A 119,951-nucleotide genomic window follows, 5' to 3' on the forward strand; every position below is an offset into this window, starting at 1 on the left:
GACCAGCCAGTAAGGAATCGATCAATTTACCTGGATAACGATTGGGCTCTCGACGGGCTCATGTGATCCATTTTGCGGCGCCCACAACACGTGGTAGAGAGAAAGCCTTCTTCCTCCCCGCACTCGCTGCACGGCGGGCGTCGTGCAACCCCGACCCCCGGTACCGGCAGTGGAGGGAAGCTTTGACACCGCAGCGGCCGGCCGGCGGCGTGTCTCTCTTGACACGCTCGGCCTATGGAAGCTGCCGATCGTCATCCCAGTGCAGTGGGCATGCTAGGCCAGAGCCGCCGGCAACGGAGCTCTTGCCTGGTGCAGATGCTGCATCACTCACACCATATCGAAAGCTGCATGTGTCTTGTTCTGGGGCGATGATCGGGTCTGGGGTAGGTGGACCTCTTTTCGGGAACTAGGAGTTGGGAAGGGGTGTTTCCGTCTGTCAGGTTTACTAGCGATTGTGTTCCTGTTTAGCAGAATGGCATGTTCGAAAGGAGCATGATCAGGAAAGGTGACTATGAACCAAGAAATGAGGAGACCCAAAGTCGCTAAACATGATATTGAAGAAGGCGAGCCTTCTCTCGCCTCTCGCCAAACTTATCTTCTAGAATCCATGAACGTTTCCTAATCCAGGCTTTAGACGGACGAGTGGGACAACTTTTCATTTCATCCTGCAGAAGCCAACCAACCAAACTAAAATGAGAGAAAAATTTTGCCATCATCAGCATATCATCCTACTAGTTAACCCCCCTCTGTGAAAAAAAAAAAAAAAAAAAAAGGTTCCATCCGGCCTTTGGTGACAAGTTTAGGGCCGAACCGGACCTAGCCGAGCCCTCCCTCTTCTTCAAAAGTTTCCCCCCTTTTGCCATACTAAAATACTGAGGGCGATTTGCGGAAATCCCGCATATACAGCCGGTTGGAGAGGACGGGTGAGATGCGCTGCCGCTATCATTGGGTGTTTCCTTAGTGCGGGATGAGGATGGGGGCGAGAATGGGATGATTGATGGTGGGGGAGGGGGGAACGGAGTTGGTCTGGATGAGAAGGCTAGGAGGGGGGGAGAGGTTGCGCAAGTGGACGTGTTTGACAGGCCATCATCTCACCACTCTAGGAGATTCTTTAGTCTAGGTATGGTGTTTGGTGGTTGATGTTTGGTGATTGGTGATTGGTTCTGGTGGCCCTGATACCCTGGGAAGGAGGAGAGTACCTTGAGCATCCCTTTTCTGCGGCTCTTTGAGACTGAAGGTGGAAGGGGGAGGGGGAGGGAAGGCTTGTAATTTTGGGGAGGTGATTTGATTGTTGATGGAGATGCTCCTTTCTTCCGTAGGCTGTTGGTGATGGCGAGATGAGTATGTTGGATTTCAAGTCTGTGGGCTAGGGAGTCGTTCTTCGATGAATAAGTGGGTTGTGTTGTTGTGTGTATTGAGGACCGACTATGTGACTTTGTTCTGGTCTTGGTTTAGTTCTCGTTCGATGACATGGTGTCAGAGGCCGCTTCCTAGCCCTCACTCCCTGTATCTCTACTCCAATGTCGAAGTATGTCGCGGATAGTTAGAGTGACCTAATAATCGTCAGACAGAGCTCTTCTATGGCGTCTATTGAGTTCATTGTGAATCTTGGCTGGCCAAGGCAATAGACAGAGGCATTCACATTACCAGGTATTCAAGAAAGATCTCATTTATACATTTGATCCCTTGTCAATAGCGCATTTCCGTAGGAAATCCTATCTTATATAGTGGAGTCTTCTTCGTGACCTATGCTATTTGATCTTAAGGACTCTCTGGACAATCTGGAGTAGCTTAGTTGAGAACCTCACGCAGGACGTCTCAAGAGATATATCAAACCTTGCTTTTATTATGACCGGTCTTAGATGGTAGACAGTAGTGTCTTTACGTATACCCAATATATAATAGATGGCTATATTTTTGGTATTTAGCATTTTCTTACAAACTCTCTCTAGGTAAACCCCGCATAGGCCATTACATGGCGCATTTCGAGAATGCCGCTCGTTGAGTTGAGTGAAACCATTCTAAGAGATACCCAATTATGGTCTTTCTCTTAAAGACGTACGGATGGATTATAGGTTTTACGCGACAGCGCCGTCTTCATGTCTACTGCTCTTCTCAAATAACGACCCGAGCGAGCTCTTCTTGGGCCGATTCCCTCGCTCGCTTCGTGGATGCCTCGGCCTCGACCTCGACCTCATGTGTTACAGGGTATATAAAGTGACTAGCATTCCCTTATTTTTTTTTCCCCCTTAAAACAACCTGGAGGGAGCTCGCCGCAAGGCTATATTAGCCATGGCAGATCATACTTCACCCTAGTATGCTGTGAAGCAATGATAGTGCGAATCTGGACTGGAAGACAGGGGCACACCCTACTGTGTGAACTCCTTTGGACAAGTGCATAAATCAGAGACCGCAGCCTTTTTGCTCCCACGCCACCTTGCTCGCTTGTATTTGTGACGGGAGATTTCAGGGACAGCTGTTGATCAGGTTGAGAGACATCCCCTCGACCTTCTGGTACTAGTGACTATGTGGCTTGGTCTGAGACTGGGAAAAGTCACTGCTTAAGGTGGCCTGTACATAGACAACCTGCCAAGGACTGCAAGCACTCTTCTTGCCTTTACACCAACGAATCTATCTTACAATAATGTTGACTTTGCTTCGAGCCTCCGCTTCTAAATAGAAATTTGCCACATTCCACTAGCTATATAGATATGTCAATATAGCATTTAGAGCAGCCGATGAAAGGAAGAGAGAATAGGATTACTATTATTAAGAAAAGATTAAGGAAACGGTATAAACATATAGTATCATAGAATTCTTCCTACTCTCTTTGATAAGTGTACATCTTCTTCTATCACGTACGTATCTTAGAACGAACACGAGACGTTGTAAAAGTACCGAGAATCATAGGGCAATTCGTAACGAGGGGGTTCAGTTCTTTAGATAACCTTAAGTACCTAGAGGGGCGTGCCGGTGGGTCACTTTATACATGGCGCCAGCTTAGAAATCCTAACCACGATTTCAAGTCAGGAACGCGAACTGTTATGTATGGACTAGCTACCTACATAGGGGGCCTCGAAGGCGTTCTTATAGCCAGTCCTAGGACCTGATGGACTTTAGAAGTCTTGAAGAGCTAAATTGAACATAAGAGTACTTGATATTGTGTATTTATGACTCTCTTACTTCTATTAAAACGGAAATATGGTTGTGAGTATGGCGTTAAGAGGACTAATACAATAAATAGGAAGGGACTATAGACGTTATACTCTAGTCTTCTAATCTCAATACGTCACTTGAGGGGGTTGAAGCTTTCCGGGGAAAAGTCGGAAGGACTTTCAGGCTTCCCCTAATCTTTTCTGCTCTTTCCCTTCTTTCTTTTTCACCTTGGTGCTTAAAGTGCTCTGTATCATCGGGTGGGTCCTGAATGCTTAGTTCAACCTAGGTCTCAACCTGAATGTCAAACCTTTCCTATATTCCCGTACAACTAATACAGCAATCCCCTTCTGCGCTTAAACATAAGAAGAAAAGAAACATTCTCGCATCCAGAACGTAGTGGTTCTCAAAGGGAGGAAGGTTCATGTCTCATTTCTCGCCAAAGAACTCAGCCTCGAAAGAACATCACGAATAACGAAACCGGGCTGTCACACATCTGCACCGGCTCCTTCGAGCCAGTTCAGGGACCAGGTAAGAAGACTCATAATGGGCGCCGAGTTGAATGAAGCAATGTGAAGCAGATGTCTTATCGAACAAAGGCCACAAGTACGTCTCCATCCTCATGTCTTCATATGTTCATTCAGGCCGGGGAGCACAATCAAAGTGACATCAATCAAACTACAAGGGTTTGGCAAAATAGAATCAATGCATTGCTACTAGGTTCCTAAAGCAAACTATGCTGCGGGGGGGCGTATAGCGAATGAATAACACGAGGACGAGCGAGATGAAGAAATATCCCAGTCTATCTCCCATCCTCTCCTTGAACGCGCAATAGATGCATCAGACCGATCCTTCGTAACTGTGGACTCCCAATCGGTGTCTTCGTCGTAGAGGTGAGTAGTCCCTCTTCAGCGAGCTGACCGTCGTCCGTCTTCGCAGCGTCGGCTGCCGTGGGGGCTCCCAGCTTGTCTCCTAAGACGGGCTATTCCATCCCACCCAGCTCCGGGGCATCACCCGCCAGATTTTAACCTCGCCACTACGCAAGTCGTCCAGCTTGAAGCTTTCAACCTTGTTCTTCTTGCTTTCACGGCCCTGCTCCCAGGCGCGAACCTTCTTTTTCGTGCCATCCCATTCCGATACGACCGCCACGTGGTCGGGCTTGCCAACCTCCATCGAATACTTGGCATGCATGGGGCCGTGCTTGCCCTGGAACCGAGCGTTCCGAATGGAAATGATATCGCCAGGTCGGATCTGGTCGTTTTGTTGTATTGAGGCATTGGCCATGTTGGAGTAGACGAGCGCGCCATAAGCTCTGGTTCCAATTGGCGCCAAGGCATCATTGAAAGGCTTCAAGAGCTCGTGGATAAGACCTTGCGGCGTCCCATCGCCAACAATCGTTTCCTTCTTGGAGACAACCGCTTCGGAAATTAGTCGTCCAAATCGTTCGTACGATTGCTCGAGTTCATCCTGTCGCAAGGCTCTTGGAGGAGGATCATGTCGTTGATCCAGCTGAACATCGGCAGCGTTGTTCTGGTCATATTCAACGGTGATGATCGTCTGCGAGTAATCTTGGAAGAGCACGTAAATGGTGCGTGTGACAATTGAGCCTGATGTCGAGTCGTCCGTCTCATAGTACAAGTCCTTTCTACCCTGGAAAACGGGAGGTACCGTCTTGTCTTGACGCCACCATCCACTTTGCTTGGCCAAATCAACGTTGTTAGCGATGAAGCCTGATTCTGTGGACATTGAAGGCCTGTGTGCATCCATAGAACGTCGCTGAGACATGGAGGCTCGCGACACATCCAGAGACTGACGAGATCGGCCAGCTGGAGGGGCGGGAGGCGGGGCTCGCGTGTGAGACGGCGATGGCAATGGCGGAGCATCATCCTGGAAGTACCCCTCCTCTTCAATCTTCGGGGTTCGCTGAGAGTACGGCAGCTTTGGAGTGGAGTAGTTATAGGGATCGTACTCGTCATCATCCCTTGCCGGCGGAGGGGGAGGAGGAGCCGTTCGCGGTACATCCACAGAGCGGCGCTTGTCAGCCGTCGGCACCGGTGGTGGAGCAGCTCTAGGCGGCGGACCGGTTGGGATGGGCGGCGGCATGGTCGGTGGTAGGGCTGGAGATATGGGTGATCTAACTGGCGTGTTGTCGTCGAGACTCGAATCCCTGGCGTGAGATTTGAGTGCGTCCTTGTGGGGAACCGACGATGCAATATCAGTATCGTAGTCTCCCTCATACTCGGTAACCTCGTCCTCATCGTCGCCCTGTTGAGGAGGTCTGATCGGAGGTGATATGGGTGATGCGACGTGCATATCCTGCGTCGACTGACGGCTCAAACCACCGCCTGGAGGTGGTGGGGGAGGCGGTCGCGATTGTGCTGTAGGAATGGGAGGAGCCGCTCCAGGGATAGGAGGCGGAATTCTGCTCACCCGCTTGCCCGAGGAGCTGGTGGGAGATGTTGGTGAGAACTCGGAGCCGGGAATGGGAGGTGGCGAGCGTGCGGCGGTCGCAACTGGCGGCAGTGGCGGGGGTGCTCGCGTTTCTTCGGCCTTGGGAGTGTCTAGTACACCTCCTGATAGCTCATCGTCGGACACTGAGCCATCACTGGGGGATTTATGCCCGGAAGTAAGGGGCCGAGCTGGAGCACTATGAGCCATTGTCTTGAACTGAACGCAGAGAGGGTCAAAAACTTACACTCGCTGGGAACAGGCGGCGCCGCGGGCCGGGATCCTGGAACAGGGGGAGCTCCTGCGGGCTCACGGGCAGGGACTTTCAGCAATTAGCAAAGGTAACTAAGATCACGGCCATCTGTCATAACTCACGACTAGGAGGTGGGCTCGTGATTGGCTCGTCTCTGTCATCTTCGGCGTCAATCGTTCGTGGAGGTGGAGGCGGCGCTCTAGGGGACGTTGGCGGCTCAGGCTCAGTAGCTTCTTCTTGACGTTTGGGTGCGCTCAGCCCTGGCAATGCCATCATGCCCGGTACGGCGACACGGCCTGTAGGCGATGTCTCCTCTTCGTGCTCCTCCGTTGGCGAAGCCTCCACTGGCTTCTCGATTGTCTTCTTCTTCTTGGGAATAGCTGGGGCAGCCATTGGGATTCCAAACATGCCGTGCATTCCCATGCCACCGCTCATTTTCGCCATCCTAGCCCTGAGCTCCTCCTTCCTACGGACCTCGGGGTCAACATCGTCCTCCTCTTCATCCTCGTCTCCGCCCTGGTCATCAGCTGCGTCTTCCTCGTGTCTTGCTTCGACAGGAGAAGCGACTTGGGGTCGCGGGACAGGCCGTGGAGCCGCATCACTATCGTCGCGTTCGGTAAGATCCTCAGGACCTTCGGTAGTATCGCCGGCCCCAGACATGTCCGCTTCATTGCCGTCATGGTAGCTCTCGGCAGCAGGGCCTTTGGAAGACTTGCGCCGGGGCGCGGGCGGCACACGAGCTGAATCTATCGAGCTCCGGCCTGCCACCTCCTCAGCATCGCCCTCGGGTGCAGGGGCAGGAGCAGCGCCGGCATCCTCAGAAGCCTCCTGGCTGTCAGTGCGCTTCTTAGGTGGTGGTCGTGCAGCCTTCTTCTTCGCAGCGGCCTCGGCGTTACGCTGTGCTTGTTCCTGTTGTTGTCTTTGGAGAAGAGCAATGCGCTCCTTCAAAGTGGTCGGCTTCGGCGCATCCTCGCCCTCTTCACCAGAGGGGCCAGGGGCCATGCCAGCCTTCTCAGCGTTCTCCTGGGCCTCTGCCTCTCTTTCCAGAATTTCCGGGTCCTCGTCTCTTCGGTAGACCTTTGCAACCGGCGCCTGCGTAGGCGGGGGGACATATGCATTGCGGCTGGGAGGAGGAGCCACAAACGGCTTCTTGATGTGATAGGAACCTTGGGCCAGTCCGCTCGGCTTGAAGGGCGTAATAGGGGCGGCCGAGGCTTTGTTGAACGCAGCGATGCGATCCTTGAAAGCATTGCTGGATGGCTTGGGCGGTGGGCCGGGCTTGGATGAAGCAGGCGCTGCCTTGGCGATGGGAGGCGACGAAGCTGCGGGGGACTCAGTCCTAGGAGCCGGAGCAACCGGGGTCGGTTCGGGCATTGGCTCAGGTGCCTTTACAGGCTCGGGCTCGGGAGCTGCGGGTGCTTCGGGCGAGGCAGGAAGGGCAGCAGCCGGGGGCGGCGCAGGTTTCTCGACCTCGGCGTGAGCTTCTTGGGTGGGTTGAGGCTCGGATTGAGGCACCGGGGCGGGCGCCTCCGAGACGGGGGAGGTGACCTCGGCCTCTTTCTTGGTTCGGGTTCTCGTTGGGCGAGGCGGGGCCTGGGGTTCGAATTTCTCGACAAAATTGCGAGGAAAGATTCCTTCGTGCTTGGCGCCAGAGTCGTCGACATACTCGCCAGTATACCAGTCAGCATCCTCCTCGTCGGTCACGGTGATGATGACGCCGGCGGGGAACTGAAGGTCATCCTCGTGGGGCGAGGAGTATTCGAACAGGGCCTTGACCCTGAAAGGGGCGGTCGACATGGCCGGCAATGGTCGGGATAGTCCGTCGTCTTCGTCGAAATCGTCGTTGTCGTCGGTTTGGCTTGTTGTCGTTGTGTTTGTGGGATGCGAACACCTGGACGGTTGAAAGAGGAGTTGGGTGCCGCAGGTCAGAGCGAGCGACGCTGGAGCTCTAGGGTGTGGGGCAACGGAATCGGAACGTCGTCAGCAGCTTGGACCTTGCGTGGGCTGTTGGTTGCAGCAGCAGTAGCAGCAGAAGTACGCAGTAATAGTAGGTAGCTACGACCAGAAGCGAAAAGACAAGAGAGGTCAGATTCGGGGCGGTAGCAACATCAACAACGAAATGCGATGTGCGAAGCGAGAGCCCGTGAGGGTGGGAAAACAAATGACAAAGGTGGATGATGACGGTGTGTGGTTGAGCGGGTTGCGTTGCGACTGCGCTGGCGATTTCTCAAACTCAGCGAGGGGAAGGAAGGGGGTGGGCGGTCGGAGAAGGAGGCTGTGAGGAAGGGACGGACGGGGGTGGAGGGATCTACAAGTTGGCGTGTCGACGTCAGCGCATGAACTTGTAACTCTCTTAGTTCAATGTGTCGGGGCAATTGGGGGCCCTGCCTGGGAAGTCTGCACTATGCGAACACAAGAGTCATGTATGCAGCCCCAGACGCCCCGTTGACAAATGCCTTGTCTTTTCCTGTCCAGGTGTCTCTTTGTCCATCTTTACCTTGGAGTGTCGTACCTAAGGTGAGCTAAGTTTTGGGGTTTGGATGTGGTGCATATTGGGTACTCTGGAGCCGCAATGCGCTATGCGGGTGAGATGGGCTCTTCGGGTAGGATGCGTCTGCCTAGACACACTGCAACCCTGGATTTGAGTACACTTGACGGATAGCATATCTAGTATTCACGTCCTACTCTACACAGATGCCCACTGGGTTCTGATGTCCTTCGTCGCTGGTAAATTGTATTGTCTTTCCTTCAGAGATTCATATTCAATATCAAATAGTAGGCGATGCAATAGGGTGCTAAGGGCAGGGGTTCGCCATAACGATCATCCAAAGAACGGGCAGAGAAGTCTATCGCATCTCATTTGTCGCCTGCGTCTGCATTCTGCGCTTCGGCCGGCCTTCTCAGAGAATTCTCGAAAAGTTAGCAGTCCATCACCGTTAGGTGCAAGACTTCACAGTGCTACGCCCCATGCTATGCCATTCTAGAGGTCGGAACAGCAATATTGATACTCGACAGCGACAAACGGAAACAACGGCAAGACCAATATAGATCAGGCGCATGTGGCACGGCCAGCTGGTGCCTCACGGAGCTCGTGGTTGGCTAGAGAGGGTTCCGTAAAGAAGTAGATCAAGGTAGAGGAACAGCTAGGTTAGGCACCTAACCTTCATGGCAACTGCAGTGTGAGGTCAAGTTGAGGTAAGCCAGCGAGGCCAGTCCCAGGCATTGGACAGTCCCACGACGTGATGCAATGGAACAATATTAGTGCATTACGAGATGACCTGAAGGAGCTTGAGCAGGTCACTCGATCGTGGCGCAGGGCAAGCCTGGCGTTAACACGAGATCAAACAGTCAAACCAAGTCCAGTTCCAGTCCAGTGTTGGAGGTGTAAGAGCGGACGGAAGATGCGCTACGTTTCTTCAGCCGCCCTAGCCAATCGAAATCCTCCCGAGAAGTCCAGTCGAGGGGTCAAGAGGATCGCGGACATGGGGAGCAGATGGAAATGGAGGGGGAACTTAGAAGCGGAGGGACGGAGTTACGGCCGCTCAAGCCACCCGAGCACCCCGAGCCACACTCTCGCCAGCAAAGCGTCTGGTCAACCCGTCACACCAATGTGCCTGAGTGTAGAAGTCTTGGCGGCTGTTGACTGTTCCCCCTCAATCGTGGCGGCAGCCGGGTGGTGCCAGGAGGTACGTATTCCGTCGCTGCTTGGCTTCAGCTGGCGTGCTTCCATGCCTAGCACCGAACTCTCGATTGGGAGTGCTCTTGCTATGGGTACGAGGTGTGGGGTGAATATTCCCAGCAGCAACCTAACACTTGCGGGATCGAACATTCTCCAATTGCTTAACAATTTTGCACTTATTCACGTCTTCAATCTACACTCACCACCACACATCGTACCTCAATTCCAGCCTGTCTCACATGCGTAGCCACGACAACATTTCCCCTCAGCTCGCCTTATAGTTATTTCTCAAAGGCACTTTCAGCTTCCATCGCCGAGCTATAACCTCCTACCGGGGACATAAGACGACGCGCCTCACACCAGCTAAACGACCCCTCCCACAACCACCTCACGTACACCACAACACCCACCATGGCTACCGATGCCCGGCCACTGAAGGGCATCCTCAAAAAGGCAGCAGCCGGAGCCACCGCCTCCGGCAGCGGCGCCGCCAACGCCGTCCTCAACCCCCGAAAACAAGACCCTCGCGAAATCGCCCTCCAGCACGCCCGCATCATCCAGCAGCGCAAGGACCTCGAGCTCCAAATCCTCGAGAGCCTGGCCGAGCTCTCCGAGTACCCCACCGAGCGCGGCAGCAGAACCTTCTCCGCCGCCAACCCCTCCCCGCGCGACGTCGCCGACTTCAAGGCCGGCATCCGCCTCTTCCAGCCCTCCGACTACGACGACCTCATCGAGGAGCGCAACGTCAACGGCCTGTGCGGGTACACTCTCTGCGCGCAGCCGAAGCCGATGGCGTCGAAGGGCGGCGAGTGGAGGCTCGTCAACTTTGGCAAGGCAGATTTTGATATCGTCAACCGCAAGGAGTCAGAGAAGTGGTGCTCCAAGGACTGCCAGCGCAGGGCCATGTATATCAAGGTGCAGCTGAATGAATCGGCTGCGTGGGAGCGGGCGGGGTTGCCGGATATTGAGATTGAGCTGTATGGAGAGGAGAAGGCAAAGCAGGAGGACCCTGCAACACAGGCTTCGCGCGACCTCGCAAGTCTGAAGCTGGAGGAGGGCAGGAGGGCGGCCGACGAGTCTGCTACGTTGGCCTTGGAGAGAGGAGAAACGCGGGAGACGGGGCAGCCTGGTAATACTTTCACTCTCGCTATTAGGGAGAGGGAGGTCAAGCCACCAACGGATAACGGTGTGTTTGGAGATCCGGATGATGCCCATATGTTTGTTGAGGGACATAGGCCGGGAGCTGGCAAGGCGCAAGCCATCGCCGAGGCTTCCCAGTTTGAGGCACAACGTGACCAAGAGATGTCATGATGTAGTTCTACGGGTGGCAGGATACCAGAGGTAATTGGAGCGTGGAGGAGCTCATTTAGGCTTCGCAATGATCGGTTGCTCTATATAGATAGATTTGATACCCAAAGGCACACCGATTCGAATATTAAATCACTTTATGCACAGCAAGCCTAGTAGCAGACACTAGCCTCAGTTCTACAACACAGGAGGCTCAGGTGAGCTACAAGGTCAGAGGGACGGCATCACAGTACGCGAGAGAGGGATAAAAGATTGGCAGTCAAGCGTCATCTCCGGAACTACCCTAGAGAATCGGCGACACCTTGTGTGGGAAAACAGAACTTTTCTTTGTGGAAGTTCCTAGTGTGAACTCACTACCGTCCGTAAGACGCCTGTAGCAATGTGTATCATCATATGCCGTTTGCCGTAAAAGTCCGTTAAAAACCACCCAATTTTCCTTATCCACAATCGACCACGACAGAAATTTAGTCGCGGCGAGGGGGGCGGCCACCGAAGCGGCCTCCGCGCTCCTGGACCTGGGTCTGGCCGACGGGAGTGACGTTGACGGGGATAGCGTCGAACTGCAGGGAGCACATCAGTCAGAATTGCTTGTCGGATTGAAGTTGAAGGGAGGTCAAAGGTAAAGACGTACGCCGAGGTGCTTGAGAAGGTCCTTGGTCTCGACGTCGACCTCGAGCTGGCCGCTCTCGGTGTTCTGGGTGAAGTCGAGGGCGGAGACCTCGGGGACGAACTGATCCTTGCGCTCACGCTCCTCCTCCTGAAGCTTGAAGGAGATACCGCGGACGGGACCACGCTGGATACGCTTCATCAAGTGGGTGGTGTAGCCAGCAATCTGTAATTTCACTCCAACGTCAGCAATCTTGCTCTCTTTCGATTTGTTCTTCTCCCGACACCGATATTCGAACGTGGTCTTGCGACCCGCTCGTTCGTCCGACTCGTGTGTTGTTTCGTCTGGGTGATTATTTGCTGACCTTGTTGCGGAGGCGCTTGGAGGCGATGATGGCGATCTCATCGCAGATGCGCTTGTTGGTCTCGAAGTCCAGGGTGAGTCTGGGGTAGTACCGCTCAATGATGACCTTGGCGGACTTCTTGACGGTCTTGGTGCGAACGCGACCCATTTTGGCGGTACTGACTCAACGGAGGGGGGGTATTTGGCTGGGTGGAGGGAGTTGGTCGGTTAGTGAGGCTGGTCGGTCGAGATGTTCGCGATAAGTTTCGCTGAGCAGATGCAATTTTGATATCTTTACACGAAATTTAGGGCCGTGGTGTGGGGCGCGGGAGCTTTGGTGCACAGGCCATGGGGGCATACATATGTAAGCACACGTGACCATTGAGGTGGCTGAGACGGGGCAGGAACGAGTACCCCACTCGGGCCCGGATCGGGTTTGTTCTTAATTACGGAGCCGGTATAACACGGGGCTCTGATCTTCACTACCTAATGTATTGAGACCTTCTAAGGATACACGATTGCGTCGATATCTAAAGAGATCTGCTGTTTCCCGCTCCTGGAAAGCATGGCTTAGTAGTTGAAAACATTTCTGGCCTCGATTCCGCCGACAGCCAACTACCTACAAACTAGGGACTGCACCAAGCCAAGATACCTTACCTTGGCCAGGTTAGTATTACGACTATTTCTTAACGATCATAGACAGTCAAGAAAGTGTCGAAATTTGCGTTGTATTCTTCTTATTTTACAATACCATACATAGTACACTCGGCACAAATGCCAACGCCATACAAAGATGGGTCCTTAATAGCGTAACACAACTCCATGCTCTGCTGTCCGAGGCTCATTCTCGCCTAGTCCTTTGACCAGAAGCGCTTCCAACGCCATCTTCACCACCCTCAAGAGTCAAGACCGTAGCTCTTGGAGCTACCCACCGCGCTGGTTCCGGGTCTTTGGCTGTTGGTGTGCACATTTCGGATGAATCTGCGGGCAGGTGCGGGCGCTTCCACCTCGGTCTTGTCGTTGTAGATCTTGGCCTTTCCAACCAACTCCTTCAGAATGAGCTGGGCCTCTTCATTGGCCTCACCAACGGTAATTTGGACACAACCGTCTGAGTCTATGCGAGCTGAGGTAGGCGAAACGTAGGCCTTGGCGCCTCCCTTGATATCGGGATCGAAAGTGACAACACCAGCCACCTTGTTGTTGCGTCCAACGAAAGCTCTGTGGTTGAAAGCCGTATCGCCTTGGGGAACATCCGTGATGAAACCGCCGACACCCAGCTTGGCGCTGTTGGCTCCTGATCTCGGGGCAACGATACGAGCCAGGACGGGGGTATGATGGGCCTGGGGGCCGTATACTGGGTGGTTCTCGGCGAAGTTCGATGTACGGAGGTATGAGATACCACCAGAGGGGTGAGAAGCAGGCGGGCCATGCTCAGCATACAAGCTGGGGCGCTTGGTCTTCTCTGTCGACTTACTGAAGTCGGTCAAGGAGCTGGGCGGGTTCAGGGGAGCAAGGTCCAAGAATTCGCCAACAAGTGAGTACAAGGTAATGCGGTCGTTGCGCAACTTGCGAATGTACTCTGTAAGTTGCTCTTCCGTAACGTCGCCAGCACGAAGAGCTGCGGGAGCAGTTTCTCCGGCCTCCAAGGATTTCTGATGCTGCTTGCTCGTTTCATCGGATGCGATACGCTTCCGCAGAAAGCTGCGGAATGATGCGCGCTTGTTGCGGACGGCCTTGCGCAGGTATGCGTTGAATTCGCCCTCGGTAAGGCCAGCCAACCAGGGGCCCTGGAACTTCCACCTCTTCTCCTCGTTTTCGTTGTTACGCTTGACTGTGGTGAAGTCGCCATCGTCTTCGAATACAGATTTCGCTCCAATGTGAATACCACCAAGACGCGACCGGTTGGTGCCAGGTAGTGAGACGGGCAGGTTGAGCTCGTGGAACTTCTGAAGAGACAAGGTGTGGTCTGCGGCGGAGGTGTAATCGGTGACGTTTTCGAAACAGTCAATGTCCTTGATGCGGACAACGGGAGTCGATGACTTGGTCGTGGATCGAAGAGGCAGTGAGCGCTTGAAGCCCCAGTCACCAAGGGCCCTCGAGGATTCGGTAGTGGTGATGGATTGGTGCGTGGGATAAGGCGCGGTCGCTGTCGGGGATGCGTATCGAGCGATGGCAGCTGCCTGACCTCCGGGTTGAGGGAGCGGCTTGGGCACAGAGAACATCCGAGATGATCTCAGTAGCGCCCCTCCGGGCGACATTCGGGCAGACATGGCGGCTGTCGAAGCTCTCTACTGAGCTTGGTCGTCGTCAGTCGTATGTATCGCGGAATGGGTGACGAGCGTGCAGCGTTGCGTGAGAAATTTCAATTGGAGTGCGGAAGAAGCCGGCGAACTTGATTGGACGTGAGCTACCCCTGTCGTCTCTCCTGCTTCTCTCCACTGTCACCCGAAATGTCCATGTCTGGTGCACAGTCTAAACCAATTAAGGGATAAGAGACACTGGGCCTTCAGTCCCAGGGGCTTCAAGTGGTAGAGACGGCGAGAGAACATAGCAAAGTTGGAGGAAATCAGTTGTTTCGCAAATCAAAAAATTAGAAAAAAAACATTTGGACACCAAGACTCAGGTACTACCTTACTTGAGCACTCAGAAAGGTATGGTGTCTCATGGTCAGGTAAGGTACATAGGACGAGATTCGAAAGCGAAAGAGACATTCGGCAGGAGTGACACTTAACGGCCCCACCAACGCCGATGCGAAAGCGCATCGTCTAGCGGTTCGAATTTGGAGAATTACATTTTACCAACCCGCACTCAGCCCTTTTTCCCTTCCTCCCACATCGCAACCAGCAGCCTGCGGACTGCGCGATCGCTCATGTGGATAGCGAAAAGGATGGCGTCAACCAACGTCGGGTCCTCGCCCGCTCTCACCTTCGAGCTCGTCGCTCAGTGTTCAGTAAGCATCCCCCGCCTCCGTACTTGATTCACAATCTTCATGTGATTCTAGTTCGCGTGTTAACGGTTTAGGCTAGACAACAAGAGCCCGCGCATCCATCCTGACGCTTCCCCATGGCCAAGTTCAGCTCCCGATATTCATGCCTGTCGCGACACAAGCTTCGCTGAAAGGCTTGACTCCCGAGCAGCTCGAAGAGACGGGCTGCCGCCTGTGCCTGAACAACACCTATCATCTCGGCCTAAAGCCTGGCCAAGACGTACTGGACAAAATCGGCGGCGCGCACAAGCTCCAAGGATGGAAACACAATCTTTTGACGGATAGTGGAGGGTACATTTACCCTCTTGACGGAGTTGCCATTGCCTTCATCGGGTACTGACTGTGTCTATAGCTTCCAAATGGTCAGTCTCCTCAAGCTGGCGAAAATCACTGAGGAGGGCGTGCGCTTTCTCAGTCCCCACGACGGTTCGCCCATGCTTTTGACCCCCGAGCACTCCATGTCTCTGCAGAATTCCATTGGAAGCGACATCATGATGCAGCTCGACGACGTGCTCGTCACGACATCGCCCGACGCAGCCCGTATGCGCGAGGCCATGGAGCGCAGTGTCAGATGGTTGGATCGGTGCATCGCAGCGCACAAGAACCCCAAGACCCAGAACCTCTTCTGCATCATCCAGGGTGGTCTCGATCTTGAAATGCGACGGGAGTGTACACGGGAAATGTTGGCGCGCGATACCCCGGGCATCGCCATTGGTGGTCTGAGTGGTGGCGAGGCTAAGACGGACTACTGCCGTGTTGTCGAGACGTGTACCGAGCTGCTGCCGGATCTCAAGCCTCGATATGTTATGGGTATCGGATACCCCGAGGATCTGGTTGTGAGCGTCGCCCTGGGAGCAGACATGTTCGATTGTGTCTGGCCGACGCGGACGGCCCGGTTTGGCAACGCAATCACAAAGCATGGCGTACTAAACATCCGCAACTGGCGATATGAGAACGACTACGGCCCTATTGAGGAAGGATGTGGCTGTATCTGTTGCCGGAAGGGCGAGGGTGGCTTAGGTGTCACCAGGGCCTTCATCAACCATAATGCGGGCAAGGAAACTGTCGCTGCTCACTTGCTGAGCATACACAACGTCTGGTATCAGCTGAATCTCATGAGAGAGATTCGGCAAGCTGTCATCGAAGACAGGTACCCTGCCCTTATTAGGCAGTTCTTCGGTGATCTTTACAACTACGACAAGTCAAAGTATCCAGAGTGGGCTGTTGAGTCACTGAAGAGAGTAGGGGTTGATTTAATAAACGAGTAAAAGCACAAAAGTATCTAACACTGAAGATGACAACGAAACAAGCATTTGGTGACTCTTGACGTTGGCCATTAATACTGACTGGGCTTCCCAGAACCTGCCTTTCTTATGCTATTGAGCTGTGACTGTTCTCTTGGTCTTCGCCTCTTACTCTGAGAGCAAACAGGCAAAATGGCGTTTCTTAGAACAATCAGACAAGCCTCTCATCGCCAATAATGACTTTCTGACGTTGACTGAAGCTCTACGGTTCACTGAATGATGGCCTGTTCGCAAATAGTCTAACTAAGCTTGGCTTCGCTAACTGGACTGCCACATCACTCGCAGCTTCTAATGCAGGGCTGATCTTCCTCTTTGGCAGATGCTCCTTAATGTTTTCACCAAAAGTGGCATTGGCTCTGTGCAGACGGCCTGGACTCCAGCAGTGGTTTCCATCCTCCCGCTTAAGTAGAGGCCTCGCATTTTTTGCTAATGGTGCCCAGTGTTTTGTGTAAGCAGACTGGGTGGTGCAACAATCTTCTTGCCACTAGTGATCTCTTGGTCAGATTCGGAGGCTACTACTCTGTCGTTTAGGTCGTGGCTTCCGTGTTTTGGCCAACAATGGCATCTTATCTCCGCAGACGAGGTATATTCCGGGACGAATGCCCAGAAGACGCTACCGTGCCTTGACCAACGGTAGCGTCTTGTCTAAGTGGATTGGGTAGTGCGAACCTTTCCTGGCCAACAGTAGCATCTTGTCTGCGGAGAAGGGGTGGGCCCTCACCTTCGTGTCGCCGAAGACCCTCGCATCGAACCACCGTCACTACTACGGTATGAGTAGATGTCCTAGGTGGTAATTGCCCGCGAGTATACGAGCCAATGCCGTCAAAGACGCAGCCCATGAGCACCTTCATGCGGCCAGCCTCTATACAGGCCTCGACCTGCTGCTCACTAAGAGCCAGCGTATCCTAGTGCGAGAGGGAATCAGCATCAAGCACTACGAGTAAGAAAGGGGTTGAAACCAAGAACGTGGTAAATTACATACATGTATGGGCTGGTGGGTCAGCCTGTCGAGGTCCTCAAACCCAAGGATGAGGCGCTGGAATCTCTCTACAATCTCGGGAGTCTCCTCCAGGCTGAAAGTATGCGAGCTATCGTTGGGCCCAGAATCCATCTCCGGGGGGTCCGATCGAAGTACCCGGGTGATTCGATCCATCCCTTCATCAAAACCCGTCCTTGTGCCGTCTTGCTCCAGTAGGATGTTTTCATAAACATCCCCAAGGATGCAGTCTAGCACAGCCACGGTATAGGGCCTCAAAATCTGCTCTACTTCGTCCATAGTCGAGGTCAAGATCCTGAGTTCCTCTGCTGTCCTGGGACGGTCGTTTCTCTTGAACTCTTGGATCCTTGCCGCCAGCAACTTGGAGCGGTCTGCAAGCTGGAGCACATGGTCGAGTGGGAGGATATCCCCGACCGTTATGTCTTGTATTGATTGAGACATGCTGTGTATTGTGTAATGTTTTCTTGTATCTCGGGCTCTGAAGTCTTTCAAGTCCTAGGCAGTTTTCGTGTCTTGGTTGTCTTCTTTGTACATATACAGAGACCATTGTATTGAGGGAAAGAAATCTGATAGCAATATATAGTGCTGTTCGTGGACCATTCGAATGGCGGGCTCGTTCAGTCACGCGGTTTTCCTCTACTTAGAGACCTTATTCACCTTCAACGGAGACAGCCTTCTCAGGTGGTCTTAAACCATAATATACCGTAAGAGTGAATCACTCGGTGTCCAAACTTTGTGGCAGCTGTATTGGAAGGGTGGAACAGGTCTCCGTAGCCTTAATGAGCCGTCTCTTTTGTGTATTCTATTTCCATGGCCATCAACTGCTTCTGCCGCAACATTTTGCGGCTCAGTGGCTGAAGTAGGTAGCATGACACGTGGTGGTAACGCGGAAGAAGCCAAAGAGGTGGCAGAGATCTCGATTAAAGGTGCTGTGGGCAGGTAACTGAGCATCATCAGATACAGATACAGGCTCCAAGGTCGTTCGTCTGATAAAGGGGCAAGCGAGGCAGAATCTACAGAGTGGATTGAAATGAGCAAACATTAGCACAATATTTGAATTGGCATAAAATGCCACATAGTGGGACATGTCAGTAATACTGACAATGAAACCAAACGGATGTCTTAGCATCCCTTGCCCTGTTATCTCGGTTCCGATCAACTGGGTCCTCATATGTGGCTCCGATAATGTACTCCGTAGAATTGGGCAATCCGATCGTTGATGAACCCCAGTCCGACGGTGTCAGGGTCCCCGGGTATCATAAATTTCAAGACTCAACGACCAGTCAATGAAGTATATTGTTTGTCGCCGTTGTGGCGCCTGCTCACAAATGACACCTGTGTCCCAGACGCGCAAAAATACCCTCCAGGTTGGTGGATGCCTGTATTCGCTAATCAAGGTTACGGAAGGGACCTTGCCTTGGATATGGTCGTAGAACGAGGCGCACCACTTACATATTCTAGGTACCTCACTTGGCAGGAAGGAGGCGGTACTGACGTTCCTGCTCTCTCCTCCCGATAGCGAAAGACAGGCGGCCTGAGGCGTACCTCCCACACATGCCATGAGAAGCCTTCATATACCCCCTCAAACCCATTCCTGTCACCAGCCAGCAGGCGCCCTCTAGTTCGGGGGTCAGGTCAAACTGGCTGGGTGGTGGAATGGTTAATGGTCAACAACTAAATCACCAACCAGCCTACTCGACGACAGGCTAAGCGCATACGAGTACCGAGTTCGAATCCCAGCATGAGCACCAGAAATTTCCCAGCATGAGCACCAAGAGATGTAGCCCCCAGTTCAGCACCGGGGGGTGAACTCTTTTGTCGGTCTGAATAATTTTTAATGCTTATATTAAGTACCTTAGCCAGTCTTAGGGTCTTAGGTTCAATATGATGGATGTCATCTCTCGTCTGGGTGGCTTATCTTTTGGCCCCTTTTGATGAGGTGCCATGTTCTGGTCAAAACCCATACCACCTACCTATCTGTAGTGACAACATGACTGATGTTCAGGTATTCTTCTCGGCAGATCCTCGTGTATTCAATTATAACAATATACCCTCAGCAAGTTATTGGGGATATTGGCTTGTGTTGATGCATTTGGAGGCCCGTTGAAGAATATTAAGCTCTTGGAGAAAAAGGCGTTGGGTAGATGTAAGTGGACGTTTGACTGTAGACGTTGCATTGCACGAGGGAGTGACGATCGTGCCCCCACATGGTATCGTCCGAACCCCACTTGAATCGGTAGCGCCTGCGCTTCTCTCAGCCCAAGCGGGATCAGGCGAAATGCCCCGCGCATCCCCTATTTGTTGATCCCCACGTGATCGCAATTATGCACCTTATGACGCGTGTTGTGTACACAGAACAGACGCGACGCACAAGTGACAACTGTGACGATGTGCTGGCGGGCGGTCAACTAATACGTAAAGTCCCCTGCCCACTACCTACCTACCCTGCCACCAGCTGCAAGTTGTCAGAAGCAGCTACACACCGCACTTACCCAAAACTTCACTTTCGAGACATTTTCTTTCGCTACCGACCTGTCACTTTATTCTTTATCCCAGCCTTTTGGTTCATCCGAGACACCACGCAGGATTTCATGGGTTTTGCGCCTCTGCCATGGCCTCTCCATTCGACAGAGCGCCATCGCGGCGCCCATCACTGCTGAACATATCCTCTCATGATGGGGACAAGGACCTGGCGCATTCCCTCAAGCAGCTATCCCTTTCGACATCATCCGCCAGTAACTCACCCCGGGCTTCGAGCGCCCTGTCTCCTATGAGACCGGCCGTAAATCGAACATCTCCGGCACCGAGTCCTCGAGCCCCGTCTCGAAGTCCCTCCTTTGCGAGGGAGCTCTCCCGCTCCCGATCTTCGACGCCGACGCTGCAGCGATCTTCAACGCCAACACTTCAGCGCAAGACCTCCACGAGTTCCTTACACTCTGTGAGTGGCTCTTCAAGCCGAACCCCTAGCCGAGCGCCTTCGAGGCGAACTAGCATGGTGCATGCCTCTTCTCCCGTCGCCAAATCCCCTTTGCGGCCGAGCCCCCCTGAGTACATCAAGCCTGCGCCCACAGCGAATACGGTTGCCCGCGATTACTTCAAGACCGAACTAGAAGTTCACCACTCGCCAACTTCGACTAGAGCTACTGAGACCCTTGTTATCCTCCACGATGCCTGCTACGGACACCGTTTCTCCCGACCCAAGACCTCTAAAGGTGCCCTCAGCACCATCGTTGAGCGCCCTGAGAGAATCAAGGCCGGCGTTTTGGGAGTCGCCATGGCCTACGTGCGACTCGGTGAACGGCACTGCGATGGCGCATATGCGCTGCATCCAAGCCTGGATCCCTCCACTATCCCGACGATTCCGTTTCGCATCTACAAGACCGAGCGAAGATTGCCCCTGACATCGGCGGCTGTCACAAATGTCCACGGCATCAAGTGGATGGAGGAGCTCAAGATGATGTGCGAAGGAGCAGAGATAAAGTTAGCGACTGGTGGGAAGGAACTTCAGAGGCCAGAATTAAACAGGGGTTCAGACGGACCGCCTGCGAAATTCCACGAGGGTGACCTCTATCTTTGCTCCGAATCGCTCGAGGCCTTTGAGGGTGCTTTGGGTGCCGTCTGCGAAGCCGTAGACCGAGTTTTCACATCCGGCCCTCGGCGAGCCTTTGTCGCTGTACGCCCACCGGGACATCACTGCTCAGCTTCTTTCCCGTCAGGGTTTTGCTGGGTTAATAACGTCCACGTCGGAATTATGCATGGCATTTTGAACCATGGTCTTACCCACGCGGCCATCATCGATTTCGATCTTCACCACGGAGATGGCTCTCAAGCTATTACTTGGGCGCATAACTCGCGAGGAGTGAATGCGGCCAAGAACACGGCAGCTTGGAAGAAGGCGTCCATCGGCTACTTCAGTCTTCACGATATCAACTCGTACCCCTGTGAGTGGGGTGATGAGGAGAAGGTCAAGAACGCCAGTTTGTGTATTGACAATGCTCATGGCCAAAACATCTACAACGTCCACCTGGAATCGTATGGTTCAGAGAAGGAGTTCTGGGAGCTGTACGAGACCAGATACTCAATTATTCTGGAGAAGACGCGCAAATATCTGAAAAACCAAGCAGCTCGGCTTCGCGCTCTGAATATGCCTCCCAGGGCGGCGATCTTCTTCTCGGCGGGATTTGATGCTAGTGAGTGGGAGACCAAGGGTATGCAACGTCATAATGTGAACGTTCCTACCGAGTTTTACGCTCGTATTGCTCAAGATGTCGTGAAGCTTGCCGCGGAGGAAGGCTTGGGAGTTGATGGGCGGGTTATCAGCGTGCTTGAGGGTGGCTACAGTGACCGAGCTCTTTACTCTGGCATTTTCAGCCATCTGAGCGGACTTTCAGGAAACCAGACCCCGGAAGAGCCCACTCGGGGTCGCTCTTCGCTCGGCGACGAAATGGCAGGGCAGATTGCTGCAACCATTACTGGCGAACCATCTCTACATCCTTACAAACCGTCATGGTGGTCAAGCTCCGAACTTGACGAGCTAGAAGTCGCGATGGGCAACAGACCAACCAGCCCCAAGATGATCCGGCACTCAACTCCGCCGACATACTCAACTCCCACACAGGCGTCGATTGGTAAGTCCATAGATCCGGCGAGGATGAGACGGATGGCGTCCGGCTTGTCGAATGGAATGCCATATTCGAGACCAGCAACACCACCGCCCCCTGACGTGCCATGGACCATAGCAGCCCATGAGCTGAGCAGGCTACTCATCCCGTCAGATCGCCAAGTCGATAGCTGCAAGCCTGAAGACCTGAATGCAGAGGCGACAAGGGCTCGGAGAGACCGGCAGTCGATTCTAAACCCTGATCTTGTGCCGCCGGCACCTGCTCCCGCGCCCGCGCCGAAGCCAGCAAGCAGGCCCACTTCGCGGATGTCTTTAAGAGAGCGGAAGCCAGCGAAGCCTGGCTTGTATGTTGACGTAGACGAAGATGATGACAAGCAGTCCAAGAACCGGCGGAGAACGGTTGCGGGCCCTGCTGCGCTATCATCTGAGAAGGTTTGTCACTCCTCGTAGTATCTCCAATAGACTCATACTGACGGTACCACTAGGCAACGGCCCGAGGCATACCATCTGACACAAATGGAGCAGCTAAGCGACCCGGTCGACGCCTTAGTGGTGTGTCTATTGTGACTTCGAATGCTCCCAATACAGAGCCCGAGGGCTACGGAGTTTCAGCCCAGCGTCCCGACACTTCTATGAGCGTGCGACCAGACACGGCGATGAGCGTCAGAACTCAGAGTGCTACGTCTTTGAATGTTAAAAAGACAAGGGCTCCAGCAGTCAAGAAAGAAGCCCCCAAAACCACAAGAATTGTGAAGAAGCCTGCCACAACGGCGAAACCCTCCCCTCCCCAGCAGGCTGGGCCATCGCAGCCACATCAAGGAAATCCGAGCCCAGCTGCTGCATCGGAGGACGATATGGACAAGTTGACTGCCGGTATGAAGAAGGTCAAGATCAACTTGATCACGAAAACACAGAAAGAAGAGCGTGCTAAGGCAGCCCAAGCAGCTCAAGCCAAAGCTGCCACATCCCCCAAAACCGAAGAAGCAAAGACGGGTTTCCCGTTTGAAGCTCAGAAGGCTTCGTCGCCGGTGGCACCTCCGATCATCACACCTCCGCAAGACGAGGCTTTCGCTACACCGCCGACGCAGCCCCCGGCCGTCAAAGATCCGTCACCGCCTGCTGTCCCGGAAGGCCGGCCTGAAGTCTCAACTCCAGTGACCGAGCTGATGCCTCCCGCCGCCACCCCTGATCCCCGTTCAGTAGAACTCCCTGCAAGCTCACCCGCTGCTATGTCGCCGACCGTTGCGACACCCTCATCGGACGTCTTCATCAACTATCAACCGGAGGGCCCTGCCCCTGTGTCTGTGACGCCGTCAGAACCCCTAAAGTGGATGCCGCCCAACACCAATACACCCGTCAAAGCCTCGCCGTCTAAGCCATCACCGGCAAAGCTGTCATCAGCTAAAGCGTCACCAATGAAGAAGTCCCCGGTAAAGATGATGCGTGCAGATCTCCCAGTCTTCACCTCCACGTCTGCCATCCCATTTGCGCCGCCGGCGATGAGCGCTCCGTCTGAGATCAAGCAAGAACCGGCAGTCAAGGCCGATCCGGAGGAGCCGGCAAAGTCGGTCTGGGATATCCCGGAAACTCCGCAGATGCAATAGTGCGCTGTACCGCTGACCGAGGAGTTGGAGTGGAAGCACTGTTAGAGATTTGGCTTCTCACAGTCCTTTAAAAGTTTTTTTGTTCGTTTTGTCTCCTTTGCCCGACGCTTCTTAAGTATAGCCCCTTTGCCCTGTTGATCTGGCTATATGAGCCGCATAGGTACTTGGAGTTCGCCGTCTTGATACCCTCCCGTCCGAGTTATTCCCTTTCTTCTTGATTCTCTGGTTTCTCTATGAATACTATAAACCTCTTTTCTTGTACCTAATCATGGACTTTGATCCTGCCATTGAAGCAATTAGAGACATTCTCGACGTAAAGCCATGATTGGTCAAAATGTCTATAATCGTGACATGGTACCGAGATCTCATGTAACCTCGTGGGCGTCCGCGAAAAGCCTTGGCACGCGGAGACTCGATATAGCGGGATTATGCGCGTCAACGTGGACGGATCAACGTCAGCGATTTGCTGCGGCTACCCGTCGGCCCCGAAATTTTACTTTGGTGGGGAACCCATTACAGCGCACGTTTTACGCATCCCAACCTAAGTCGGCCAATTGACCGGGTTCTTATCTTGAAGTGATCGGAGATACTCGAATCCTGTTACACATATTCGGCTGGAATATCGCATCTCATCCTCAGACATTTTGTAGATTTTGCAATTCACCGCTCATCGAAATTGTGAGACGTGGCTCAGTTGGAGCTTTCACTTACTGTCTCTCAAACTACGTCACCAGCCAGCGCCTTTACGAACTTGGCCAGCATCGGGAACCTGACTCATCTCGAGTTCGTCTCATCTCATCTTATCTCAATTTCTCTCACTTAGACCGACAACCCAATATACACACATCTCCATCAGCTCACCATGGCGTTCACGATGCACTCCCACTCGGGGCAATTCTGCCCCGGCCACGCAAAGGACCAGCTCGAGGCTATCATCCAGCATGCGATTAGTATCGGCTACAAGACCATGGGTCTGACGGAACACATGCCCCGTCTCGAGATTGGGGACCTCTATCCTGAAGAAGTAAACACTACAATCCCCATCATATTCCCCAGAGATAACCATAACTCTTAAGAGACTGCATCCTGACAATCTTGACCAGCTCGAAGAAGGAGACCCCCAAACAGCCCTCTCCATCCTCGCCCCCCGCCACGAAGCCTACCTCGCTGAAGCCCAACGCCTGCGCGAAAAGTACGCCCCGCAAATCGACCTCCTCATCGGCTTCGAAGGGGAGTGGTACCGCCCAGCCTACGGTCCTTTCATCAAGTCCCTCGCGTCCCACCCGGCGGTGGACTACTTCATCGGGTCCCTGCACCACGTCAACGCCATCCCCATCGACTACAGCCGGGAAATGTACGTCGACGCCATGAAGTCGGCCGGCCCCGATGAGGAGAGCATGTACGCGCGGTACTACGACCAGCAGCACGAGATGCTGACGGCGCTGGAGCCGCGCGTGGTGGGCCACTTTGACCTCGTGAGGCTCATGAGCGAAAACCCGGGGAGGGATGTGAGGCTATGGAAGGGGGTGTGGGAGAAGATTGTGAGGAATCTGGAGGTCGTGAAGGGGTACGGGGGCTTGTTGGAGTGTAATAGCAGTGCGTTGAGGAAGGGTCTTGATGAGCCTTATCCGTGTCGGCCTATTGCAGAGGTGAGTTCTCCCCCCCTCCTCACCCTCTTCTTGTTCCTTTCTCCAGAACATCGAAAGACATCTTGGAGTGTGTTAGCAGTCACTGATTTCTTGCGACTAACTCTTATATGACAGGCATGGTTGGCAATGGGCGGGCGCTTCACATTCTCAGACGACAGCCACGGCATCGCACAGGTTGCGACGAATTACAAGCGCAACGTGATCTACCTCGAGAGCCTGGGCGTCAAGGAAGTTTTCACTTTTGAGCGCGGGCCCGTGGAGGGGGTCAACGGGGATGCCAAGGCCATGTTGCGGGAAAAGGGTGTTGCGTTGGCGGCGTTTCGGGAGAACTTCAACTAGAGGAGGCGTGAGCGCGATAGAGTTGTAAACAAAGAACACGTAAGAGAAAAGAAAACAGCTGGTGTAGAGAATAGACGTAGAGGTGTGAGATAGATGAACGTTATGGCAAAGGCCCACGCATGTTCGGTTCCATTCTATTACTCATTGTGCAATTGATCTAGCATCCATCATCTCCCTGTGATCGATATTTCAAGCGATTGCTCATCAAATTCCGGTGCTTTCAATGCAGGCAGGAACGTATAAGAATTGTCAAGTGAAGCGCCGGCGATGAACCATGATCTCAAGTCTTGAATTCCAGGGACTTGAAGCACACAATTCAATCACAGCTAACAATATGCCACTCAACATCCTTTCAGATGAAGTAAAAAAATTTGAGAGGGTACCTGTGTAACAGGACCGTCCTGACCATTGATCCCACCACGAACCCTAATATATCCCACAAAAACTCAAACCCCGAGTTCTCATGCACCATCACCAAACCACCACCACAACCAAAACAAAACTCACGATACCTTCAGAGAAGGTGAAAAAAGACTGACCCCCACCCGATTTGAACGGATAACCTTTCGATCTGGAGTCGAACGCGCTACCGTTGCGCCAGAGGGCCATTTTGTTTGTTGTGCCGAATCTCAAGCTCGAGAGGCGGAGTTGACGATGCAGTCGGGAAATGGGTCTATGAATGGAAGCGGGGTGGAGTGGCGCCTGCAGAGTCGGACAACGGAGTCTTTGGAAATGAAAGTGGGCCTCATGAATTAAGGGCAAGTGTGCCGCTTTCATGCAGGACAAGAAATGCAGACTCATTCTCTCGGGTAAGACGCTGCAGAACGATTGGCGAGTCAAGAATTTCTACATGATTCGAGGGTTTAGTCATTCCAGCAGATATTGGGGTCTCAATTCATAGTTGCATAGAACAATTTCGACGTATAGCCAAAACCAAGGCACCTGTACTAATTGACACCTAGAAGGCGGAGACAGCACTGCGCCCTTGAGACCTGACTTAGGTTGTCATCCAAAGCTACCAAGCTAGGTCAGGCAATCGCAAGTAGGCTTTTCAAGCTTTTCAAGAGCCTCTTGATCCAAGTCAGGCGAATTAGACCTGGCTTTCAGCCCATGGACTTATCGACTCGCACCGAAAGTGGTGAAACTTCATCTGGCTGTTGAAGATGCATCCAACTAGTCTCAGCCATTGCCGCTTTCGGTGCAAGTGTCTGTTACTTACTTTTCCAGCACCCTTTCTTCTTCTGTCTGAAAGCTTGCGAGAGAGGAGCGGGCGGCCTTGGTAGGTTCGTCACTGTTGAAGCATTTTTTTGTCAATTTTTGCAAGATCCTTCGACTCATCCTTTGCATCGACAAGATCAGTAAGAACTCGCAGATGCACACGAAGATATTGAATCCCGCCTTTCCACTAGCGTTCCCAGAACCCCGGATCTCATCCGAGAAGAGCTAAGACAGAGGGGTTTGCGGGAAGTGTGTTTGCATTCTTGGACCATGAATTGGCATACACCACTTGAGCCGGATGCGGCCGACCTCGATGACCTCATTGGACTGGCATGGTTGTAAGTCAGCCCTAAGAAAATAGCCTCGTGCTTTAATAGGAATAAGCTTTAGCCCGTCAATTTAGTCTGCATCTCCGACCCCCATGGATGCTTTGCCATTGAGCCACTGGTCGTGTAGTGTAGGTACTTGAAGACGCCTTGCCGTGGTCGTCCTTGTCCTGATGCATCACCCCGGCTTCATCGATGAGGGACGACCAGGCGGTCTCCGCAAATGGAACAACTTTGTTTCGTAGAAACAAATACCTGCCTGATTTCTAGCTTACTGGCTTTGAGGAGCTGGTAGATAAAACAAGCGTTGCCTACCTTGTCACGATAAAGCTCGAGCAGCTTTCGGCTCCTCATATCTAATCCGTGTCCTGATAGCCCAGGAACCAAAAACGCATCATGACTGTGATAAATAGTCAATCTCTCGGCGGCGTCTTCGTCTTGGCCGGCTTCGCCGCTGCCCAGGGACAAGGAGACGTCGACCCCTTTGCGCCCGTCTACGCAAACTGTCCCTCAGGCTTGGCGGTGCGGTCCGCTTCAGAGGTAAGTTGAGGTTTACCCCATGAACTTCAGGGATAGCTATTGACTTGTCATTTTCAGGGACTCTCACGATCGGAGTCATCATGGAAGGTAAGTCGTGGCGAAAAGGTTGTGCCTGCGCTCAGCTCGTACCTCGCATTGGCAAATATCTCTGGATTCGATGTCCAAGCCTACATCCAGCGCCTCAATACCTCCAATTATCCCGTCGTTGGTCTCTCCATCTCCGGAGGAGGCACGCAATCAGGTGTTGGAGGTCTTGGTATATGGCAGGCTTTCGATGCCCGCAACCCAGCTGCCGTTGCTGCTCGTACGGGTGGTTTGACGCAAGTTCTCTCATACATCACTGGTCTAAGTGGCGGAGGTGCCTTGACCGTGAGCACATTGTAAGTCTTGACGATTATTCTCTAACTTACTTCGTCTCTCTTTCTCCACTCAATATAGAATGCTCACATTTTTCGCAGAGCTGCCAATGATTTCATTTCCATAAGTGCTCTAAGAAAGCAAATCAACTTCACTGTGGATTACACCCTGGGTCCCGACGGCAACATCACCACATATCTAACAGACATCTTTGAAAATGTTGGCGCAAAGGCAGAGACGGGACTCCCTGTCTCCGTCGCAGATGCCTTTGGCCAATTCTGGGCAACCTATCTCCCAGAGAACCGTACTTATGGCAACTTCTCTGATCTCGCCCAATCCGGAACGGTCTTCTCTTCAGGCGAAGCCCCAATGCCCATCATAGCCCTCTCCGAGGTCATCCCCGGACAATCACCCACAATCGGTGGCATCATGTGGCCTGGGAGAAACAACACCAACGGATTCAATCTGACTTCCTACGAAGTGACGCCCTTTGAGTTTGGAAGCTGGCGAGGTGGAAGAATCCAAGCCTTCATGCCGACAATGTACCTCGGAACCTCCATGTCCAACGGCACGGCCCAGAACAGCAGCGAGTGCGTCCAGGGGTTCGACAAGTTCACCTTTATCCAGGGATCTACAGCCGACGCTTTCGACGCGTGGTTCATTGACGACTGGTACGACACTCCAATCTTTGCCAAGCGGGCGCTCAAAACGGGCCCGCCATCCACCTCGGTCATCGTGCCTCCCCCTCAGTTTGAAGACGACGGCCGCGTGATCCTCGTCAACCAGACCGCAGAGTCCTTCAACCAGACATTCAACGAGTCTCTGTGGGCCACCTACCCGAACCCCTTTGAGAACTACAACCCCGCCATGCAAGGGATTGACGAGCTCCTCCTCGTCGATGGCAGCCTCGGCGGGGAAACGAACCCCATCCGGCCCCTCATCATCCCCGAGCGCCAGGTCGACCTGGTCATCGTGTACGAGGCCTCCTCGGATGCGCAGTACAACTGGGTAAACGGCACCAACCTCGTCAACACGGCGCAGTCAGCGGCCCAGGGCAACATCCCCTTCCCGCGGATCCCCGACGTCGCGACGCTGGTGACGCAGAACCTGACCAAGCAGCCCACCTTCTTCGGCTGCGACGCCGCCACGTCGCCGCCCACGCCGCTGGTGCTCTACTTGCCCAACTCGCCGTGGTCCGGCTACAGCAACTTTTCCTTCTTCAAGTCCTCCTTCACGGACAACGAGTTCGACCTCACCGTCGACAACGCCTTTAACCTCGCGACCTACGGCAACGGTACGGTGGACGCAGTGTGGCCCGCCTGTCTCGCCTGCGCGACGATCCGCGGAAGTCTGATCAGGGCCGGTATTGACCTGCCTGAGCAGTGTCAGGAGTGCTTCCGCCGCCATTGTTGGAACGGGCAGGTTGCTACTCGTGCAATCACGGCGGACGATCTCGATCCCAAGCTGAGGCTCAACTCGACCTTGTCGTATGCTGAATGGAATAAGACGTATTGGAGCAGTCAGACGAGCACGGGTGGTGCTAGCGGCAGAGGAAGTGGCGGGAGCAGCGGCACCGGGACCGGAGGCAATGGCGGCGGTGGTGCCTCATCCACACCCTCGGCATCGGCCACGGCGAGCCCCTCTGGTGCACCGAGTTCGGCCGAACTTGCACGAGTGGCGGCTGCTGTGACTGTGGCTTCTCTGGTTGCTCTGATAGCATTGCTATAAGCTAGGATTATGGGGTATCATTTCTACACTTAATATAACCAACAAGTTCTTTCAAGAACTGAAAAAGACATTGTGTTTGTGTGGCATCAGCAGCTCAGGGGCAAACGGCCCGTAGTCAGGATGTGCCTGCTCCATGCCAAGGACATCCGCAAAAATTTCTCTTGCCTGTGCACACAGTAACGGCATGTTGCTCAGTAGACCCTGGGCAAGATGCATCCAGTCCGTTATTCCAGAGAGCTTCAAGCGAAGACTCTAGTAGTTGCGTGAGTCAGCAAGGCCGTACCTTCAAACACAAGAAAAGGAGTGTGTCCGATCTGATCTCACCTCAAGTTGTTCCTTGACATCATTGTCTTCCTCCAAGGGTGCCGTCACTCTCATGGCTCTCTGCGTATGGACGACGTATTTGGCAATCTTGTACATCTTGGAACAGCCGTCCAGCACGTTGTTCAAATCACATCCTTCTTCCTTCAATCCTGCCAAGAATTGGATAAATTGGCCTATGACCCTGACATTGAGATGAGCCTCTGATCCTGCGGGCTCCTCGAGTGCCGACCACAAGAGTATCAAGCTGGCCATGATAGGATAGCCGAGAAGAACCCTGTCGGAAGTGTTAGTAAGCTTTACAGAAAATCAAGGATTTTTGAAACTGACCATATATTTACATAAGATTGAGGTGGCATCACCCGTAGAAGATCAATGATTGCCCGAGCCGCCGACGTACACTTGGAGTGTGACTGCTCTATGCTGGGAAAGGCGCCCCTGTTCACCCAGTCCGAGTACAGCGAGGACGACGGCTGTATGCTCGTCGCATTCTTGAGTCGCGCCAGATTGATGTTGGTCTTGATCAGAGTGCTGAAATAGATGAAATGCATCAGGGCGGTGTGCATGTCCAGCGCTCCTGTCGTCGAGGGGGTGGAGGGGTCCGGTCTCGAATCTTGCGGGAGCGAGCTCTTCCACTCTTCCAGCTCACAATTGGACAGTATCATCATCATATGATGCTCCGTGCCTGACTGGAGCTGAAGATTGTGTGGGGAAAACTTTCCATGGAGTGTGACTTGAGTCCTTGATAGTTGTGCCATGCTACTAAGGAGGCACGGCGAGTGCGAGATGCCATCAAAAACGGTGGCGTTCTTGGCTGGAAGCTCAACGGTGACATCGTCATGAGCAAAGGGGTGAGATAGTCCATACTTTGCCATCATATCGGTGTTGAGTATATGTGTTGCCCAAAACACCCGCTTACGCCGCGCCGACTCGACGGCATCGAGGTTGGCATAGGTTTCCCTCTTGTGCAACCCAATGATCTGCGCGGTTCGGGCCGCCGCAGAAGCCAGCTGAGCTGTCGTGCGCGCATCGGCCGTCTGCAACGAGAACGTTGCTATAGCCAGCAAGGCCTCACAGGCCAACACGTTTGTCCCCTGAAGGAGGAGTTCGGGGACGATGGTGTATGCGTTCTTGTAGTATCCCCAGCTCAAGCCGCCAAAGCGCTCAAAGGAATCATTCGCGGTCCTCCACCGCATGGCGGCCCCGAACATGGCGTTTGCAATCGCGCGCCTGGCCGAAGTATCACAGTCATTTTGATCGGCGTGAACCCCGTACTGTTTGTCAGTATGCCCTAAGAATGTCTCCCTCGTCATGGCGGGACAGAAGAGCTGCACTTCCTCCATGACGGTGACTTCCAAATCCAAAATGTAGTCTTGAGGCGGAAACCGTGCAAAGGTGCTTCGGCTGAAGGGCCTCCGATCTACAGTTGCCTCAATCTGACTTCGAGCGTTGCGAAGTCCTTCTAGCACGGAAGTCCGCCCGAACAGATCTTTGGGGAGGAAAGGGAGAGCATAGGGTGGCACCCTTTCGCTCCGGCTGGGCCCAGGATCGGCCGGATTACGCTGTCGTTGTTCTGCGGCATGACTCTGTATTTTCTGCGCCAGACTTTTCGGTACCTTTATACGACGTTCGGTAGGTTGGGAAAGCAAAGTATTAACGAGGCCTTGGGATTGACCTTTTGGATCCTCCAGGGACAACTGGCCACTGAGACTGCCAATTTCAGCCACATCGGGCGCCTCGGCACTCTGGCGTTTTCCTCCTAGCTCGGAATCAACTTTGTTTCTGGGCAGAACGTCAGCAATCATCGACAGAATAAGCACCCGCACTTGGTACTGACTTCCGCCCAGGGCCTCTCTTCCTGCGCTCAGTGTATACGCAGGGTACGCCCGACCTAGTGCAGAGTCCACAGGCCGGTTCACCCCCATCGCAGCGTCTTTTGCGTGATTTACAATAGGCACATGCCTGTGAATGGTGATCAGTTTAGTTCATATCGACCCCGACTGGATGGTAGGGATGCGGATTTGCTTACACTATAAATCCGCTTCTTAGTGACTTCCTCCGCATTGCTCTCGACGGTACTGGTGGCCTCGGCGACACCGGCCATGTTTGCTAGGTGGTCTCTTCGCCCCTCGGAGATACCTTGAATAGAGAAAAGAGCTCTTGTTTGATTCCGCTGGAAAGATGGGCAAACAGTGTGCTTCATGCGGGAGTTGTCGTGGGTAGTCGGGGGGGATGTATAAGTGGGCGGATATTATTAAGCTTCCGCCCTTTGTGTAGTAGTCGGGAGAGATGGCGGATACAACTGCGGATGTTTCTGGGATGTTTTGTATCCCCCGCTACAGTCTTTCTTGACTAGCTTACCCCAGCTTTCCGCAAATCAGCGTTCAGAACGGCCTTAGACTATCATCAAATCGGAGACATAATTATATCCGCCGAGTCAATGGAAGTTCTGAACCAAGGTGCTTCCTCCACAATTGCGCCATCTCATCCTTCCTCGATTCTGCACTTTCGACGTCCAAAGTCCCGAGTCATTGCCAAACGGGTCGGAAGAGGCATCGTAACCTCCGACCTTGCGTAATAATGGCGGAGTCGTATCACTATACCGTCGGACTTTCAGTCTCAACCGCACAGACGGAAAGTTCAAGTAAAGAGTATGTTATCAAGTGTATAAGAGGACGCGAGAATCGCGACGAACACCAAGCGATCAACACACAACGATAGCAGACGACAGCAATCATTTCAGCACGTCATATCTGGAACACTTACCAGATCATCCCCTCCAAATCACGAAGATGAGCTCTTTCAAGAACGTCGCTCTCCTTGGCGTAAGTCCACACCCCAGTCTCAGAAGTCAGAGCACCTGAGATGCTAAGAAGTCTTCAGAAAGGCCTCTTGGGAACCGCAATCACCTCTGAACTTGCCAACGCTGGCTTTAATGTCACGGTATTCGGCCGCGCTGAGTCTGCTCCAGAAGACCTCCCCGCTGGCGTGCACTACAAGACAATCGACTACTCCTCAGTCGAGACCATCGCCACGGCCATCAAGGGGCAGGATGCCATCGTCTCAACACTCAGCAAGGGCGGTCTTCTCATCCAGAAAACCATCATCGACGCCGCTATCAAGGCCGGCGCCAAGCGCTACATCCCTTCCGACTGGGGCTCCTTCACCACCGACCCCAAGGCGGCGGCCGAGCTTACCGTCATGATGAAGCCCTTTACCGACACCCAGAACTACCTGAAGCAAAAGGTCGGCGAAATCGAGCACACGATCTTCTCCGTCGGCGGCTTCACGGACCTCGTCGTCAAGTTCCCCATCGCCTTTGACTACGCGAACAAGACGGCCGCCGTGACGAACGGGGGCCACGCCCGCTTTGCCAGCACCAGTCTCGCCGGTATCGGCAAGGCGGTCGCGGGCGCTCTGAAGAACCCCGAGGCGACCAAGAACCGCAATCTGAAGATCCAAGAGTTCGAGGTTTCTCAGGCGAAGCTGCTTGCGCTCGCGAAGAAGTACTCGCCGCCCGGTACCGAGTGGAAGGAGACTGAGCTTGACGGTGAGGTTGAGCTGGAAAAGTACCTGAAAGCCGCACAGGAGGATCCTACCAACGAGTTCGCTATGTTTGGTCTAATCAAGGCTGCCCTACTTAGCGGCCGATACAAGTCTTCTTACGACAAGCTCGATAACGAGCTTGTGGGCCTCCCGGTTCTGACGGAGAATGATCTGGAGGCTAAGTTCGCGGAGGTGTACAGTCTTTAGACCGGTTTGCCACTCCACAATCTACACAGTCAAAATACCTAGTGTGGCCTACTTGTAATAAGGCTATGATGAGCAGAGAATGAACTCTATTTGCAACCATTTTAGCAGTAGAGAATAGACTTCATTCAGGCAGCTGTGGCGTCGTTGTGTGCGCCTAGAGAATGACTAATCGACAAATATGTGATAGCCATTTCCTTTCGCGGACGCAATTCTTGCGGTATCAAGCACGAATAAAGTCAATGTTCGTTGGTTTTCTATGTACAACAGAACTATCGAATGAGCGACATCGTCAAGCGAACATGCATAAACGAGCGTTGAAATGTAGTGGTTCCGATCGCCTCAACAGAAAGAACGTTTGGCTCGGATAGAATTATGCTTCAACGCCTCGAAACCATCGCATCTAGTCTAGAAGCCTAGTAGTCATAATGGGCCTATCATAGTCGCGAGGAAGGAAGAAAATTATGTCAATCACGCCACAAACATTGGTGTAACATTGCTAGAATTCTAGTCAGCTACAACTTTTCAATCCTAAGTCTGTTCACTTAGTGCATTTGAACACTCCAACACCCTGTAACCAAACTCATATTAAACACGACATAATGTAACCCTTCAAAGGAGATAGCGCTTGAAAGTTAGAGGATAGAACTCATATTGCCATGGACGGTGCACCACACTGACAACCCATGCAGTGCAACGACATCCACTCCATCACGAAATAAAGATACATGGAGAATACAAACAGCAGAGTATCTAATGGTCACAGATGCGCCCGCATGTACCCCGGGCCAACGTGATCTAGACCACCACTCCAACCTGAGATGCAAATCGAATGCCGCAGTGACAATCAAAAGCCTGTTCCATCCAAATGTACAAAACCCCATTGTCGTCTAGATGATAGGGTGAAATGGACCAGGTCTGACATCTGATATCACTCGCTTCCCTCCTCTTTGCAGGCGCCCTCATTTCGCATTCAGGATTGCTTGCTTCCAAGCCCGCGCCGTCGATTCTTGGCAACACATCCCCCGGGCAGCTACTACAAAGATTATGCAGTGTTCCAACTTCCCGCAGGATGGCGCTCTCTCCAGTGTCCACACTCCACAAGCGCGCGAATCTTGGCAAGGGGGCGGCACCCCTTTCGATCCTACTGCCAGCCCGGGACGTCCGGCAGACAGGCCTAGCCGGTTGCCGCTGAGCATCGCAACATGAGACCCAGGGGAGGAAGAGCAACGGAGAAGGGGGGTCCTGGAGTGGGGACGTAGGGATGGCGTGAGAGCACTGGGCAGTCAAAACTGCTTCTTGTAGGGGGGTGTGGTGTTGGCGTGACAGTACCTTGGAGGATCACGTTGGCTGGAAGCCTGGAATGGTCTCTGAAATCAATCCGCTGGCTGCCACTGGATAAGGGCCCTCGTCAGCCATGGGATAGCCGAATTGCATGGCCGTTAGAAGGCCAGCATGGGGAGAGTGAGGTTATGTTTTGGGGAAGGGGGTTGAATTCACTGCAGCACCATATCTAAACCATCTTCGTGTTGCCATGCTGAAGCTGCCATTATCAAACTTCAAGACATCAGGTCATTATCTCGAGTCAGTTTGAGTTTCATGATCTGTATACTTCTTCTTATACGCCGGGTTATTATGAGAGTTTTCGTATATGCCAGTGTATCCTTAGCGTTTTTGGACAGTCTAAAGCTCCAAGGCGAATACGATTAATATCCAAGACCCACTCGCCACACGAAACGGCTATCGAGACCACGGCAACAACAGATGGGTCCCAGAACGTTCCGTGTCAGTTGTCGATTTATCGGCCGATCGGACAAGAGAGAGGGGGAGAGAGGCAGCCGAGGAGCCCTTTGATCCACTGTGACAGAGAAGCTGGTCTCGTTGGAATTTGCACAGGGCGGAGTATCTGACCCGTAGATGGATATTTGGGAAGATATTGGCAGGCAGCCAAATCTCTAATCGTAGAGAACTATATCTCAGGGCCCTCGTGAGGATCAATCTAAGCGTGCTATAAGAGAAAGTACAAATACTTGCTCCTTGTTGAACTTGTTGCTCTAGACTGTGGACCGTGGACGCAAGTTCGCAAGCTTATCCCACGGGGGTTGCTCCCGTCTTCCCCCCTTTCCTCCCAACTCCAATTGCCTAAATTATCGAGGATGAAGCCGATAATTGTCGCGTTGATCATAAGATCAAGCCGTCGTGTGTGCCAGTGCTCCTGGAAGAAGGATAAAACAGTCCAACAACCCAATCACGCCTGCAGCATCACCTATTGCCAAGGAAATTCTGTCTCGTCGTTTGAGCATCGAGTCACGGAAGCGTCCCCCTTTCGGATCGGTCCGCTGACCGATGTCGCTGTTGTTGGCGTCATCGACTTTTCGGCTCCCGTATGTGCTCCCACTCTGTGCGTAAGGATTGCCCGAAAGAGTAGTACAGATAACCACCATCAACAACTACCCCTTGACCGATGCTCGTTGATCGTTGATCGTTGACCGTTGACCGTTGGCCGTTGATGAACCCAGATCGACGCAGCATGGCAATGGTTATCACCGGCAGTGCGCCGTTGGCTCCGGGTAAGTATTCTCACACACTAGCACGCGAGCGGGTGCGTGTACTGTAGTCTCCGGGAAGGCTTCCTCCTCCCCGTTGCGGCGGTGATACCCCCGCCTCGCTTCACCATCGTTCCTCGTCCCCCATCTCGCTGATGTCGCCGAGCCGCCGAGGCGACGCCGAGGTAAATGGGGTTTCTCGAAATCCCATCTAAACATGTCCATGCCGGTCGGGGCGCGTTGCGAGAAGGGCCAATCATACATGGCTGCATCATATCTCCCACATCACGGACAATAGAGCGCCCGTTTCTTTCTTTTCTCTTTCTTCCTTTTTGCTGGTATCCAACCGAGGGAGGAGGAGGGTGGCCGGCCCGTTATTCAATGTCAAGAAAAGGCCTAGAACAATTTCAGAAGCAAGTTTGACAGCCCCCGCTAACGGGCGTTTTGGTGGCACCCCCTTTCTGTCTTGCAGCTCGTGGGCGGCGATCCCCCATGCGAGCAAAGTTGCAGAAAGGCCAGGCGTGGCAGAGAAAGCTCCCCCGGAGCTAAGCTAGTTGACGGGTCCCCTTTTAGCGTTCCCGCGGGAAATTTCGTAGCCGTTTGAAAACACATGAGTCGCGTCATTTTGTTGCCATTCTGGGTAATCTCTTGACTAGTCAGGAGGTAAAAGGTTAGGGATTATGATACTAACAATGAAGTAAATGAAAGGGAGAAAAGTGACGCGAACCTATCAAATGGCGGTGGAGTTTTGGGCAGCGAGAATGAGGTTCACTCATTTTGCGTAATTAGGAAAAAATTAGTATGGTATCCAGCTTTGGGCAGCGACACACCACCACCACGCCCACCGCGCCCAGACTAAGCCTTGAGAAGTTTAGCCAATGAGTGACGCCCCGGTTGCCATTCTCGGAAGAGCCCCGTAGTTATCCCCGTGCTTCGGGCCCGGTGGATCTCGGGACACGCCAAACGGTAAGCGACCGCGGGTGCGACGGCGCGGAACAAGCGGGGGACCCACTCGGGGCTCAGTGGTTGATTTTGTCGACGTCGCTCTTTACCCCTTCCGAGTTAGAATCCCGCCCGACCTGCATCATCGGCCTTGCAGCTTGCAGGAGCATCATACCTGTTGCAAACGAGTTCTCCCCTGCACTTTGCTCCCGGCATCTGCCATCACATCCCTAATTGAGATGGAGCGGGCAGAATCCCGCTGTGGTTCTGCCTAACCACACTCTGCTCCCGCCTATTCGGGATGTCTTTCCTCATTTCTCAAGCTCCCCTGTATCATCAGCAAGCCCGTCGCGGCTCGCCTTTAGAGTAATTGTCCTATCTTATCAGAGATACCCCTTTAGCACGCGACTTCACGGGTCTGATTAGGGCTACTCTCTACGGCCCAAGAAAAGGGAGCAATATTGCGCTCTCGCCGGAGCACTCAGGCTTTCCGCAGTCGGGGACCCTCTTCGGCATGGGGCACCTTCGGGTGCAGTCCCGATGCCCGGAGGCTCCGGCGCTGGCTCCGTCAACAGTGTCCTGTCCCCGCTATCTTTCCTATCAGGCTTACCTTATCTCACCCAACGGTTTTCGGAACGTCCGACGTTATCCCTGGCGGCATCAACATCCGTAAGTTACCACTTCGAAACGAAACATTGCGCAAACCAATTCCCCCAAAAAATGAGTGACCGAAAAGAGAAAGAATGCCCAACCCAAATCAGATATCGCGTATTTTTACCGAAATTTCTCCCCGGGCAGAATATGCCCCTTCTTTTTTCTTTACTTTTTCTGCTTACCATTCATGACCCCAGGTAAGTTAACCTTTTGTCAGACTGCTACGATATCGGCGGTTGCGGCTTCCTACTCTACCTACGGATACGTGACGTGGGTGCATGCTTCCATAAGCCCTCCCTTTCCTGCGTTCCATATGCTGTTTTCTCCCTTGGGAAGGATTATCCTTGCTCCGTTGCGCCTAGCTAGACATGAATAATCAGATTAACCTTTTCCCCTTCCTCTTACCCCAAAAAAGCTCCGACTGACGTGCGATCTGCTCAAACTCTCAACCAACTCCAAATCAACTTCACCCCTTCACAACGTTACACCGACTTAATCCCGTGCATATCGAAAGAGAGGCAGAAAACCATCATCTTCAGCCGCAATTGAATACAGTCATCACCACTAAGATCATACATCGTAGCGTCCGTCACACGATCATCTATACTCAAAATGAAGATCAAAGCACTCAACGTCTACCCTATCAAGGCTCTCCGCCCAATCCAAATCACCGCGGCAACCCTCACCGCGCAAGGCATCCTTCACGACAGGACCTACATGCTATTCAAAGTAAACCCGGATTCGACCCTCCGCAAGATGCAGCTCTCCACCTTTCCCCAATGCGCTCTCTTCTCCCAGGAGATCGTTGGCTCTCCCGATGATGAGGGCGGCGAAGAGATCCTTGTAAAGTACAACATTCCAACCCCGCCCCTCATCGATCACCATATTCTTCAGGATACGACCCTTTCGATGCCTCTCGTCCCAGATACATCGTCTCTGGAGCCCATTTCCGTCGACCTTCACGGAAGTCCTGCCGAGGCACTCCGCATGGGGGAGCCATATGACGCTTTCTTCTCCGCCTGCTTCGGCTTCCCCACAATCCTGGTACACATCGGCTCCGGCCGCCGCCGTGTCCTCGGCACCCTCGCTCCAGGGTCATCTTCCAAGCAGCAACAACAGCAATCGTCCTCTCTATTCTCCTCAATCACATCATATCTCCCCTCCCTCTCATCTCTCTCCAAGTCTGAAGCTGAAGAACAAGCCTGGCTCACCTTCACCGACTGCGCCCCTTACCTCATTACATCAGATTCTTCCCTATCTTACCCCTCCCTGACCTCCTTTCAAAATCCGGATGCCCCATCCACCGTTATGCCCAAAATGCGCCCCAACATTGTTGTGGAAGATTCCTCCGAGGCACCCTTCGCCGAGGACTTTTGGGCGGAGCTGTCCTTGCCCGCCTCCTCCAACGCCAAGCTCCTCCTAACGGCCAACTGCGGCCGTTGCACATCCCTCAACGTCGATTACGCCCTCGGCCGCGCAGCTCCCGGACCTGAGGGGAAGCTCCTCAACACTCTGATGAAGGATCGCCGCGTTGACCCGGGCCACAAATACGCCCCCGTTTTTGGTCGGTACGCCTTTCTGGAGGTCCCTTCCGTGGGAGACGGGTCTCTGGCCGGGAATGGGACGGTTCAGGTCCGCGTGGGCGACCAAGTCGTCGTCACCCGACGCAACGCCGAGCGGACAGTCTTTGATTGGGACATACCGGCTCTCGCCGCAAAGAAGACCGTTGTTGTTGTTGCATAAAGGGTCCATATCCGCAGATCAGATTTCCTGATGTTGGTGGTTGCAGCCCACTTCCCATCCACATTATTCTCCCCTCCCCACTTGGGCAGCCATCTTTTTGTTTTCCACTTTTCCTGCTCTAGACTAGAATGGGTAACTTTCTTCACAAGACGGCCATAGCACATGTCATCTCTCACGATTCCCACATGTCCCAAAGGGGGAAGAGAAGGAAAAGAAGAAATAACCGCGGAAAACGGGTAGCATTCTAGATGGAGTCAAGTCGTTGCCCGCACCGTTGGCTGCACCACGAACCAGAAAAAGGAAACTGGGCACACGAGGGGAGGGACTATCACATGTGAGGTTCTCGCTACATACGGCATCATATTACCAGGTGGACGGGCGAAGGTAGAGCTGGGAAGCAGAAGCAGGATGTAAGAAAAAAGGGCAGAATGCCGTGTTACCTATCTGAACCCCTCGCGCTGCGCGCATCACGTCTTTTCCCGCACAAACCCACCTTTTCGAATCCCTAACCCCCCTCTGCATCGTGAAAACATCCCTGTCATCATCTCCTGATCTCACGAAAATGATAACGCAACTAGAAAACACCGCGGCTCTCCATTGCTTAGAGAGACCTTTTGAGGATCGAGATAAGAGCCTCACCGCCATTAACATATGCAATCAGGTCCAATCAGTCCCTTCCCTTGAGGTTGCCGATAGATACCTCATCTACGGAGTATCTGTACTCCTTCCCTCCCTCCCTCTCTCTCATGGGCTAGAGTTGCCAATGACACCATCCCAATCCCCAAGTTTCATATGCCCGTTACCTTTGTGTAACCCGAAAAAAAGCGCCACTCGCCTTTCGGCGTTAGCTGACGGGCAAAATAAATAAAGCGGGGAACACAAATTTATACCCGCCAGGGTGCTGCTCCGTCTTCCTGATACCCCAGATGCCCAGATCCCTTTGATTAATAAACTAAAAGGGGAGATGATGTGTGGAAATGCGGTGCATCTCGCTGGAACTGCACCCAGCGGATAAACATAAGATACCACGCCATATTCTCAAGAAACATCGAGAGATTCGGCGAGGCTTCCCGCGATCCTCCCTCCCCCCCTAAAAAAGAGCAAACTTTTCCATCCTACGGAGTACCTGTCCATCTATGTATCCCACGCCCTGCCGACCGGCAAGGCGGGCACAACGGCCCAGCGAGCCAGCCCCGCGCGTAACTTGGCCCCCTTGTTCCCCGGTTCTCCCGTCCGTTTGAACATGTGTGTACCGCGGGCGCCGGCGCGATGGGAAAAAATCCTCAACGGTTCAAGTAGCGGAAGTACCTACATAATCGTTGAAAGAGCAGGAAGAAAAAAAAGAGAGAGAGGAGGGGGCGGGGCGGGCGGGGAGGGAAGGAAGCAGAAGTGCAAAAAGCCAGAACTGTAATTCCCCGATCTTCGCAGCGATTGTGTGATGTGCAGGTATCTATCCGTACCCATTCCAAGTCGATCATTTTCATGTACGAAGTACGGAGGAAGACTTGGTACCTTTTCTGCCCGCTCTACTACTAGGTAATGTAGCCTTGGGTATCTATCTATCTCAATATTTGACATGAGCTACCTAGCTCAAAGTTCATCACAAGTCTCGTCATTTCCTGCTGCATGATGCATCTTAGTCCAAGAAACACTGCGCAGAGTAAGGGAGAATATCATCAGGGCTTGAGACAAGAAGGGAAAAAAAGAGGCGTAACATTAATAGCAATCTTCACCGAGATTGATCGACACAATCTAGCCCCATGAACCAACCCCCATCCATCCCACACCAGAGCCTCAATCTACCTTTCCTTACACCATTCATACGTCGTCACAAAAAAGCCGCCTACTCACATGTTCCTCGACCAATCATCATCATAAGCCACCCATCACAATACTCGCCCAATCCCATCACACACACACCCGTCGTCGAATTCGTCGGTGTAAATCAGCCAAAGGTTACTCCGTAGTCTAGTTTCTAGTCTACCTTAGTCTAAACCACCAACCACTCTCACTCTTACTCTGCCCTTATCACGCACTGCGACACTCCTCGTTTTGTAAGTTTCCATGGGCATATTTTGAACCAACTGCGCCTAGCTACACCATAAAGGATTTTTCATCGAAGCCTTCGCGTAAACCTTCGCCCACTTCGAATCTTACTTAAGAAGATAAAAAGAAAGAGATTTGGGGGGCAAGAGGCAAGTTGGAACCAACCAAGCGATCGACAGACTTCACCGAGAAACAACTCGGAGAAATATGTAATGCAGGTAACCGGCCGGCCCTTTCCTGTCAGATGTAGTCGTACAAGTTGTCAGTGCCAGTGCCATGCCATGCCATGTGTGTCTGTACGCATGTATGTATGTCAATGCCATGCCGAGGTCGCGCCATGCTGTACCCCGAACAACAACCTCATCTTGTACAACCACAAAATCCCCGGATCTACATTTTGTGCAACCTAAACACACAAAAAAAAAAAAAAAAAAAAAGAGACAGCCTTGAATCCGAGACTTGGATAATATCACATCTGCCTATCCGCTAGGTACTCTTCCCCGTTGCCGCCGAACTTTCTTCACCGACTTCTCCCGTTAAAGAAACCAAGGCTTCGAGGCGAGACAAGACGAGACGAGGCGGGTATGGTTACACACACACACACACATCTTCTCTTCACCGGTGACCGGCATCCTCGGACAATAGGTGACACCGAGTGAGCGCGAAAGCGCTCCATCGGCATCCGACGACGTACGTTCTCTTTCAACCAAAAAGAGGCATCCCGCCCACATACCGAAAGGTGTCCAACGTCCCCCAGACTCACAGGTGACATGGCATGGCAGATTCTGTATGACACAAGGGCGGGCGCAGCAACCATGATATGATGGCTAGAAATACATTAGGGTTTTGTTCTTCTATATTAGTGCTTGGCACCTTCTTGGTCTTCCTGCGCCATGGCACGAGTAGAAGAAGCCCATGGCTCTTCAGACCCGGAAAAGCGCTACCTATAGATCTGTTTGACCAACCGGACGCGATACCGTTCTGGCCTGGCAGCACCAAGTCATACGCGAAACCGAAGCGCAAGGGGTTCGATGTGATGCAAAGACTCCTTGGACAACACTCAGCATGATAACTGATCAAAAGGCAAGAACGTAGCGTGAGGAAATAGAAGTATTCTGCGTCAGGAGGTAAAAAGAAACAAAACTCGAAATTGACAAATAACCGCCGTTCCAGTCCATCAGCCTTGCGTGCTGTTGTGACGTGATCTAAGCCCATATTTTTTCTTCTGTTTGCCATGCTCCGTGAACCATTCCCAAAAGACCCGAAATCTATTGTTAGAGAAAGAAACCGTTTCTTCTCGCTAGTACCACTACCAACATCTGTTGCGCTCCCTCGCTCGCCCCCTCGCCTCACTTGCTCCTGCCCCGCCAACTTTGGCGGTTTGCCCAAAGGAAAAGAGAAAAAGGAAATAACCAAGTCGTTGTTTGCCGTAGAATAGGGGTATTGGGCATTGCGCGGCCGAAAAACTCCGTTACGTATTGATCAAAAGCGTGAAATGAAATGGAGAATGGGCGCTGGGTGCGTCTTCTTGCGGTCGAATCAAGGAGCTAGCCGGCCGGAGCGTCGGCGAGCGAACGAGCTGTGGATGGATGATTCCTCCCTGCCGATTTAGGCTCAGTGCCTCATGGTTCCAGATTGTGACCGGGAAAGGTGCCGTCGCATCATTCCCGTCTTCAGCCAGGTACGGAAACTCGAGGGCATCATCGCGCAGGGGCTCAGCTGTTGACACAGGCGCTAGGGCGTGACCCCCTGTGGACGGGATGCGCTCCCCGCCGGGGCCGTTAAGCTGCAGCCAGCTGCAGAGGTGCCTGAGCCAGAGGGTCCCACGTGCGCCATGCAGCACCGAAATTCGGCACCACTGAGCTAAACCAGAGTTAAGACCGAGGACCCTGCCGCGACGGCAGGGGTGGCGGAGCTGGTCCTCTCTGGGTGGTGTAGTCGGCGTGCCTTCAAAACGTCCGGGGAGGGTTGCAAACAGAATGATTGAAAAAACTCAAAAATCGAAAACGGAAAGAGTTGCATGGCTTTTTTCGTGTCGACGGCCGCCGCCAAAAGTGAAGGGATCAAAGGGGGAGAACTCCGCGAAGAGGTATCCGACGTTGTCCGATCCGAAATAATCCTGATTGCCATCGATCGACAGGGCATTTTCTCAACCGCATGCGCCTGGTATTGCGTGTTTGGTGGTGCGTCGCTGTTGGGATGAACCAATATAGTCCTGCAGCGTTTGAACGTCTCAAAAGGGGCCCTAGGCTTGTGTTAGTAGGTGACATCCATCAATTGCAAGATGACACAGTTTGCAACTGCCGTGCCGCATTGTCCACCGACGGGTATTTCCATCTGGAAACCTCATAGGTAATGAAACAAGAGAGGGCAATAAGATCGGGGATCGGATAGGGCGAGACATGTGAGTCTGGGTGGTGACGGAAGGGAGTTTGCGTCATCAGAAGCAACTAACATGTAGCCCGATTTCGAACGAGGTGACTTGCTCGAAGTGAGCGGCAGTGTCTTTGTGAACATACCTCGAGTGCATCCAATGCTAAACCCCCACGTTGCCGGCATGCCTCCATCTTGCATCCCCTCACGGTGAGCACCGTCTTTCCCGCAGTCGGTGTCGTCTGGGGTGCTCAGTCAGGGTGCCGACAAACGCTGCACCTCAGGCGCTTTGAGTGCAGGGCCGGCAGGTGTGTAGCTTGCAATACCGGCACTCGAAGATACTCCAGTGGGGTCCAGAATGGCAGAGGTTGCAGGTCCATTGGATCAAAGTGCTGTCCGACTTGATCATTTTGAACGAGTGGGCGCAGGGGCCCGCGACGGCCATCTTGGATCGAAAGCAGCTGAAAGGCTTGGGAAGCTCGGGGTCTCTGGAAGCCCTGTGCGTTGTGCGCGCGACGTCCTGAGCTGTGTGGTTTTTGGTGCCGGTGCTGCTGTCGGAGTAGGTGGTTGGCCCTGAAGATTGAAAGTGATGGTTCGCTAACAGCTTTCGATTTTGGTGCCTTGGGAGATAAACCTATCGGTTCGGTGGCAGAACGACGGTCAAGCTTCTCCTTGTATAAGGACACGTCTTTTCCTTCTTCTTCTTTTCTCTCTTGGATCTGTGAAATTGGATTAGCATTAGAATAGGCTTTTTATGATTATTTTGAGAGGTGATGCTGCTGTCTTAAACATGAAGTGCTGGCCTGCAGGCGAGTAGGTCGAACTCACTTGAGAGAGAGGTCGAACGTTGATGTGATGTTGACGAGCAAGGGGGTGTATGTTAAATCAAGGTGTCTGAGTTGAAGAACTGAGTCAACTTGGAGTGTTTGGAGAGGATGCTAAACGAAGCGGGCGGAGTGTGGGAAGGGAGGAAGAAAGAGGTCGGAAACATTAAGAATTCAAGAGGATTTCATGAACACAGGAGGATGTGGTTCTTGTTTAAGAGAAAAGGTGAAAGAAGGTTTGCCGGTCGGTGGTGGGTGCTATTGATGGCATGGATGTGATGGGTAAGGATGAGGGCGCGAATGAAGAAAGTGCGGGTGCAAGTGCGGATGCAAGTGCAAGTGCAAGTGCAAGTGCAAGTACGAGTGCTACCGCAAGGCAAGTGCAGTTGCAAAGTGAATCTCAAGGTGAGCGAGGTATCGGTATCCGCAAGGTAAGGTATTAAGGTAGGCCACCCAAGGTAGCAAGAACTGCCAGGGAAGGTGAGGTCGGGTGAGGGTGAGGGTGAGGGTCCATGAGGGTCAGAATGATGTGCCCCACGCCGAATTGTCAAGGAAGGTACGGGATGGTCCGAGGGTTTTGGGCAGGAAAGAACGGAAGCAGGGAAGGAGCCATATAATGTCAAGGAATGTCGAGTAAGGAAGTCGCGCCGACATGGTCAGGAAAAGGAGGAAGGAATGAAGCATATGGAAGGAGCAAGGGAATTGGTGCGATTTGCGCTTGCATGAGAAGAGTGGGAAATAGAGGATAGTAAAAAACTAACAAACTTTAGGAGCTCCCAAAAACCGAGGCAATCAAGCTACCTTCGGTCAAGGTGAGGTAGGTAGGTCGGTAGGTACCTTGGGTTGAGTACAAAGGTGAAATAGCTTAGTATCGTATGGTCAGGTACCTTATGGTAGGTAGGTGCTGCTGTGGTACGGCTGGGAAGGGCCAGTGCCGGGTATGATGATGTAGGTGTGCTTTGACAGCAGAGCTTGGTGGTTTCTTCTTCTTCTCCCAAACAGCCAATGCAAGCCAGGCAAAGTCAGCAATGGCAATGGAGGCCCAAGGTAACTGCCGTTGGCTAATGCTGTGTGACTGGTCGAGCAGCGAGATGAGGAAAAAAAAAGCAGTCGACTGAGGTGAAGGTGGAGTGAGGTGACTAGGAAGCGGGTGTGAGGTGTAATGACGATAAAAAAAAGACAAAAGTGCTGAGAGCCAATGCAGTAGCTTGAGCTTGGGGTAGGCACGGAGTAATAGAGCCCTTTGGGGGGTTTTTTTTTTCTGCTCTCGATCAACTTCCGGCCGGTGGTCCTCAAGCAACCCTTATATGGATGGACGATGGACGATGGTCCCACGGACGGAAAATCGTCTGATTGCAATGCAACAGAAGACCAGGTATTTCCTGACAATCGCAGCTTGTATAAACTCTAAGCATTGGTATTACCGCATGTCCCGTTCTTCGGCAGAATTCTGAGGTGCTGTTTGTTGTTGCTGGTCGTCTCTGCTCGCCCGGACCCAGCCCGTCCCAAGGTTCAGAGCGGGAGCGTCGGATTGGACATTGGATTGCCCTGCCCCCCCCGTTTCCACTCCTGGTCCGTGTTGTCGTCTGTCTACGGAGTACACCAGTTAGGAGGATGCACAACACGGTACTGGTAGGGCTGCCAGACTTTGGCTGGCTCTGACCGGTGCCTCTGGAACCTCTAGTTTACGTTGAAGTGATTCTGTGACGGGATAAGGACCTGTGGTAGGTATCCTGGCGGTAAGCTCAGCATATACTCCGTACCAGTCATAAGGTAGTATACTCTTTCTTTTTCGAATTAGAGCCTGATCATATTCCAGTATGACAGCAGCAAGGGACTATTAAGGTACGAATACAGCTCTGGAAGCACGCTCCACGAGAACCGGTTTCCGATGCTCACGCAGCCGCTGACGGGATATGCCTTGCAGTTCATACTTAGAGGCGTCTGTGCTAGGTTGGAGAAGCTCGACTTGTGGTGCCCGGCGCGGTACCACAAGGTACCGCTGTCGTTCCTCCCCAATTGTACCTTACCATGGCATGGATCTGGAATAGGTTGAACCTTGAGAGAGAGCTCAGTTATGTAACCAGACGTGGCATCGTTACAGCACCGAGACAGACTCATCACATCTACTGTGCCCTATCTGTCCTTGACAGGTACCTACCTACCAACGGTTAACCGACCCAACGATGCCGCTTTCTCGGCCCTACCACGTCTCCCATCCCGTTTGTTCAAGCCGGGAGCACGACGTCTTTGCATGGATGCCATGTAAAAACGTCTCCTGTCATCATGGCCCGGCCCGTTTCTTCTCGTCTGCACTTGGGGCCCGATGATAGACAAAGGTACATCTTCAGTACTTTGCCCGAGAAAGACAGGACGGGCGCTACCCACCCATGGTCGCATGTCATGTCTTGTATCGCCTAACGCTAAGGTAGAGAAAGGGCTTCCGCATTCCTAGTTGCCCATCTGCCATGCGTGCCATGTCCCTTGAATACGCAGTGAGGTCTTGTCCGCAATGACGACAAACCATAATGATGCTTGCTAGTGCAACAGACGGCCGAATGCCGTCGCCCCTTCTTGCATATCTTGCCATGCCTCGCCACCGTTCAGGGCTAACGGCCATCGTGCGCAGCGGCAGCAAGGGATTTGACAGACAGGACCCGTCAAAATGATAACTTTTCGTTGTGACTTGATCATGATGTATGGGCCGTTCCCTGGTGTTGCACCATGCCTCGTGGCACATCATTACCGCTTCCACGGGAGTATTTTGTCTCTTCCGCCCTTTTCCCCATTCGCGACAAGGATTGTTGTATTATTGTTGACCACGCTGGCTGATCTTGAGGTCGTCATATTGCCTGGCTGTGCTCCTTTCGTCTTGGTTGCAATCAAATCTGATCCGAGCAAAACCGCCGCGTACTTCTCCGACCACGCCCGGCAGCCAGGTTGTCGGACTGTTCCGTTCAAAGTAATTGATCTGGTTCCCCCATTCCCAGCTGCCTTGTACGGACAACTTCGATATCGATCTGCATCTCAAGCTGCAAGCCGACAAATCTTCCATCTCCATGTGGCTCGGCTACCGTGCTCTGGGAGCTTGGGACTGTCCCTGTGCGTGGTGTACCTTGCCATGTAAATTCAAGGCCCCTGCGCTTGACAGGTTGAGCCTCTGTGGTCCCGGGATCTCCTCCGGCAGGCTAAACCTGGTCATCCTTGGGAGGGTGGGGCCTAGTGAAATGTTTCTGTTTGACTTCAGAGAGAACCTGATCCGGCCACAAGGTTCCGTGGCGCAGGGCCCAGAGTTCTGACATGTAACAACCACGACTCAAAGCCAATGTGTCCCATGCCGTTGACATCTGCTGGCGGAAAAGGAGAGCAATCAACCTGCGCAGGGTATGACATGAACCAAGAATAACAGCAAATGCTCTCTCAGGTAGAGAGACGGCAGGGCGTCCAGCTCCGGCTCCCGAGTTGGTCGTCCGATTGGCTCGTTCTGCTGACGATACCATGCATGGAGCTATGTACTTGGTATCCGTAAAGGCCACTCTGGGGTCGGCAGTGGATCGGATACAGTACGACCGGGCCTCCGGATGCACCGTCCTGCCTGGAGCACCAAGTCTGAAAGTCTTTGCGGGCATGCATGGTGGCAGAATGGTCGACAGGGCCGGGCTATGGAGAACCCATGACTTCACCACGAACACTTTCAAAGTCCAGGTCTCGTTGGAGAGCGAAAGAGGCCTGCCTGCTCGAGTGCCAATGTAACGACGTAGGTTTCCGGGCTTGAGTCTAGGCTGTATGGGCTGTTATGGCTATCGTGCGGCCTAGGTCGCAACCTTCCTTGATGAAGATAGACTGCTTGTTGTATGGGCAGATCATCTCCAGCCCAGAGCGGTACATTTGCAGCCAAGCGGCCAAAGGCGAAGATCCTTTTCGATCCGGTTGCTCGTTGTGTCTTTGCGCCACAAATCTCTCCGTGCGGCTCGGGACTCTCTCAGACAGGGTGGGTGGGTTGGGTTTGGCCATGTGTGGGGAACGCCCCAGAAAATCATTGCAGTTTCTGGTGTCCTGCCGGAAAAAAACCAGCGTTCTGTTGCGACGAAAGCAGCGTGCTTCGTACGGAAAGTCGGGCAAGAAGAGAGAACTTAACCACACCGATTAAGCGACCGACAAGCGCATCGATGCTGCATGTGCCTCTGCAACGCCTATCTTCCCGAGCAGAAATTGCCGTGGCCAAGCGAATGATTCTTGTTTTCCGAGATGCTGCGCGCGTATCATGAGGTGGTACTTAATATCCTCAAGTTAAGGGCAAGGAAAGAGGTTGCAAATGTGGCAGTTGAGTCTTGTCCGCATCGAGGCAAACCCGCAGGACCTTTGCAGGGGATCAGCTCGTGGCCACTGACTGGGTCGACCATGCATTGCGTGGCAGATCTCTTTTGCTCTCCTTCTCTTCTTCTTCCACCTTCGCCTGTACCCACTGAGACCAGATTAGCTGCATCCACTGCCCAGAAGCACCCATGGCGGGGGAAATCTTCTCGTGCCCCCAATGGGAAGCTGGCCTGGGTGCATCCAAATCTTTCATCGAATGTTCTTTAAAACCGTAAGGCGGACGAGGCTCTAGCTTGAGTGATGGGTTGAATTGGGCGGTTGGGGCGAGGCTAGTGTAGCAAACCCACAAGAAGGACACTGGGATGGTGCCGAACGCCGGCAAGTTTTGCATCAGCCGCGTCTTACTACGTAGGTATCCGTGACGATGTAATGTAGAATGAGCGGCGGTGTTCAAACGCCGGGCACTCAGGAGCAGAGCATCGGAAGAACGTTGTGTCGTGTGGCATTGAAAGAGGAGCATCAGCGAACAGCTAGGTGCCATTCTGAGGATCCTCCGTACAACGCAGACGTGAACGCTATCCGAGCCATCAGATGGGTTGAAGACTGGACGGAGACAGACGGATGACGGACCGTACGTTCGTACACTGCGACAAGTTACATATGTTATTGTGAGCCGCTTGACCCAAGTTTGGCCGGATTCGACCAAGGAGTAACACCCATTGACGACGACTAGGAGTAGGCTTTATTGCGTTCGGCGTTCTATGCTTGTCCCTGGCAAGGCTCTTCGGGCCAGTAGCCTGGACGGACCGACGAGGGAGGAATCCCGAGATAGTGCTGCGAGAAACGGGGCAAATGATCCATTGCGAAACAGCTGTCATGGCTTACAGAAACAGCTTCAAGGCCCTGCCGCAAACAAATAGGTTGTCTTTCCGAGTTGGCGAGCCAGGGTCTGGGCCGCCGTTTGAAGCCAGGGTGATTAGCCTACCGTGAACCATAGACCATGGACCATGTCAAAGTCAGTCCACCATGCAACGCGGAGCTTCTGGAAAACGGAGAAGGTGTGGATGAAGGCCGCTTACCTATGACGGATACGCCGTAATGGAGCAGAGAGGAAAGAAACGCGCCAGAGGCGGATAGAGACAACCCAAGAGAAAATGAGCGGCCGGAGCAGACGCCACTATTACTCCGGGCATGGGTTGTTGTCTTCTTTTCTCTTCCTGTAAAGAGCGACAAGGCATCGACACCTGTAGGCAAGGCGTGTGAAGGAAGGTAGTAGTAAGCGGCCTGGAAGCTAGAGTCGCCAAGATGAGGTTGTTTGGTATGGAGTTGAAGGTGCCGAAGCTAATATCGACCCCTGACGTTGCCTGGTTCGCTGCCAACGGTCACATTGAATCCAGGCTTCAGGCTTCAGGCTTTAGTGTAGGCATGCCGGGCTGGAGTGAATGGTGTGGATGTTGCAGAACCCGGACTGGAGTTGCAAAATAGCCTCGGGCGTTAGCTTGCTTACCTTAGGGTGAGGTAAAGTTCCACCTTCTGCAGAGCACCTACTTGGGCAAGGACGGGAAACTCAACGTCAAAGCTTCCTTCCCGGACAGGCCTGGTAGGCAAAACCCACACAACCTTCAGGCTGGTTTGGTGCAGGATGCTGGTGGTGGCATCCCAAAGTTGAAAGCTGCATGCTGCCCGGATTGAAAAGTTGTGTTTATGGCAGGCGCAGGGAGACAACAAAGGAAACCCAGGTGACTGCCCTTCTTCACCAACCTTCCTTGAGGTAGGTGCGGTAGCGAGTCTTGTTTGATTGATGCCTTCCCAGACCGATTGCCAACGCAGCACCGCACTTTCCAGACCGGTCACAGGCTTCAATATGTCTATCCCAATTACAAAATACGTGGATTATTGTATATCAAAGGGAGGCGGAAATTCGAAGCTTGAGGTTTGCACACCCATTCCCATCTCCAGCAATCTTGGGTATGACAAGGCAAGGCGAACGCAGCGCACATCAGCTTTGACCGTCGAGCGAGACCCCCCTGGTGCCAACCACGTTCTCGCTCATGCGGTACAAAGTACCTACCTTGCGGAGTACGGGCAAGCGCCTGAAGAACGGGATAGTAGCAAGCAAGGGCGCAGCGCATGGTAAGGTACGAATACTAATTGGGCAAGTTTGATATCCGGAGCAACTTCTATTCACTCCAAAAAACTTCCTCCTGCCCACCTACCTCAGCCTAAGTCATCAATTTGGAAAGAAGAGGCTCTAGACTGTTCCCTGGCACCTTCTTAGCTTAGCTCGCCCGCCTCATGCCGTGATGCCCCATCTCCAACTCCTGTTCAGTTGGAAAGAACAAATGGAAAAGCCCCCCCCTCACTCCTTCCATCACGCGCCGAGTCCAGGTACTTGGGCTTTGAGGTACCTCATTCCTCATTCTGCAAACACCATTGCTCTTTCCCTGGATCGTGGCTTGTCACGATTGGTATCACATGACCTACATGCCCGCTTCCCAAATCCACCTCTCATCCACTTCCATCGCATTGCCAATGACAATGACGGGTACAGTCACATTTGGCCCGCTGGGTCCTAGCGGCTCATCCGCGACGTTGGAACCGCCTTCCATTTTGACTTCAATCTCCTGCCGTCGGCCGCCTCTCCTCGTCCTTCCGTTTCAACATTGCCCATTGCCCATGGAGCTGCCTGCTGGCTGCGGGCATCTTCTTCCTCTAATTTCCACATGATGCCATGCATGGGACTACGTAAGCCTTGCTTCCCTCAACCCCTCTCTCCATTCACATAATGTCTATTGCGTCAATACCCGGCCACCGCTGCTTCACTTGACCCTTTTGATTGACATCGAGGGGACAGATGCATTCTCACCCATCGTCACAGAGCGTCACATTGCATTCTACGCCTGTCAATATGATCGACAAGCGTCCAATATTTGGTGTCAGCACTGAAAATCCTCAAGAGCCTCGGTCGCCATCAACACCTGCATACACGACGATGGTGACTATACTACGGAATAGGTAGCACGGGTTCAGACACGAAGGATACATACATCGAGATATCTCGAGTCCTCGGCCGCTTGTCGCTTCTCAGCCTGACCCTGTTCAGAGCCACTTTTCTAGGCCCTGCTAAAAAGGCCGAGCTCAACTCGCCGTATTCGGTGCTCTCCGCCCTCTCTCTGTCTTTCCCGTTGCGCTTTCCAACGACACGGTCGAGGTTCTCCGCTCCGCCTCGTCTCCAGACCGGGCTCTCTGACTTGCAGACGTCAAAGTTCCGCTTCACAAGACTCCGGACTCGTTCCGCGGCCACCCTCGGTTCCCCACCCACGATACCAATTACAGTCTTGTCCGCAGAATCTCACCCATCATGGCCACGTCTTTGGCTTCCCAATGAGAAGCACGTCTTTCGCCCACCTCCGATGCTCTCAATACCCGCTTACGACGACGCATCGCCGAACTGTGGGTGGTTGACATGACCATGGATGGTCCCATGTTATGATGTTACTCGCTGCAGCGCGGTACATCGCGCTGGTTCCCTCCCTTCCGGCTCGTTCAAACATGGGGGTTTGGACTGTGGTTCGATAGCGCCCCGGTAAGGACCACACTCGGTGAAGTTGGGACGATTACCTTCACACCCTTTCGACGAAGCGAAAGCAGTGCCGGTCAAATGCCAGAAGACCATGAGCATTGCAGTAGACTGACACAGCCGACCAACCAGCAAATTCGACCCCTCGAGATGATGTGACTGGCTGGCAAGGATGTACATGCACCCTGACCGTTTGATGCCGGCCAAGATCTGCACCTCGCTACAAGGGGCGACCACCGGCCCAACTTGAAAACAACGCCAAATCAAATTGCCAGAGAGACATCTTTTCTCTCGCCCCGCTCAATTTTGTTATCCTAGAATTGGACTCAAAACCTGAACAACATGAAAATTCGGAAATGCTGGCACCGACCCGCCTATCCTTCGGGAGAACACTATCATAATTTCCAACCCCATGAACCTCATGGCCATGCCGAATCAACCGATAAATGATGATTTTGGCCACTCGCAAAGTTTCTTGGCGAGTTCTTCCACATATCCTGCCCTGCTGCCAGACGGCTTGATTGGATCCGGGTCTTGCTCCGTGCCCGTATTCACAGCGCTCCCTCGCTAACGGCCTGGGTGGTTACTCACGGTATCCGCAAAGCAGCACCCCAGCCGATGAACTCCACCACTCGCCATCCTACTCAACGACAGGCATTCTCCAGACCACGCCACCATCTCGCAGCCAGATCTTCTCAAATCAAGGCACAACAAGAACGAAAGTTTGCCGAGGCAGAGTACTCGCTTCTGGACTATCTTTGATCGTACTTGGGAGACTCTGCTCCGAGATGATTTTCATAGCGGCGTTCTCTCAAATGGCATCGGATTCCCGAATCACGTCGTTGAGTCTGTAGCTTCACTATTCACTACCGATGTGCCATTGATACTCATATACGATAGATCCACGTGGACCGCCTGAAAATGTCGACTAATGGTGTTCTTCTGCTTCTCACATTGAATTTCATTTGCGACATCCCGGGCACGTCTCCAGCCTGGATTATTCACTGGCCACGCATCCCCTCAGCAAAAAGCGCGATCGTCTTTGTGCTTCCCGAGACCTTGGAGGCTAAGGGAGCTTCTGCTCAAATCATTATTGCCGACGGCCGATAACAACCAAAAACCGGGATTCGCCCGTCGGAATCGGTGTAATAGCGACAATAAAAGCAACAACCACACTCTTCCTCTCAGACAAGCTGCAGTTACCCATTCTAGCCACACTGACGAGCGGAGGATCGACTGACCTGGGTGAGCATAGAGACGTTGCTCAGCTGGCCTTGAAACCGTCCAGTAACCGTCTCGATGATCCTTTCTGGCGACAAAATACTACAGCCGAGGCAGCACGAAGGTTTGGTTCCTCATCAACCATCCCTTCTGCCAGGCGTCGAGCACCCCATACCCGATAGCTTCGAGAAGTCAAAGAAAGACACTACTTTAGGCGAAGAACAGGCCCTCTGCCACTTCCCTGCCCATCCTTGCGGATCGGAAGCCCCTGCGAGACTGCTTTGCCGCTATTGGATAACTACACGTTTCGCACACAATAACAGTCTGGTCGTTCCAGGATTCTTTTCCTCTCTATTGAGCAGGTTGAAGAAGGCGGAGGGATGAAGGCGCGCGCGACTCTCGTGGATCTATGATGAACCAAGTTTCAAAACCACCCTGGGGCGCGCAACCACACCTGTCTCTACAGCACGAACTACGAGAGGGGTTTCCCCTTCCCCTCCATGCCATAGGCAACGCCTTCATCGAATTTCAACATTGCGGGACTTCTAGGCCCCTTGTCCATATCTGGCCATTTGCCTGATCCGATCCAGAATAAAATTCTGGGGCGTGGTGAAGAATGATCCACACGCGGCACGCGGGAGCGTCTGAAGTTCGGACCTTGTCCATCGCCGTCAATCTAGGACCCTCCCCTCTTCCCCCTCCCCAGTCAAGGTAAGGTAGGACCAGATTTCATCATGCCTTGGACGAACTGGGCGGGACGAACCAGGTTACCACAAGCACCGGACTTGCAATTCCGAGTCGCCAAAAAAACTAACCTTCTCATATCTGTCGATTCTGAAACCTTCGTGCCGACCCTCGTCGATATTCAACGTCCATATCGAACTTACAAGCGAGCCAGACAGATGACCCTGCTCGGAAAATGGTCGTAACCATGACCCATTCCCCTCAGACTAGCTGTCAGCCTGTCTTGAGGTACAACGAGGTACTTTCTCTGGATACCACCTCAGGTCTCTGGTCGTCTCGCTTCCGCGGTACTTGCAACGGATATCCGTACTTTGCCATGCACTTCAAGGCAATTCAAGGCCCCAAACCCCTGCAGCCGGAGCTGCACCTCATGGGATTTACCACAGGGGTGATGCGGAATTGCGGTGTGCATCGTCCATTTTGTTGCCGACCTTGCGAGATGCCATGTTGTTCCCTTTTGCCGAGCAGTGGTACGGTACCATGGATGAGACTCTCTTCTGGCTAGGCCGCAAGACCAATGCTGGGGCGAGCTCGGCCCGCGTCACATTCAACTTCTGACGACAACTTCAAATGACGTTGCACCTCAACATCGTCTTGCCTTCATTGCCAGTGCCTTGCCAAGATCCTGGATGATACTGTTTGATTTTCCGCTATCGTTGCTAACAATGCGCTCTAGTCTATCCATGCTATGTTTCTCGCCTGCAGTCCGTTGTTTTTTCTCGCATATCTTTTATCTCCCTCCGTATCTTTGTGATCCTGTCTCGATAACTACAAAGACCTAAGCTAAGTATGTGGAGTCGGTCACTCGGCAGAGTCTGCTGTTACCTGGGAAATTGTCTCGCTTGAAGCGTCAGGCTTGGTTCTCGGGCTAACGGGCTCCTCCTCATCATCCATGACGACCGACGAGGCTGATGCAAGAGCCTGGCCCGCTGAGACAAGCTCCTCCTTTCCTGTTCCGCTCTCGGCTTCTGACTGGGTAGTGGTTTGCTGCTCTGATACCTTGGGTTTAGGATGCAATCCCTTCATTTCGAGCCCCTCGCTGTCACTATCCCGTCGTTCATGGTCCTCGACGGAAAAGAGATCTGACAAGTTCACGGCGAGGAACGTCTTGGGAAGTTTGACTCTGCAATACCACTCGTTAGCATCACACCCCAAAAGACAGCAAAGCCACTTGGTGGAGGGAAACTTACTGGTTAAACTTGGCCCTCAGAGTGCGGATCACTTGCATCCAATCGCCGTGAGGGGTCAGACTGCGTCGTGGAGCGCAGCTGATGCAATGCTTGCTGTCCAATTGGACGTCCAGCGGGTCGAAGACGTGGCATCCGGGGCTAATGGTGATTCTAATGCTGTAGGCAAATGTCTGCTCCTCGCCCCCGTCGGGTGTGGCGGCAGGGGCCTTGGTCTCCGATTCATACAGCTCGAAGCAGATCTGCGAAAGATAGTCAAGCTCGGGAATAGTGCTTCTCTTGATCTTCGTCTCGATCCCTCCTTCAAGGATACAGTTGAGCAGGGTGTAAATGTGAGACTCTTTAGTAAAGTAAAAGAAGGATTTGGCATCGTTCGATGCTTGCATCTCTTCAAGATCCTGGACAATCTCCTTGAGCAGCGGCAACGACGTCAGAAGACCAATCTCCAGCTTCTCCCCATCAGAGATACCGTACTCTTGAGGGCAGATGAAGTCGAATAGAACCTTGGCAAGCTGGTACAATTCCCGCAACGGCTCAAACCTGGCATCAGTCTTTGCCTTGGTCTGAGTGTTGCTCTTGTAGAGGTGGAAGTACTGTTCAGGCGGGGCTGCCTCGACGTGTCGGAGACCGTTGAGGAACGACCGCCGTCGGAAGATGCGTCTCACAGACGTCGAGCTCTTGCTGGCTTCGCTCTTGTCTGCCTTATCGCTGGATCCCGAGAAATCCCGTCTTTCCTCGCGGGAGTCCTGCGACGACTTCCCCTCATCGGATGTTTTCTCGGCAGTCTTAGTCTCTTTGCTGCCGTCCTTGCTGTCCTTGTCCTTTTCCTTGTCTTTGATACCGTACTCCTCCTCCAGCATGGCTTTGGGCGGTGTGAATACCCATTCCAAGAACTGCCGGTTATGCAGAGCATCGAACTTCATCGTGTCGTAGAGCTCGGAGATCTTGCTAGGATCGACTTTTTCTCCGTCGCAAAATTCCGCAAAAAGCTTCTCCCAGCGTTCCCTGAAGAGCTCGGCATCCTCGCCACAACACCATCTGGGTTGGATGTTGCTCACCGCATTCGCCTGAGACAGGGAGGAGGACATGGAGCTTGTCGAACCTGATGCCTCGGCACTTGCAGGTTTCTCGGAGCCCGGGTTGGCAATGGCGTTATTCAAAGAAGCAACGGCACTACCGTTGTGCAGCTTGCTGTAGTTGTAGTGCATCACGCGACGATGGAAGTTCATGAGTTGAACAACGCGCGTCTGGACCTCTGAAGGCTCGGGCATCTTTTCCGGCCAAGCGAATTGGGAAGGTCGCTCGTTACCCTTGCGAAGAAGACCCTTCAACTTCTTCTTCACCTTGTCCATCTCGTCCTTGGCAGCGTTGGAGTCGTCGAGCAAATCCTTGCGGATAGTGATGAAGTCCTCAGGGAGGTCTTTGCGATCCAGGAAAGCAGAAGCCCAAATCTGCGCACTAGTAGTAACGCGACGTTCAGAACTGCTGAAGACATGAACCTCGTCGAGGACATCTCGGTTAAGCAGGTTGAAATCGTTTCTCATGTTCTCACCCAGTTCCTGGGCCTGATAGCGTGCCGAATGCGTTGGCTCACCGCCCCATTTCACAATGAGCTGAAGCTTCTCCAGAACCAAGCTCTCCTCTGCTGCTGTGATGCGGGACATGGTCATACCAGACAGAGAGTCGTGCCTCTTGGGTGGCATTCTGGATGGTGAAGAGTTTTCCGTCTTTGCGGCACCATCATCCGGTTTCTCTGCGAAGTCCGTTTCGACGCCTTCTTTCAAGACTTGTGAAAGCTCATCGCCTGACGATACTGCGACTTCTTCCGTCTTCTTCTTTCGGAACATTGGCTTGATTTGAACCTTGGTGCCGGCCCATCCGCCTTTCTTCACGAGAACGTTGCGCAGCGATTTCAATTTGGCGCGGTCTTCCACGCCCGCTCTCAATGCAACATCTACGGCCTGCAGTACGCTGGCCAGAGCTGCCTCCCCTATGAGGAGTACCTCTTCCTGATGGCCCTTGAGTAATTCGATAAAAGGTGCTGTATGGAAGGTGAACTTGTACTTTTGCTTCGGAGTTCGATCAGCATGTCGAATGACGGACACAATCCCTTTGAGTTTCCAAGAGTGCTTCGGTGGCGGCGGCGGCACTGGAGTCTCCTCTGCTGGAGGCGCAGTGCCCTCCCCTTGCAGCGAAGGCGCGGCGGATGGAGTGGCCGACGCCGTTCCCGCGGTGGAAGGGACGCTCGCCACAGCAGGGTCTACTAGGGGAGGTGGAGGAGGAAGGGTAGGGCTGGTACACGAACTGGCGACAGCAGAGGGGAGGGTACTCTCCGACTTTTGAGGTGGTGCACTCGCTGGTACGGGCTTCGGCTCCTGAGGCAGCTTCTCAGAAACTGCTGCTATGTTGGTTACGGACTTGTTCTGCGCCGGTGGTACAGGAATAGGTTGCGAAGCCTCCTTCTCCTTTCCGCGCGATGCCAATGGATCAGTCATATCGGAGGGAGAAGGTGATGGCACGGGAGAGGTGACGCCGCCTCTGCGAAGTCTCTCCTTGACGAAGACGTCCTTGAGGATGTTGGCACAGTGATCATAATAATCGTCGTTGTCCTTGACGAAACTCCAACCGTTCACGTCGATGACATAGCTCTTGCCGCCGGCCCGTAGAAAGTCGAAGCCGCAAACTCTTTGGCCGAAAGAGGTTGAAATCTTGCTCGCGATTTCCTTCTCTTCAGGCTCCAATGCCGTAACATAGCGCAGCTCCTTGCCGTGCGTGTTTCGTCTGACGACACCATCGACTACTGGAGATTTTCGTGTCTCTGCGTGGCAGTAGTTGGGCCCCACGGTGTAGGCTTTGACATCCTCGGCATTATCGACTCTCATAAACTTTTCGTAAATGTAACTATTCTCTGGTTCCAGAATAGCGCGAGGAATGTTCAAGTCTGGATCATACTCGGAGCTCTTGTTGCCGATTTTGCGAAAAAGCCGGCGAGCACCACCGCCGGTAGACTTGGGGAAGTAGATGATAATGTTGTGATCTTCACCGCTGACAGGCTTCTCGACAAAGGGTTTTTTGAGTAGAGCGCCGTCGACGCTGAGAATATCGCCGTCATCGAGAAGTTCGACCTTGCGGGGAAGCCTGTTGTAACCCAGATCTTCGGCGTCCAAGGTTATACCGGTAATCTCCTTGATATGCTTCGCAGTGTCTGCGGTCAAAAGCTTGGGTCCGCCATCACGGTTCACCTCGATGCGTTTCGGCGTAGCTACGCCAATACCGTCTAAGATATTGAGGCATAGACGACGATCCCAGAGGATCTTCTGCATCGGCACATCGTTGACACAGAACGGTTTCCTCGCCTTGACGTAGGCAATTGCCTTGTCCAGGGGGAAGCCATCCGAGTAGAAAGAGATGAGGTAATCACTGGGGTAGTTGTTAGTACATGTACGCAAGAAAATGACTTTTGTAATAGCATCGGTGACTACAGATGACTAGAGAAGGGATTTGAAAGGATGCCTATAGATGGCGGGAGTTCGGTGAGAGAGGAGAAGTGTCATGCATGGGTTGGAATAATGGTGATGCAGAAAGGAGCTATGCTGTTTTGGCTCACCGAGCCGTCAGCGAAACATAAGAAAACCTAACTACTCACCACATGGGCCAATTCTCGACCTCTACATTACGCAAAAAAAGGTTAGCAAAAATTTCCGACGTAATACAGCTTCTGTATTTTCAAGTTGCTCAAATCTGGGTTGCTTCTCTTCATTGAGCGAAACGGCGGCTTACCTTCGTCCAAAATGACCTTGTCACCAAACACAACGACATCGAACTCGCGATTAGCAATGAGTCGGTTCAGTATGTTTCTGCTAGGCTTGCTGCGGGCCTTGACATCCAAAGCGCAAACTCCAATAACACCCCAAGGCGCTGGCTTGACTGCAGGTGTATTAGAGCTTGTCGGTACACGTTGTCGAGGCGCGCTTGTATCTCTAGACTGACCCTCTTCTTTCTCCTTGTTGTGGTAGGGTCCTCGATCGCTGCTGGGGCTGTGGCTGCTTGCACCAGTGCTTCCGCTGAACCTGCGCTTGTTGCGGCTGCGGGATCGCGTTGGCTGTGCGGGCCGGGGAGGCCGTTTGATTACTTCGTGGTGGGTATGGGTATTGGTCTCGCGGGGCGCCAGGTGATGACCACCTGGGGCGGCGTTGGCATTTTGACCGTTCGAAGAGGTGGTTACAGTGACGTTGGAGAGCTCGGCGCCGGGTTGCGAGGCATTCGTGACGGGTTTTCCTGACGACATGATGCCGGAAACGGAGCGCGAAGGGCCACCGTCGGAGCCGTTTGTCGAAGCAGCAGACGATTGGGTGGCGGGGACGGAAGTTGGGGCGGCGCCGCGAGCCGAGGCCAGGGAGTAGACGGAAAAGATGCTGGAGACGGATGTGCGCTTGTCCTTGAGGTCGGACTCGGAAGAAAAAGATGATCGGGAGGTGAGGGCGGGTTCGGGGAGGGGGCGATATGGGGGCGGTGGAATCTTGCTGGCTAGACCCAGACATGAGGCGTGGGGTATTATCGACCTCGTCGACGTCGGCAAACTGCAAGGCGGAATCGCTCCAGGCTTCGAGCGAGTTATTGGATTCTCGGCGCGTGCGGCAAAGTGAAGTTCGAGGGCTCTTTAGAGGAATCGAAGAGGGCGGGGGCATGGAAAGGCTAGCAGAGGCAGAGTGGGCGTCGGTCGTTCCAGGCTCGGCATGTCGGCTCTTCCTGCTGGCAGAAGAGGATAGATTGAGGGAATGGGAGACGGAGCGTCCTGGCCTCGATCGCAGAGGAACGTCGGTAGGAGCAGAGGTGTTTACTGTCGAGTGGGAAGAGGATGACGAAGTTTGGGAAGAGTGCGGGTTGAGGGGAGAAGGAGGCGCGGCGGCAGTAGCAGCGGCAGGGGAAGCAGGAGTGGTAGCGGTGGCCGAGCGTGCACTATCTACGGATCGTCGAGTGTTAAAATTCGGTCGGTCCATGTTGCCAGATGCGCCCAGAGGCGATGGAAAGACCTTTTAGACGCGCACTGATCAGATGGAAGGTATTGGAGGGGCGGCTGCTGACTCGACGTTTGCTGGACCTGGACCGTAGACGCTACAACCTTGCAGTTTTTTTTTTCTTTTCTTGTTTGCTTTGTTGCTTTGTTCTCTGGTTGGTTCGTACTGTATTCGTACCTTGGTTGCAAGAATCGAAGGGCGAGCAAGGTAGGAATACAGCGACCCAGCGATCAAAGTGCTGGATCTGAACCTCTCAAGGTAAAGTGTGCAAGACGGGCAGGATGGAAGGTGAGGGGTTTCCGCCAGACGAGAGAAAGCGGCAGACTTCTTTTTTTGGGTTTCTTGAGTGACGTGAAGTCTACGGCGAGAAATTTGGAGTTTGGAGTAGTTGGAGTTGAGGGCTCGCTGTTGCATCCAGACGAAAAAGGTTATTATTGGGCAAGGTACCTTCTATGTAGATGGCAGCGCAGATGAAGAAGCGACGCCAGAACGTGGGCGTCCAGTACCTTATGCGTGGCCTTCCCATTGGACGACCGAGGTTAGAGAATGGCAAGCAATCGTAACAGACGACAGAGCCCTGTCCCTGTCTTATTTTCTCCCTACACTACTGTGTACAGTACTTCATGAAAGAGGCAGTGCTGTTCCCGTGTTCTCGCGCCGAAAAGCGATTGCGAGACCACCAATGCCTAATTATTGCCGCGAGCGTGATGATGCATCTGCGTGCCGTGAGACAAAAGTGGCAGGTCGGCGGCGGGAGGCACAAGCGAGAGCAGCTCACACTGCAGCAGAAGGACTTTCTAGAAATCCCACAAGCCAAGACATGGTACTCGAGAGAATGCAACGAGGGAAGGGGGAGGGGGGTTGACCGATTGAGTGGAAGTATCAAAAAACGTTCTAGACGCAGGCGTGGCAGAAACAAGGATGACGTTGGAGGCGGGCACACAGACAGCTGACGGGTTAAAAAGAAGGGGGGCTAGCAACACCAACCGAGACCTTGAATTGCTCAGGTACTGTGTAGTTTTCTCATGCAGCCAGCGCTTGACAGCTGGACTTGCTCACTAACGGTGTCAAGCTGGAGGATTCCGGCGAATCATGAAGCTGGATGCAGCTTTCGACACCTCGAGCCTCAATCAATGGCGCCTTCTTAGTTTCCCACCCCTCTGCCGTGCATGCACGATAAGGTTGTCCCAAATCCAAAGACTGGATGAAAAGTTTTAGGCTCTAAGGTATGTACTGCTGGCTCACGCAACATTAACTTGCAGTACCAAGTAATGGCCATGATTTCATCCAATATACCTTATGTTCCTCCATACAATCCAAGGTCCAAATCCCCATGGAAATGATCTAGAACCAAAGGAGAAAGAAGGTGTAATGGTTCATACTAACCACAGTTTGCTGGAAGGACCTTGTCAAAAAAATAGTCGTTTGCGTGGCGCCCTTCACAACAAAAGTGATGAATGATCATCTTCCCGAAAAAGCATTCCATGATTTTTGTCGAGGGATAAGTCAGCCGTTTTGAGATATTCGCAGGAGGAGATCCAGAACCAATCAGATGACTCCAATTGAACTTGCCCCGTGCCCCTCAATCGTCAATGGCGGGGCCAAAATGACCTGCCGGCTAAAGCCCGGTAAATCTACATATGCGATAAGATAAGGCAGGTCCGTTCGAAAAGATTGGAAAAAAAATCTCGGGTGACGACTCGATAGACAGTCCCTCAGCGGCGTTGAACGAACCGCATCCCGGAAAAGGTGTTCGAGTCCGTCAAGTCCACATGCTCGCCACAATGCCTCACTCGGAGCAAGAAGGGCCTCTGGTCAAGCGACAGAAGCTTACTGTCGCCTCCAAGCCTGCCACGGCCACACGTAAATCCTCGCGCATCTTTGCGCCTTTCCGAGTATGTCTTTTGAATACTGATGATCCAGGACTTCTCCTACTAATGCCAATGCTTCTCCCAGACTGTCGGCCTCGTCTCCCCCACAAACGTCCCCTTCACTTCGATTCCCCTTGGAAAGACGACTTTTCAAATCACGACATCCGTCGGAAGAGCCCTTCAGACCTACGATTTAAAGAGAGGTCTCAACCTGGTCTTCGTCACTCGTCCCCAGACCCCAGCCGACATCACCACGACGCTCGCATGGAAGGACAAGGTCTTCGCCGCATGGGGCGACGCCAGGAAGGGTGAGAAGCAAGGCCTCTGGGCATTCAAGCGTGGAAAGAAGGTTGAGGAGCTCGAGCTCCCCGAAGACCTCAACGAACCTATCCAGCAGATCCTCATCTTCGGCTCCTGGATCGTTGGATGCGCTGTGACGAGACTCGAGGTTTGGAAGTCGGCCACCCTGGAGCACTACACCACACTCTACACCATGGCTGGCAAGTCCGGCGCCAACGAGATCACGGGCGGCGTCACCAACATGCCCACCTACCTCAACAAGATCTTTGTCGGTCGCAAGGACGGTTGGGTCGAAATCTGGAACGTCAGCACCGGCAAACTCATCTACACCATCCTCCCCCCGACCCCCGACTGCGGTGCCGTCACCTGCATGCAGCCCACCACAGCCTTGTCACTTCTTGCCATTGCCTATGCAAACGGCAACCTGGTGATCCAGAACATCCTGACTGATAAGCCAATTATCCAACTCAAGGCTGGCCACGACGATGAACCCGTCACTTCCATCTCTTTCCGATCCGACGGCATGGGAGCAGGCCATGATGGCCGCAAAGACGGTGTCATGGCAACCGCAACCGCCGCTACAGGAGACGTCACGTTCTGGGACCTAAACAATGGAGGCAGGGTCATGGGTGTTCTGAGGAGTGCGCACAACCCCCCGTCAGGCGACGGTCCGTTGGTACGAGGAGGAATCAGCAAGATCGAGTTCCTGTCAGGCCAGCCTGTTGTTGTCACCAGTGGACGGGACAACGCGCTCAAGACGTGGATCTTTGATGAGACTCCCTTCTCCGCCATCCCGCGTATCTTGCACCAGCGCAGCGGCCATGCCGCGCCCGTCAAGTGCTTGGAATTCCTCCCCTCCGACTTTGATGGTGCCGGTGCAGGCAACAAGTGGCTCCTCAGTGGTGGTCAGGATCGTAGTCTTTGGGGATGGAGTATGCGACGCGATGGCCAGAGCACCGAGCTCAGCCAAGGAAACATTCGCAAGATGGCAAAGAAGACTGGTATTCTTTCTGCAAAGGCGATGGCCAGGGGCCCTACGACGACTCTGGAAGACCTCAAGGCCCCCGAGATTACCTGTATCGCCAGCTCTCTCAACCGCGACGGTGGTATCGGCGCCTTGCCCGGCAACCAGCCCATATGGCAGAAGCACAGAGAGAACAAGAAGAAGCTCGATGCCGAAGTCAGTGGCTCGACCGGGTGGGAGAGCGTCGTGACAGCACACAAGGATGACGCTTGGGCGCGTACATGGTTTTGGGGTCGCAAGAGAGCCGGTCGGTGGGCATTCCCCACGGGCGACGGTTCTTTTGTCTCTACCATCGCCATCAGTCCCTGCGGTACTTTTGCTCTAGTCGGTTCCGTAGAGGGCAGCATCGATATGTACAACTTGCAATCCGGCATTCACCGCCAGCGCTTCCCGTCCAAGCTCACCCCTGCCCAAGCGAGAGCGCTGAAGATTCAGCAGCTAAAGCAGGCCGACGATGTTGTGCAGCTTCACACCGAGAAGAGCAGTGGCTTTGCACCCGGCACGGGAAGGCACACGAAGGCAGTAACGGGTATTGTGGTGGACTCGATGAACAAGAACGTCATCACGTGCTCCCTGGATGGTAAGATCAAGTTCTGGGATTTCGTCACGGGCAACCTCGTGCACCAGATCAACTGGGCGCCAATGGCCGCCATCACCGGGTGCCGCTACCACGCCGCAAACGACCTCATGGCCTTCACCTGCAACGACAACTCGGTCCGCGTCGTCGACCTGGAAACGAAGAGGACAATCAGAGAGTTCTGGGGCTGTCAGGGCACCATCAACGACTTTTGCTTCTCTAACGACGGCCGCTGGATCATCGCCGCTTCACAGGACTGCGTCGTCAGAATATGGGACCTGCCTACCAGCCACCTCATCGATGCCATCCGCCTCGAGAAGCCCTGCACTGCGCTGGCCATGTCCTCCTCGGGCGAGTATCTCGCCGCCACGATCGAGAACGAGCTCGGCGTCGCCATCTGGACCAACAAATCCCTCTTCACGCACGTCCCGACGCGGCAAATCTCGGACAAGGAGGCCGCGCTGCTCACGGGACCCACGACGTCCGGCGAAGGCAACGAGGGCCTGCTGGAGGCGGCCTTTACCGAGGACGGCGACGCGGACGCGGAGGACGAGACCGTCGTCGCGCCGACGGTCGATCAGCTCAGCGCCGAGCTGACGACGCTGTCCCTGGTCCCCAAGAGCCGCTGGCAGACGCTGCTCCACCTGGACCTGATCAAGCAGCGCAACAAGCCGACCGAGGCCCCCAAGGCCCCCGAGAAGGCGCCCTTCTTCCTGCCCTCTGTTGGCGCCGGAAAGCAGCCGCAGCAGCAGTCGCTCATTGAAGGCGCCGTGGCACCCGAAGCCGATGCCGCGACGGAGGCAAAGTCCCGCATTACCAAGCTCGAGCGCGGTCGCATGCAGGAAGCCTTTACGAGCAAGCTGGACGACGGCGCGGCCTCAGGAGACTGTAAGTTTTCAGTTCTTTTGGTTTTTTTTTTCCAGTTAACCATCTCGTCTTCCAGACGGAACAGAAAGAAGCTAACATGTAAACTAGTCGACGAGTTCATCACCCACCTCAAATCCCTCTCCCCCTCGACGGCAGACCTCGAGCTCCGCTCCCTCTCGCCCGAGGACGGCGGCCTCCTCAACTTCATCCGCGCGCTGACGAGCCGCCTCGCGGCCCGCCGCGACTACGAGCTGGTCCAGGCCTGGATGACTGTGTTTTTGCGCCTGCACTCTGACCTCGTCATGGCCGACGCGGAGCTGCTAGAGGCGCTGGGCGAGTGGAAGACGCTACAGGCGCGGGAGGCCGGGCGGCTGGACGATCTTGTTGGGTACTGTAGCGGTGTTGTTGGGTTCTTGCGGAGCCCTAGGACGTAAAGAGAGAGAGAGAGAGAGAGAGAGAGAGAGAGAGAGAGAGAGAGAGGAGAGAGAGAGTTAGGAAACGGGCACAAAAAGCGTTTGTTATTTATTCGTTATTATGTTGTGGAAAATATCTGGGACTTGGCGATCATGAGGTGTGTCATTAGGTGCTCGTCATGAGAAAAAGGAGGAAAGACGCCATTCCGTGTAAGAGAGGATCAATCGTCTGGCGAGATGGATGAATCGATCTTAATACCCACCAAACGGTACCTAGGAGCAACCTGCTTCTCGATTTTCTCTCTCCCTGTTCATCAATCGGTCTCTCCACTACTCTCGCTCTCCAGTCATAGGCTGATACGAGCCAGAAGAGTGTAGTAATGGGAAGCCGGGCAATCAATCTATCTACACATCACAAGTAAGCAGGTAGCTAAATACCCAAGTGGGTTGCTCCCAATACCACCGTGACACACAGATTCGCATGAACCCGGCAACTCCAAGCCGAACCAATTCCTCCAGGTATCATCGAAACTTTTACGGCTCGCACTCTCTTCGGGAATACTGCGTAACGAACGAACGAACCCGGTCATCCGGTTCCGCCAAGGTATTGATCAACATCCCCACGGGGGGGGGAGGACCCCAATACGTGGGAAATTATACCGGGGAACCGAATGGCGGGACACACCATTGTCCCTCGACGCGTTGTTACACCGACACAACCTGAACGCACGGCAAGCCGGCCGCAACGCTGGGGGAAAGGGGAATGGGGCGATCCTTCCACGGGCTCACTGTTCACCTCAGCTTCTCGACCATGAGACAGAGGCAGGCAGGTCAGTAGCTACGTTCCTGCAGACGAAAAGGAAAAGAATTCTCCTGAATCATGAAATTCAAAGTCCCATTTCCTTGGCCGTGGGCGGTGACTTGCTAGTCTCAAAGTCTTGCCAATCTTGAGGTTCCTTGGCCCGCCTTGGGCCCGGCTCGCCTCGGCGAAGAGGGCACCGAAGTACAGGTGGGGATCGGCGGAGGAGGAGGAGGAGGAGGGGGATGGGGCTTTTGCGGGTGGTCTGGGGAAAATACTTAGATGTTCGTGCGGAGAAGGTCCAAATGACATGAAGGTAATTTACCTACCCCAGACTTTGAAAAAGAATTGGGCCATGTCATTCGTCCGCCAGTCCGGACCTCAATTTCTCCACGCAGACATGGTCGTCCTTGCATGTCAAAATAGTTGGCCATGGACTCTGCGTTTCCATGCTTCTCAGGTACGCCAGACAAAAGACGGCACGGCCTACCCCGCATCTCTCTCTCGGTCTCTCCCTCTTGCTGACTTGCTTATCCAGCTTCGCTATCTGCCAAACTCTGCATATCCATCCGACGATCCGTAGCCCCCCATCGTTCGGATACGGATGGATACATCCCAACCTAAAGTAACCCTGCAACCTGTGGGGAGTGCCTACCAGCCTAAATATGTCGCTGGGGAGTCATGGGGTGGTATCCTCTCTCCCCCAAGAGAAATAAACAAATTCCGGAGATGAGATGCCCGAGATCCTCCCTCCTCCACACCAACGACACGCCCAACAGGGCCGGCCCCGTCATGAACGGGGTGCCTCGGGAGATTAGCCTGCGGTCATAAAAAGGCGAAGCATCATCTTCTCTCTCATGCTGACCCCATCCTCGGTCTCCTCTTCTTTGCTGGGCTAGGCAAGCGAAGAGTAGAAGTTCCGACGAGAACATCAAGTCGAACGAAGCCCTAATCGCCGGTTCTCCTGTCTCCTATCATCGTCGATCGAGCGTCTCTACTGTATCTACAAGCCTCGTGAGACTTCCAAACGACCACAAGATGCGCGTCTCCTCCCTCCGCCGCGGCGCCGCCCTAGGCGCTGCCCTCACCCTCGCGACCGGGGCAACGGCAGCCCTTAACGCGACAGAGACCTCCAACCGCCTCATCATCGCAAACGACCGCCTCTACGCCGCCGTCTCCAAGCCCGGCGGCGCCGTCGTGGAACTCACCCTCGACGGCGTAAACCTCCTCGGCACCGCCTCCGGCGCGACCGGCCAAGGGCCCTACCTAGACTGCTACTGCACCCCTCAGGGCTTCTGGACACCGGGCACCGTGAAACCCACGTTCCAGCTCTACTCCGGCACCGACTCCGCCGGCGTCGCCTACGGCGGCGTCAAAATGTCAGACACCTACGCCTCGACGGGCCAGGTCCTCGAGCAGTACTGGTTCCTCCGCGACGGCGAGACGGGCCTCCACATGTTCAGCCGCGTCGCCTACCACAACGAGACGGCACCCTTTTTGCGAAACCTCCAGGAGCTGAGGACTCTATTCCGCCCCAACGATCCCATGTGGACGCACCTCCTCACCAACCCGACGCAGTACGCGCCCCTCCCGTCAAAGGACGCCGTGGCGCAGCAGGTCGTCGTCCAGGACGCGACGTGGTACCTAGGCAACACGCCCCAAGACCCCTACGTCCAACAGGAAGCCGACTGGTTCACGAAATACACCTTCCAAGACACCTGGCGCGATGTCGACGCCTACGGCATGTTCGCCGACGGCTCCAAGACGGCCGACGGCTCCGCGTTCGGCGCCTGGATGGTCTTCAACACGCGCGACACCTACTTTGGCGGGCCCTTGCACTCGGACTTGACGGTCGACGGCATCGTCTACAACTACATCTCGTCCAACCACCACGGCGACCAGACGCCCAACATCACAAACGGCTTCGACCGCACGTTTGGCCCGCAGTACTACCACTTCAACAAGGGCCCCGCGGGTACCTCCATCCTCGACCTCCACGCCGACGCCGCCAAGCTCGCCGACCCGACGTGGAACGCGGACTTTTACGACGACATTGCCCACCTCGTCCCCAACTATGTCCCTACCACACAGCGCACTACCTGGAAGCTGCACGTCGATCTCCCCGAGGGCGTGACGAAACCCATCGCCGTGCTGGCGCAGAACGGCGTCGACTTCCAGGACAACGTATTCGACACCAAAGCATACCAGTACTGGACCGACATCGACGCCCAAGGCTACGCCACGATCCCGCGCGTCAAGGAGGGGACCTACCGCCTCACAATATACGGCGACGGCATCTTTGGCCAATACATCAAGGACGACGTCAAGATCGTGGCGGGTAAAATCGACACCACCCACGCGCGCTGGCGCGAGGAGACGTCCGGCACAGAAGTCTTCCGCATCGGCACCCCCGACAAGTCCTCGGGCGAATACCGCCACGGCTTCGCGCGCGACACCACCAAACCCCGCACGCCGGAAGAATACCGCATCTACTGGGCGCGCTACGACTTCCCCACCGAGTTCCCCGATGGCGTCCGCTTCCGCGTCGGCGAGGACGACGTCGCGCAGGACTTGAACTACGTGCACTGGGCGGCGTTCGGCGGCAAAGGAAACTCCCTCCGCCCGGACCTCTACCTCGGCGACGGCAACGTCAACAACTGGACCCTCGTCTTCGACCTCGACGAGGCGGCCGTGAAGCAGAAGCGGTACGGCACTTTTACTGTGCAGCTCGCGGGCGCCAAGACGGCCGCGGGCAACACGGATGTCTTTAACGCGAGCGAGCCGCACTCGAACCTGAAATACACCGTCAACGTCAACGGCAAAGACCTGGAGCCGTGGGTGATTCCGTATTACCAGAGCAGCTCGTGCGCGGTGCGTTCGGCGGTGGTATGCTACAACGTCGCCAACAAGTTCGTCTTTGACTCGAAGCTGTTGAAGGCGGGCGAGAACGAGATCGTTCTGAGCTTGCCGTACGGCGCGACGAATTACGAGAGCGCCGTGCTTACGCCTGCTATTTACGTGCAGTATGATGCGCTGCGGTTGGAGATCAAGTGAATTCGTCGTTTTGAGGTCTGAATATGGGATGGCCCTTCAGTGGATGCAATAAGCGAGGCGAGATCAAAAGATATCAATAAAGTTTAACATTTAATCATCAGCCAACCGTCTCTCTCTTTTTTGTTCTTCTTTCCCCGCTCCCCACGTCCTTTCCTGTCCGATTTTGGAGGGGAAAAAAGTGTAAAATGGAAGCTTTGACTCTGTGCCGAAGAGCCGGGTCCTGGTTAGAGAAATCATTGAACGAACGCAGGTAAGAGCAAGAATTAAAAGAGGCTGAGTCTGATTCGGAGTAGGGACGAAAAGAGGTGAGTGCAGGTTTGGGGCCAGGCCCCGCCGCGCGGTCGGATGTAAAACGGTTCGTTTCAAGACACTGTTGACTGTCAAGTAAAAGGTGGGAGCGTCGTGTTTTGCGATAAGGCCCGGACCGCAAGCAGCCACGAGTACGCGGAAGAACCCCCAAGGTGAGAGAAACTAGAGAAATGTGAAAAAAAAAAAATTTAAATTTGGCGGTGATTGCGGTGGTTTACTGTCCCAGGCCCAGGAGTGTGAGGCAGGGGCGTGTTTGGGCCTGCGATTTGGTTCATACCGTGGGCGTCGCATAGAAGTGGAAATTCTGTACGAAGAGATGGAGTTTTGTCGATTGGAGTACAGAATATTATCGTATGCTATGTGCGACCCAAAAATCGGTGTTTCAAAGCTGTTGAACCTTGCTCAATGATATTTTTTTCGCTAGACTTTTTGACGTTGGCTGTTCAGTGTGTCCTTGGTTCAAAGGTGGCTGACATAAATGATCCCAAGTGGTGCTGCATGTTCTTGAATGAGAAAGATCAATATTTGCCCAACGGAAAAGAAGGAGGACAAAGTCTCAAACCAAGCCAAGTAGTCGTGTTCGTGCTCCAAAGGCGGTTTGGAACTCGCGGCGTTTCTTGCATCGCGGGAGAGCTACGTTAGACCACCCTCAGAGGGTTGCGCCCGTGTTCAAGTCGCACCAATATCTGGGCTTGGTAATTAGTTTCTCGGCCGGATGAGCTTCCGTAGAGGGCCTGGGAAACGTCACATTCCGATAACCGACTCGTAGTCCGTGAAAGGGATGATACTCCGAGAAACGCAGACACCTGCGGAACCGAAGAGTTTCGTCAAACGCCGCCTTTGCCGAATCTTTTCCAATAGCTGAATCTGATGCTCCAAACAGCGTACTGCGTGAGGTCTGTAGTAGTTTCTTGTCTTGGCCGGGCGTAACCCGGCCATACAATTGCTCAAGTACCAGAGAGACGACATTAGCACTGCCCACCCCACCCGGCCCCCCAAATCTGCATGTAAGTGCAGACGGCAGGCTGCGCCAGGCAAATCGTAGGATTTCGCGACGTAAGTGCCGCGGCCAAGGCTAAGAATATGCCGTGCAACGGCGAGCTGGTGCTCGATATGCATCAAATTCAAGGTTGGGTGGCAGAAGAGGCGGGCTCACTAGGCCTTTGCCGGCAAAAGATCGCCGGGCTGGAAAGAAGCTGTAGTCTGTACGCCCAATATGACGGTCGGTAGGGCTGCCCATCTGCACGCAGTTATCTAGAAGAGACTTTGGAGCGATGCTGTGTATGTCCCTGGCTAGTTCTTAGGCTCTCCAGAATGAGTGAATGATCGTCCAGCTGCGTTGAGCAAGGCTGATGCGGCGTGATACTGCATATGTTGTCTCTGACCAAAGATCATTCTTCTGATGATCGATTCGTGCCCGCTAAATCCCTTGCCCAAAGAACTTTGGGCAGATGACGAGAATAGTATCAACAACCGCGGTATCACCGTCTCGTCATCGCTGCCTACGGTGAGAACCTAGGTTAGGCAGCACTTTTTCTGCTTGAAGGATGATAGCTGATTGACATCGATCCATCCAAGAGACTCACCTTTGGGTCGCAGGCTCCGGCGGGCCGCGCTGAATGTCGGTGTGACCTCTCATGTTCGAATGCTGAAATCAAAGTGATCGCCAGAGCATTGAGCAAGGTCACGGCTCCATCGAGGCTGATTCGCGATCTTCCCTCATCGTAGCATCGCTCTTGTTCTGCACAAGGTCACTTGGCCGCCCTTGCTGCGACCCTGCCACGTCGAGCATGCTGATTCGAAAAATCGTAGCTTTGTTGTCGCAAAGAGAAGAAGAGAGACTGTTCTGATGCCAAAAAAGAAGAAGAAAAATGTCATGGCTGTTGCCATCCAAAGCTCCAGGTTCGACATCACCTGCAGGTTGCGGGCAAGCTCGTGGTGCGAGGTGGTCCCCGGCAATGGGAATGCGAGAACTGCCCCTCCATCCCCGCTGTCAGCTCGGGTCGTCAGCCACCCCCCGGGACCAGGGTGGCACTGATGCCTCTGGTGTCTTTGCTGGCATGTCTCTGGTGTTCTGCATGTCGAGGTAATCTTGTTGAGCTCCTCGAAACAAAGCGAGCCCTGGTTCCCCGTCTCGCCAGTCGACATTCAGGAGAAGGAAGGTACGGATACTTGGTAAAGAATTTTCCATGGCGCTCCACTGCATTGAGGATCAGCCTCTGCGCCGCTGCCGTGGGAAATAAGCTGTCAAGCGACGAATTGGAGACGTCGACGCCAGGGTCTGGAGTTCTTGAATGGTTCTTGGTCAGTCTTGGATGACGGGCCGTACTCTGTGACCATGATTTTGCCAATATTTGACTGCACGCCGCAGTCATGCGCATGGGAGGACAAGGTTCGCGGACTTTTGTCAATAGTCGGTCTGAATCGGACTGTCATCTGAGTCTGGAGCCCATTCATCGTCCACAAGCTTGATGATCCCTCCTGCTCGGCTACGTCAGCGGAGCAATAGCTGTTGGTGAACGATTTGATGTTGGTGCATCCATGAGGCGAACGGATTGGTCCCGAGGCTGCGATGTTGTGCAATGACCGAAAGGATGACTCGGAGTGAGTGAACAGACATGACAATAAAGCGCAGATCTGGAATGCGAGTCTGGATCATGGGAATGAATCACAGCAGTCGGAGCTTGTTGGTGGGCAAGTGTAACGTGCGACCTCATCATGAGGGGTCTCTGTGGATGTTACCTTGACCATGCTAGAATAGATGCCTCAGATATTTGCGGATCAGCATCCTTTGGGATTCCGTAGCTTTCTTAGGTGTTCCTGGTCAGATTGAGCTGCCTATTGCATATCGAAGTACAACTCTATGAGGGCGGAAAGCAAGGCGTACCACCATAGGGTAAAGGCGCAGAGAACTACCTGATGGAAGGAAGAAGAGGGAAGAAAAAAAAAGGTATACGTCCCCCTCTTACACCAGGAGCTTCAGGTATCTCTGGAGGACCAGACGAAGGAGGAATGGAGGAGGAAACTAAGGAAAGACCCGCACGTGGCGGTGCGCGATGTGCAGATTTTCCCAATTAGGGGCTGCGGATACCAGGGTATCCCTCCTGCCCGGGGACCAGTCCTAGTTGTCCCAGCCAAGAGACCCAAGACAGAGGGGGACATGGGGCTTGCAACACCCTTTAAGCCCCTGGTCATAGCACCCGTGGCTAATGGAAGGCCCGGATACCGATCTCTGGTTCCTGGGCGGTGGAACTTGGCGCCGCTGTGAGTGTGACAGTCTCACAGTCTCACTGCTCACTGCTCAGGCGCTGGCTCGATGGGTTCGGGTTCAAGGTTCATCACAAGTGCCTTATCGCCCGATAAGCGGTCCAGAGCTGTACCTTAGGAACCTACCTAAGGTAGTGTACCTACCTTACCTCGAGCATGCCCAGGATGGGACAAACCACCAGGTACCTACCTTACCTACCTTACCTTCTAAAGTACCTCGTACCACAGATGCAGTTGGTGCGGTCTCGCGCCGCCCGCCAACACAGCATAACGTACAATCTTGTCTGAAACACCATCTACCGCCAGTCACCTTTACACATTCAGCTCTCAAGCTCCCCATCCCCAAAAGACTCCAACGACTCCCAAGCAACCAAGACTCCCAAAGAGTCTCCGAGCTGGCGGTAGACCCTCGTCCTGTTCGAATCTCTTCCAATGAACGACAGCGCTTACCGACCCGCTCGCTCTCCAAGGAACCGCTGTTCAAACGCCCTTGCCTTGTCTTGCCCCTTTTGCTATCCGTACTCCAAGTTTGCTCTTCTATCCTTTGCCCTTTGCTACTGAGTACGGCTACTTGGTACTTTCGATTCTTTGCGCTTTGCCTCTCTGGTCATCATCTCATCCCATGCTCCTTGGTTCTTCCTCCTTCTCCTCCCAGATACACCAACTGGCCACCACAGTCTGACCCCTGACTGTGATCTTCGTACCTCTTTGCCGGGTAGCCCCTGTCAGGGCGCAGCCGCGTGCGATGTGCTGGCTCGACGAGAAGGCAGCTCCTGATCCCAACATCAGATGAAGCCTTGTTTTGTTTTGTGCTTGTTTCCAGGCTGCGAGTAAAGACACACGCAAAGAGGATCATGGCGCTGTCATCGCAGATCAGGACGTTGGCAAAAGCCGCGCCTGCGCCAGCTCCAGCTTACATGTATTCTTTCCTTCCTCTTCCTCGTCATCCCACCTTGACGCTGATCTTGACCTTGACGACATCTCCGCTTCTTCCAACCCATCATCTTCATGCTTCCATTACTGCTGCTGCCACTTCCGCCCCAGCTTTCCACTTTCTCAGAGCCCTGCTACCAAGATTGCCGTCCAGGATCAGCATTACCGTCCCTCCTCATCGCCTTGTCCGTACCCGCCTTCTTCCCACCACCTCCATTACTGCTGTGCCGGTCCACCAGTTCGGAGGAAACCTGGACAAGGGGCACATGGACCGGAATCCTCGCCCGCTCCTGATATATTTAACATCCCGGCCATTCTCTACCGAAAGCGGCCTCTCCTTGCCCTCGCCATCGCAGCTAATACATATATCCTCCTCCACTACTCCTCTCACTTCTTCACCTCGAGCAGAGAAGACCAGACGAATTGTCCCGCCTCTTTACTCAACTCCTTATACTTAATAATCATCAACATGGTCGCCAACGTTGGAGGGCTCGCAGCCCGGGCAGTCTTTCTCATGTCCACTCGTCCCATTGCCCAGAGAGCAGACGTCGCCTCATACACCAATAATGCCGTTGCCGCCATCCGCACGCTCGAGACGACCTGGTATGACGTTGGCTCTGGTCTTTGGGACAACGCCTGGTGGAACAGCGCCAACGCCTTTACCACCCTCGCCGACTTCGCCAACCTGAACCGGGATGCTGCTAACGAGCTCAACATCGGAGGCATCCTCATGAACACATTCAACCAGGCTCAGAAGGCCACAGCATCAGCTTCCAAATCTATCAATGCGGCTGGTCTTGTCACAACCTCATACGCCATCACCAAGCGCGAAGTGCCGCTGCCTATCGAAGGTCGCCAAATGAGCGCTCAGGGCTTTCCCAACTTTATCAACGAGTTTTATGACGACGAGGGCTGGTGGGCGCTCGGTCTGATCCGCGCCTACGATGTTACCCAGAACCAAGACTACCTCGACATGGCCGTGCGCATCTTTGCCGATATGAAGACCGGCGGTAATACCAACTGCAATGGCGGCATCTACTGGAGCAAGGACCGCAAGTATGTCAACGCCATCGCCAATGAGCTCTACCTCAGCGTCGCCGCCTCGCTGGCCAACCGCATCTCGGGCGATAAGGCCAGCTACGTCAAGATCGCGACTGATCAGTGGACCTGGTTCAAGGCCACCGGCATGATCAACGCCCAGGGCACCATCAATGACGGCCTGGACGGCAACTGCAAGAACAACGGCGCCAACGTCTGGTCCTACAATCAAGGTGTCGTCCTTGGCGGTCTCGTCGAGCTCAGCAAGGCTAATGGCGACAAGTCGGTCCTGACAGACGCCACCAACATTGCCAAGGCGGCTATTAAGCAGCTGGCCGACGACAACGGCATCCTGCACGACACGTGCGAGCCCAACTGCGGCTCTGACGGCAACCAGTTCAAGGGCATCTTTGTTCGCAACCTGCGATACCTGCAAGAGGCGGCGCCCAACAACGACTTCAAGACCTTCATCACCAAGAACGCCGACAGCAACTGGAACGCCAACCGCGACTCGGCTGGCAAGATGGGTGTCGTCTGGTCGGGCCCAGCGCAAGGGGTTTCCGGGCCGACTCACAGCTCGGCACTCGACTCCATCGTTGCCGCCGTTGCTGTCGCGTGAGCGAGACTTCTTTTGAGAGATCAATTGTTCTCAGACCTTTGGATCAACATCATCATCATCATCGGGCAGGCGTTGGAAATTTTGCTTTACTTCATATGGCCGCTCTGCAACACACTCCTTCTTTCTAATTGGGCGCAGGGAAACAACGGCAACGAATGGATTAGACTTGACCAAGAACGGGATACCCCTCAGAACACACGGACACTCCTTTGATGCCCCAAGCTGAGCAAAGACAAGGCCAGCTCGGGCGGCGCACAGGAGGGTTTTGCTTATTGTTAATAATGACTCTAATGAGTAATGATACCATAGTTTCGTTTTGGATAGTCGTTTGGCTAGGCTTGCACAGGAGCAAGCGAGCATACTGGGGCACAGACGTGTTAGAAACAATACTACATGATCTTCCACCACATACATACACGATTTGATGATCACCAGTTCTGCGAGACTCATGACTTCACCCAAACAGATGGTCGCCCTCACTGGATCCACAACAGCAGGAGAATTATCTCGAGCTAGGCCTTCCATCGATTAAAGGAGACATTCTAGAAGGACTAAGCGTCAAGGGGTGTCTCCACGGTGGTATCGGCGTAGGAGTTTAAATTGGAGTTGATGCAAACTCTAGAGAGTCAAAAAAGGAGATCTCCCGGAACGATCATCCGTTGGTTCGTTAGCTCGTTCGCTGGGGGGGGCTGTGAACTGGTAGTATGCGAAAGAAAATTATTTCTGGCGCAATGCTGATCGCTTCCGCTTTAAATTGCCCGCGGGAGATCGTTCGGGGGGTGATCGGTTGGTTGGTTTTTGGTGGTTTGTTATGCGGGGGAAATTGAAATTGGAGACCATCACGGGTTTGTGTTTCCCCCCTTGTTCCTGTCAGGCAAAGCTTTTTTTGCTGTATTAGGGATGAGACCTTCACAATCAGAGTGACTGGTTCTACGTCAGGATGGTTTGTAAGGTATTCAGGCTCGTGTGCCCTTTTTCTTTGCATGATGGCTTGTCAGTTCATCCTTTTTCCCTTAGCATCTACTTCCATCCTACGTTAGTAAGGAACTTGCTTGAAGGATGGTATTGAAGCTCGCACTACTCCGTGCAGTCGATCGAAACCAGTTCGTCTCGCTGATGAGCATATTCGATCCCATCATGCTAAGGAGAACGAATATGTAAATAAGCATTATATGCGAAGATGGGGTGAAGTCTTGGCTCCCCAAGTTTCTGTGGGGTTCTGACTCCAAATATCCCTGCAGAGGCAGTCAATGATCCGCGCATCCTCCCATCTCCTACCGCACATTAACACCAGCCAACCTGCAAAGCCAGAACTCTGTCCGACGCTCTCAGTCAAGCCACAGCTTCACTATGATACACAACGCGCGTATTCCCAGCCAAGGGAAAATCCCCAAAGACAACAGAGCCCCCACTCATTGACTTTTCGAAATAGCTCTTAGAGCTTGCGACATCTCATCCCCCACCCTCCCCCCTTCCGGGCCCTTCTGGTTGGAAGTCGGAGCTGAAGCTCCCGTTGCTCACACAACATGCCAATAATTCGACGCAGTGAGACATCACTCTGGCGCGTATTTTACCTAAGGCAAGGTACGACGAGGCGAGGGGGTTAAGGTAGGTAAAGTTGTGTGCGCGCGCGCGCCAATCACTGCAGTAGTCCATGACGTAAGTATACTCTTAACAACCCAAGTGGGCGGTGCGTCGGAGTCTTCGGGAAGAAGGTCATCATGATATCTATGCCCGCGTACGCGTGTGGGTATTTGTGTTAAGAGACAGAGAAGCTTCGTACCTACCACACTTCTTTCCAATTGCGCATTCCTCAGCCCACCGTGTATCCTGGGACGAAGATTGGGACACACAGCGTGGAAAGGTTGTTTCATCCCTTTCTAAACCCATCTTCATCTGTCCGACCGAACTGGTTTTCCCATCCCAATTGGATGTCATTGCTTGCTCTTCCAAACCCGCGACGGTGCCACACAGCGGACTCGTCGTCTCATCTTCGGTCCTAGCTACTTACCTACTTACAACTCCCCTCTTCTTCTGATCCAATCACCTTCTAGTGAAGCAACAATTCATTTTAAGGGACAACCGGGCACTACCGCGGCCATGAAAGCCGCCTCGGCCGACCCTTTTGGCCAGATCCTCAAGGACCTGGTCCTCATTGCCATCAGCATTGCCTTCGTCCCCTTAACCACGACCATCCTCGCCCTAAGCTATGCGTGGCAGCGCTTCCTGCGTCCCAGCCCGGCCTTCGACCCCGCCGCCGCCACGGACCGCCAACAACAGCAGCGCCGCACCATCCTCGTCACCGGCGTCGGTATGACAAAGGGCCTCACCCTCGCACGACTGTTCCACCAAGCCGGCCACCGTGTCGTAGGCGCTGACTTCTCCCCCCATGCCTGCGGCAGCCGGTCCGCCGCCCTCGCCGCCTACCACGTCCTCCAGAAGCCCGGCCGAGCCGGAGGCGGCGCCGACCCGTACCTCGACTCGGTGCTGCGGATCGTGGAGCGGGAAAAAGTCGACCTCTGGGTCAGCTGCTCGGGCGTCGGTTCCGCCGTCGAGGATGGCGTCGTCAAGGAGGTCGTCGAGGCCCGCACGCGGTGCCGTGCCGTGCAGCCCGACGTCGCGCGCACCCGGATCCTGCACGAGAAAGATTCCTTCATGGATCACACGCGGGAGACGGGCCTGCGCGTGCCAGAGTCGTACCTCGTCACGAGCCGCCACGAGATGCTGGCCGCGCTGGAAGAGGCGTCGGGGGGTCTGTCCTACGACGCCGAGTCCGAAACCACCGCAAAGAACAACAGGAAGCCGCCGCCGCGCTTCATCGCAAAGTCGGTGGGCGTCAACGACCGCGGCCGCGGCGACATGACGCTGCTGCCGCTGCCGACGGAGAAGCAGACGTACGACCACGTCTACAACCTCGAGTGGCTCGGCCTGTCGGACAAGGAGCCCTGGCTGCTGCAGGAGTACATCGACGGCGACGAGTTCTGCACGCACGCGCTCGTGGTCCGCGGGGAGGTGAGGGCGTTTGTGGCGTGCCGCTCGGCGGAGCTGCTGATGCACTACGTCGCGCTGCCCGCCGCGTCGCCGCTGTCGAGGGCGATGCTCGAGTTTACGCGGAAGCAGGCCGCGTCGTTTGGGGATGCGTATACGGGCCACCTAAGTTTCGATTTCATGGTGAGCGATGAGGACGTTGCTGCGGCGGCGGCGGACGAATGTAGGCCTGAGCAGCTGAAGCTGTATCCGATCGAGTGTAACCCGCGGGCGCATACCGCTGTTGCGCTGTTTGGAGAGACTCCAGACATGGTAGAGCAGTACCTGAGCGTCCTGGACGAGACGGGAGCCTCTAGGGGTAGTTCGGAGACGGATGTGGTGTCGCCGAGGAGGCCGGCCAAGTACTACTGGATTGGGCACGACCTCTTCACGCTGCTGCTGCTGCCCACGGCGAGGGTGCTTCTCTTCCGGATGTCGATTGCGGCGTACTGGCGGTCTGTAACGACGTTTGTCGAGCACGTGCTGTTCTGGAAGGACGGCACCTTTGAGCTGTGGGATCCGTTGCCGGCGTGGTGGCTCTATCATGTCTACTGGCCCATGACGTTCTGGGACTGCGTCGTGAACCGGCGGAGCTGGAGCCGGATCAATGTGAGCACTACAAAGATGTTTGAGTGCGATTGAGAAGTTTTGGTATCAGTATAGATGCCGACTTCATTGGCGGTTTTCCATCCGAGGCCATTTTTTAAAGGTCACACGTTGACTGATCGAACCCTTGAAGCTTTATGACAACTATCAAATGATTTCAGGGCCCAACTACAAGTAGAGCATAGCCCAGAGAAAATCGAGAAAGATGAAATTTCAAAGTAGTTAACCTTACGATCAATGTGGATTCGGTGGTCGCTTCCTTGTTAGTTCTCATATGGCAAGTAACATCAGACACTAAATCTCGGACTTGACCCTTAGTGCCGGGATCAGCGACCCAGAAAACTCAATTGCGACGCTCATGTCACTTTAGGGCGGAGGGTCTAAAACGTGTTTTTGACATTCTTTTGTCAAAACGGCGCCCTTTGAGCAGGGACTTGGGTTGACGATGGGTATATTGGGCTTATAGTCGGAGCCGTTCCGAGGGCGTTCCGGCCGGTGTTCCGAGCGACGACCCCGCGTTGAGCCGCCCCGCGCGGCTGGTTGACGAGTAGTCCAGTACTCCGTACGCCACGACGAACAAGCTTCCAACACCATTGGCCTATTACATGACTGTATTCTGAATCCACCTTCCAAGAATCGGGGATTTAGGAAATCGGATAATGATTTGATGGGCGGGCCACGGTGGAGTACCAGATAGAGATACACACTTGCAGGTCGTCTATGAACGGCCGACCCTAGTCGGTGGACTGCTCTTGATTGGCCGGGCTATTGCTACCTTCGTCCACACACAATTGACTTCATCTCATGTGTGCGTCTCTCTCTCATACTGCTGGAAAGGTGGCGTTAAAGACTCGAGATATCTTTTCTATAAGACGAACAAATCCTGCCCTCCAAACCTATACCAAGACCTTGAACGAAGAGCATCAGTACCGGCACTTAGACCATCGACTAGGATACCTTCTTCAAGATGGACTCATCCGAATTCCGTACCGCGGCCGCAGAGGCCATAGAAGACAGTAAGTTTCTCATCACACTCTCATGAATCTCAACACCACCAAACATCCTCACACCCTTCGACCCTCTCATGAAAGCCTGCAATCACTAACCATCATCCTCCAGTCACAAAATACTACGACACCATCACCTCCCAACCAAAAGTCCTCCCCTCGGTAACCCCAGGCTACCTCCGCCCCCTCCTCCCGAATCCGCCCCCGAGGACCCGGAATCATGGCAGACCATCCACGCCGACCTCCAATCCCACATCGTACCCGGTATAACCCACTGGCAATCCCCTTCCTTCCACGCCTTCTTCCCCTGCTCCTCCTCTTACCCGGCCATGCTCGCCGAGCTCTACTCAAACGCCTTCAACGGCGCCCACTTCAACTGGATCTGCTCCCCCGCCGTCACCGAGCTCGAGACAATCGTCCTCGACTGGCTCGCCCAGCTCCTGAACCTACCGCCGGTCTACCTCTCCACCGCGCCCACCCGTGGCGGCGGCGTCCTCCACGGCACCGCCTCCGAGGCTATCCTCACCGTCATGGTCGCCGCCCGCGACAAGTTCCTCCGCGCCCGCACCGCCCACCTCCCCGCCGACTCGGAAGAAAAGGAGGAAGAGACCTGGCGCCTGCGCTCCAAGCTCGTCGCCCTCGGCAGCGAAATGGCGCACTCGTCCACCAAGAAGGCGGCACAGGTCCTCGGCGTCCGCTTCGCCACCGTCCCGGCCCCGGCAGAAACAGGCTACGCAATGTCCGGCGCCGCCCTCGCCTCCACCGTCGCCGCCCTCCGCGCAAAGGGGCTAGAGCCCTTCTACCTCACCGCGACCCTCGGCACCACCGACACCTGCGCCGTCGACGACTTCCCAGGCATCAAGGACGCTCTCGCCTCAGACGAGCAAGACAGCATCTGGGTCCACGTCGACGCAGCCTACGCCGGCTCAGCCCTCATCCTCCCGCAAAACGCGCACCTCACGGCGCCCTTTGCAGCTTTCCACTCCTTCAACGTGAACCCGCACAAGTGGATGCTCACAAACTTCGACTGTTCCGCCCTCTGGGTGCGCGACCGCGCCTGGCTCGTCGAGTCACTGAGCATCAAGCCGGCCTACCTGCGCAACCAGTTCTCCGAGGCCGGTCTGGTGACGGACTACCGCGACTGGCAGATCCCGCTCGGCCGACGCTTCCGCAGCCTGAAGCTGTGGTTCGTGCTGCGGGCGTACGGCGCCAGCGGGATCCGGAAGCATTTGGAGAGGGGGATCCGTCTGGGTGAGAGGTTTGCGGAGATGGTGAAGGCGAGGGGGGATTTGTTTGAGATTGTGACGGGGCCGCGGTATGCTCTGGTTGTGTTTACGTGCAAGGCCGGGGACAGGGAGAGGAGTAACAAGGTTACAGAGGCGGTGTTGGAGAGCGTGAATGGCGAGGGCGTGATTTATTTGACGCCGACGACGCTTCATGGGTTGTATGGCATTCGCATGTGTACCGGGAGCAGCCAGGTCATTGAGGAGGAGCACGTCCAGAAGGCGTTTGATATCATTGTTGCGGCTACCGAGAAGGCACTTGCCGATGGGCAGTAGAGTTCTTTATGTTAGTGCGTAGAACGCATCGAATGAATAGACTTGGATATGAGCATTCCTTTTCTGGATCCACGGCCCGTTTGAGTGCTTCATGAGTAGTGCTCTGTACGAAGGGGAATAACGCTTTTGGCTGCTCATATCCCAAGCTCACCATTCAATTTTGATCTTGAAAACACCGCTGCATCATGATTCTTCTGTATAAGCTCCTTACGGTGACCCGATATCCCCGTACTTCACTCGTCATTTGATCTGAGCATAATGTAGCCAATCAGTAGCCGGAACGTGGGATTTGGCAATGATCCACGTAACATATACGCAAACGAACGAGTTAAGCTGGCACAGCCCACCATTTATTGTCAGATGCAAGGCACGGTTTGAACTGCAGACAAGTATAATTGATATTTCAACGATAGAGCTGTTAAAAAGATGAACCAACGCAAAAGCGTCTGAACCATGTAAATGCTTCGCTCCAACATAAAATCTAACTCCTTTCCTTGGAAGGAGATAGTTTTGTATCTGTTTTCGATCTCTTCCATATGCAAATCCCATCCCCATCTCATGCTAATCATAATCATTCTCATAATGTCGTTTAGTAATGCAGTGTCGTATGCTGAACCAGGGCATGCCGACGACAGTCCCCACGCCAGAGTCTCTCAGCCCTCACCAATTCGAATAATACTCCCTCGACCTCGACACAGGAATACTCTGACTCCGCCTCCGCTCATTATACCTAGGCCGGCGGTCCCCATACCCATAATCCCTCTCAAACTGGTCCACAGCCCTCACATACTCCCTCCCGCCAACACCCCTCACACTAACACTCTCCTCCCTCGCAGCGGACCCCCGCGTCGCCCTCGCCTCGGAAACATCGCTCGGCGGCGGCGCATAGTCTCTCACGGACTTGTACTCCCTCTCATGCCAATCTGGATCGTAGTAATCCCGATCGCTCCTATCATCCCGAAAACTCCTCCCGTCGTCGGTTCTTCCATCGTCGTTGTCGTATCTGCTGCTGTACCTATCCCTATCCCTGTCTCTGTCATATCCAGCCTGGCTCCGACTGCTCCTCGGCGGGCGGGACCTCGACTGCCTCTCCCTCTGCCTCCGTCTCTCCTCCCTCCTTTCCTCCTCCTCGTGCTTCTCCTCCGTGCGCTTGAGCGACTTGTCGATTCCAAAGGCGACCGTCGCGCCGATGAGGCCGAGGGCAATGGCCTGGCCCCAGTCGAAGCCGGCGACTTCCTTTTCAAACTCTTTGCGTTCTTTGCGCTTTTCGGGTTCCGCTTTCCAGGGTCGTGGATCGGGTGGCAGTAGCTTGCTCGGCTTCACCATTTTTGGGTTGTGTGGTGTGTAGTGTAGTGTAGTGTATGTATGTATGTATGTATGTATGTATGTATGTGTGTGTGTTGTCCTCTCTCGTCGTTGACTTTGTATATGTGTCGGTCTCTCGGATATCGAGATGTAGATGGTGATCAAGTTTGACGGTAGCTTATTTGATGATTTTGGTTTTGTGTCAAAGACGTTTGTTCAACGGTCCCCTACTCGAACAGCTTCTTTGTTTCTGATGTTCTTGGTATACGTCTCGACGGTAAAGCGTGGTAAGGTTGTTTTGGGCGTCCCCTCAAAGCGGCGTCGAAGTGCTCAAAGTGCTCAAAATGCAAAATAGTGCAGGGGTACGTAGGATTATATATCTCAAAGGGTTGCAGGTGGCGTCAAGGCCCCTTGTCGAGGATAGGGCAAGAGAGGCACAGAGGGGAGGGGTACGGATGCCGAATTGAGACAAAATATGCAGGGGAGACTCTGACGGCGTTGCACTTCTCAACGGCATTCGGGAGGATCTGGATCGAGGTGTGTGGCTGACTGGCAGGGGGGACTGGACCACACAAGTGAATATCTTTGGGTATGAAGTGACAAGCACTACATTACAAGCACAAGAGAGACATTGCTGGGCACCTCTAGAAATATAATACCCAAGCTACTACTACATACTAGGTAAGGGTGTAACCCAGCCCCGGGCCCCCTTCACCGCTGGACGCCGGCATTCCCCCGCATCCACTAGCTGAACAAGCCCGACATATTTCGTGATCCATGTCTCGACTGCCGGGAGCCTAGGGGGGAGCTTGCCCATTGGGCTCGAGCTGGAAAGCTTGTCGTCACCGTGCCTGCATGATGTCATGGGTTCGGCCCCAAAATGCTCCCCTCCAGCCCCACTCTGTTGTTGGTCTTACCCCCATCATTCCCGCCAAGCCGTTGACGTCAAAAGGTTCTCGATCTGGCCATAGCTTCCGGGCCTCACCACTCTCCAAAACGACATGGTTCCACCAACAAATGAGGCACGGCACCTCATCATCAGTGCAGCACTGCAACACAGCTTCCACAGCTCGAGAGCCCAAATGCCATACCCCAAAATCATCATGAGACCATCGTGCCATCCTTGCCATCGTACACTCGTGAGGCATGAGTCGTGTCCTCTTATCCGAACATCTACACACCCTCGGGGACCAGATCCTGTCTTAGCCACGAGGGCTAGCAGGGTTTCCCCCCTTGGTCTAAGCTGAACGTCCGCGACAAGCGGTTGACGCCGTCACCGCCAGCCGCGGGAAGCAATAGACATCGGTTTTGAGTCACACATCATGCAAAGGGAAACCTGTTGGTCTGTTGTGGCAGTGCACAGGTGGTATCATTCATGCTCTTCGTGTAGGCAAATCATGTCTAAGGTCTGAGAATTTACTAGATGCTGGCTCTTCTGGGTGCCATGGTCCTACGCATCGCCTTCTTTGCTTCCGTTTCTTCCATGAATGGTAACGACCCGTCGCTTCTAAGCTTCTGCAAATACTCCTGCCCATACTTGTACCCCATTTGATAGAGCTCGTCAAACTTGCCAAAGTCGAGCGTGCCATAATCATCAATCGGAGGCCGCATGTAAAAGCAGCCTGGCATCGTCTTCGCCCGTTCCAGGGCATCGACGCTAGACACGTAAGCCAGTCTAGCCTGGATCTCGGCCAATGTCGGCGGGTTAGCTGTGCCCGAGAACGGATTCCACCTATTCCAGAACGCCCACACTCCCGACAGCGAATCACCATACGCCTGTGGAGTATCGTCGTCCAGTGACCCAACGTCAACTGAAAAGATGGTGTCCACACCCAATCTCTTCATGTGAGAGACAGTCAGATTATCAATGTAGCCACCATCCAACAGCATACTGCCCTCATCGCACAGTGGCGGGAGCAAGCCGGCCAGTGACATGGAAGCTCTGATGTATCTCCACGCATAGCCACTGGTGTGATATTCGATTCGGCTTTTGCTGATATTTGTCGTGTTGCAGTAGTACTCAAGCCAAAAGTCTTCAATCTGAGTCTTGCCAAATGTCTTGAAGATACCCCGATTGAACTCATGTCCCGTGGTGTAAGATGCAGTCGGGTATGTGAGATCGAGAGCGAAACGCCACATGCTGGCCATGCGGCCAGAAAACTTCTTGGCGAGGCCGAAGATGGGAACAACATCGGCATGACGGGCGTAGAGAGCGCCAATGAACGCGCCGATTGAAGTTCCGCCAACAACATCGATGGGAATGCCAGACTCTTCCATGGCCTGAATGATGCCGATTTGGGTGATGCCTCTTGCGCCGCCACCACCTAGGACGAGGCCAACAGATTTGCCGCAGAGACGTCTCGCCAGACGATGGAAGTCGCCCTTGTAAGGTGCATCTGGAGAGTAGAATGGACTGTGCCGAACCTTTCTCGACGTGTACTTTTGAATCTCCGCCTGGATGATCTGAACCCGCTCCTTCAAGGTGCTGGTTCGCTTTGAGGGCGGATGGGCAGGCATGATGTTTGCCCCGAGAGCCATTTGGACGTGGTAGTGTCCACCATTGATCCACATACGATTCCTCAGCCAGGCTCGAGTCAACCCCGATTGGGAGTACCTCTCAGAATGGAGAAGAACAAGAAGCTTCCTCGCAGTCGACTTCATGCCCAACATGAAACGCTCATACTCTCCAATCTCCGGAGATCCTTCGGCAAGACCAACAAGGAGGATGCAATCAGCCTGAGTGATGCATGTCTGGGTCCACGGAGAATTGACATTGGTGTCTGATGCAGAGTTAGCATCGGTATCCAACCAACAAGTGTCATCAACAAGCGTGAGATAGGTAGTCCAATCAGGAAAAAATTAGAGTATGTTTGGCCATCAACGGCTTTTGCCTCCGCAAACGGTGTTTGTTCATCATAAAAAGGACAGTATAGGTGAATACAGTAATAGAGAGAGATCTTACCTGCAACATATACGACGAGGCCATACTTTTCCTCGAGGTCAGCCAAGTATTGGGAGAGCTTCAGCTTTCCCATCTTGTTGAAAGCATGCTTGCCGAGGTGGTTGAGAATAGCAGATTGGTTGAGGGAGGTGGCACCATTTGCAGGACCAACTTGAGACAGGGCGTTCATCAACCGATTACCAAACTCAACCACAGGAACACCAGAAGTCACTGGCAAGATCGCGACGGTCCTCAGGTTGAGTGACGAAGAGCCTTTGGTGATTGTGTTGGTGTTGCCTGCCTCCTTGGAGAGAAGCTGTGAGGGGTCATCTACAAGGTTCCTCATCCGCGACGCAATAATCTTGGAAATCTTGATCGTGATGTTCGGGTGCTCCTGGGCAAGACTGTTGAAAAGTGTGCGAGGGAACTTGACCAGCTCAGTCTGACGGATGGCATGGAGTGTGCCTGGCCTGACAGACTCCGTCAAGACTTCGAGTTCACCCACACTCTCGCCCTGACCGAACTCGGCTCGCACACTAACACCACCGTCTTTCCTGTCCTGCACGAGACGAAGTCGGCCGTTGAGAACAATGTGAATCGCCTCGCTCTCTTCACCCTCATGGAAAAGCACTTGACCAGCATCGACTTGCTCCCAGTCAAGAGCAAAGTCAATGTGCATAATCAGGCGCGGGAGCAAGCTCGTCAGTCGCTTAGCCATTGTAAGCAGGACAATGGGATAACGATCGACGATCCTCTCGAGAGCGGAGCGCGGCAGAAAGCCGACATAGACGTCCGTCTTGGCCACGACGTCGATAAAAGATCGGTACGACGATACTGTGCCCACGTATCCAGCAAGGCCACCTGGCTTGATGAGTGACACACTGCGACGATAAGGCTGCTTCTTCTTCGCGTCCATGTGATCAGGTGGATACGCAGGAGACCCATCCATACCCATGTGGTCAGTGTGCAGAGTCGTTCTGCTCGAGGACTGCAAAATGTCCGCTGAGGTATCCTCCTTCGACGTGCAAATGTCAAGGAAGCCGTCAACGACGTAGTAGAGGCCAGGATTGCGCTCGCCTTGCTCAACCAAAACGGAACCCTTGGGGAAGAAGACAATCTCCACATCATCCTTCATATCGCTTGCCAGGATGTGCGCATTGGGCGGTGTGTTCAGTGTAAAGCCTCCGGATGTCATAGACTCCGTGTCTCCATCACCAGAAGCATCGAAAGGGCCCATGAGACCGAAAGCGTTATTGCCCAGACCAGGTCTCGATCGCCTCTGGTCGTAAGAGAAGAGCCGCGGGGATCCTTCGACAGACTCAGCCTCGCGGGAGACACTTCCATTGCTGCTCAGACCGATTGCCTTGAACATACATTCAAGGATCGACTGTCGGAAAAGGTTGTCTTCATCCAGGGACTCTCGGCCGTCGATCGAGCCTCGAGACTGCCTCTGGGTAGTGAACGGGTTGAAGGTTCGCTGGGCAAGCGGGCTTGTACCCTCCTGACGGAGAGCGTCAGCGACTTGTTCGAGGTGAACACTGGCCGAACCAGATGGTCGGTGGCCAATATGCCGCGCTGACTGGATGTTGGCCAAAAGATCACCAGGACTGGTCTGAGTGGAAGCTCTCTCCCTCGGCGGTCCGATCGTTGTAGCGACCTGAGAAAATGACCTCTCCTTGGTGGTCATGGAATGCATCATTGCATCCTTGCGGAGAGTCGAGGTTGACTTCCGCCGACGATGCGCATTGGCATTGTGCAGTGCAATGCCTTTGCTCTCCGATTCGCCGCCGACTCTTTCTCGCTCCCGATCAAACTTCTCCTTCAAACGCTGCAAGGCATCGCCCCTTAGCATGTTGGGCAACTGACATGAGGTGAAAGAAAGCATGTTCTTCTCCGTCTGCAGGACTTCACCAGTGAGCCCCAGGTAATTGTAAGCCGTGGCCAATGTAACTCTCTGGAAACGGGAGAGAATTACTTGAACAATGTGGGAAGTGGCCTTGGGGTAGACCTTGGTGAGCCGGCGAAATGCGCTTGCTGGGATGATGGCGATAGTCGTGTCTACCGTTGCTCTTGCAATGATATCTGGGTGCGCTGAGCCAGAAGTTGCTCGACTCTGAAGTGGAGGGCGCTTCGGCTGGCGAGCACTACTGGGGACACTGCCGCTGCTGTCAAGCGAGATGGGTGGAATTCTTGCGCTGCCAGGCAGGTTGGGTGTAGTGGCCCGCTTGGGAGGTTCCTCAATCCTCACCCCCGTCCTTTCCTCCGAAATCTCTGGGAACTCGGGAGTTGCTGGGAACGGACTGGCAGGGTCTGATGGCATGCGGCGGAAGCCTGCGGTGCGCGGGAATGGTGATGTTCTCAGTCCACCACTGCCTGAGGTGGGTTCCGGGGTGTCGTCATCTGTCGAACGAAGCTTGACGTCTTCCGTGAACAGTGACATGATGGAGAAGAGAGACGACATGGGAGCTCCATTGCGAACCTCTGTAAGCAGTTGGTATCTTTGCTGCGGGGCTGACGACATATCGTCGTCTTCTCCAGGATAGGCAGAATCGCCCCCGAAGCTGTCGCAAGGGTCCGGATCCATGGCTCTAGCATTTCGGCCAGATTTGACAAAGATTTCCACAAGACCGTCGACGACAATACAGAATCCCTTCTCCTCTTCCAGGTTGAAGGTCTCGCCAGCGATAAGCTTGCGAGTCTGCATGCTTCTGGTCAACTCGTGGAAGACCTGCCGCTCGAGGTAGCCAAAGATTCTGATGGCACTGAGGAACTCGTCCAAGTAGCTCGATAGGCCTGATTTCTTGCCCTCATCGTGGGATTCGGGGAATAAATCGACGTCAGGCTCTTTCCTCTGCGGCTCCGGGGGAAGTCGAGAGTACATGTTGAGGATGCGATATCGCACAACCCAACTGACGGCGGATATGATGGCAACCATGATCACCATGCTGCGCGTCAAGTCAGCAGAAGCTCAGAGGCGGCCTGGTAGAATGATGAAGCGCGTACAGAGTAGTGGCGTTCATCGTCACAGTCCAGCTTGTTGAGAACAAGGTGAAGAGGACGGTAGGAATTGTAATGGTAACGATTCGAATCGCCCAGTACAGGATCGAAGAGATCAAGGACAGAATGGCGAGGATCAACCGGCCAAAAAGCCCTAACCAGCTAGACGATCCCTGAGCTGCGACGACCTCCTGCGCGCGCGTGAACGCGGACGGCAGGGCCTCGGGAGAAGCTTTCATTGTGGCCGACAAGCTCTCCGATACCGCGTGGGCGGCACTCGAAATGTCGGACGACGACATGGCTGCGGTGTGTTTTGTTGTGACGGGCGTTGCAGCATAACGCAGCAAGCAGGTAAAAAGACAGATTACATGGTGCAGTGCGACCCTGAGGCTAGCAGGGTGCGGGCAAGGGAGAGCCTCTGGTTTTAAGCCGTTGTTTGGTGGCTGAGACGCAGGACCGAGGTGGAAGGTGGTTAGAGAGAGAGAGAAGAGGGAAAAAATAGAAGGGGGAGGAAGAAAAGAGCTTTTGCGCTGTGGGGGAGCTTGAAGAAGCTTGCAGCATGAGGTGGAGGAACCTGGGCACGGGCGGTCAGCCAGTTTGTGCCGCCCCACCCCGCCAAAAAGTTCCCAGGGCGGGCGGAACGTGCGGCATGTGACGCCAGCCCGGCCTACCAGCGGCGAGCGCCCATGGTCTTCCTTAATGTGGTGTTGTTGGTAATGCTGCATGGAGGGGCACGACTGGTCTGCACTGAAGGACACCCATATCCATACAACGGGAAACTTTGATCTTTGAAGATCAGTTCACGAGTTCCAACAACCAACTATCGACGCCAAGTTGCGCACTTTTCTCATTTATACGACGCATGCTCTCAAAGTGACACCCAACAACAGACGCGATGCCATTTGCGCAGCTCATTCTCGGCGCTCCAGGCTCTGGAAAGAGCACCTATTGCGATGGCAGTAAGCCACCCTTGCCAACACACACAACCTCGTCGTCTGCCATGCTAACACAATGCGCCTAGTGCACCAGTTCATGGGCGCCATTGGCCGCGCATGTTCTGTGGTCAACCTCGATCCCGCAAACGATCACACAAATTACCCGAAAGCTCTCGACATTCGTGACCTCGTCAAGCTAGAAGATATCATGGCTGGTGACAAGCTGGGCCCCAATGGCGGCATCCTCTATGCCCTCGAGGAGCTCGAGCACAACATGGAGTGGCTGGAGGAAGGCTTGAAAGAATTCAGCGAAGACTATATTCTCTTTGACTGCCCCGGGCAAGTCGAGCTATACACACACCACAACTCTCTGCGCAATATCTTCTTTAGGCTGCAGAAGATTGGCTTTAGAGTAAGCTGCCCACGATACCCCCAGACCGACCTCGCTGACTTTTCGTAGCTTGTCGTCGTACATCTCTCCGACTCGTTTTGCTTGACTCAACCCTCGCTGTACATCTCCAACCTGCTCCTGGCCCTTCGCGCCATGCTCCAGATGGACATGCCACACATTAATGTCCTGACCAAGATCGACAAAGTCGCCTCCTATGACAATCTCCCCTTCAACCTCGAATACTACACCGACGTCGATGACCTATCGTATCTAATCCCATATCTAGAAGAAGAATCGCCGGCGATGCGCAACGAGAAGTTCAGCAGACTCAATGAAGCCGTGTCGAACATGATCGAGAGCTACAGCCTAGTCCGGTTCGAGGTCCTCGCAGTCGAGGACAAGAAGAGCATGATGCACCTCCTCCGGGTGATCGACCGAGCAGGAGGATACGCTTTTGGCAGCGCAGAAGGCGCAAACGACTCCGTCTGGCAGGTCGCGATGCGCAACGAGTCGTCCATGATGGAGGTGCAGGATATCCAAGAGCGCTGGGTCGATCGAAAGGCGGAGTATGACGAGCTGGAGCGGAAAGAATGGGAAGAGCAGGCTAAGTTGCGGGAGGAGGATGATCCCAGCGCCGGGCAGGCGCCCCCGCCGCCGGCCGACGATTATGATCCAGACTTTGGCGACATGACGATACCTGCAGATAGTGGCATAAAAGTAGTGCGCAAGAACAAATGATACCCTTCAGCCGTCTTCTTCAACCATGCCATCCTCGTCAGAGACATCCGACGCGTCGAACATGACGGCATCCTCGGCTTCGGTCCTGGACTCTGAGAAAAGCGGCAACGCGCCACCGGCAGCAGCCGCGGAAGAATCTTTGGCGGCGAGCACGAGCTGTCTGGCTTGTCGAATGGCCTCTTCCTCGGCCTTTCGAATGGTTCCGCTGACTCTGACAACTTTGAAGGTGCAGGGCTTGCCCTCTCCGCTCTTGAGAGGCACGCGGTTCATAAACGTCAGAGCAGCCCAGACCAGACGGTAGTGCGCTCTCTTCACCTTCAAGATGAAAGTCGACGTTGCCTGAGAGAGATACTTGACTACATGGCTGTTAGATACTGCCTAAGACGGACGTATTCTGCTTCATGAACTCACCGATGAGATTTCCTTCTATGGCACCAGAACCGTAATCACCGAAAAGAGTAGCGACCTCAGCTCGTATCGCCTTCAGAAGTGACTGAGGTGTGAGACTTCCCGTCGTTGGCTGATGCATCACCACGAAATCTGGGACATTGTATTTTTGTTTTGAATCTTCTGGCGGGTAAAGGATATTGACGAGGATGTATCTCTCTTTGATTCGGACCATCTTGGCGCGCTCAAGACCGCGTCGTTCAATGAGAGGAGAGAATAGGCCTTGAAAGTTGAATCTTGTAAAAGTTCAAGCTTCAGGTACGTACCTATCCTGCAAGTGCAATCCGTCGGAGTGGGACCATGCAAGGACATGAGTACCATTGCTGACTAAGGCGGGGGAGCTTCACCTCCGATAGCTCCTACCACAAGCTCCCGACGTCACTAAGCATACTAGGTAATTCGCTGAAGTGACATATACCTAGTTCATTTGAGGTGATGCGCTTGATGGTCGCCGATATATCTTGAAGAAAACTGTGTCTTGGAACCATCTTTCATCAGCGTTTCTAGCATCTCGTGCTACCTCCACTATGACTGACACCCCGCTCAAAGTAGCTATCCTGATCGTGTCGACGACAGCATCAAAGGACCCATCGACAGACAAATCGGAACTAATTCTTCGAGATGTGATTGAGAACGAGGGTGGTGGTAAATGGCAGGTCACCGATACTAAGATTGTGCAAGATCATGTCCCCCAAATCCAGCGGCAAATCATGCTCTGGGCGGATTTGGGTCCTGTGGAAGGAGTCAACTTAATCCTTACTACTGGTGGAACTGGATTCGCGGTGTCAGATAACACGCCTGAGGTACGATGAACGAAATGTTTAACCGATTGATATTGACCATCAAGTATAGGCTGTCGCAACTCTTCTCCATAGGACTGCCCCAGGGCTGGTTCACGGAATGCTCGCTGCATCCCTGGCCGTGACTCCATGTAAGTAATTCTAATATTCACAGATAACACCATGACTGACAGCAGTAGTTGCAATGATGTCAAGACCTGTGGCAGGCACACGTAACAGCACTGTCATTGTCACTCTACCCGGTTCCCCTAAAGGCGCCAAGGAGAACTTACAAGCCATCCTGAAGACCCTGCCGCATGCGTGCGTACAGGCCGCTGGTGCTGACTCCAGGATCCTCCACTCTGGCGGGGTGAAGAAGCTCGAGTCCGAGGCGGGAATCCAAGGCGCCTCTGCAGGATCAACAACTCAGAAAGAGCAGGCGCACTCCCACAACCACCACGGCCATGATCACAGCCACAGCCACGGCCACGGCCATGGACACTCACATACTCACGGCCATGGCCACGGTGGCCTTGTCAGACACACCAAGCCGGAAGAAAACCCCCTCTCCAACGATCCGAGTCTCGGCCCGAGTCGCAGATACAGAGAGTCGCCGTACCCGATGTTGGAAGTCGATGATGCCCTGCGGCTGATCAAAGACTTCACCCCTGACGCCGAGGTAGTGGCGACCAAAGTAGACGTCAACATCATCAACTCGGTTCTCGCAGAAGACGTCACAGCCAGAGAAAGTGTCCCTGCGTTCAGGGCATCCATCGTGGACGGGTACGCGGTGGTGGTGCCCGAGGACGGCAACATGAAGGGCGTCTTCCCCGTCACCGCAGTATCCCACGCCGCCTCGGGCGAGGTCAAGACCCTCAAGGAAGGAGAAATCGCCAGAATCACAACGGGAGCTCCCTTACCCCAGGGAGCCACCTCGGTCATCATGGTCGAGGACACGATCCTGAAATCCAAAACAAAGGACGAGAAGGAAGAAAAAGAGGTGGAGATTCTCGCCGACGGCGTCAAACCCGGCGAGAACATCCGCGAAGTCGGCAGCGACATCCAAGAAAACGATACAATCCTCAAAAAGGGCGAACAAATCTCCGGCGTCGGCGGCGAAATCGGCCTCCTCGCAGCCGTCGGCGTGGCAGAAGTCCAAACCTACAAGCGCCCCGTTGTCGGCATCCTCTCCACGGGTGACGAGATCATCGAACCCGACCGCCCGGGCGGCCTCCGCCTCGGCGAGGTCCGCGACACGAACCGCATCACACTCATGTCCGCCGCTCGCCAGTGGGGGTTCGAGGTCGTCGACCTCGGCATCGCACGCGACAAGGAAAAGGCCCTCGAGGAGAACCTGCGCGAAGGGCTCCGCCGCAGCGACCTGCTCATCACCACGGGCGGTGTCTCCATGGGCGAGCTGGACCTGCTCAAGCCGACCATCGAGCGGGCCCTCGGCGGCACGATCCACTTTGGCCGCGTGGCCATGAAGCCCGGCAAGCCGACCACCTTCGCCACGGTGCCCGTCAAGACGACGCTCGGGAAGCGGGTCACAAAGACCATCTTCTCGTTGCCGGGGAACCCGGCGTCCGCCCTGGTAACTTTCCACCTCTTTGTCCTACCGGCGCTGCATAAGCTCTCTGGCATCGAGCCTGTGGGCCTACCCAAGGTTCCCGTGACGTTGGGCCACGAGTTTCCTCTTGACAAGGCTCGGCCAGAGTATCACCGCGCCATAGTAATCGTCGGAAAGGATGGGTCTCTGTCTGCGAGCAGTACCGGCGGTCAACGAAGCTCAAAGGTCGGTAGCTTGAAGTCTGCCAATGCACTGCTCACTCTCCCGGCCGGCTCGGAGCCGTTGAAGAAAGGGGCTAAGGTGGAGGCTCTGATGATGGGGGACATCCGCGTGGAGTACTGAATCGTTTAGCTGTTTCCATATCAATAATAAGAATGCATGTGCAATGATATGATCTTCGGTGTTCAGCAAGTAGCATTGATCCCTCATGTGCCTGGCTGTGCTTGCAAGGAGCTCAGAGGACACACGTCAACTCTTCTCTGAGGTGGAAATCATACCAGCTGCATGTGGATAACTTAAGTCGAGTTCCTGCCCAAGGACAATCAGAGGTCAAACATTTATGACGCGTAGAAATCATCTCGATGAGGAGCTATAATACTTGGATAGTGTACAATACAAATGTCCTCGCCCTGCCTGTATGCCATTAACGCCCGCCCAAGTAAACCTTGGTGTAATGCAGTGCTCCACTGTACATCGTGTCCGAGGTAGATAGTGGCTATGCTGTCGGTGATAGACCTCCTCTTTTTGAACCTTTCATATTGTGTAGACAGCTTGTTATGCCTTATGCCTTGCCAAAAGCGTTGGCCTTGCCAGAGACAAGAAGCCCAACAATCAAACCGAAAAGACCGAGGACAGAGCTGAAAATCTCGACGACGAGAATCTTGACGAAACTGCACCCGGCTGGTTAGCACATGTATATGATCGCTCATCGCATCTGGATAAACATACAGCGTAGGGTCGGCGGCATCGGCCAGCGCGGCTCCACTGCCGTTGATGCCGACAGCGACACCGCAGATGAGGTTGCACATTCCGACGGTGATACCGGCCCAGAATAGGGCGAAACCAGTGTAGTAGCTGTTGCCGTCGTGTAGGACCTCACCCTGGACGTTCTCGAGCTGGGCGGAGAAGACGATGGCCATGATGACGCCGTAGATGGCGACGACTTCGCAGAAAATGATGGAAATCAAGTTCTTGGTTCGCACACGCGGGGCCTTGACGCCCGCGCCGAGGATGGAGGAGCCGGTGATAAAAATACCCCTAGTTTTGGTCACTACGTTAGATTATACATTTGCCCTGCGCCGCGCGCTCGTTGCGTCAATTGCTGGGAAGCTTAGATCCATACCATGCCGCGCCTACAACGGAGAGACCGATGCAAAGGGCAATGCCCGTGTCCGCCCACGCGTAGGGTGAGATAGATTCGAGGAATTCGCCGACGTTGAAAGCTTCGCCCGATCCCGTGAAGAGCATGTCTGTTTAGAAGGTGTTAGCTGGAACAGTGATCCGTAGAATCGTCGATGCCATCGCGGGAATGGGGTTTCGTACAAGCTCCCACAACGAGAAGGGTGCTCCCAATGCCTCCCAGGCCGTATGTGAGACTCATCGTGGTCGATTCGGTGCGTTTCGTTGCCTGTGTCGTGGTTGTGGTTGACGGCGGAGGGCTTTGGGGGGCGTTGCAGCTACGTCGAGCTCTCCAGTCCCGGCGAGTAAGGTAAGGTATCTGAGGTAAGGCAGAGGGATCCAGAATCTGGGAGGTCACATGATGTGGCTTAATGCATCCTTAGGTAATGCATAGAGCCACGGCAAGAAGAACCGCCAGGCGTGGCAGGCACCAGGGTGTCATCAGCCACGGCAAGAGCAGTTCAGCCCCACATCCAGCAGATGAATAAGCAGAATCCAAGGATATCCTCAAACAAGGTCACTATAAATACAACCTCGCCTCTTTCACACTCACAACCGCCTTAAACGACCCGCCCGTAGGAGATCAGAACAAATCTCCAAGATGGCCGCCGCACCTCAATCGTTCTACGAGCTTTACCGCCGTAGCAGGTACTGCGCCATCCATAATAATTACTACACACCTGTGCTACAGATGACTAACTCATTTGCTTGATGCAGCATCGGCCTTGCGCTGACAGATATGCTGGACGATCTTATCAGCGAGGAGCGCATTCACCCTCAGTTGGCGATGAAGATCCTGGCCAACTTCGATCAGGCTATCACAGAGGCCTTGCAAAAGAGCGTCAAGGCCCGCTTGACTTTCAAGGTATGTGCCGCTTATTTATTATCTTAGTCGTTTGCGCCGAGGCTCGATGTTCGTTGCTAGCCTCGGGTGCATAACCCAGAATACTTCTGGCTTTGGGGCGAGTTCCTGTCGGAATGCGCAGGAGATGCGCCCCGATTGGCACGAGAACTGTGAATCAGAGCTAACGTTGCGCGCGTCACAGGGAAGCCTGAGCACCTACCGATTCTGCGACGAAGTCTGGACGTTTCTTATTAAGAACGTTCAATTCAAGCTGGATAATGGCGGGCAGATTGTGACCGCCGACAAGGTCAAGATCGTTAGCTGCAACGCCAAGAAGCCCGGTGAAGGCCCTTGAAGGGCATGCGCCAACAACGTTAGAAGGCAGCAGAGGCGGCCTCGACCACCTTACTCGGATACACGATCGAGACGCATTTGCGGACAAGGGCGATGGGAACGACAACGAGCGCCTCCAGTGGCTGCATATTACAGGCGTTCAGGTTTATGCTCTTATGATGGCACGGTTTAAGGATACGGGAGTTTGTTCATTCAAGATTGCCATTTTGATACCATCAGAGGTTTATACAGCATCGTTCATAGGTTTGCGTAAGCGCATCAATAGACTGGCTGCCTGCATTGGGACTGTGTTACGACTGGCGATATTGATTCTGTTTCGCTATGACTACGGCTCAAGTCTGGAACGGTATTACAGCTGGATTGTAGGATTTGGCTCAATGCAGTAATTTGACACTTGCCATTGTACTGTCCTGCACATATGTAGACAAAAACCGCCCGCTCGTCATACGTCATCTTACTCCAATTGTCCCAACTGCGCCAGTGACTATGTCAGATATCCCCCAATTGGCATTTATGCGTTGTACCGGTGAATTGGATAAAGACGTGAAGTCGTCGCATCATGTGCCAAAGTTTTGGCTTCTGTTCAAAGTTGAAGCAATAGCCCCTGCCACTTTGTCGAGGGGAAGAAGCCGATGCCGGGTAACTGTTGAGCAAGCCGGGCCCCATCTTCCGGAAACGGGGAGTACAACCGAAGTGGTTCCGCGTCGGGTTTCCTCCCTGGCAATTGGCGATTGGGAACTGGTAACAATAAGGTAGACCTGGCGCTTCTTTTCTCCTTCAGCCTCAACGGCCTGTGAAATCCAACAACTTGGTCGCCAATCGAATTCCTTTGTTCCGTATACAACCTTTTCCAAGTACCAGTGGTACAAAGATCATGTCAGACCCGTATTCATACAGTGAAACAACACCTCCGAGGCTCTGAAAGACAAGGACGCGTGCCCCTGGACTTGCACGCACTGGGATGTTCCCCTTACACTAGTCGTGCGACCTCTCGAGAACTGTGTCAAACAATCCCATCCACACCATTGAGACACATACGCCAACAGTCGCCATCAGACTTTCCCAAACCGCCCTCCCGCGAACCCGTTCCTCTTTTCTCTGCGCGCACACTCTCTTCCGCACGTGGGTGCATCTGTCTGCAAGAGTCGCTGCCACACCGAAACCGCAGCAGCAGTAGTTAGCAGTGCACCGAGCTACCTTACCTCATCCCCCATCGCCAAGCCCACCACCAAGGCCGTCATCCATCCCGTCCCATCCAAGCAAAGCAGTAATTAGCAGGGATCACTCACACCAACACCCAATCTTCCTCCTCCTTCCTCTTCCTCTCCTTTCCCTCTCCACATAATGCTCCGCCAGCGACAACCCGCCGCAGCATCCGCCCCCGACCGCCGCTCTCAAAAGGATCAGATACCCACCATGGCCGCCGCGACAACGACAACCCTGGACAATGAGCGTAGTCCGCTGCTCCCACGCCACGAGGACGACGCACACAGCGAACCGCCGACCGAGGCAGAAGACGACGACGAGCAAACGACTGAGAGCATGGCTTGGGCACGACGGAATCAGTGGATTGTGCTCGCCGTTGCGAGCGGCGCCTGCGCTGCTTTCAACGGCGTGTTTGCAAAGTTGTGAGTTGATATTCTTAATTCGGCTCATTCGGGGGACTATCGAGTGTGATGCCAAGACTTTTTACCATTTTAAGTCGACATCACAACTTGAGAACCAGGTTCACTATTTTTCTTGACCAGAGCAGCTTGTTTCTTGCCTGGTAGCTCCATGAACTAAATGCGCTCATTTTGAGCGTCTCGGGCACACTTCTGTGCTACAGTGTGTTGAGCGCTTTACTTACAATCACATAGGACCACAACTGAGCTCACAACGACAATATCCCAAGCAATCTCCAACTTTCTTCATCTTCAAGATATCGAAGGCGCCTTTGAGGTTGTCATGCGAGCAGTGAGTTGGATCGAACAATTCTTCATTTCAAAATGCTAACCATGTCTCAGGTCTTTTTCGGTCTCAACCTCGTGTTCAACGGCATCGTAAGTTGCCCAGCCTACTCATCTCACCTACGTGAACTCAACTAACACTTACCTCAGATGTGGACTCTCTTCACAAAAGCACTGGCCAAGGGCCAGTCGACCACGCAGGTGTCCATCATGAACACGTCCTCCAACTTTGTCATCACCGCCATGCTTGGCTTCGTCATCTTCTCCGAATCGCTGCCGCCGCTCTGGTGGGTCGGCGCCGCCATGCTCGTCGCCGGCAACGTCATCATCGGCCGCAAAGACGAGGAGGCGGACAAGTCTGGCGACTATGCGCCGGTGCCGCAGCAACCGGGTCTCGCTCCCGTCCCGCTGGACGGCGGTGATGAGGACAAGGATTCAGAGGACGAGGATATTGTCGATTTGGGTGACTTGAACTCTGCGGAATACCGTGCTTGAGTTTGGACAGAGGCGATACATATAGGAAACCTTGTATATGTTTGCTTATATATACCATGCATGTTGGATAGATAGACAATACCCTAAGTTGGTTGAGATGAAGATTAGATGAACTTCAAATACTTTTGCTTGCTCGCATATCCATAAACCCACTGGCCACACACAAGTCAGAATATGTAAATAATCTGGCTCCTGGCTATCTACAAATCGACACGTTTGAGCTCCTCACGATGTAAACAAACCTCTATTAGCGATGCGCTATCAAGCTATGCTCGTTTTCCTTACATTAGATGAATATGGAAGAAAGAGAAAGAGAAAAAAAAAAGTGAGAAAAAAGTGATTCGAACCGGCATAAATAATGCTACAGCGAGACGCCAGGCATCTGTAGACTTTAAATGGCAGGTTCGCGTCAGTGAAGGAGAAGCCGCACGATGAACCACTGGCCCAAAGTGTACTTTCTCGCCCACCCCGACAGACTCTGTGACTCGGTGGGCTATGAAGGACGACGAAGAGTGTATTCGTGTGGGGCTGTGTTGGACCGCAGAGGTGCCTGGATGTGAAGTGTCTCCCAAGGTCAGTAAGAACCGCCGCCACCCTGTCTGCCCCTTCAACTCTACTTGACGAGGGAGATTACGCCTTGCCCCTGTACTTTTGTGAATATTGGGACCAGGTCTAGCTAGGAGAAGCGAAATGTCCGCGTTCTTGTGTTGGAGAGAACTTAGATCCCATCACTTCAGCTGAAATGCTCGTTAAAGCTTCTAAATGGGTAGGATGGAGAAATCGAGTAAAGGGTCGGCCAGCCATGCATATCGGAAACGAGAGTGAGGGCCCAGACAGAGGTGAGACAAAATAGACTCGACATCACGATCTCGCCCAAGTGAAGCGTAATCTCTTTGTACTAATGTAGTGGCTATGGCGTGGTTCGTAACCAATATTACTATAGCTGAGTGCAAAAGAATAGGCTGCCGTCCACGGCATTTATAGGACCTTGGGCCACCGTACGCTTTCACCCCTCAAGGCTAAAAGTATCGGTCGGCCATCGAACGGACGCTTCTTCTTAATGGCTGGTCAATCTCTGGTTCTAAAAAGGGCTGGCATATGAGCGTGGCTAGACAACCGAATACAACCTAGATGGCCTAAGTGAAAGGAATATATACCTTACATTGAAGGATAGCCCCCCAAAAAAAAATTTAAAAAATTTGATGATGTACTGACTCACTAGCATACGAACCGGCAAAAAGGAGAGAGTATCCGAGTTTCTTCTCCTTCCCTCCTATCACATATCACATCGAGGCTAGGTAGCCGAATAGTACATCAAGGAGTGCTACTACAGCAATATAAGTCCTCTCAACTATCCTCAACCATTCGGTTCTTCCTTCAATCATATATACAGAGATCAAAAGTGCCTTGGAACCAAAGGCTTAAAGCTAAAAAAGAGTTCACCCCCCCCCGGGTGCTGAACTGGGGGCTACATCTCTTGGTGCTCATGCTGGGATTCGAACTCGGGTACTCGCTAAGCCTGTCGTCGAGTAGGCTGGTTGGCGTATGTGTAAATTGATTGTTGACCATAAACCACTCCACCACCGATCCCAGTTTGACCTAACCTCTCGACCTAGAGAGGCGCCTGCTGGTGACGGGAATGGACCTGAGGGGGGGTATATACCCTTCTCGTATATTCAGATGGGAAGGTAGGTACGGTCGGTGAGAGGAGGGAAGGTACGATGTGATAGGTAGATGCGCTTCGCAGCAAGTTACACCGCAAATCTATTTGACGTCTATGTCCCCCAAACCCAATATGTTCGTAACTAACATTGTTGTGTACATACGCCCAAATGACCTTGTCCGTCCCTCCCCCTGAATCACACATTTCAAACTCCAAAGTTCCGAGAGTCGCCCGCATCAAATGAAATAAATCTAAAGAACCTTCCTTCATCGGTTCTCGAGCTCCAAAGCGCCGTCATCGACGTCGTCCTCGTCGCCGTCTAATATCTGCGCCCCAGCCGGCCTTCCACTACCGCTTCCGCCGCCGTTGCTGCCACTTCCACCTCTGCTTCCACCGCCAATGCCCCGTCGCTCTTCAAACGACGAAAGCTGAATTCTTCCGCCGGAAGCCATCGTCACCTTGTCAGAAACCCATCCAGCCGCACGCCGCATCGCACTCCATAACTTCTCCTGGCTCTCCGCAAAGGCAGAGTCGTCGCGCGGGTTCTCGGCGTGCTCGGCTGTGAACTGGTACTTGAGGCAGTCCTTCACCGTGACTAGACCCGACAGGCGGCCGTGGTACTCGACGAGCACGACTCGTGGGCCGATTTTACGGAATAGTTCCATGACGGTCTCGAGGGGTAGGCGCGGGTGCGCTGTGACGGGCGTGGTATCGATGTACCGACTGAAGTCAACCGACATGGTCGACATCGGGTCCAGGTTGACCGTCACGGTCGGCGTAAGCGGAGTAGTTGCGTTGAGTGACGCCGGCGGAGGTGAGAAGGTGCATCGGGCCTCCGGGTTGATGGGTCTCTCCCGCCGTACACGGTCAATGGCGTAGCGCAGCTCGGTGCGGCCGATGTAGCCGACGAGGATCTTTGAAGTCGTGTCCTCGACGATGGGGAAGCCCTGGTACTTGTCCTCCTTAAGAAGCTTCTCAAGCTCGGAGAATTCCATGCCGCTCACGGGCAAAGATGTAAGCTCCTTTCGCATCACTTCCGAGACGGGGACACCAAAGTTGTGCTCTTCCTTATTGTCTAGGAAGGGGAACCCGCTGAACCAGATCATCCTATCCGCAATGCCGCCCTTGCCGAACATTTCGCTGACGATCTTGGTCACGCCAACGACGATCATGGTTGGTAGAATGTACGTCAAGGCGCCGGTGAGCTCAAACATGATGACAACGACAGATACGGTTATGTGCATGATACCACTCAGCGCGGCAGCAGCGCCGAGGAAGGCGTATGTGCCGGGAGTGATACATGGCTCGTCTGGCTTACAAGCTGCGAAGAAAGCGCTCGTAGGGTTAGCCTCGTGAATGGCCTGAACAATGATACCCACTGTCCGCCCAAATGAAGCCCCAATGGCCATGGACGGAACGAAGATACCAGCGGGCACTTTGCAGCCGTATGAGATGATGACCAGCAGGATTCTGAGGATTGTAGCCAGAGCTAGTGACAAGATATTGGACAGTCTCTTGTCTGGCTCGCAAAGGCCGTGGTAGTCCTCAGCCCCTTCGCATTCGAGGAACAGAATTTCCATGCTCTCAGTCATGTCGATCCTCAGAAAGACGTTGGGATAGCAGATAATGGCAGTGCCGGCCGCGAGAATCGTTGCCTCCGCAATGGCGTATTTTGACAGGTACTTCTTCCTAAACGCCTGAGCCCTCAAATTCCACTTCATCACAAAGGCGCCGTATAGACCGCCAAAGATGCCCAAGATAATGTAAAAGACTACCTCAAAGAAGTGCCACGAGCGATCGTAGTGAACCTGGAACATGACGAGTTGTCCCGTCCTGAAGGGGTTCATGGCCGCAAGCACAGCCGTCGCCACAAGAGCGCAGAAGTAGCTGCGCCACAACGTCTTGAGGGGAAAGTAGTTGGACATCTCTTCTAGAGAGAAAAGCACTCCGCCAATGGGGCTACCGAACGCAACGGCGACACCAGCAGCAGCGCAGGCGCTCAGTATCTCCCTCGTCTTGGAGGCGTTGCGTCGGTACTTCTCGAATAAGCGAGAAATGACGTTTCCGGTACACACGGCGTAATGCACACTGGGACCTTCCTTGCCGACGGATAGACCAGAGGCGATGGCCAGGGGGAGACAGACGGACTTGATCACAAGCGTCCAGAATCCCAAGAACCCCTTCATAACGAAGCCCGCAATAATGCACTTGATCTCAGAGATACCCGATCCCGCGGCATACGGCGCAAATGACTTCACGAGAGTGGCCGAGGTGAAGGCGAAGAGGGCGCCGACGACGATGTAGATAACGTAGTTTGCTGGGCCGAACCCCGTCCAAGGATGCCACTCGTCACATCCATTGTCCTCTCCCCAGCAGCAAAAGTTCTCGTTCAGGTAAAACGCCGTTGTGCAATGTCCCATTTTGATATCGGACAACCACTCCGTAATGATGTTTAGAAATGCAGCATTGAGCCCAATGGCGATACCAATCAGCGTGACGACGAGCCAACCCTGCGCAGCGTCGTAGGACTCGCGCAGACGATACCTCCAACCCGCCGCCTGGCCCGTGTCGAGCATGCCCGCGCGCCGCCTCCGACGCAGCTTCTTGCGCGCCTGCTCCCTGGCAGCATCTTGTACCCAGTCTATGGTGGTGAAGTCCTCGTAGCGCTTGATCTCGGCGATCTCGTCCTCGATCTGCTGCTGCTGATGACTCGCGGGCGGGGCGCCGGCGGCCTCGTCATCGTGCTCGCTCTGCTCGGCGGTCGAGACAGCAAAGGATATCCTCGAGCTGATGGAAGGGCGCGGGGGCCGGTGCGGGCTGTGCGAGAAGGATGTGCTTCGGGAAGTCATTATCGCATCCGCGCCGTGCTCATGTTCGCGGCGGTCGAGGATTCGTGGTGAAGGGGCGGACGTCCCAATGGGTGTCGTCCTCGGAGTTTGGCTGCTTTTTCGTTTGCTTTGGCTCTTGTTGTAATAAGACTTCGTTTGGTATCTAGTTGTAGTTGTTCTCCAGGCAGGCCTTCTTTGCTCGCCAATCACCAAGAGTAGGTAGGTAGTTGTAGTCGCAGGCTGCGGCGACGAGGCTAGTCGGGTGAGCAAGGATGATGAGGACAGTGATGGCCGATTTGCCGTCTCCCAGCTAATTGGGGCACTGGGGACGCTGCGAACGTCTCCAATGTGGCGGGGGCTTCCCTGCAATTGGCGTTTAAGCTTCCACTTACCTCGCCCGGTACGCTGCACAACAGCGCGTTTTTAGTGGTCGCGTCCCAGTGGCCTTTTTGGCGCGACTCTATCAAAAGTGATTCCCTCTCTCCTTGACGACCACATCTGAAAAGACATCTCACATCCACGAATCCAACAACCAACGATAACACGACAGTAGCTAAGCAAGTAAATCATTGCGTCAAACCGTATCAGCTCAATTAGGTAGGACGAAGCAGACGCGATCGTTGACGCCGGTATCTCTCCAACCCCTTATTCTCCTCGGCGGGCACTCACGCCAAAGTCCAATCAGGTAGGCTGTTCTTCTTTTCCTTCACCAAGAACCACACTTCAAACCTATAGCACGGCAATTTTCGACAAGAGCATGAGACTTGGCATTGTGTGTATCACGAGGACGTCATAAGGTGAACCTCAGATGCATTCTTGGGCTCACTTACATGCACCCGGCCATTAGACTGGATTTGCATGAGCTCCGGAGATGGCCTCTGTTGCCTGGCCTTCGTTGGGCACTCTATGAGAGGTCGACCAAGTCCTTCAGTCAACTCGGTTCCATTCCACGTTCCCGCATATTTAAGCACCTTGGAAGGTCTTATCACCTTACACGAGCTCTCATACCAAAGCCCATGGTCTCCTATACCTAGTAGCTAACATCAATCAAGGCACATCACCTGAACCTCGTCTCCTGACAATACACCACTCACATCCCATCTCAACTCACAATGCCTCCCAACAACAACGCGATACCGCCCAGAAAGGAGGTCACAGGCCAGCCGGCCTTGCCCCGTTAGTCACTCACCTCCTCCTTCCACAGTATCACAACCTTTTCTGACAGCCCCTGACAGTGGCCCGCGTGAAGAAGATCATTGGCACAGATCCAGACATTGGAATCTGCTCAAACAACGCGGCTTTTGTAATCACTCTGGCAACGGTATGATGCTTCTGCCGACGCACTTCCTCGTATCTCTTCGAAGGCGTATACTGACTATTCACTCAAAAGGAAATGTTCATCCAGTACCTCGCCGCCGAGGGCCATAACATGGCAAAGGCAGAGCGCAAGCCCCGTCGTAACGTTCAATACAAAGACCTGTGTACGTGACTTTTGCGAAGTAATATCCTGCTTCTTCTTCAATCTTGCCTACGACCACCTCAAGGCCACCCCTGAGGTGTTGAATCTGAGTTAGCAGAAACAACATTGGAAAGCCACTAACAAAGCAAACGCACCCTCCAGCAACCGCAGTCAACCACCACGACAACCTCGAGTTCCTCGAGGACGTCATCCCCAAGACGGTCCCCTACAAACAAATCAAGGACTCGGCCGCCGCCGCGCGCCTCAACCCTAGGAAAGCCGACCAGGAGCCCAAGAAGCGGCAGTCGACCCTCAAAACCAAGGGCGCCAACGCAGGCGCTTCCAGCAACAGCAACGGTGTCAATGGCTCAGCCACCGCCGCCGTCTTGGACCCAGTCACGGCTGTCATTCACTCCGACGACCCCAGCGCCCAGCTGGTCGCCGAGGCTCGTCGTGCGGCTGGTGACGAGGACGTTGACATGACGGGATAGGGGAAAGTTCTAGTCCGTTCTTCTTCTCCGACACTCCCTTGGAGGGTCAGCCGCCCTCCCCCCTTTTTTCCTTGAGCTGAGTGGGCATCTGAAAGCTTGGCAGACTGTTGTTTGCGATTGTTTATACGGGATAGGGGCACCTTAGTCAATGAGCTTGGGTCTAAAGAGCCAATATCATAATAGCCAGAAACGCAACATTCACCAACGAGGGGGAAAGAGGACACAAAATATTACGAAGTGTACGATGAATAATTGGTACCCTTTTCTGCCACCGAATGAGTATCGAATGCTTCACTTCTCTCCCCAGATCCAACGAACCCTTCATACAACAGCAATAGGGGGAAGGAGTTCGTTTTTAACCCAAAGTATCCCTTTTTTGGTTCTTCATCAACAAAACAAACGCCAGTCCATGACATGACCCGTTTTTTTTCCGCAACCATAGTTGAAGTTGCCTCGTACCTCTCCCTCAAGTGCATCCTTCTTTCTCAAAAATAAGAGGAATCCGAGGGGGTGGGCCTTCCTCCTGCCGCAAACAAATCACTCAGTCCTCCATGGTAGCGTCCCCGTCCAGGTGTACACCCGCCGGGATAGTCCCCTCGGTTAACATCTTCTCCAGCCGGATAATCTCCTGCAGGCTGTCGGCTTTCTTGATCATCTCCTTCAACCGCTCCTTCTCTTTGTCCGTGAGCTTTATCCTCGAGAGCTTCGAGGGCGCGGCGCCGCCACCGGCCGTACCATTGGAGGCTGCGGCGGCGATGTCAAGCTGTTTGGACTTGTTGCCCATGATCTGAGAACACACGCCAGAATGAGTTTCGAGTAGACGTAAATCATGAAGGAGGGTTAGAAGAGGGCGTGGAACATACCTTGGCCGCTGCATCCGTAGGCTCCTCCGCCGTACCAAACAACTCCCTCGCCTTCTCCCTCTCCGCCTCCTTGACCTTTTGGTAATCCAGGAACCGCACAGTCGGACACCTCCAGACAACCCAGTATCGGTAGTTCTAAAGCCTCACTGTCAGCCTTCCGCCCCCCGTCGTGAATTCCCCCCTTTTTCCGTCAAGAAATGTTAGGGTAGGGTAAACAGTGAAAGCGCACCTCCTTCTTGGTCACCGGGTTATCCACCAACACCAAATGCGTCAACCGCTTGAACCCCGCCAACACGTCCAGGTCCGCGAGCTGCGCAATCTGGTTCGACGCCAGCACGAGCTGCTGCAGGTTCGGGATCGCATTGGGGAGCGAGGTCTGTATGCTCGCGACGCGGTTGTGTGCCAGCAGCAGCGTCGAGAGGCGCGTCGAGAGCGGGAAGTTGCCCAGGACCTGGATGTCGTTGTCGGTGAAGTCGATAGAGTCGTGGGGCTGTTGTTTGCGCAAGTTAGGAAAAAACGGTCCAGCCATGAATGATTCTTCTTTCCAGAGCTTTTAAACCAAGTAAAAAGTCTCAAGAAAAGAGGAAGGGGAGGGGGAAACTCACGCCTGCGACACCCAGATTCTCAATGGCCGGGATTCGATGTCCTATTCATTCCAACCGGCGCAAGACGCTATCAATTCTGGCCCTCAAAAAGTGTAGTATCTGCTCCTTTCACACAAAACGCACCTCGGAGATCAAGCTCTCGCTCCTTGAGCGGGTTCAGGTAGGAGAGCGAGCCCTTGATGAGCTCCGCCGTGAGCCTCATCTTCGGTTTTGGGCTTTCGGTTGGTGGCTATAGGTGATCTGGTTGTGCTGGGGGTTACCTCTGGGTTCGCCGTCTAAAGAAAACAATTATGATTCGTGGGCTCGATGATGTTGCGACTCGGGTTTGATCGTCGAGCTGTGTAGTCGGTCAGTTGCGCCGCCGCAATTCTCTTTCGTCGTCGCGTCTTGGGGCTGGTCGCGTGGGTATAATAATGGGTGGACAACTCGACGAGGCTGAAAAGTTGGCGGTCGAACAAGGTGCCTAAAATTTCCCGCCTGATTAGAGCTGCCATATCCCTGCGATTTCGTACGGTGCATTTCCTTCCCAACACGGTCCGCTCTTCACCATAAGCACACTCGGTCTGTGAGCATTGATTGATCACGCACTGTGTCATCCACACCTTTCGACTGCGTCTTAGTCCAGCAGTGTTGAATAGACACGAACATATATTCAAGACCTGACACTAAATCAACGAAGATCCTAAAATCTTCTGGTGGTCTTTCAAAAGACCCCAACTCCTTACCCAATTTAGTATAAATCTTGTAAAATTTATTCACTAGGTATCTATGTTCGAAGAACCCTCGACCAAACGCCCAAGAAGCAATCCGCTATGAAAACACAAACACTACGCCAGATCGGTCTACCGAGAGCGTCATGCTATACGGGAGTTCAAGCAGCGCAACATCCATAATCGAATCCAAGTGAGACCGCAGAAGCTGCTGCTGCTGAAGCGAAATCACAGTCGAGCGCGGCGGTCGCCCACTGGTCGCCGTGCCCTTTCCGCTAACCGCCGCATTCGGAGCCGTCGGCGCTTGTCGTGGGATCCTCTCCGTGTTCAGCGTCATGGCCGTCGTCGGATGAGAGGCTGTGAACGTCGGCTTCGGATCCTCCCCTTGCAGCCCGCTGTAGACCACGGAACTTTCTATGCGAGACAAGTCCCAGAATCGTAACTTCTTGTCCGATCCCGCGGTAACGATGAATGCATGCCGTACGTCGCGTGAGTCCTCCGAGGCGCCTGTGCCTACTACCATCGCACGAACACCTCGGTCTTTATTTCCGGTACCGCTTGGCTCAATGTTGGTAGCAAATCGCCCAAGCATACCTTCAGGCTTGTCCTCATCCACTTCCCAAGCCTCGTATCCCTTCGGGCCCTCCTTATTGCCTCCAACGCGGTAGATCTCTCTGCAAATTGTGCGCTCTAGGTCCCAGACGGTGACTTCGCCCTGGCCCGTTCCACCAGCAACGCAGATCCATTTGCCTCTGCCCTTGCTCGGGTGTATGCATAGCCTGTAGATGGAACTCTTGCCCGGAACGCCCCAGCCCTTGAGTCTCATTCGGAACCTTAGGTCCCAAAGGTCTATTACTCCGTGAGTTGTTCCTACGCATAACCAGTTTCTCTTACGATCGACACAGAAACACGTAGGTGTACCATGGTGGACCGGATTCTCCAGCGTATACAGCAGTGACATGGTCCGGAGGTCGATGCCGAGAATCCTGGAGCGATTCGTCGCAAGGAGCATCACCGAGGTAGATTCCACTTTGAAATGCTCACACCACACTGCGTACTCGTCTTCTGGAAGCTGATACTCCCGGAGAAGGCGGAGTTTCCCATACCGCAGCGTACCACTTGCCGAGACGGTTTCGACCTTGACGATGTGAACGCTTCCATCGCTGGCGCAGCTGATGAAGCAGTGCGTGTTCTCAATGAAGCACAACGCAAGCACCCTTGCCCCATCGGCATGCTTGTGGCTTTGCCTTGATCGGTGCGTGATGTTCTTCTCGAGGCGGGCACTATCCCAGACTCTGACGGAGCCATCATCGCCTCCTGTGATGAAGAACACATGATCTGGAGACACCACCAGACGGTTGATTGAGCCGGTGTGTTCAGCAAACGTAGCAACCATGCGTCCCTGTGGGCGCCACGGCTCGTCACCTGGCTGTCCCACTGAGCGATTCGTTTTCCTACGTGTGATAGGGGTCACCATCGGTCCGAACTCGGCGATATCGTGAGGGTAGTTGTCCTGGTACATCGAATCGAGCATTTTTAGAATGCTGGGGTCGGTTCCCTCGTAGGAGTGATTGGGTCTTAGTTTGGCCACGACACTTGCAGTGCTGGTTCGACGATCTTGTATGTTTGGCCGAGCAAGAGGGGCCGGGGCAAACGGACCTTCCACTTGGCCAACAGCATTTGCACCCGACATGCCAGTCTCTGGCACGCTCTTATTGCTGTCTTTACGGTCCAGAAGACTAAGAGCACTGGCCTGGTGGCGAATGGCCCTCCGAGTTGCATATGGCTGATCATGGATAGAAGCCCCATCGTCTGTCGGGCTACCAACCGTGAGCTTGCCCTGCCCAGTCGAAGCGCGTCTCGCAGGATCAATCTCTCTTACACGAGAAACATCACGCGAAGTAGACCCCTGGTCTTCCACGACGCGAGTCCGGAGACTGTTGAGAGCTGCAAACCGTCTCCTTCCCGTCGAGTCATCGATCGTCATGGAAGCATCCAGAAGAGCATCAGCAATGGTGTACGGGCCCTTTTGGTTTGACTCGGGTGTGAAGGTGGACTGCTGCAGGGGCTCCTCGTCAAAGAATACTGTCTGCGGCGTGATGCCCAGACTCTTGAGGGAGATCACTTCGTTGAGCTTGGCCGGTTCGCTGTCCATGCCATCTCGCGATTTCATCTTGCTGATTCGCCAGATGAACTCTCGCAAGACAAGGAGTTTGAACTCGTCGTCGGGACCGAGGCCGAGGTTCCGAAGACGCCCAAGCCATAACTCGTCTTCATCGTTCCGCGAGACTTTGCTCAGCGTATCCTTAGACGACCGACTGCTGATAGTCTTGGGGAGCGATCCGAACGAAAATGACCTGAGCTGCTGCGTCAGCTTCCAGAAGACGCCCTTGTCGGTCTTGAGAGCCCAAACTAGGGCCTGATCAAATACGGCTCTCGACATTGGCCGCTTCAAAGCGTCCAACAAACTGAGCTCTGAAAATGCAGGAACCATTCCAGTCTTAAGGTACTGTTTGACCAGAGGATACACGATGCACCTAACGTCTGCTGGAGACAAGAAACGAGTCGTCTCAGACAAGAACTCCGTCGCAGATTCCCGGATCCATTGGTTGGGATGCATCGTAAATCGAGCAACAACGTCAATAAGCTCCCAAATCTTGGTTTTGGAAAGAAGCCCCAGTCGTGCCAGCTGTGCCAAAGAATGCAGAGCTGCTTGTACCACGAACTCCTCTGGATCAGTAAAGGCCTGCACCATGAGCGGCAGCATGAACTCCTCGAGGCTGACGCTTCCCACCACGCTGGCTATGCTGACGATGGTTTCGAAGAATGCACACTTCAGCATCCAGTCTCGGTCGTTCAAGTAGGTGTTTAAATGGGTCAGAAGAATGTCGTTTGCCTCTGCGGGACCAAAGAAGAGGCACAGATCGGGCACAGAAGTCAAGAACGCCCTGCGAACAGAAACGTCCGAATCCTCCACGAGTGCCTTCGTATGAAGCTCGAACATCTCGTAGAGCTCCCGTTGTGCATCGTCGAACAGCCCGTCAAAGGCAGCCTCAGCTTCAATTCCTGGCTCGAGCTCAGGGTCAGCTACTGTCAGGGTTCCATCTGACTTGAGGGTTGCCGCGAGCTCCAAGTACCGGGCAGCTGTGGTCGCAAGGCTTCCGATACAAGACGCATAGGTTGCTCGTACCAACGGGCTGGCCGGTTTCGAGGGTGCAATCAATGCACTTTGCAGTCGAGGTAAGATGTACTCGACAAAGATGTGCGAGTTGACAGGAGACACCACTCGGACTAGGTGTAACAGCTGAGATATTGACCGGAGGGCCGCGATGACCACAAGTTCCGACTTATCATTAAGAAGCGTTATAAGGTATGGCAACACGCGGTCTAGCTTAGCTTCGTCTGTGATTCTCTCGGAAAAAGCGAGCAATACATCACAGGCTCTGATCTTCGACGCCGCCCTAGCCGTGTTACGGAGGGATGAGACAATCAGCGTGAGGAAGATTAAAGTCCCGTCGTCTTCTGGCGGGTCGGACGTCCCAGTGATGTACTGTTCATGGTTTGGTATGTTGAGGCGAACAGGGAAGTGGCCCAACCCCAGCTTGCCAGCCAGGGGCTCGACTTGCATCGGGCGTTTGTCGTTTGGATAACCGAGAAAGTAGGATATTTTGTCAAAATCGAGGAATACGCGGTCGATACGATCATCCGCTTCTCCTAAGTTCCTCGTCGCACCAGATATAGGACTGTTCCCAGATGAAGGATCCGTAATCAACTCCATGTACTGGTGAAGGAAGTTGTAGAAATACTCGGGAAAGACCTTCTTCTTCCAGAAATCCAAATATTGCTCTGCAGAGTACCGGCGTTCGGGGTCAAGCTGAATCATGTGCGATATCATATCCCGCAAGTCCTTGTCCGGGATACGACTAATCTGAGAAATGACTGGATCGTACTCGCCCTTGCGGAACTTGTATAATGAACTGAGTGTGAATATAGGCGACTCCAAGAACATCTCGGCAATGACGCAGCCGGCACTGAAGACATCCATAGCCCACGTAAGCTTCGCGTCCTTGCTGTTAACGTCCTCCGCTGCGACGAAGCGTTCGGGCGCCACATAACATGTTCGTCGTCCGGATGTGTCAAAGTAGTATGAGAAGTCGCCTGGATTGTCGTCGGGCAGCAGGATGGGCTTGAAAGGTGCAGAGAAGTCGGAGAGGTACAGCCAGTTCCAAGATGTCACCAGCGTGTTCTCCGTCTTGATGTCGCCATGATAGATGTCTCGAGCATGGCAGTCGCGCAGGGCGCACAGCAGCTGGAAAGCAAGCCATTTCTTCTCGATATCCTCCAGGAACGGACGAGTACTCATGCGATCGTAGAGGGAGTTGTAGAGGAACTGTCGGACTAGATAGCCATTCGTTTCGGTCTCGACGATCCGGTGGAAGCCCAGCGCATTGGGCACATCGGCCAGGCCGCTACGTTGTTCTGAGGAGAGTCAGTCATATGTTCAGCGATCTCTGCAAACGTTTCAGAGGCCGGCTCACTCTCTATGTCGCGTTTGTACTTCCCCAGAGGCATCGGGGTGTACGGCTTGACTAGGACTTTGACAAGAGCGACTCCATCGTGATGCCTCGCGCGTATGCTTTTCATGAAGCGCGCATTTCCGATACTCTTCTCGTACACAAGGTCGGAGAGCTCGGGTATATCGATGCCCGCAGAGCCTGCGGAGGGCGTCGCCAGAGAGAAACCTTGGCCCATGGCGGGCAGAGATAGCTCGACTGCTCGGGAAGCTATGCGATTACTGGGTCGGTGTGGTGGAGAGCGGTCATGTTGGGGAAGGCAAATCGCGAGAAGCAGTCATTTGACCTAGTTTCACCAACATACGAGACTCTATTTGTGGCAGAGTTCTCGTTGCGTCGTGAAAATTGACGAGTTGTTGGTAAAGATGCCTTGCAGCAGTGATGCAATCACGAGTGCAGTTAGGTCACCGTCCCCCAGATCAAGCAAGGTACCTGCCGCGGGCGGAACGCAGGCTGTCCACTTAAGCAATCAGTACCTTACCTTACGTGGTACATCGGCCTCCCGCCGTCTTTAACCTCCGCACCGCGTACCCGTAAACCTGGCCCGTGCTTCCACCCCTGCCAGGCCTAAGTTGAATGATTGAAGCTCACCCGGTAGCTTAATCCCATATGCATAGAAACTCGAAGGAGGTAGACGACAGCTTACAAAGCTCGATCTGCAAACTCTCATTCAAGCACAAGTGCTAACTCTGTCCGCGTCTACGGACGGATCAAGAATAACTTATACGCAAGGCTAATTATCTAGCAATGCAACCTGAAGGAGCCCCCAAAGCTGGTGTATCTACCCCCAGCGTCCTCACTGTGTCATGCTTGCTCAACCCATAGAAAAACCGTTTCGTATACTGATATTCCCAACTTCGTGATTGATGTGTATACTCCATTTTAAGCACCGTATTATCACAGTATCATCTAGACTCAAGCAGGAGTAATGCTTCCAAGAACGTCAGCAGTAGCTGCCCCAGACAGGTGGGTTACACACAGCTCTCGTACCGTAACATCAATCGGAAACCAGCTTAACCAAGAAAGTGAGAGAGAGAGACACACACAAAACGTAAGCTGCTTGTATAAGTGACAGCTTCCCAGCGAATCAGCGCGCAACAAGAGCGCCCAACGATCGCCTAGTTGCGAGATGGCACATGTCAAGATCTCCCCGAAGCGGAAACCTCCTCATACCTTACCGCGTAAGGTGGGAGGAGCTTGAAGAAAACCAACCCCTCAAAAGACCCCCCAAACCCCCACCTCGACGCGCGCCGCAGCAGTAAGAACATAGAAGTCGAACGGCCACCGCCTTCGCCGGGAGGTAACCCGGCCGTCTCGGCGTTCCACGTCATTGGCGAAAGACAAACCTACTTCTTCCATTCGTACGAGATAAGAAGAAACGGCAGGTCTCAGAAGCCAGAGTAAAACCCCCCCTCTTTTTCGGAGAAACACCTTGATATTGGAAAGAATAGCCCGCCGGTATTATTCCCAAGCGGCAACCCTTTCAAACACGACAAGCTGCTCATTTTGGCAGCAAACCCTTCAACTTTTCCCTTTCTCACCCAATACCAGGCCTGTTCCATGATCCCCCAAACTGCGCAATCCGAAGCGAGGGGGAGGTAGGACAGCAAGAGTCATGACTGTCCATCAAAAGTGGATGACTCTGTAGATACAGTTCGTCTGAAGAGCTACGCCATACCTACGATGCCCATGTCATCAGTGTCAAGATCTAGGTCTAAAAGTCTCATGCCACCAAACTCTCTTTCCAGCCCTAGCCTCACCGCCAAATTCCACTTTCACAAACGCCCCCCCGTTGTGTCAGCATTTCTTGTGCTTCTTAATTCGCGATCTTAATCTTCCTGGATCAGGGACTCTCCCGACGGAGCACAAGCTGAAAGAAGCTGCTCATGCGCGCGTGACCAAAAGAGTTTCAGCTCCCGATGCGGATGAAACCATTTAGGGTAGCATCAGCGGCACGAATACCACACTATCACGTCTGCCTCACAGCCGTCAGCTATAGGAAGAAGCCTCATCAGTGTGAGAGAACTCTCTTTGGTATTTGAGCTAAGTAAATTGAGCGGCTATCCAGTAGGTTACAGGAGGAAGCCAAAGTAATATCGTCAGGCCATGTGTAGCAGGATAGGTTTCGCGCCGCAACGGCCAACGATTAAGACGAAATCCGATTCACCTCCTCAAAACCATCTGCCCAGGCTTTGTCATTGTCCTGGCCTTCACCTAGTCGATCAAGAGTCGATGTGGCGACTAGATGACACCAAGGACGACGAACCAGACATATCAGCTGTTGCAGGCTCAGCTCTTCTGACCAAGAAGTCCGCCATTAAGTATGTCGCATAGGCCCTCCCCGACCTCTTACTACTCCACAAACATCAGTACCTCGTCACCGCACCATGGGTATATAAGTCGACTGTTCGAAATGAAAGGGGAGGGCGCATTGCGTGCGTGTTCGTCATAAAATTAAGATCGCGTATCGTTATCTCATCAGAACCACTCGCATGGGGTACTGGAACTGGTCTGTGGAGGCTTCCGAGTGGCCGTCGTGATTCGAAGCGATGCCGCGTTGAAGAAGAAAGTTTCGTTCGTTCGTCTAGGATTGATGACATTAGGCGGGTCGTCGCAGAAATGTAGTTACTTCGTCTCTATGTGCAAAAAGCCAAGGGAGTCAAGTGAACTGCGGTCGGTGGAAACGTTAAGCACGTTTCATTAAGAGTCGCTGGTCAATGTCGCCCGAGGGGAATTCCGACCTCTCTGTGAGGCCGAAGTCAATACAAGCTCGATGCCTCAACGCCGTAGCCCATGCTGAAAAGACAACTATTTTCGTTTAGGTGTATGCAAAACTCAGTAAATGGTCTTGCTTTTTCATGAAAAAGATGAGTGTCCTTGGTGAGCGCTGGAACCTTCAGTCGAGACATCTCCCTCAATAGTTTTCCTCCAGTGTTCTGGCAAGCAGACGCAAACAAGGGGGAAGGCCTTGATCTCGCCGCTCACAGGCGGCGAATTGTCTTGATGTCGGCCAGAGGTGTTGGAAACACCGCTGTCTCGTTGGGCCTGTCGTCGAGCTTCCCATTCATCGGCCCGCTCATCCATCAGAATACCCGTTGCCCAACCGTCATCCCAGATACCCACAATCTTGAGCATATCGCCGCGTTCGAGAGTGAATTCGTCGGGGGCACGGGGTTGGTAGGCCCAGAGTGTAGCGACTCTATCACCAGGGTGAATGTCGTCTTGAGAGTAGTAATCCTTGAAGAATGGCAGCTGCTCAGATTGCTGGCTAGCCATGCCTTGTGGGGACGACATTCCGGCGCTCGTGGGCGATTGTGGATCCGCGAGGACTGAGCTACTGGACAGAGATCCCGTCCTCCGGATGTTCGTGGGAGGGGGTCGTAGAACACCGGCTCTGGATTCCGACTCGGGGCTGTCTCCAAATTCAGACGAAGACGGATCGTCACCTCTCCTCCTGCCCGTCATATATCCTGCTGCTCCTCCAGCGGCGGCGGCCATGAGGGGGCCGCTGTTGCGACTAGGCGGGACAGGAGCTGGGTCTGATGCGCTCTCCAAAGCTGACATTCGGGCGATTCGGCCGCCGGGCAAGACTTCGTACCCGCTCGTGGTCTGGGCCGGTGCTATCTTAACCGTAGACGGTCCTTGCCTAGAGGGTGACGGTTGGTTGAACACACTGCCCTTCTGGCTCCCACGTCTTCTTCTTTTGGCGAGCAAGATGCAGGCGAAGATGAGGCCGGCAAGCAGCAGGGCGCCGACCACGCTGCCGATAACGATACCGGCAATGGCACCACCGGATAGCCCTTTGGATGCAGCTGCCGTATTTGACGGGGTCGCGGTCGCCGTTGCCGTGGGGGGTGCGAAGGTCATGGTAGGGAAAATGGAGGGCAGCGTGACTCCGGCGCAACGCTGGTCGATGTTCGAGTTGTAGCAGCATGTGTCAGTAGAGTTAATACCACCAGACGCGCAATAGGAGCACAATCCCACGGTGCTGTTGCCGTATCCACAGTTCTCCTTTTCGTTGGCGATGCCTTGAATGCAGTTGGATGATGAGAGAGAGCCGGCAGGCAGAGCGCAATTGGTGAAGTCTGCTCGGATTTGATTGACAAGATTGCTGCCCGGATTGCCACAGAGACTGCTGTCCGAGGTGAGCAGAGCCTCACTTTGTGCGAATTCGGCCTTTGATTCACGTTAGCAGCCGCAACTACTACTAATTCCATGTTTCACTTACACAAGTGTCGGCGCACACGGGTCGTGAGTTGGATGCAGTCAAATTGCATGCGTCGATCGAATTCTGGACAATTGAGTTGCAGACAACCGTAGCCGTGAAACGTGCATATAGCTCGTCCGGGTTGGTAAGATTGACATTGCTACAGCCAAGTAGTGTTTGATACCTGGGTACGTGTGAGCAAAAGCGTTTACGAAATCGCCGACGGATGAGCTTACTTCTCCCGCACATATGTTGTCTCAAGATAAGACGACATCTGCTGATCAAATGTTTCCCTGCTGGACACATACTGAAGGAAAGGGCTATCAAGGGTGGTCAGTGTTAGGTCGCGGAGAGTGGCGATTGCACAACGTACAAAATCCCCGCCACAAAGCCTGTTGTCGAAACGGATGCTGATTGAAAAGCTGAACATGTCGTCGATCCCTGCAGAGAAATACAGCTTGACTGTGCTGAGACCACTGCCGCGGACAGCACTGACGAAAGTGCTGCTCTCGCTATTTGACCCATCACTCTTCCTCTGCCTGTAGGCTTTCCTTTGCCGGTGGTTGAAATTGTCGTTCCGTAACTCGTGGCCGCCAGCTAGGAAGGCTTGATTTGAAGTTGTTGATCAGAGAAGGATCCCGTTCATGACTATCTTTCCAAGATGTCACAGATCGTCGTCCCGAAGGAATTTCTTGGTGGGCCGAACGGGAGATCGTCGTGAATGTTTGACAGCTAAAGTAAAGAGTGCCTGTGGCTCTGAGAGATGCTTGACGAGTGATAGTCGTAACCAAAAAGGATTCGGGCGTTCATTCAATTGATTTTGTAAAGAGGCCGAATCGTCTTCACTGAGCTGTTGTTGTTGTTGTCGTCGGGAAAAGAGGCGAAACGGGGAGTAGGTGGTTGCTCAACCGGTGTCAATTGAGGAAATAGCTCCAGGTGGGGACCAAGGAAGGTGAGATGCTGTCGAATGCTCGGGAATTGGGTCGCGATTAACGTATTGACATGGAAATCGGATTGAGATTTCGTCGCAGGAAGGAGGTTGAGGGTAGGTTGACCAAGAGATTTAGAAATAGGTACTCGAAGAACTGCACCACTAGGTCGGTGGGTTGCGAGAGATAAGAGGCTGAACGAGAGTAAGTAAGTGAAGGCAAACAAAGGTTGATTGACGATATTCGGGCAGGAATACAATTAGGAGGATGCAGTCAAGATCCGAGATTTGTAAGGAAATTCGACGTGTCACGGTCGGGCTCGTCGAGGCGAGAGAAGAAGGGAAAGGCGATGATGTTGTTTTGAGGCGGGACGAAGCTCGCAACCACACAAACACACACACTCACGCGCGGGAGGGAAAGGGAAGGGGAGACAAGAGGAGTAGTCGGCGGCAGGTACGGGAGGACCTTGGGGAAAATAGGGAAAATTTGGAAGGCAGCAAGCAGCGCGAGGGACATGGGATGGGCACATGGGCACAGCCGATTATCAGAGGTGCGGTGGAAGGTAGGTACCTTCCCAAGTCTTCCCACGCTTCCTTCCCTCAGGTTGACCCCGGGCCGGGACCTGGGTGGTGGACTATGGACCAGGCCCTGAATGGCGACGGCACGCGGCGGGAAGGTGCAACTAAGAGGTTTGGAGGTGTGGACTTTCTTCTCTGGTAAGGATGGAAGTTCTTTCTGGACGCGATCTGGGGCCATATGAACATGGGACATGGGACATGGATGCAAGGAGGCTGGGGCCCTTGCCTTCTTTGGGTCTCGAGGAGAGACTCTTACTCAGAAAGAGAAAAGGAAAGAGGTGAAAGCACAGCAGCCAAAAAGAAAGTCGCCCACCTCACGGCCATCACCCATCTGCAGGAAAGCCATCCGCGCGACTTTCTCTCCAATGAGAAGAAGCGACTACCAGAGACCCGTCAGCTGTGAACGATGTGAGTGGCTGCGCTACTCAAGAGGCACAGAGGCTACTCCAGTCTGGCCCCCATCTGTGTGGGCAACCGCTCAGAAACTCAGGTAGGTACTATGTATTCCGCAGGTGCTGCAAGTTGTAACCGGGAAGGTAAAGAAAGTTGACGGTAGGAACAAGCGGTACGTACAGCCCCCCTCGTACCTGGCAACATACCAGCTACCCCTGCTCTTCACGAGAACTTGGGAAGCAACGGCCACCGGAAATGTCAGAAACAGGCAAGGCGCCTTGATCATTCAAAATTGGTGGAGCAGGGGAGCAACTACAAGCTGACAGGGGCGTCTCAGGGTCTCCCCTCGTCGGCCATGGATCAAACTGCCAACACTGCTTCCCCAGCACCACGTCCAATCCCCTCTTATCGTTGGTTTCTACTCCGTTTTCTCCCCATTTCAATCCGTCCCCTCCGTCGCTATGGATATATCCCATTTGCATAAACCACAATAAACCCCTTCATCGCAGCCGTGGGCCGTGGCCACCAGCAGGAACTTCCCCCTTTCATGGGCATACGGAGTAGACAAGGCCCGTGGTTCGGCTCGTCAACTTAACCTCAAAGCTGTCACCGTTGTTGTTGTTGTTGTTTTCTTCATCATCTGCTCGGAACATTTCCAAAGGTCCCGTCCCGAGTACTTGGAATCTAAGCGCCTCGACGCCGGCAGATTCTACGGATACATCTGGAGAGACAGGAAGACGGTTGGTCACCTACCGTTTCTTTCCGCCTCCTTTTCATTTCCTTAACTTCACTCTCAGAGACACTCAATCTTAGGGCACCAAGCCATCCTACCATCCGTTTCTATTTTCAAACTTCCACTGCTCACGTCTACGTTGTATTTTCGGCGTCACGACACCTATGTGCTGGCAATGTGGGCAATGAAAACAAACACCACCTGAAGATGACGAGGAAGACTGGGAACATCAATGAAATGGCTTCCACTATGGAGGGACTATCCCTCTTTCCCCGGCTTTGTCAGGCCAGTGCGGCAATGGCGGGAAATCAGCCGTCGGAAACACGTCCTCGTCGTCGTTGATCAATCTTCACACCACACGGTCTTCCTTGTCGAAGCTTTATTATCGCGATGGTTGGCCCGTTCGTGTCATTCGCTGCCATCCCATCTTCGATAATGGCTGTGATGGGAGGTCTAGCCAAATCGCTCAGCATGTCAACAACAAAATTGAAGAAACCCATCAACTGCAAACGCTCGTGGCAACGTTGGCAAGGGAGAGCCATGTCTCGAGGTCCCATGTGCCGATACACGCTTGTTGGCAGACTGTCTCACGGCTATCGACTCGTGTTTCAACCCACTTTGTCCTACACACTTACTTCCTCAGCTTCTTCAAGACATCTCGCAGGCTCACAGTCGGTACGGATACGAATACCTACACGCCGTCCAAGCCGTTTCCCCTCATCCATCCGTTGTGATCTTGATGCATATTATGGGGTACGGCCGGCACCCTCCCCGCCCGAA

General features: G+C 53.7%; 30 protein-coding genes and 1 non-coding gene across 31 annotated transcripts; 17 read left to right on the forward strand and 14 right to left on the reverse strand.

Annotated features, from left to right (window-relative positions):
- Positions 1-4,125: 4,125 nt before the first annotated feature.
- Positions 4,126-7,651, reverse strand: BBC1 (assembly of actin patch protein; the record flags this gene model as incomplete). The annotated part of the gene is made up of 3 exons (XM_065757538.1): positions 4,126-5,792; positions 5,849-5,923; positions 5,977-7,651. The coding sequence occupies 3 exons, from the start codon at positions 7,649-7,651 to the stop codon at positions 4,126-4,128; spliced, it is 3,417 nt and encodes a 1,138-aa protein (XP_065613881.1).
- A 2,293-nt stretch (positions 7,652-9,944) lies between these two features.
- On the forward strand, positions 9,945-10,844 carry N0V96_005959 (uncharacterized protein; the record flags this gene model as incomplete). Its single annotated transcript, XM_053198593.1, has 1 exon — positions 9,945-10,844. One exon carries the CDS (start codon positions 9,945-9,947, stop codon positions 10,842-10,844), a length of 900 nt encoding a protein of 299 aa, XP_053044014.1.
- A 461-nt stretch (positions 10,845-11,305) lies between these two features.
- On the reverse strand, positions 11,306-11,959 carry RPS17B (40S ribosomal protein eS17; the record flags this gene model as incomplete). Its single annotated transcript, XM_053198592.1, has 3 exons — positions 11,306-11,401; positions 11,473-11,673; positions 11,813-11,959. The coding sequence occupies 3 exons, from the start codon at positions 11,957-11,959 to the stop codon at positions 11,306-11,308; spliced, it is 444 nt and encodes a 147-aa protein (XP_053044013.1).
- Positions 11,960-12,686: 727 nt separating this feature from the next.
- N0V96_005961 (mitochondrial 37S ribosomal protein bS1m) lies at positions 12,687-14,060 on the reverse strand (the record flags this gene model as incomplete). The annotated part of the gene is made up of 1 exon (XM_053198591.1): positions 12,687-14,060. The coding sequence occupies one exon, from the start codon at positions 14,058-14,060 to the stop codon at positions 12,687-12,689; it is 1,374 nt and encodes a 457-aa protein (XP_053044012.1).
- A 617-nt stretch (positions 14,061-14,677) lies between these two features.
- N0V96_005962 (uncharacterized protein) lies at positions 14,678-16,044 on the forward strand (the record flags this gene model as incomplete). Its single annotated transcript, XM_053198590.2, has 3 exons — positions 14,678-14,740; positions 14,817-15,067; positions 15,129-16,044. The coding sequence occupies 3 exons, from the start codon at positions 14,678-14,680 to the stop codon at positions 16,042-16,044; spliced, it is 1,230 nt and encodes a 409-aa protein (XP_053044011.2).
- Positions 16,045-16,646: 602 nt separating this feature from the next.
- Positions 16,647-17,518, reverse strand: N0V96_005963 (uncharacterized protein; the record flags this gene model as incomplete). The annotated part of the gene is made up of 2 exons (XM_053198589.1): positions 16,647-16,985; positions 17,063-17,518. The coding sequence occupies 2 exons, from the start codon at positions 17,516-17,518 to the stop codon at positions 16,647-16,649; spliced, it is 795 nt and encodes a 264-aa protein (XP_053044010.1).
- Positions 17,519-20,069: 2,551 nt separating this feature from the next.
- On the forward strand, positions 20,070-23,302 carry HOS3 (histone deacetylase; the record flags this gene model as incomplete). Its single annotated transcript, XM_065757539.1, has 2 exons — positions 20,070-22,130; positions 22,184-23,302. The coding sequence occupies 2 exons, from the start codon at positions 20,070-20,072 to the stop codon at positions 23,300-23,302; spliced, it is 3,180 nt and encodes a 1,059-aa protein (XP_065613882.1).
- Positions 23,303-24,164: 862 nt separating this feature from the next.
- Positions 24,165-25,290, forward strand: N0V96_005965 (uncharacterized protein; the record flags this gene model as incomplete). The annotated part of the gene is made up of 3 exons (XM_053198587.1): positions 24,165-24,326; positions 24,406-24,951; positions 25,066-25,290. 3 exons carry the CDS (start codon positions 24,165-24,167, stop codon positions 25,288-25,290), a joined length of 933 nt encoding a protein of 310 aa, XP_053044008.1.
- A 535-nt stretch (positions 25,291-25,825) lies between these two features.
- N0V96_005966 lies at positions 25,826-25,897 on the reverse strand. The gene has a single exon. It is a non-coding gene; the product is annotated as a tRNA-Trp (tRNA).
- A 1,333-nt stretch (positions 25,898-27,230) lies between these two features.
- On the forward strand, positions 27,231-29,459 carry N0V96_005967 (uncharacterized protein; the record flags this gene model as incomplete). The annotated part of the gene is made up of 3 exons (XM_053198586.2): positions 27,231-27,374; positions 27,432-27,754; positions 27,833-29,459. 3 exons carry the CDS (start codon positions 27,231-27,233, stop codon positions 29,457-29,459), a joined length of 2,094 nt encoding a protein of 697 aa, XP_053044007.2.
- A 51-nt stretch (positions 29,460-29,510) lies between these two features.
- Positions 29,511-30,991, reverse strand: N0V96_005968 (uncharacterized protein; the record flags this gene model as incomplete). The annotated part of the gene is made up of 3 exons (XM_065757540.1): positions 29,511-29,711; positions 29,784-30,057; positions 30,648-30,991. 3 exons carry the CDS (start codon positions 30,989-30,991, stop codon positions 29,511-29,513), a joined length of 819 nt encoding a protein of 272 aa, XP_065613883.1.
- Positions 30,992-32,645: 1,654 nt separating this feature from the next.
- On the forward strand, positions 32,646-33,533 carry N0V96_005969 (uncharacterized protein; the record flags this gene model as incomplete). Its single annotated transcript, XM_053198584.2, has 1 exon — positions 32,646-33,533. The coding sequence occupies one exon, from the start codon at positions 32,646-32,648 to the stop codon at positions 33,531-33,533; it is 888 nt and encodes a 295-aa protein (XP_053044005.2).
- Positions 33,534-38,284: 4,751 nt separating this feature from the next.
- On the forward strand, positions 38,285-39,415 carry N0V96_005970 (uncharacterized protein; the record flags this gene model as incomplete). Its single annotated transcript, XM_053198583.1, has 1 exon — positions 38,285-39,415. One exon carries the CDS (start codon positions 38,285-38,287, stop codon positions 39,413-39,415), a length of 1,131 nt encoding a protein of 376 aa, XP_053044004.1.
- A 15,906-nt stretch (positions 39,416-55,321) lies between these two features.
- Positions 55,322-60,707, reverse strand: VIP1 (inositol hexakisphosphate and diphosphoinositol-pentakisphosphate kinase; the record flags this gene model as incomplete). Its single annotated transcript, XM_065757541.1, has 6 exons — positions 55,322-55,643; positions 55,711-59,127; positions 59,354-59,375; positions 59,488-59,634; positions 59,698-60,230; positions 60,289-60,707. The coding sequence occupies 6 exons, from the start codon at positions 60,705-60,707 to the stop codon at positions 55,322-55,324; spliced, it is 4,860 nt and encodes a 1,619-aa protein (XP_065613884.1).
- Positions 60,708-62,497: 1,790 nt separating this feature from the next.
- UTP21 (rRNA-processing protein utp21) lies at positions 62,498-65,798 on the forward strand (the record flags this gene model as incomplete). The annotated part of the gene is made up of 3 exons (XM_053198581.2): positions 62,498-62,620; positions 62,682-65,385; positions 65,473-65,798. The coding sequence occupies 3 exons, from the start codon at positions 62,498-62,500 to the stop codon at positions 65,796-65,798; spliced, it is 3,153 nt and encodes a 1,050-aa protein (XP_053044002.2).
- A 1,816-nt stretch (positions 65,799-67,614) lies between these two features.
- Positions 67,615-69,630, forward strand: N0V96_005973 (uncharacterized protein; the record flags this gene model as incomplete). The annotated part of the gene is made up of 1 exon (XM_053198580.2): positions 67,615-69,630. The coding sequence occupies one exon, from the start codon at positions 67,615-67,617 to the stop codon at positions 69,628-69,630; it is 2,016 nt and encodes a 671-aa protein (XP_053044001.2).
- A 4,978-nt stretch (positions 69,631-74,608) lies between these two features.
- N0V96_005974 (uncharacterized protein) lies at positions 74,609-75,796 on the forward strand (the record flags this gene model as incomplete). Its single annotated transcript, XM_053198579.2, has 1 exon — positions 74,609-75,796. One exon carries the CDS (start codon positions 74,609-74,611, stop codon positions 75,794-75,796), a length of 1,188 nt encoding a protein of 395 aa, XP_053044000.1.
- Positions 75,797-77,896: 2,100 nt separating this feature from the next.
- On the forward strand, positions 77,897-79,465 carry N0V96_005975 (uncharacterized protein; the record flags this gene model as incomplete). The annotated part of the gene is made up of 1 exon (XM_053198578.1): positions 77,897-79,465. One exon carries the CDS (start codon positions 77,897-77,899, stop codon positions 79,463-79,465), a length of 1,569 nt encoding a protein of 522 aa, XP_053043999.1.
- A 931-nt stretch (positions 79,466-80,396) lies between these two features.
- On the forward strand, positions 80,397-81,995 carry N0V96_005976 (uncharacterized protein; the record flags this gene model as incomplete). The annotated part of the gene is made up of 3 exons (XM_065757542.1): positions 80,397-80,445; positions 80,549-80,598; positions 80,664-81,995. 3 exons carry the CDS (start codon positions 80,397-80,399, stop codon positions 81,993-81,995), a joined length of 1,431 nt encoding a protein of 476 aa, XP_065613885.1.
- Positions 81,996-82,655: 660 nt separating this feature from the next.
- N0V96_005977 (uncharacterized protein) lies at positions 82,656-83,321 on the reverse strand (the record flags this gene model as incomplete). Its single annotated transcript, XM_053198576.1, has 1 exon — positions 82,656-83,321. One exon carries the CDS (start codon positions 83,319-83,321, stop codon positions 82,656-82,658), a length of 666 nt encoding a protein of 221 aa, XP_053043997.1.
- A 1,398-nt stretch (positions 83,322-84,719) lies between these two features.
- On the reverse strand, positions 84,720-89,537 carry NTE1 (phosphatidylcholine and lysophosphatidylcholine phospholipase; the record flags this gene model as incomplete). The annotated part of the gene is made up of 3 exons (XM_053198575.2): positions 84,720-86,080; positions 86,263-89,186; positions 89,245-89,537. 3 exons carry the CDS (start codon positions 89,535-89,537, stop codon positions 84,720-84,722), a joined length of 4,578 nt encoding a protein of 1,525 aa, XP_053043996.2.
- Positions 89,538-90,133: 596 nt separating this feature from the next.
- Positions 90,134-91,302, forward strand: N0V96_005979 (uncharacterized protein; the record flags this gene model as incomplete). Its single annotated transcript, XM_053198574.2, has 3 exons — positions 90,134-90,197; positions 90,260-90,585; positions 90,634-91,302. 3 exons carry the CDS (start codon positions 90,134-90,136, stop codon positions 91,300-91,302), a joined length of 1,059 nt encoding a protein of 352 aa, XP_053043995.2.
- A 6-nt stretch (positions 91,303-91,308) lies between these two features.
- POP5 (RNA-binding protein pop5) lies at positions 91,309-91,924 on the reverse strand (the record flags this gene model as incomplete). The annotated part of the gene is made up of 2 exons (XM_053198573.1): positions 91,309-91,658; positions 91,714-91,924. The coding sequence occupies 2 exons, from the start codon at positions 91,922-91,924 to the stop codon at positions 91,309-91,311; spliced, it is 561 nt and encodes a 186-aa protein (XP_053043994.1).
- Positions 91,925-92,276: 352 nt separating this feature from the next.
- N0V96_005981 (uncharacterized protein) lies at positions 92,277-94,440 on the forward strand (the record flags this gene model as incomplete). The annotated part of the gene is made up of 3 exons (XM_065757543.1): positions 92,277-92,552; positions 92,602-92,680; positions 92,729-94,440. 3 exons carry the CDS (start codon positions 92,277-92,279, stop codon positions 94,438-94,440), a joined length of 2,067 nt encoding a protein of 688 aa, XP_065613886.1.
- Positions 94,441-94,879: 439 nt separating this feature from the next.
- Positions 94,880-95,698, reverse strand: vma16 (V-type proton ATPase subunit c''; the record flags this gene model as incomplete). Its single annotated transcript, XM_053198571.1, has 4 exons — positions 94,880-94,988; positions 95,047-95,355; positions 95,441-95,567; positions 95,641-95,698. The coding sequence occupies 4 exons, from the start codon at positions 95,696-95,698 to the stop codon at positions 94,880-94,882; spliced, it is 603 nt and encodes a 200-aa protein (XP_053043992.1).
- A 399-nt stretch (positions 95,699-96,097) lies between these two features.
- toa2 (Transcription initiation factor IIA subunit 2) lies at positions 96,098-96,695 on the forward strand (the record flags this gene model as incomplete). The annotated part of the gene is made up of 3 exons (XM_053198570.1): positions 96,098-96,144; positions 96,214-96,361; positions 96,543-96,695. The coding sequence occupies 3 exons, from the start codon at positions 96,098-96,100 to the stop codon at positions 96,693-96,695; spliced, it is 348 nt and encodes a 115-aa protein (XP_053043991.1).
- Positions 96,696-98,110: 1,415 nt separating this feature from the next.
- Positions 98,111-99,138, forward strand: N0V96_005984 (uncharacterized protein; the record flags this gene model as incomplete). The annotated part of the gene is made up of 4 exons (XM_053198569.1): positions 98,111-98,322; positions 98,554-98,650; positions 98,701-98,736; positions 98,794-99,138. 4 exons carry the CDS (start codon positions 98,111-98,113, stop codon positions 99,136-99,138), a joined length of 690 nt encoding a protein of 229 aa, XP_053043990.1.
- Positions 99,139-101,067: 1,929 nt separating this feature from the next.
- GEF1 (glycerol ethanol, ferric requiring protein) lies at positions 101,068-103,650 on the reverse strand (the record flags this gene model as incomplete). The annotated part of the gene is made up of 1 exon (XM_053198568.1): positions 101,068-103,650. The coding sequence occupies one exon, from the start codon at positions 103,648-103,650 to the stop codon at positions 101,068-101,070; it is 2,583 nt and encodes an 860-aa protein (XP_053043989.1).
- A 1,372-nt stretch (positions 103,651-105,022) lies between these two features.
- Positions 105,023-105,579, forward strand: N0V96_005986 (uncharacterized protein; the record flags this gene model as incomplete). Its single annotated transcript, XM_053198567.2, has 2 exons — positions 105,023-105,110; positions 105,251-105,579. The coding sequence occupies 2 exons, from the start codon at positions 105,023-105,025 to the stop codon at positions 105,577-105,579; spliced, it is 417 nt and encodes a 138-aa protein (XP_053043988.2).
- Positions 105,580-106,120: 541 nt separating this feature from the next.
- Positions 106,121-112,509, reverse strand: VPS15 (Serine/threonine-protein kinase; the record flags this gene model as incomplete). The annotated part of the gene is made up of 7 exons (XM_053198566.2): positions 106,121-106,366; positions 106,443-106,577; positions 106,672-106,932; positions 107,048-107,088; positions 107,171-107,249; positions 107,870-112,236; positions 112,296-112,509. 7 exons carry the CDS (start codon positions 112,507-112,509, stop codon positions 106,121-106,123), a joined length of 5,343 nt encoding a protein of 1,780 aa, XP_053043987.2.
- A 2,678-nt stretch (positions 112,510-115,187) lies between these two features.
- N0V96_005988 (uncharacterized protein) lies at positions 115,188-117,063 on the reverse strand (the record flags this gene model as incomplete). Its single annotated transcript, XM_065757544.1, has 4 exons — positions 115,188-116,507; positions 116,560-116,722; positions 116,775-116,858; positions 116,912-117,063. 4 exons carry the CDS (start codon positions 117,061-117,063, stop codon positions 115,188-115,190), a joined length of 1,719 nt encoding a protein of 572 aa, XP_065613887.1.
- Positions 117,064-119,951: the final 2,888 nt, after the last annotated feature.

This window comes from Colletotrichum fioriniae (assembly GCF_027942845.1).
Source record: "Colletotrichum fioriniae strain IMI 355084 chromosome Unknown scaffold_6, whole genome shotgun sequence".
Lineage (NCBI taxonomy): Eukaryota > Fungi > Ascomycota > Sordariomycetes > Glomerellales > Glomerellaceae > Colletotrichum > Colletotrichum fioriniae.